We start from the raw sequence: 132297 nt of genomic DNA on the forward strand, positions 1-132297 counted from the left end.
TATATATATATATTTTTATTGTCTTGTTCCCCAAGTGGAATGTAAACTCCATGATGGCAAGGACTGTGTCTGGGTTGTTCCATACCTCAAACAATGCATAACACTCCATAAATATTTGTTGGAGGAAGGGAAGGAGAGAAAGGGAAGGGAAAGCAGGGAAGAAAGGAGGAAGGGAAAGAGGGAGGGAGGAGAAGGCTGGGCAGAGCCTGCAGAAGAAGGCATCAGAGAGAATAGGGAATAAATTGCTCTTGAGGACCAAACAAAATGAAATTCAGTTACAGGGTTTGGAGTCAGATACAGGAAGTATTTTTTGACAGTGAGAGACGTAAGTAAGGTTCTGGAGCTGGATGGGGCAGGGTGGGGGTGGGAGGGAGGAGGAGATTTGCAGTTAGGAAGTGGGTTCCCAGAGCGAGGGTCAGAGGGAGGGAGGCCATCTAGTTTTCCTGGGCAATGTGGGGAAGGCCAGGCAGGGCTGCATTCCCTCCTCCCTCTCCCTGCCTTCCCATGGGAGCAACTGGAACAGAAGGGACGTGGGACTCAGGGAAGGGAGGGGGGAAGAGGATGAGGCAGTTCTTTTCTCTTAACCTCCCGACTAAGTTACAGAAGAAATCTCGAGTAGTGAATCATCCCTCTTTACAATCAAGCAGTTATTTAAAATGGAAAAAGGAAAAAAGACACAGAGAAAGAGAGAAAGCGGGAGATTATCACCCGCCAGCTTTCTCCCAAATTCCCGGCAATCAGCCACTGAGATGTGTCTAATCTCACGATGAGCTGCTTTCCTGATTGAGGGAGCTAATTGCGGGGCTGACACAGCTTCCCGGGAAAGTACTTGTAGACAAAAATGCCAAGTGCTACCACCACCAACAAAAATACATCCAGCACACTCGTAATGGCTCAGGACCCAAGAGGCCCGCACTGACTGAGACCACACCCCACCCAGAGAAAGGGAGGGACACTCTGGAGGCCAGTCAAAAGTTCCAGGAAACCCTCCAGGGAGAAATGGGTGCAGGACAGAAACAGCAAACCCACAGAAGTGGAGAGCCAATAAACCTAAGAAGGAAGGTTCAAAATCACGAATAGTCAAAGAAATGCCAATTACAACAACCACAGTACCATTTTTGTGGGTGAAATTAGAAAACGTTTGGGGGGGGGGGAATACTCATGTTGCCTATGTCGGTAGTGATGAAAAGTCAAGACCCTGGGTAGATTTCTTTGGTGCTGGGGGTTTATCATCAAGACACCTGGGTGGAATGGGTCACAAAGGCACAATGTTTTTTGGCCGCTATGAGCACAGAGCCCCCACTGAAATAAGAAGAAATGGCTCCACCCGCTCTGGGTACAGCTGAGCTCCAACCACCTGCTTCTGGTTTTCTGTGGCTACCTGAATGGTACCCAGAGAAAGGGCTTGATGGTCACTCCACCCAACAAAAGCCCCACCATGGTCTCCTTGGGGCCGTGTTCTGGTCTGGTTTGGGCTCTTTCCCCCATCCCAGAACTAACCCATTGTGGCAGGAGTACCTAGTTTCTTTTCACCCAGCATAGAATCAGAGTCTCCAGAGCCTGGAGATGGCATCTAAGGCAAGCACCTCAACGCTTCATTGCCTGCCTGACAAAATAATAATACTCCTTCCTGCAAAAATGTGGTGAGAGGCACGTTCCTGTCACTATTGGTGATGGAGCAAATTGATACGAACTTTCTGGAGGACGATTTGACAAAACCTTCAAAATGTTCATTCCCTTTATCTTCTTGGAATCAGGAGGGGGAAAACATGCTTCAGCCACTCCCGCCTGCCAGACACCCCTTTATGCCCAATCCCATTATGACTCCCACTGCACCCCCCCACCAAGAAGAGGGAGTCACCATCTGATTGGTCAGAGGCATCAGTCAGCCCAAGTTCATTAGCAGCAGGACCCTGAAACCAGTGTCCCTATGGCATGCTCCTGGTGGTGCTTCCTACCCTGTGGGAAGGACTCAGTGAGCACACCTGAGGATATTGCCCCAAGGAGAAGGGGAGTACTTGGCATCACTGGAGCCTCGAGCCTAAGCCACGCACCTTGTGATGGTTAATTTTACGTGTCACCTTGATTGATCATGGGATGCTCAGAGATTTGACTAAACATTATTTGGGGGTGTTTGTGGATGAAATTCGTGTTTGAATCAATGGACTTGGCCAATGGTTTGTCCTTTCCAGTGTGGTTGGGCATCATCCAGTCCACTGAGGGCCTGAATAGAACAAAAGGTGGAGGAAGGAAGAATTCAGCCTCTCCTGCCTGATTGCTTGAGCTGGGACATTGATCTGCTCCTGCACTTGACATTCCTTGTTTTCAGGCCTTTGGACTGGGACTGAATCACACCAGCAGCTTTCCTGGGTCTCCAGCCTGCAGACAGCAGACCACAACTTCTCAATCTCCATAATTATGCGAGTCAATTCCTTACGCTAAATCTCTTCCTACATATATACAGACCCTATTGTTTCCATTTCTCTAGAGAACCCTTGCTAACAGGCACCCCAAGACACTCAGCCTTGCACTGGAGTTCAGAATGTGGGACTTTGGGTGCTCACACGGTTATGGGCAAAATGGCACTTGATCCCAGGCCTGCTGTGGTTCCTGACATACTGCTTCTCGACATCCTCAAAGGCAGGTGAGCCGTGACGGGGAAGGCTGGACTTCAACATGTCTGAATTCCTGGCAGTAGTAATATCATTGAAATTTCACCCTAATTTCTTTTTTTTTTTTTAGTGTAAGGATAACCCACACAGCAGCACAGCATATGAAGTGTATTTATTTTCATTGTGTAGCTTGATATCAGATTTTTCTTTCTCTACACTCCTACAATGTCCACCAGGATCAAGATAAGGAACATTTCTAACACCCCGTAAGCTTCTATCATGTGGCATGTGTTTGTGTCTCCCCCGGATGTAATCAACCATTCTGGGCTCAATAAACATGAACTCATTGTGCCTATTCTAGAAGTTCGTATAAATGAGGTCACACAAAAAATTTTTTTTCATTCAATAAAATACCTCTGAGATTCATCCATGTGCGTGCTGTGTGCTGGCAGTTTCCTCCGTTTTATGGCTGTATATCCACTGTATGAACGTAAGACAAACTATTTAATCCATTTAACTATCAGTGGTCATTTACATTATTTCTAGTTTGGGGCTATGATGACTAGAGCTGCTATGGATATTCTTAGGCATGTCTTTTTATGGACACACACTCATTTCGTTTGAGTATGTACCTAGAAGTGAAATTTCTGGGTCATAGTGTAGGTGTGTATTTAACTTGAGTAAAAACCATATTCTGAAATGGTTATACCATTTTCAACAACACTAGCCACGTATGAGAGCTCCAGTCGCTTCTCATCTCTGCCAACACTTGACACCGTCGGTCTTTGGACTTTTTTTTTTTTTTAAAGATTTTATTTATTTATTTGACAGAGCTAGAGACAGCCAGCAAGAGAGGGAACACAAGCAGGGGGAGTGGGAGAGGAAGAAGCAGGTTCTTAGCGGAGGAGCCTGATGTGGGGCTCGATCCCATAACGCCGAGATCACGCCCTGAGCTGAAGGCAGACGCTTAACCGCTGTGCCACCCAGGCACCCCGGTCTTTGGACTTTTAACCATTTGATGTAGAACGGAATCTCATTGTGGTTTTAATGTGCATTTCTATGATGAGTAACAATACTGAATGCTTTTTTGGTTATCTGTATATCTTGTTCCTGAGCACTTCTTTAAATTGTTTGCCCATTTTTTAATTGGGCACCTTAATTTATTTTTTCTTTTTTTAAGATTTTATTTATTGATTAGAGTGAGAGAGAGAGAGAGCACACAAGCAGGGGGAGCGGCAGGCAGAGGGAGAAGCAGACTCCCCGCTGCGCAGGGAGCCTGATGCAGGGCTCGATCCCAGGGTCCTGGAATCATGACCTGAGCTGAAGGCAGATGCTTAACCAACTGAACCACCCAGACGCCCTGTGCTCCTTAATTTCTAAAGGGATCAATATTGAAGAAATAATCAGAGAAGCAACTTCATGCATGAAAACGTACAGCACAGCATTGCTTATAAAATCAAAAAACAAGAAACAACCTAAATGCTTCACACAGAAAATTAGTTAAGTAAATCATGATAGAATCATCTATCCCAATGCTAAGTAGCCATTTTAGAGGATCCTTATGATAGATGTTAATAAAATGGGGAAAGGCTTATAATGTAACGTTTTGATAGTGACTTTTCTCTAATGTAAGCATTAAAAGACAAACTGGAAGGAAAAACACCAAAATGTCACTGCTGGTTATTTCTCAATGTTCTACAATGAGCACATATTACTTTTATAATCAGGAACACAATAAACATTATTTTTTTTAACTGCTGAGGCTATTAAGTCTGACTGAAATGGAGTATTATGAACAAACCATTGCTTGCACAGAAACTATTCCTGTGACTTTCACCATCTTTGGGCACAATTTTCTCAGCCTGAATACCTTACAAACACCTTCTCAAGAGAAAATCGTTCTGTTTACTCCACATGCTGTAAAGGCACCTTTGTGTCTGTGTTCCGATTAGGTCTCTATCAAAGGATGCCAGTGTACCACTCAGATTTGAAAAGACCTAAATGGGACTCAGTAATGGGGCATTTAGGAACAGGTAGGCTCATCTGCAAATGGACACAATTCTGATCCTAAGCAAAGGAGAGAACGGCCACAAGGTTCATGACGGTAGGGACCTCTATGCCTGTGCTCTTCACTCTTGCGTCCCCGGTGCCCACCATAGGAACTTGGGCTCCATAAATATTTGTCGGATGAACGAGTGAATGAATTTAATGATAAGAGTACTGATTTTCCCTTTCAAACAATCCAGACCTGCATACACAAAGGAGTGTTTTCCCCACAAAGACCTCCCCTTGGGAGGCTATAAATAGTTCTTACAATAGCACTCCCATGGCATAATACATTAGACACTTCTTTTATAGAATTACTTCCAGAGTCTATAATATATTCCTCTGAATAGTCTCAGGGTGGCAAATCAGCAAGAGTAGAAGGAAGGCCTTCTAGAAGGGAATGTTGGAGGTGAGGCAGGATGCAGCCACCATCTTTTCCTCCTAGGCACAGAGGAGACCCCAGACCAGGCAGGACTGTACAGAAAGCTTGATCCAAACACAATGGACCAGCAGCATCACCTCCTCCAGGCTTCGGCACACCCCCTTCCACCATATTAGCCCTCCTAAAGCTCATTCTCATCCTGTCCCTTGCCTACCTCCAAACCTTTGATGGCTTCACAATAGAGGCCAAGCCTCTTAGGTCTTTATTACGGTCCCCCAGGGTCTGTCTCCTTCTGTTCCAGACTCATCTCCCACAACTCCCTGGTGTGTACTTCCCCAGGGGAAGAGGGCTGCATCCTGAGACTCTCTGTGCTTCCCACCCATCCAGGCTGGGCTCTGAGAAACACCGTGATGTTGGAGGTCCATCCATAGCTCCATCACACTCGAGATTGGGCAGGGAAGAGTTGGAACAATATTCTCATCAAGCCAGGAAGCTCTAGACCAGTGGTTCTCAACCCCGCCACACATTAGAATCAGCCGGGAAGCTGTGACAGACTGGCCAGCTGGCCACCAAGGTTTATGATTCCCTCCGAGTGAGGCTAGGAAGTGGCCTCCCTGCCAAGGACTAGATTTCCAATTTCCCTTGCATAGAGATGGGACCATTGACGGAGCTCTTGCCAGTGGAATGTGGGTGGAAGTCACGTATACCACGTCTAGAGCTGGCCCGTACAAATCCTCCCAAGCAATCCTCCATCTGCTGACTCGATGTTGAAGGCCAGGTGACCCTGGAAGCCATGAGTCGATGATGGCAGAGCCTCCATCAGCTGGGACCTGAATGACTGTGTGGAGCATAACCACCAGGCAGAATGAACTTTACAGGAGCAAGAAATCCTTCTCCCACTTAAGGCCATTAAGATTTAAAGGTTTGCCTGTTAGAGCCACTAAGGCTACCTTAATATAAGACTCTTTTGAAAAACGGCGTGCTTGAGCCCTAGCCCCAGATTCTGATTTAGTTGCCGGCCGTGGAGCCAGGCTCTGGTATGTTTTAAAGGCTCCCCCAGGTGACTCTAATGTCAGGGCTGAGAACAAAGCTCTAGGTGCTCAGAAGTATTCATAGATCTTGAGAGCTCATTTACCATATCATGGAGCCCCACCCTGGGCCAGACACTGGGCTACTCCCTGGAAGCTTCGTCCCTGAAGCCGGTAGAGACTCAGCTTCTTTCCCACCCATGACCATGGCCCCAAATCCTGCTACCTTAGACTTCAAGGCACATAGAGTTCTCCCACAGCCAGTGCCTGCTTGGGGCCTGGCAGGCCTCTCTCCCAGCCATGCACCCAAGACCCTGCCTACCACCTGAACCAGAGTGTGGAGGGCAGAGTGTGGATTTTCCTGCAGCTGGAGAAAGGTTTAAAAATTCCCTCTGGGCAGCCCGTGCTGCTACCTCAAGCACACCAATGCCTTTTAGCATTGCACCAAACATTGGTGGTCCTTGAGCTGGCGTCAGAAACACAAGGATGGTTAAGATGTGGCCCCAGCCCTTGAAAAGCTCAGTCCAGTGGCAGACATAGACTGTGGTCCTGGGGATGGAGCAAAGGGGTCATCCAAAGCCATTCTGGGTCCCTTACCTACTGGTGTGGTGGGAAGAGCACTGAACCCCTAATGCTGCCGCTTGCACTGCCCTCAGATGACGTCAGCACAGTGTGGCCAGAGCCACCATAGGTGCTGAACAGGGCACTGCAGGGTTCCACAAGAGGGAGTGGCTAACTCCTGGAGGGCATCAGGGAAGACCTGAGGGAGGACTTGAGATTTGAGCTGGGTCTTAAAGGAAAGCAAGAATTAGTTGGACGGACAAGAGGGACAGGCAACGCAGGTAGAAGTCACAGGAGCAAGAGAGTGCAGGAAAGCGTTTAGAAGTCAGTTTGATCCGGCGGGAGACAGAGGAACAAGGGGCTGGGGCAGGAGGATAAAGCTGGAGAGGGAGCTGCAATGGTTTGAAGAGAGCCCAAAATCTGAGGCTCGGGGTTTGAACGGCAACCTGTAGGCTCTCAGGAGCCCTGGATTCATGATTTATGACGTGGATTCATGGTTTACAAAGGGGGCTTGGTAATGGGGGTGTACCAATGAGCAGGAGAGAGGCAGGAGGTGGGAGCCCAGTGGAGGGGCTATGAGTTACCCAGACAGAGGTGATCAGGGTCATGGCTGTGGTGATGGAGAAAAGGGGTCACCCTCAGGAGCCCCAGGGCTCCCGCCCCCAAGAGGCAGCAGCGTCGCTTGGAGAGAATCCTGAATGTGGAGCCTCCGCCTGCTGTATCCTTGGTCCAAGATGCTCTCCTTCCATCTCTTTATTCTCATCCTTTGGTTCTGAACAAGCACCACTTCCTCAAGAGAGGCTGGCCCAGGCCATCAGATCAGAGTGGGTGGTGCCTCTGTTTCTCCCCATCACACCCCCCTGTGATTTCACGATCTGTGACTTTATTCATTTGTTCACGGGTTTCTGTAAGCCTGTGAGGACAGTCACCTCAACTGTCCTCTTTACCACAAATCCCTGGCTCTGAGCGCAGTGCCTGGGGTGGAGTCGGTGCTCTGCAGGTTACATCACTGGCCCCAGGTCCTTGTTCTTCCTGCACCCGTGCTCTTTGCCATGAACTTCGCAGTGGTCTCTCACTGTGGGTGGGATGGACCTCCCACCTCTTCATTTGAGTCTGGCAACGTGACTTGCTTCTGACAGTAGAATAAGGTGCAAGGGGCCATCTGCTAGCTCCAAGTTTGGGCCCCAAGAGACCTTGTGACGTCTGCTCCCGCCCTGGCGAGGAGGTGCCAGGCTCGTCCACGTGTCTCAGGACGGGGAGGAGAGCCACCCCCAGCCAAGTTCAGCCCAGGGCAGCTGACCCAAAGATCTAGGGACAGAAATAACTAGAAATAACTGGGGCTCTAAGCCACTGCAATCTGGGGGCAGCTTGTTACGTAGCAATTTTCTCTGTCTGTAAAATAAAGGCACTTCCTGGGGCTGGTTTAAACATCTCTGTCCAAGGTCTCTGGTTTTTCTTTGCCCATGGCAGTTCCCAGCCTCCCAGTTCTGCCCTCTCCCTCCTCTCACACACACTACTGCCTTGTGTCAGCCCCAATGAATAAGCATGCGGCATCCACTTTGCTGGGGCCAAGTTCATGGCTCCTGAGAGCCCCTCTTTACTACTGCTGCCTCTTCTCCAGCTGCTGCCCCAAGGCCCTGAGTTCTGATGTGCAAATCAGAGAGCCGCAGGCAGCCCCAGGAAGAGCCTTGTCCTTGCCAGGATGGCCCAGGTGAGCTCGGGGGACAGTGGCTGGGCTGGATTTCGAATATGAGGGACCCATCTGAGCGGGTTGTAAGACAGGAGGGCCCAAAGTCATGGAGTCTTAGGACTGACTGCCTGGAAGCGACCTTCATCTAACATATGGGGAAACTGAGGCATAATTCATCTAACGTATGGGAACACTGAGGCACGAGAAAGTAAATAGACTAGCCCAAGTCAATGAGCCAGGAACCAGATTCCCTGACTGCCAGCCAAATGCTCCTTCCACTGCCCCCTGCTGGTCACAGGCGGGGCAGAGCACAGGCAAAGGTTGGAGGCTGGAATTTATTTACTCCTTTGCTGACTTATTCAACCCCCAGGAAGGGGACCCCTGCCATAGGCCAGATCTGTGCTGGGGGGTGGGCCATCTATCCGATGTCGGGTCCTGTGTTAGGGAGCTTATGGCAGAATCTGAGCTGGGTGAGCTCCTGGGGGCCAGGCGATGGGCTGGTTGAGCACCTACTTACTGTGGGCGGGTTCTGTGCCAGGTGCCACCTACTCAATGGCAGATAGCCCAGGGACTCAGCCCCTCTGCCTCCGGGCCAGTCACTCTGCCACCCCTCTCTCTCTCTGGTTGTTTGGTCTTCCTCCCCTTGCTCTCAATGGGCTCCTGCTGACTTATCTCCTTCTCTCGCTTTCTTCTTTTCTCTGCCTCTGAAGTTTTCTGTCTGGGTCTGTGTCTCTGTGCCTCCCCCCCTGCCTCCTGCGCGGGCTCTGTCCCTCTCTGCCACCGCCACTCCACTGCGGTCTCTGCCTCAATCTCTTTTCTCTCAGAGCGTGTACAGCCCTTCTCTCTCTTGCTCGGGATTTTCATGTTCTCCCCTCTCTGTCTCCGTGTCTCTGTGACTCTAATGCTCCCGGGGTCTCTGTCCCTCTCTCCCAGCCTGTTTCCCCTTTCCCAACCCCCTGCACCCTCACCCTGGGGCTCCGTTTCCCGTCAGTTACAATTGCAAACACGTTTGCTGAAGTAACCCCGCTCTTTCTCCGTGATGGGTAACAAGAGGCCGTATGTTTGCACTGACTGGAAATCCTGAATTCCTTCTCAGCAAAGAAAGACAAGCACCCTCTCGGTTTATAAATATTAATTATAGGCACCGGGTAATGAGAGAACAGGGTGGCTGTTGGCTGTGATCTCTGATTGTTTGACTAATCCTAGAGACAGTTTAAACAAGACAGTTATTACCTGACGGGAAGAGGGAATGCGGAAGGAGCGTTGTGTCCTTTCAGGAGGATGGGCTTGGCAAAATGGCAAGGGACACACACTCACTAAGGACACCTGAACAGTGACCTTGGGCAAAGCCCCTCTCCCTTTCTGGGCCTCAGTTTCCCCTCTCCCAAGAGGATGCCCTTCTAACTCTGACCTATATGATATGAAGGAGCCGCTTTGTCAGAGGGTTGGGCAGACCATTTCAGAGCATCCGGAGGGATCGTGGACTGACGGAGGGAGTCATGTGGGGCAAGATCAGGCTCTTCTAGATCCTTGGGGCGATTCCTGAGTCTGTGCTGGTGTGAGTCAACTCCCTGCAACCCAGGGAGAGGTCCTGGCTTGAGGCAAAATCTTGAACAGGAACTGAGGTATGTCCGTGTTGCCAGCCAGACTTTCCAGATCAATCACCAGCTGGACAGACCTTCCACGTACCTCAGTTTTACTTTCCGCAAAATGGGAGTGACGAGGCATAAATTGATGCAGCGCTCCTTAATGCCAGAGTTAAAAGTCAATCTAAATTGAATCGGATAAGTCCCAGCCTGGCCTTGTCTGCTAGAGGCCACTTCAACTATTGCCCTCTCGCCAAGCTCACGTCTCAATTCAATAGTTATTGACATTATGTGCAAAGCACAGAAGCGATTCCCAACACGCAGCCAGGAGGAAGCCTTGGTGGAGGAAAAGGAGCAACATCTGGAACAAGGAGTATGCCTCTGAGAGGTCCCCACGGTGAGGCAAAGTGGGCTAGTCCTTCTAGAATGTGTATTTTCTAAAAGCCCCTCTCCCCTGGGGAGATCTTTACACTGGCCGCGCACCACACCGGCATGTCTTGGGAGCACGGGTCAGCCTGCAGGAGAACCGCTGGGACACGTGTGGTCCCCACTTGGCAGAAGCAGAACCCGGGCTAAGAGGCATCCCGATCATCTTGCCCAAAACCAGGCAAGTAGAAAGTGGCCAAGCTGGGAGTCAAACCCAGTCTCTGATCCCAAAACTCAGCTGTAGGTCCTCACTGGATTCCCAGCCCCATGGGCCTGCAACATCTCCCAAGGGCACAGGAGCCCAGCAGGCCTCCCCTCCCTGAGACCCTACCCTCCCATCACGGCAGTGGGGCCCAGGCTGGCCCAGGGAAGGTCCTCACAAATATTTACTGACCGAATGGAGGAGGGAGGGAATGTTCTTCAAGTTTCTGGTCGTGTTTCCACCAGGGACTCCTTGCCTGATAGTTTATGAACATGTCCCTGAATTCAAATCTTAGCTCCAACCCGTGTGTGTGTGAGACCTTGGGCAAATTAGCCTCTCTGGGCCTCAGTTTTCTAAACCGTAAAATGTGAATAACATTAGAAAGGACTTCACTTTCATAGAGTAAGTGTTAGATCAGTGTTGGCTATTATTATTAATAACTGCCTCCTGACGTCCCTCATTCCAGAGCCTCTGAAGACACCTTACCAAATTTCACAGGAAGGTAAATGAGGAGGGAGCATCAGGCCGCCCTTGTGATCACGCTAGATGCCTTCCCTTAGCGTGGTTAAGGAGCCTGGGAGGGGGCGGGGTTCCGGCTCAACCCTGGCTCTCTTGAAGCCAGCGGCAGGGAGAGCCACCTCCACTGCCCTCGGCCTCCCCAGCCCTCAGTCTGTGGACAGGCACCGCGGGCCCCTCCTGGCTGACCCTGGACAGGGATTGAAAGCTCACAGCCCCATGGCTCATGCAAGTCCCAATCTGGCAGGACTGGGAGGGGCTGGGGAAGACAGTGACCTGCTTAAACTAACAAACCTTTGAGAGTCCCCATGGCACCCCGCAGGCTCAGGCCCAACTAAGTGCTTCCCGAGAACCCTTTCAACTCCAAGTACAGACACAGCAGAGCGGGTCCTCAGGGACCCATAGGCTGGGCTTGCCACACGAATCAGAGCGCAGCCGGCCCAGGCAGCGCAGGGCTGGCAGTGAAAGGAGCTGAGTGTCTTCCGCCTCTTCCTGAGCTTTCTCTTCTCGCCTTCTGAGTAGCTCGAGAGGCTCCCCAGCCTTCAATCTTTCATGAGGCCCCAGCACACAGCAGACCTTCGCTGGCGTCTCCAAAGCAGTCCCTGGCTGGCTCAAGGGCTGAGATGCAAACCCATTTTCCGGCTGGGCAGCTCGAGGCTCCGGCCCTCCTGCCTCGGGTACTGCTGACACTGCCCGGAGGCTTACAGTATCAGCGAAATGTGTGTGCGGCTCGCTCACATCTGTGTCCCTCCCCAGCCTCCCTCCTGCCTTCCTGCCCTCCCACCACCCGTCCTCCCCAGCCTGCCAGGCTCCTGCCAAAGCCCTCACAGCTCCCACTAAAGATTTCCAGGAAAATCTTCCTGCAGATTCAAAAGGAGCTCAGCACTAGTCATTCACATTTTCCACCTGGATCCATCCCTGTGCACGTTCATTGAGCAACTATCCGTTCCATTGACCAACCTTGTCATCTGGGGCCAGCATCTGGATCTGGGCCTCAGTCTCCTCAGCGGCAAAGCGAGGGGCGTGAGGGGACCTACGTCCGAGGGTGAGTGAGGAGCAGCGAGAAGTTGCCCACAGTGTTTATCCACGTGCCTGGCCCACAGATGAAGTGAACCAGGCGCCCTGGCTGTATTAGACGTGTTTCGTATTCGCCGAGTCCCTACTGTGCGCCCAGCCCCGGAGCCACACAAGTGAAGCCCACCAGCATCCCCGTTCTCCAAGAGCTTGCTAGGACATGGAAGAACCAGACCGGTAAATAAAAATGCCCATATGGTGGGAAATGTTTGCAGCGTAGAACAAGGTACCTGTTACAGGGAGGCCTGAAAGAGGAAGAGCTTGAGAGAGGAACACAGGCCTGTGTGGATAGACTCTCGAAGGCTGGCGGGGAGCTCCATGGGCAGCCAAAGTAGGATAGTCATTGCAGGCAGATGGAAGAGTAAATGCAAAGATTCAAAGGTAAGAAACAGGGCCTCTGAGAAGGAGAGGCCAGAATGCACACGGCCGAGCGAGCCGCTGGAGGCCAGGTCCGTGCCGGCCCCGCATCCCGGGCGAGCCTGGACTCAGTCTGCAGGCACCGAGGGCACACTGTGGGGAGAGTAAGGGGATCGCTCTCAAGTCTTAAGCAACGCGCACGTTCGAGCCTGCAGGGTTTACATAACTTTTCTTTTTCTTCTGGAGCATTTATCCAGCCTAGAAATTTTCGAGCAAGCATTTTCCCTTAGTTCTATTCAACCTGAGAGCGGCAGTCGTATGCAGCTTGCGTGGTATTGAAATGCAGGTGGCCTCTATGCAACAGTGTTGCTAAAATTACCAAAACTAACCACAGCCAGGGAAGGGCCATTATCGGAAACAGATTTTATTACCATGGAAACCAGCAGATAATGCCAAGTCCAGTCATTTTTATTCTCCGAAAAGAGAGAGAGACAAGGAGAGAGGAAAAGAGGAAGAGGGAAAGCAGCAGGCTAGAGAAAGGGATTGAAAGGAAGGAGAAGCCGAGCCGCCTGCAGAGGGGCGGGGAGAGCTGGGGCATCTGGCCAGGGTTTCAGACCACACAGGCCTCCAGCCAGGGGGTCCCCGTCCTCAGCTAATGTTTACGGAGCACGCACTGCATGCCGCAGGCTGGCAGGGAGTAGTCAGGAAGGTTTTTTTGCACTGTGACTTCCACTGCCGACCCAAAATGTGGGAAAAGGTATAAATGCCACCCGAAGGAGCTGCCCCAGAGGTAGTTCAAGGCCACCTGATGGTATCTGCCGATAGCGTAGGACTAGGGGTCAGAAGACCTGACTTGGAGTTAAGGCTCTGCCCAGAGTGCCTTGTGACCTTGGGCAAGGTCATGGAAATTCTCAGAGCCTCAGTTACTTCGGGTGTCCCAAGAGGGACTTCCTGGGATAGTCATGAGGGTCTGATGTGCATGGCTGCCAAGGCACTTCGTAACTAGAGAGGGCTATGGGCCCAGAAGGCCCTGCGAGCCTCCAGGATTCTGGCGTCTGTGGCTTTATTTTGTTCCTTGATTCGAAGGGCTGCTTCCTCCCATCACCCAGCTCCCCGGCCCGCTGCAGCTGGGGGATCCAGGCCACAGAGCCCCCAGATGCTGAGGGTTTGGGCACGAGGCCCTGCTGAGAGCTCCGGGGGTGCTGAGCGGAGGGGCAGTGGGAGAGTGGGGGACCAGAGAGGGTTTCTCAGCAGGGCTGAGACAAGGCGTCTGCTGGCTCCGTCCAGGAGAAAGGGACACCAAAGTCAGAGGGGGAATTGGCGGGTGAGACAAAATGAGGTATGTCAGGAGACCCCAGGAGGGGAGGGAGAGCCTGTAAATACTCTGGGACCCTGGGGAAGGAGTGAGGAGGAAGGTTCAGCTGCCAAAGTGTATAGCGGGGCGGGCGTGGTTCAAAGGAAGCCGCAGGAAAGACCCATAGGGCACATGCACTGCCCAAAGGTCACCAGATCCAGCGTCTGTCCCCTGCCAGCTGGTTCGAAAGGCAGACTCCACCCCGGGGCCTCCCGGGGCTTCTCTCCACATTCGACTCTGAGAGGCGCTGCCCAGTCTAAGTCACCTCCCTTCCCTGAGTCTCAGTTTCTTCACCTATAGAATGAGGCTAAGAACACCGTTTCGCACACACCACCATCGTTGGGAGGACTCAAGACAAAATAAAACACAAAAATGAAAAGCACCTTATGACGGTAAGACCCTGTTTCGGTATTACGTCGTTCTCACTGTTTATACAGAGGGAGACCAGCCTCCCAGGGTAACAAGTCTCCTCCATAACCAAACGACTTGATTAGACTGTTCTCGCAAAAACACTGCTCCCCAGCGAACGCTTTCCTGCCGGCGGGCCGCGCCTCGGTCTTGCAGCTGCATATTAAATCTTCATCCCATCAGCACTTGACTGAATTTGTAGAAACAAAATGGAAGAGGGAACTCAGGCATGAATTAGCAGTTTAAGACAGGAATGAGATTATGATAAAATCCCCACTCTCTCCATCCATCAAAATGTAATAAGAATAGAAAACTAATGTGAAAATATCAACATGACCTATTGCTTCCAACCTGTCATCACCATCCTTTATGATCGAGCCTCGCAAGATGCGAGTGTCTCATTTTGCTGTAAGCACCATGCTGTCGGCAGGAGACACAAACCGTGTCCGAGGCAGGCTGCACACTTGGGCAGAGTCTCGGGGGGAAACGGGAAGGGACCAAGTGTGACGCAGCTCCCTGGCTTCCCAAGGAATCAGGGCGGCTGGAGACCAGGGGTGTTTTGTTTTGTTTCTGACTCTGTCTCTGGCTGGGGAGGCCCCAGCCCTATCCAAGGATCATCGCTCCTATCCTAGAAGATGTCCGGGAAAGGACATTTCCTACGTTCTGAATGTCCCCGGTTGCAGCAGCAATGGCAGCCTCAAGGAGCAGCCCCCTGCCCTCCCTGCCGGCCACCTGTCTGTCCACGTGGGCACCGCGGGCTACAGAGCAGGTTCTCAGGGGGCAGTGGTATTGTCGTTTGTCCCTGTAGCAGCAGCTGAGGGGCGGATAGGCTCAGAGAAGCCATGGGACTTGCTCAAGGATGCACAGCAGGTGAGGGGTAGACCCCAGGTCTGCTGTGCTCCTTGTCCAGTGCTCTGGGCATGGCCAGCCACGCACCGGGTCTGAGCTTGCGGGGGAGGTACACGAAGCAGGAGCTCACAGCCTTGTTCCCATCCTGAGCTTCTTATCCCTCCAACTGCCTCCCCCTCCCCTCCGCTCTAACTACACTGGCTTCCTATTACTTCATAAAAGCACTGAATTTTTTCCCAATTGGAGACTTTGAACACTCTCTTCTTTCACACTGGAGTGCTTTTCCCATCCCTGTTCATGGAGACAGATCCCCCATCTTTCAGGTCTTCTCCAAAACTTCACCTCCTCAAGGAAGCCCTCCCTGATAGACCTTCTGCCTCCACTCTCCCAGCTTCAGGGCCCTTGGTTCGTTCCCTGTCCTATCAGCTTATGCTGTTCCCCCACAGTACATTTCTCAAGAGTTATTATATCATTTCTGTTATGATTTCATAAGTATCACCTTCATAGGAGAGCAAGCTTTAAAGGTCCGAGATCCTTCTACCTTGTTTTCTATTATATTCCCCAGCACCTAGCAATTACCTGGCATCAATTCATCAATTCATTCAAACATGTTTATTGAGTACCTACTGTGTGCCAGGTGCCGACAGCATGCCAGCTTTCAGGCAGGCTTCACTCTGGCGGAGGAACACATCAACTACCACATCTCAGGTGGTGATGAGCGAGAAAAGAACACGAGAGCAGGCTGAGCGAGGTTCACATCCGACCTTCAGGAATCCTCTTTCAGAGGTGATGTTTGAGCAGAGCCTGGATGAGCCACACCAATACTTAAAAGAACAGCATTCTATGCCGTAGGAGCAGTAAGTACGGATGCCCTGAGGCTGGTATGTGCTTGGCATGTTCCTGGACACGGGACGGAGTGATCAGTGGAGGAGGTAAGGGAAATGGAGAGCTCTCAGAGGGATCCGATTTGGGTCCTAAAAAGACAGCTCCAGGCTGCGTGGAGATCAAGCACAGGGGGCGAGGGCAGGAGCAGGGAGGGTAGTTAACAGGCTACTGCAACAGTCTGGGTGAGAGATGGGGGTGCCTGGGACTAGAGGAGCAGCAATGGAGGTGGGACCAAGAGAACGGATGGTGCCAACGGGGTTTGCAATGGATCCGATGTGGGGTAAGAGAGAAAGAGAGGAGTCAAGGATGGAGCCGGGAACTTTGGCCTTAACTGGAAGAATGCGGTTGCCAAGAACCAATAAATTGTGTTTTGTTTTTGTTTTGGTTTTTAGAGAGAGAGAGAGGCTGCATGTGCGCAAGCATGCACGTGCGCAGTGAGGGGAGGGGCAGAGGGAGAGAGAGAATCTTAAGCAGGCTCCACACTCAGTGAGCCTGAGGTGGGGCTTGATTTCATGCCCCCAAGATCATGACCTGAGCCAAAAATCAAGAGCCGGATGTTTAACCAACTGAGCCACCCAGGCATCCCCCCAATAAATTGTTTTTTATGCTTAAGCCCATTTGAGCTGGAATTTCATCACTTAAAATTAAAAAAAAAAAAATCTTGACTAATATAGAGACTAACAGGCCGAAGGTAGCTGGGTACGGAGTGGAGAGGAAGGGATGGATGGAAGAGACAAGGGAGATGACTGCTGGGATGTAGCAGGACGCTGGGGTCTCAAGACAAAACAAAGAGGACTCTGGGGTTCCACCCCAGGTGCTTAGGAGTATGGCAGCCTCGTTCGTGAGTCGTACAGGCTCAATCGAGTGTATGACTCTTCCTCCTTAACGTCTTGAATTTTAGGCACCAGCTGCTGGAGCTCTGCAGAGAGCTCAGGGCTGCAGAAAAATCAGTTACCATTGGTTGTGTGCCTTCAGCGAGCCAAGCCCCGAGCCCAGCTCACTGTGCACAGTACTCTATCAGGTTAGCACACCTGTCTCCATTCTACAGATGAGGAAACAGAGGCTCAGAGAAGTTCTGGGGCTTGACCAGAGCCATGCAGTTAGAACGAAAGATTTGGGAGCCACCAGTAGAAACAAAGCCCTTCACCCATAGGCATCCTTATGAACCCAGGACTAGAGGTGAAGCTCTGACTTTGCCACTCACTCCCCAGCTGACCTTGAGGGAGTGCCCCTCCTGCTCCGTGTTCACCTTCCCCCTCTGGGAAATGTCCGGGTTGGGCTTGAGGATCCCCCCCAATTCCTTATGACTCTCACTGCTCCTATTTGGACTTTGGGGGACCAGGGTAGGCAGAAAGAGTCTGCCACCTGGGTCGAGCACCTGGTCTACACAGCACATTCTCCAGGGAAGAGACCAGAGGAAGGAAGGGCTGAGGGCTTGCCGTGGTCTGCCGAGGGTCCTGGAGCCCACCCTCAGAGGGCTCCCAGCGTGGTGGGGGCTGAGCACGCGGGGCCACAGCACACAGCTCTGCTGGGAGACACTGGGAAGCTAAGCCAAGCTCCAGCCCACGGCCGCTCACAGCATATGCTCTGCATTTCATTCATCATTTGCAAGGAGCTGCTACCCACTTCAGAGTCTCTTCCTGCTCCAACAGCATTTTGGCTTCTGCCTCTTCTGATCCAGCTTCCACCCTTTACCTTGTCCCCTTCCACTGCCACAAACAACTGGGGACAAAGTTGTCCTGCAAGTTTGGGAGATTCGGGTAGAAGTGAACTGAGTCACTCCCACCTAATGGGCTCCACAATGTAAAGAACGCGTGTGATCCAGGTCCGGGGAGATGCGCCCAGCAAGGGTCCGGTGGGAGTGCGAGGGATGCATCTGGGAGGGTACCCTGAGTGATGAACGTAAGGGCCACGGGGGGATGCATGGAGTAACGTAAGCAATGGCCGCGGTGGGATTTGCTGCATAACACGGACACTGCCAGAGTCAGGTTTCCACGTGGAGCTGCCATGATTTGCTAATGTGGAAAAATGTCCACAGCCGGGTCCACTGTTTGGTTAGATTAGATGTCAGCAAGTACCTCGCTTGCTGGAAGGGTGGGGGATGTGAGTAGTACCATTGTTAGGGGGCCCTGGACATGTGGGCAATGTACAGAGGGAGCAGGTCTGAGCCTTGTTCATGGTTATCTCTAGGGCTTAGCCCATAGTAGGTGCTCAACGAATAGTTGCTAGGCAAACAAATGAATGATCCCAGTGAGCAGCACAGCGCCAGGATGGACTGAGTGAGAGCACCCTCCACTTCAGAGGGCTTCTCCCAGCACTGCTCCCAGGGCCTGCCCAGGACACGGGACCACAGATACAACGGAAGTAGGTCATCTGAAGAACAAACCCTATCTCTCCTTGCACTCTTGCTCCCTCTCTCATTCTCTCTCTTTCCCTCCCTCCCTCTCCCTCTCCCTCTTTCAGTCTCTGGCTTTGTGGCAAGAAAGAAAACAAAGAAGGGTCTCCCCTCCTCCCTGCAGAGACCCTCCCACCAAGCCAGACCTTCCCAGGGTGGAAGCTGTCTACCCTCCACTCTCCTTCCAAAGCTGGGCCAGCAGCTCAGCACCCAAGGCACGGAAAGTGGAGCTTTGGGGCTCCCACCTTCCCCCAACCCCTGCACCAGACCTAATCCCTGCATCACTACAATGGCCATGGAGCCCACAGAGCCAATGTCAGGCTCCAATGTGGCGGGGTGAACACACATCCCCTCCCTGTCCTGGGTTGCCTACCCCCAGCCTAAACCCAAGGAGGACCGAGATGGCCTAGGGAGCCCCAAGCGACAACAAGGCCAGGCTCAACCTCAAGCCTGATACCCATTCTCATTCTTTCCTGGTTCTTTCATTCAACAGAATCATCGAGCACCTGCCCTGGGGCCAGCCACCTTGCTCAGTGCTAACGATGCCTTTCGCAGGCTGAAAGGTCCCTGCCCTTGTGGGGCTGACATTCTTGTAGAAAAGAAAGCCAGTAAACAATGAGCCAACCAAAGAAATGAGACTATTTCAGACGGTGATATAAGCACAACAAAGGCAACACAAAGTTGTGCTGGGTTTTCTGTTTCTTCCCCTGACCTCGATTCCATTCCTCTCCCTCCCCCCCCCCCAGTCTCCTCTGGGCTCTGAGGAGCTGGGCCCTGTGACTGCATCCCTGGACTCCCAAGCCGCTGGCTTCTCGGCTTCTTGCTGGGCTCAGACAACAGGAAACCTGGCAGGAATGAGAGCCCCAGGGAAGAGAGGTCCAGGGATTTCTTCTTTGCTCCCCTGTGCCTTGTGGCCTGGCCCAGGGTGCTGAGAGCCTCCCATGGCTGCTGGCCGCTGTGTTCCCTTGTCTTTGGTATGCCTCTTCACGTTCCCAGCTAAGCATGCCCTGCCTTTCCTCCCGGGCCCCTGACTGACACACGGGCAGATGCCGTTGAAAGTGCTGGGAGACAGGGTAGCCCGGGGAAGCAGGTTCAAGCCTGGGTTGTTCAAGAAACAGAAAGACAGCCAGTATGGCTGGGATGTACTAAGGGAGGGAGGGAGGGAAGAGGAAGTCAGAGATGAATTTCGAGATAGTAACAGCTGGCTGAGCACAGCCACCCCCAGTCAGAAGGGACTCCCAGCTATAAAGGACTATTGCCCCTGGCGGACAAGTGCGCCAGGTGACCGGACCCATGGGTGGGGGTGCATCAGCCGGGCCCTGGCAGAACGACAGTGGTGCCCACCAGCTGGGTCATGTGAGAACACTTTAATAAAGGGACTCTCTATGCAGGTATGCGCAGGGAAGTCACAGGCTGGTGGAGATCTCTAGGAGCACAACAACCCCGGGCGAGAGGGCGAGAGGACACAGCAACCACCAGAAGCAGGGGAGTGGTGTAGACAGAGGATTGCCCTGAAGGAAGCTGAGACACAGCCACGGTGACCGCACAGGGAAGGCTCTGGTGAAACCCACACCCCACCTCTTCCCTGTCCACTCTCCTGCCGCTGACAGCCGCTGGCCACTGCCACCCGGCAGCCAGACAACAATCCCCCAGGGCCTCCTCCTGAGACCTGGAACAGCCTGTAGAAGAGGGAAGCCTGGATTTTGGAGGCAAATGGAAAATGTCCAGCCCTCACATCATGGAGGACCTGGAAAATCACAGTAAGAGGTTTGGATTTCAGGCTAAGCACAGTGGAAAAATACCAGGAATAAGAGCAATAAAATACCACTTGGATCCTTTGCCTCCATCCACAGGGAGGTGATGGAACGGGCTCTGCCCTTGACAGTCCGGACCAAATGCCTCCCAGAAACACTCTGCGATGCAGGTTGGGAGGAAGGAGAAAGTTAAGAGCATGTCCCGGGAACCAAGCCCCCCCGGGCAGGCCTGTGGCTGACAAACCAGCTTAAGAACCCCAGGGACCTCCAGCCTGCAGGGGACAAACCCACATGTTCCGCACAGGAGAACTTCCTGAACAGGATGGAGTTTGGCCTCCCTAGGAAATCAGAGAATGCCCCAGGCTTTCCTGCAGAGGCTCCTGCAGAATGACCAAGGAGGCCTGAACGGGAGGCAGAAGCCCTCCCCATACCCACTTTGCCAGGCTGTGAAATGGGTGAGCTGGCCCTGGGGAGCCTGCCCACACGCTTCTCTCTCCAATCGTCATGAAGGTTAAGGCAGAGATGCAGAAGAAGGGAGTGAGTACGCTGTGCTCCCTTTCTGCCAGAGTGCTGGGGATACAAGGCAGGGAAATAAAGAGCCTCCACCTGGACTCAGAAACCCAGGGTTTGTATCCTAGCCTGCATGTCACAGGTGCACAGAGACACTGCGGCAAGAGAGAGAAGACTCTAATGCTTGGGATAGTGCTTCATGGGCTCACGGACCTGCACGTGAGCCGGGCACTAGCTCTGCATGTGACCCTGACGCCCTCCTTCATATTATCGTACCAAGAGTCGGGGCCAGGTATTCTTACACTTATTTCATAGAAGAAGAAATTGCTCAAAGGGACTGAGTCCCTCACCCCGACTCCTGCAGCTGGGCTGCAGCGGAGCCAGGTGGCAGCCCCAGCCTCTGTCTTACCCGCACCCTCTCCACCACAAGCACCCCCATCCGTAGGGAGAAGGATGGGGCCCCGAAGCCTGGGCTCCCTCCGCAGATGCCGGAGTCCCTATAAAGAGCCCAGCCCGATGTTCCTGTTCCCAGCCTCACTAGGTAGGAGCTGGATCCTGCCTGATTCATTCCTTTAATCAGGGACAGAGTGGTGGCAGCAGCTTCCAGAAAAACTCTTCACACTCGTATTAAAGTTAAGTCATTGCTTTAATATCCACAGGGCGGAGGCAGCTGCAGCTGGAAGCCTGTGGTCTCTCAGCTGTCTCCGTGGGTCTGATGCGCGAGGCACTGCCTGCCACAGGGCCCTGGGATAGTCCTGTCCCATCACCCCACGTCTGAGGTCGTTCTCCATCCTCGCTCTCGGGGCCACACCAAGGGGTTAGCTGTCCCTGCAGATGCCTCTCGGACAATTAGCCTTGTAGGCAAAGCCCAAGTCCTGGGGGCACTTCTAAAACAGATGCCCATAGGGGTTCTGGCTCCAACCCCAAAGCTTTCAAGCTAAGCCTAAAAGAGATACAATCCAGAGAGGTTACGTGATTTGCCTGGGGTCACACAGCCAGCTAGAGGAAGCACAGGGGCTTGAACTCAAGTCCACGTACTCTTTCCACTCCATCACGCACCCTCAGTGGGTGCCATGCGGGCCCTGGGAGAGGTGCAGCAACACCCGGGCAGACATAGCTGGCAATGTCACTCTGGCTCTGTGACATGGGGCAAACTGCCCCGCTCACTATGCCTCAAGTGCTTCAGCAGTCCCGGGGCGCGCCAGGCCACTGCTGACCTCGGATGAGGTAACAAAGCAGAGTGCACTGGAGAGTGACGAGCACCCTGAGGACGTGGTGGCCTGGAGTGTGGGGGGAAGGCAGCCCTCAGGAGATGCTGGGGCAGGAGTTGGGGAGCGGCAGAGCAGGGCAGAGTGGGGGACATGGGCTGGGAGTGGATGAAGGAGACCCGGCAGATTCTGGGGGAGAGGAACCCAGCAGGACCTGTGAGCCGGAGGGGTCGGGGCCAGGCTCAGGGAGAGAGGGGCCGTCCTGCTTGGACCACACAGGGCTGGGGCTGGGGCATCCAGAGGAGTTGGCAGCAGGGAGCCAGGAGACCACATTCCTCGGGGGGAAAGCGAGAAACGGCCAGGGTGGGGCTGGCTGTGGCAAGGCTGTGTCTCTGGCCTCGGAGCCTCAGGCTCTTCTCTGTACAATCGAGAAAATAGACCTACTTTGCAGGGCTCCCGTGAAGACTGGCATGTATGGAACATGCCTGACATACAGTAGGTGCTCAATAAACGGGTCCCATTATGGTCGCGATGATGATGATTAGCAGATTATTGAAAATCTCTGAGTCTGTTTTCTAGGCTGTGGAGTAGAAATACTCAGATTTATGTCACAGTGTTCTTGGGGAGCTAAAGGTCATAGTCCATGTAAACGGCCAAGTGCAGGGTCTGGCACACGGTAGGTGTTCAACGGTCACCAGTCCAGTCTACCCTGTCCTCCTTTTTTCAACCCAATAAGCAGATGTGGAACCTACAGGTGGACATAGTAGGAAGACAGGCTCTGGTTCCTTCTAAGATCTCTCCTCTCCCCTTGACAGGTAGTGAGCTCCCCATTCCTAGAGGCATCCAAGGAAAAGTCAGATGACCTTGTGTCAGTAGGAAGGTGATACATTTCCAACGGGGGGCTGGATTCAAGGCCAAAAGCCCTTCCAGCCTGGAGCATGCACAATTCTACGACTCCGCGAGCTCCGGCGTCATGAGACGGCCCAGGCCTGGCCTACAGTGAACATGACCTCGGACTTGGAGTCAGAAGGCTGTCAGCTGAATCTTGGCTCAGCTTCTTCATTTCCTCGGGCGCTCTCTCTGACCGAGGAGCACCTAGGGTGCCCCTGAGTGGCACCTACGGCTCCCCCCGCCCCTGCCCCAGGCAGCCTCGGGCCCAGGCCCACCCCCAACAGGTGTGTTTGGAGAAGTGCATCCCAAGTCTCACCCCGTCCATGTTCCCCAGCTCAATTACAGGCTCAATATTCTTTTCTGTGTAATCCCCAAATCAATATGTGTTCATACATATTTAATCGGGAGGCTGCTTTTATTAGAGTGGGGATTAGTTTTACATCTTTCTCCTCACTGCTTAGAAGTCATCCACCACTCACGAGGAAGATGAGCAGATTAATGAGGGAAACGCCTAAGTGTGGGCTGGGCCTGGTGCCCCGGCCAAGCCAGAGAGACTGAGAGAACCCTCCGGAGCCTGCCGTCCCCTCTGCAAGGGGCTGAGGTCCTGCCACTTGCCCGCTTCTGGGGCCCACCTGGCAGCCCACCCCCTCCCACCCCCAGCTCCTGCCAGAGGCCCCTGCCCAGGGAAGCTCCCCGGGTCCTTCCAGACCTGTTCCCCACCTTCCCCCAGCTAAGGAGCCAGAAGAACATGGGCCAGCCGCCTGTTAGAGGTCAGAGAGCGGAAGTCACCCTCAGCCTTGCCTTCCAGAAGTAATAGATTTCTCCTTCCAACTCTGAGTCGAGGCTGAGCGGAATAAATTATCACCCTTCCGCAGCATAATCACTGTCACACTCAGCCCCAGCTGCCATCTGCTTCCTCATCAGCATCCCCACCTAGCCAAGCTGGAAGGAAGGTGAGCGCACGTGGATCTCTAGGTCACCGTGCTGGCCAGAGAAGGACAAGGGCAAGAGCACGCTGGGGGCTGGAGCAGGAGTGGGAAGGGCTGAACAGCTCCCTCAGGCGCCGGCTCAAACGGGGCTGGAGCAGCCATAAGTGGGTAGGTGATGCGTCAGGCCCCAGCTGTCGTCTGGTCTCGTCCTCATGGCGTCTCTAAGAGACAGAGCGTATTCCGATCACCCACATTTCATCCCCAATTCACAGAGGGGGAAACTAAGGCTCAGCGGTCTCGCCAATAGGAAGCAGCAGGCCTTGGATTTGGGCCAGAACATGTGGCTGCAGGGTCTGGGCCCTTAGTGGGTGGGCTGCACCCCTCCCTCCCTCCCTTACGCCGTGGTCTCCCCTCCACGGCACAAGTTGGGGGCCATTCAAGGTGACATCTAGAGATGAGAATATTTGAGAAGCACCAGTTATTGGCAGGAAATTGCCAGCTACGGGGGAACGTGAGGACTGTGGGCAGGGCCCACGCCTTCACTCATGGCCCCCGCCTATCTCCTCTATCCCTTCATGGACTCACACCTAACCTGAACACCTATTATCACCTCCACCTGCTCTGTGCTCACGGCTGGGTGGCGTGGATGAACGAAGCCGGGAACGGTCCCGGTCTCACGCAACTGGCGGCTTTATGGGACACGCTGCCGTCAATCAGTGACACGCATGGAGGTGTGCCTGCAAACAGAGCCAAGGGTCTTGGGAACGCGCGCCCCCACCTGGTGTTCTCTTCCCATCCTGAGTCCCACCCTGTCCATCACCTCGCTCCTGCTGCTTGCCCCCCAGCCGAGGCAGCCCGCTCCGCAGTCCGGGACTGCCCTGTGCTTCTCCGTCCAAAAACTCACCCCATGTGCAATTACTAAATTGCAGAGACCAGGGCTGTCTTATTCGCTGTCAGATTTTACTCATCACTGTGACAAAAATTGCAGGAGAAGAGAAGGAAGGCAGGAGGGTGAAAAGGAAGGGAGGGAGGAAAGAAGTGAAGTAAGGAGAAAAAAAGAATGAGGCAAGAACAAGAGAGAAAGGGAAGACACTCGGGCCGCTTTTGGAATGCACCCCAAAGGCCCTCTGCTTTCCTCTCATTCTACCTGGAGTAGACCCAGGCACTTGCGAGGTGAGTTAAGTATTTGAGGGTTTCCCAAGAGGACAACCATCGCTGAATTAACCCCTTCCCAGAGGTCAGTGATTGCACCTGTCTTCTCAAAGCTGCCGGAGGCAGACGGAGGGGCAGCATGACCTCCAATTACTGACTTGATGTCTAATGTCACCATGAACTTGACTAAGGATTGGGGCAGAGCCATCCCTAGAGGGTTCTTCTGTCCCAGGAGCCCATGGCCAGGGCTCAGGGACAGGCAGAGCGTCTCAGAAAGCCTGCGTGTCTCCTTGCAGGCCGCCTTTTCCAAGCAGGCTCCTGGGAGAGGCAGCTGAAAGGGCTGCGCTGATGCCAGGGCTGTCCAGGGTGGGGCCGCCTGGCTCGGCTCACGGGCAGCCTGTGTTTGACGACGGGATTAATTCCCGAACAAAACAGATAACGTAGGCATGCGATTCCTCATTTAGCTGTCAGATGGGGATAAAAAATGTGTGAGAGAAAACCCAAGGGAAAAAAAATTAGGTAGTGATAAATTGGGAGGGAGCACGCCGAAGAAACACAAGCCGTCTCTCTCATACTGTTGCGCCTGCTATCACTTAACATGAAAATATTCTAAGTGTGCAGGGCCTTCCCCTTGGCACTTTTCAGCCCTTCCTGAGGAGAGCCTGGTCCCCTTTTGTCCATGGTGCCCGTGTCCTCCCCGAATGGAGCAATGCATCAAAGACCCAGACAGAAGTGCCAGCCAGGACGCCCTCCTGCCTCCCTGGGCACACACAGCCACTACGGGGCCCCGGGGCCCCTAGCTGCCACTCCCCAGACGCAAGGCCTGTGCACTGCAGCCCTCACAGTGTTAGTCCCTGCAGCGGCCGAGGGAGAGGGAGGAAAGAGGAAAAAAAAAAGGTTTTTGTTGTGGTAAGTGTCAACTCTGCCTGTTGTTTTGCAAAATGGAACATTATCCAAATGCGAAGAAGCAATCCACTGAGGTGAGATTTCTTAGATCAGGAGTCGAGTGGCCACCCCAGGGGGGAATCAGTTGTCTCTGGATATTTCATCACACCGGCTAAAACTTCAGCAGCCCTCCGAGCCCCCTAGGGGCCCTGCTGGTGCCCTTCACACCCCCCCACCCCGCCCCCGGAGGGACTGGAAGCTCCCAGGCTCCCTGATAGGCTCTAAGAACAAGAAGTCACCCGCCAAGCAGATCCTTTGGGTCTGAAGGCAGAGGGTGGGACGTGGTGACGTCAGAGAGTCCTGTCCTCTGAGCGCCTGTGCGTCCATCTGTGGACAGAAGGCCGGCCTGGATGACCTCCGGGGCTAAAACCCACAGTGTAGGGGTTGCCTGGGGTGTAGGTTGAGGAACACCCACCTGGGGGTGGATCAGCCCAAAACCTCCCAGAAAAGAGCGGTGGGAGAGGAAGCACAGAGGGGACTCCAGCGGTGGTCAGAAATGGAGACTGAGTCAGATGGCCCTGCGCCCGCCCTACAAAGCAGAAATTGTCATCCACACTTCAGAGATGGGGAAATTGAGGCAGAGAGAGGTAGAATAACTCGCCCAGGAATGTGGGGTCATCATGCATGCCACTCTCTCACCCCAGTGTTCAGTCCTCCTCCAAAATACCTCTGGACTCAGCGCACATCTCTGCGTGCCCACCACCCCCTAACCCAAGCCACTGCCATCCCTTCCTGGAACCGCTGCAGCCCCCTTCGGTCTCCCCGCCATCAACCAGAGATCGCCTTATAAAATGCAGTATCGTATTATCCCCGCCTGAACCTTTCCATGGCTCCCCATTGCCCTGGAGGTGGAATCCAGCCTCCCTAACAGAGCTCTCAAGGCTCTCCCTGGTCTCCCAAACCTCTGAACCCTCATCGCTCCAGACCCAGCCAACCGAACCACTCTTAGTTCCCCCAGGAGGCAAGCTCTCTTTGCTTCTGTCCTCTTGCACATGCTATTCCCTCAGGCTGGTACACGCTCTTCTCTCCCTCTCATTTGGTTCTGTCACCTTTCAGGGCTCCCCTGCAGTGTCACCTCCTTCAGGAGACGCTGTGACCCCTGGTCCAAATTAATCCCCCCCCAATTCTTCCAGAGCCCCTCATACCTCCTGCGTCACATTCTACCGAAATTGCCAGCATGCCGTCTGGAACCCCTACTGGCCCGTAAGGTAAGGACCCTATCTACCTTCTTCATCATTGTGCCCTGAGCCTCCGGGCCCATTGCTGGCACACAGTAGGTATGCACGAACGATTCGCTGGACCGGTGATGGAATGAATGAATAAGTGAATGAGAGAATGAACGACGAGGCCAGAGTAAGCTCTCCTTCTCCGTATATCCAAATGTGTAAAACGCACAGGCAAGTCCATCAATAAGGCAAGCACTCGCTCCTCGCAGCCTGTCCTTGGCTGGGAGTCGGGTGATGGATTTCCGGAGGTGATGCATGGGAGCGTGAGAAGGGCGGAGTGGACGCATGGAAGAATAGAATATAGATTTCTATAGATTAATCATTTGTCATTCCTGCCGCTCAGCACGCTCCCGCACTCACCCTCCTTCCCTCCCGGGTCCCCCTCCTCCCCTGAGGAAGCACAACTCACACTGCCCTTGGACCATGCAACAGGGGCGCGTGCACGCACACACACATACTCACACACACACAGCAACACAAACACATGCAGAGACGTCTCATGCAAAAGTCCGTATTTGTTGTGTCAGGTCCCCCAGCTCATAGGTAAAGGGCAAGGGGAAGGCTGAGTGGGCTCGGGGCAAAGCCCCCAGTTCCCTCCACCTGCTATGCTGACTGGGCGCAGATGATCTCGTGCGCGCCCCACAAGCCACTTCCTGCCTTAGGCAGAGTTGCTGAGGAGGGAACTGAAAAGGAACAGAACCTCTTTCATCCCAGTTGAAGAGGAACAAGCCCCCTGCCCCCGCCACTCCCTGGCCAGCCACTCTGCTTAGTGCTGGGCAGACATGGGTCAAAGAAACACCCCTGCCCTCAACATCTCATAGACCCTGCCCCAGCCCTCCCAGAGGCCCTGTCTGGCCCCCCAGGAGCCCCAAGGCCTCCCCACTTCTCAGGGCCACACCCTTTGCTCCAGCACCTCGCAGAGACACCCCCAAATGCCTCCGAGGGTCCAAGACCCAGAGTCTTCATGAATCTCTCCAAACTCCAGAGCCATAGGACACACACACACACACACACACACACACACACTCACACTCCTCCAGTCTCCAGACCCACCAGCCATGTGAGTGCTCTGTGTTCCCTGAAGCCTGTGGGCTCATCCTGGGGCTCCCTCCGCCTCTATAGCGCTCGAAGACTTCCAGCGTGCCCTGGTCACTCGCCAAGACCCTCCTAACCCACTGGTTCCCACACTTTCTGTTCTGGTCACCTACATAAGCACCGAGCGCTTACCTCGTACCGTCTGGAACATGGCCCTTGGCCTTCCTCCCAGCCCCCGTCCTGACATCTGGTTATTGGAAACTAAGCCCTCCCCGAAGCTGAGGGACCCTGGCACCCAGGTCCCTGCCCACTCCCAGCGAAGGCTCCCTTCACGGTTCTGGTCACAGCCCACTAAGAATGTCGGGCCTTACTCATTCCCGTATTCCCTCATTTGCTTACTAAGCAAACACTACTGCTCGCTCTGAGCTCCATCCAAAAGGATGGGCAGTACTAAAGGCCTGCCCCCAGGGAGCATGCCATCTGTGGAGACCCAGACTCTCGCAGAAGCACTAAATCCAAGGGCAGAGCCTCAGACCAGGAGCAGAACACTGCTGGCTACAAGTCAACAGACAATGGCCCCTGCCCAGGTCCAGGGTGCCCATCGAGACACAAGAAGAAGAGCTCACAACAAGAGGACCAACTTTTCCACGCCCCTGCTCCCAAGCACAGCGGATCTCAAACCGGCCAGGCAAGGGGAGGGCAATCTCCAACTCTTAAGGAACCCCAGAGATGCATCAGAAAGGACCAGCCCTTCCTGAACACGTCCATCGGTTCCGCACTTACATGCCACACCCCACTGCCACGCAAACTTTTCAGCTTCCCAGAGGACTGGATGCGAACCTAGGGCACAAACACAGAGAGCGCCATGGATGCTCAAAGAACACGTTGTTTCCTCCTGGGAGTCCCTGATCACCTGCCAGACGGCTTGGGGGGCATCAGAACTCCGGGACCCTGAGCTCCGCCGACCCCCCAGAGGGGCTGGGCCGGGCTACCCTGCAAGAGGCTTCTCGTGCCCCTTCACTGGACTCAGTTTCCCCCTGGAGAGCCCTTCCATGCCAGAATGTCTGTGGGTGCTGAGGCCGGGAGGGGCAGGTGGTGGCACATGGCGTCGGCTTTGATCTCAGCCACACTCCAGTTGCTCCGACACCCAGTGGCCTCTCTCTTCTTGTCTCCCTTTGAAGTTGTCGGGTAAAGATGGGTATAGATTACAGCGGTTTCAGCCGCCTGGGGCAGGACCTTCTCCGTCTGCCTTCCCTTTGCTGTTAGCCTGTTTGCTCTCTCTGGGGGGGGTCCCCGAAGACCCTGCTCCAGACTGGCCAACACCAGGCTTCTCCTGAACACAAGGCCGGGGCGTTTGTGTGGGACTGACCCAGCGTCTGTTTGCCGTGCTCCCAGGAGACAGCTCTGCAGTGACCATGGATGTGCAAGCGCTGAGCCAGGCATCCCTGCGGATGCCACCGAGGCCCCCAGTGCTCCTAGGAGCGGCTTGGTGAACTCTTGGTGGTGTGGGAGCCAGGTAGCACACCACCATCATCTGCGAGTCTAAAATCAGCCGCCCACATGCTGGTCGGCTCTGCACTGTGCTGAGCGGGAAGGCAGCCTGCATCCCTGCTCCCAGCTAATGCAGCGTCGGTGTCCTTCGGGCAAACTGCCTCTCCCCCATCTTCCCCAAGGTTCTGTCTTCCATCCTGCTGTTCTCTCTCTGTTCTTTCTACCTACTCCACCACCCTTCCCGGCTGCTCAAACGTCCCAGGGCTGCCTGTATCCCTGGTCGCCAGAGTGAGCTTTGCAAAGCACAGGTCAGGTCCCCCTACTGTTGTAAGCCCCTCAATGGCTTTGCATGGCTCACACACTGAAGATTAAACCCCTTAACTTCTTGACACACAAGGCCGTGCCTGTGCCGGCCCCAAACCACCCACCTCGCCTCATCCCACCGGCCTCTTTGCTGTCCCATCACCGCCCCTTGCTCCCTCCCGGGGGCAGGCCTGAGCCCACCCTCCACTCCCCTGCTCTGTTGGACGCATTCCCCCTGCAGGGCTCCCCTCCCGTGGCACAGCCCCTGAAAGTCTCCAGACCCACCACCCAGGCTCGGTCCTCCAGGATTACATTCTTCCATACCTGCCTTGGGTGTAATGAATCACTCACCCGTGTGCCTCTGCGACTGAGATCTTCCCCGCCCCCCCACTAAGCTCCATGAGGATAAAGACTTCGTGTGCTTTTATTCAGAATCATCACCAAGGCCTAACACCGGGTCTTGAGCATCACGGGCATTCAGAGCATGTTTAGCGAGTGAAGGAAGGAAGGGATGGTCTTGAGTTTGGGGGCGCTAACAGCCCTCTACCAGGCCATGGTGAGCTCCCATCCTGCCATTTTAGCAGCTCACATGTGAGGTTGGCTCCTGGGGAAAAATCAGCAACAGGCCCTTCCTCTCAACGGCCCTCCAGATGGCTCAGAGCAATGCCACCGACAACTGAGTATGTGGACGTGGGTTCGAGTCCTGACCGCAGCCCTTCCTGGGAAATCCACGCCTCACGCAGTGAAACACGGTAACGCCAAAGGGCCTGAGAGAGTAAGTAACCCCGCAACTTCACACCCCAGCCCTCCTCCCGGGGGTGCTCAGCTTAAACAACCACGGCCAGAGAAATAGATAGACCAGGAAAGTTCTGGAAGCCACCTGAGATGCTGTGGTGCCAGAAGGGGCCAGAAGCTGGAAGTCCAGACCCTTGACTCAAACCCGATAGTCACTGTCCCAGAGCATGACCTGAGAGCTGTCTTCTTGCCCTCTCCTTCCTGTCCCTAAGCCAGGCCTCAGAGAGAGACTGCTTCCTCCTGGAGTGGGGCACGAGGCCTCCTGGAGGGGTGGCAGTGGCCTCGGCTCCTTCCTCTGTCCCTACCCACACCCCCCCACACCTCCTGGTCTGGGGTTTTGCTCTGGAACAGCCGCACTCTTCGAGGCTGCCAGAAATTAAGATGCACTCTTCTTGGTTACTCAGCCCTGCATCACTAAAACCAGGAAGGAACCTGCGCCTTGTCTTCCAACCTCTCCTTCCAAAGCCTTTTCAAAGGAAGGGGGAGGAAGCACACAGCGACACCCCCTCACTGCTCCAGGCGTTTTAATGAATTCCAGCCTTCAGGGAGAAGGACGGCTGTGTTAACGGTGCCCGTGAAAAACGAGGGGAGGAACAGTAAAGCAAATTTCTTTTTATTGACTTTTAGTGAGCTATTTAATCCAAACAGCTCATTATCTGCAATATAAATATACTATATAATGGATTTTGCAATAAGAACAATTAGTTTTGCAATTAGCATGAGAATAAGCTCTCCCCAACTGCAGAGAAGGCAAGGCCCAGACTTTGGGGGCTGGGGGAGGCTGCCTGAGGGGAGGGTGGGGTGAGAGAAGAAAGCGCCCTCCAGAGGGAGAGGGCCAGGCCACCTCACCACCCAGTCCACTTGGCAGTGTGGCCCCAGATGTGCGGGGATGTTGCCAGCGGACAGGATTGTTCTGTCTGGTTGTTCAGGGCACAGGCTTTCCATAGATCTGGGCTCATGGCTCAGCTCCATCACGTGTCAGCTGTGCGACCTCGGGCAGGTCACCTGAGCTCTCTGAGACTCACCTGCCTCCTTTGAGAAACTGAGCAGCGCTCTGCTACCTCTTCGTGGAGTTGTTAGGAGGACAGCAGGAGGGGACACACCTGTCCCTGGCCAAGTACATCCTCCATGAACACTTTGAGGGTGCTGAGCTGGGACTTCTTTGTATCTCCTTGGCTGGCTCACTTCCGGGAAGGAAGCAATCGTGTCTGTCTTGCTCGCCACTGAATCCCAGCACCTGGCCAGTACACAGTGGGCACTTAATACTTGTTGAATAAATATTACATAGCAAATGTAACCCAAATGGCTGCTTGGACCAGTGCCTGGAACATAGTAGGCGCTTGCTAGACGTTCCTCGAAGTGATGTTGCTCAGCAAACGAGCCTCCGTGGCTGGGTCCTTCCGGTCACGTGCCACAGGCTTGTCTCAGGCAGCTGCGCAGATAAGCATCGTGGTGGAGATGAGCATCCCCTGAAGGCCCCGTTGCTTGAATCTCCAGACCTGGCTCTCTCTGCGGTCTCCATGGCTAGCTGCTCAGAGTCAGGGCCTCCCGGCCGGGTTCCCTCCTATCTGTAACCCCAAAGCCTTCAGCCCTTGTCCCTCCCACTGCCACGGTCCCCACCCCTGCCCCGAACTGGAATGTGGAGCACACTGCTGCCCAAAGGCAATGGGGAGGTGCTCACGGGGTAGTCCAAAGGCAAAGAGAACAGGCTTGGGGGCTTCCCAAACGTCCCAAATGCAATAGAGTGGGTTAAGACACAGACTCTCAGCCACAGGGCCTGCGTTTGTAAGTTTGTATCCAGGAGCTCCATATTCTAACTAGGTGACACAGACAAAGCCCGAACCTCATTTGTCTCACCTGTAAAATGGGAACAAAAATGGATTACGTATGACCTAGAGTTTGGGGAGAATTACATGAGAAATACATGGATGGATGGCCATAGTGCCCGTCACATAGATCTCAATAATTGTTAACTCCCATCCTTATCACCATCCTATTATGGATTATAACCATGACCACACACGGACCACACTCTTGGGACCCAACTCCGTCACCACCTGGCCTCTGTCCAGGAAGTTTTGCAGAAGGTGTTTCTCATCTTAGCCAGTCCCAACCAGCTAGCAGGCTGGCCTTGGGATTCTCCACACGTATGATACCATCTAACCCCCACACCTCCATGAGGTCGGCTTAGGTAGTGCCCAGGTGGGGAAACTGAGGCCCACAGAGGTTTCCGCACACACAGACCCTGTCCTGACTTTATTTTACTCCCTGCCTTGTCAGAGCCTCACATTTACAGCAGACTATGAATGACAGTTAAGAGTTTCCATCTGATGGGTGCCAGAATCCACTTGGCACTTTCTATGCTTTATCTCGCCCCTGGGTCATCCTGTTGGTAGGTGGTAGAACCAGGACTCCACCCCAAATCCTCCTAAGCTCCAACCTCTTCCCCAGGCACTCACTGTGATCCTGAAGTTCCTTTTGTGCTCCTACTTGAGTCTCCAGATGTCCTATCCTGGGCCCTGCTGGGTAACTGCCCCACTGGCTTGAGCAAGACCACCATGGAGCACAGGGGATGGTGTCCCAGGGTCCCGAGCCCCGGGCATTCCCCGAGGCAGCCCCCGGGATACACAGTCTGGGCTTGCGGAAGACTCCTGACTTTGGGCTGTGGCTAAAGTGACCTTCGCCCCCCCCCCCCATGGCTGGCTGTGGGTCGAAGGTCAAATATCTGGCACACACAGTTGCCATGCAGAATAACCCGCAAGGAGCCCCAAAGGCTGATGGGAGTAGTCTCTCCGGACATAACAGCCAAGGACCCTGTCTTCAGAGGCACCCAGCCTGAGGTCAAGTACCAGTCTTTTCCAGCCATTCACTTACTCCCAGACCTTAGGCTAGCCACATCTTCTTCCCGAGCCTCAATTTCCTCCTCTGTAATGTGGAGACCACAGTAATAGCCCCCTCCCAGGGCTGGAACAGCGACCTCGGCAGGTCTCAGTTTCCCCACCAGGACCCAGAGTCGGGCCCGGGGGTTTCTGGTGCCTTCCTCCTCTCCCTGTCCTTGCCCTTGCTCTCCCGGGCTGCAGCCTCTTCCCGTCGCCACCTGACTCCGTGTCCCAGCTGGGCGCAGTGGCCCTTCCGCGGGAGAGCAGAACTGAGCGCTGTTAGTCACAGTGTGGAGAGGTGCAATCCATCCGGGAGGCCAGTGGGACATGAGAGAGGTCATCTCCATTACAAACTGGCTATGATGAAGCCATTACTTACCGTAATGGGATCCTTTCAGTCGGAGGTGATGCCTGCCACAGCCGATAACGCCTGCCACGGCCCCCGCAGCCGGCAGCCTGCAATAACACAGGCTCTCCCCTCTGCGACAGGTTCAAGCTCTCACGCTCATCGGAAAGTCCATTTTCCAGCACAACTGGGTACACTTCCCCGTGACAAATGCCTGTTCGCCTTTAATCTGTTACAAGCCGAAGAGGCCCAAAGGAAGCACTCCATCAGGGAAGAATGTTTTCATAAGCGTGCTCTTGGAGGGCCCCTGAATGAGGGGGGCAGTGCGGGGGGCTCACGGGGGTCCAGAGCCGCGTTTAGGAGGAGGGGATGGGCCATGATGTGAGGGTCTGGGGCGAGTGGGGGGTTCACACAGGTGTGTGGGGACATACCTTTGTGTCTGTGCTTGGGAAGGGCGTGGGGGCGTCCCCACGAGGACTCATGTCCTTTGTGCGTGCGTGTGGGAGTGCAAATGCATGTCCATGACTGAGGGCAGGAGCTGGCGTGATATTTAGTGTGAGGAAAGGGAAGTGTCTGGAGGTGTGTGTTCAGATGTATATATCGGGACACCGGGAGCCTGCACAAGTGTGCAACAGTGTCCAACAGTAGCTCCCTCTGTGTGTGTGTGTGTGTGTGCGCGCGCGCACGCCGGAGTGTGAGGGCCTGGGTGTGGGTGGGTGTATGTGGGTGGAGACCTCTGTGCGTGCACGTGATGGACAGTGTATGTGATGGCACGTGCGTGTGAGCACTCGTGTGTGTACCTGAAGTGGGAGAGAGTGGGGTTAACGGCACAGCCTGCTTTCCCAGACCTCCGGGGAGGGTGGGGGGCCTGAGCACGGGCCCCTAGCTCCTCATAGTTCAGCCAGGTGTTGTCTCAACACCTGGGAGCTGCCTGGGAGGCTGAGGATTCACACTGAGCAGGGGGTCGGGATGGGGGTGGAAGAGGGCTCAGAGGCCTGAGGTGCCCTCCCCCAGCCTCAGTTCTCGGTGTAGTAGAGTCAGGGCCTCGGGGGGGGGGGCGCCCAGGCTGGGGACTGAGAAGTCGCACTCAGATCCAGGTTGAAGCCAGAGACGGCAGGAGCCATGTCTGTCTGAGCATGGCCACGGGGTGGGACGAGCAGCCCAGGGAGGCCGCTGGTGATGCTGGAGCCACCCATCCCACCCGGACCCAGGAGGAGGAGGAGCGGACTGCAGGGAGCACGGACGGTGGGGAGGAGTGGCAGCTTCCCCCCATGCCCGCCCCTGTGCCCCGGCCCTCAGCAGGCCCTGGGACCCCAGTTTACCGTCAGAATCCCCCTGGACGTTCCAAACTACCTTTCCTGACGACCGACTCTGTACCCCCCAAGCATGTCGCGTGCGGTATTTATAACGATTGTGAGCGTGACTATTACGAATAGCTACTTTGCATCAGGTACGTGCATGGGTTTCACGCACATCCCGCATTTATAAACAGAAATTCATAGGGAGAACAACGGCATATGGAACCCCTGACGTGAACTTCCCACATGTCATCAACAATAACACCGAGCCCTCCCTGCGGAAGGCGAGGGTCAGGGTGGGCCGCCAAGTGTGGCCAGTCCCACCACCAACAAACAGCGGACCGGGCACCGAATTCTGGTCCACCTCCAAGAGGCCTCCTCCAGGGAGGCTTCTGGCAAAAACATCCCCTGCTCCCCCGCCTCTCACCCTGGAGCCTTACACTGACCAACCGAGCAGAGGGCAAAGCTTCACACGTGCTTCTTCACTAACGGAGACCGCGCTGAATTCATTCAACAATGGGACTGGTGGAAACAGCTCAAGTCCTCCCCTTCAACGGAAAGCAATAAGAAAGTGCCAAGGAAAACCTCCTGGTCATAAACCAGCCCATAAAATACAAAGTAGCGTCTGTAAAGTGTCTCCTGCCCAAGGTCACACCGCCGGGAATGTCAGAGCCAGGATGCGGGCCTGGGAAATGGGTAAGATAAACCCCGATTTATCCTTCAGAGCTCAGACCAGAAGTCACTTCTTCAGGGAAGCCTTCCCTGACCCATCCCCAGGTTCTCACTGCACGGTACCCCGTCCCTCTGATTACGCAACACAATTTGCAACCAAACCAAAACTGGTGGAATGCAACATGGGGTATTTGTCTCCCTACTGGGCTGCAGGCTCCACGAAGGGGGGACGGCACCTAGAAATGCCCAGCATTCAGCCCAGAACTCTGCACACGATAGGAAGGCAATAAATATTGGCTGACGGAATGAATGCACGCATGCCCCTGGCAGAGTTGGGTCTCCCCTCTTTGGGCTCCCACAGTTCCCTGGACATAGCTCTTCATGGCCCCCTCATGCCAAGCCACTGGCCTCCCTTTCATGGTCTCAAACTCACAACCCAAGAGCCAAATCTATCCCGGGAATAGATTGAAAATAAGTGACTTTCTATTTTAAAAAAGATCACTATATTAATTTCTCTTGAAGAAGAGGACAATCTGGCAATGCAAAGCCATCTTCTCACCTGGCAACAAAACCAGGTAGAGCTGAGTGGCCGCTGTCCCCCGGGAGCTGGGTCCCAAGGCTCCAGATGGCCAAGGCCCCCCTTCGTACCCCAGACCTGCGTCACTCATCTCTGTGCCCTGCCCAGACACTGTAGGCATCTGGGTTGGGGACCTCCTGCTCTATTTCTGCCAGCCTGCCCCCGCTGGACCGCGAGCCTGTTCAGGTTGGAACATACCCTACACGGGGCCTGGCACAGAGCGGAGGAACGATAAGTATTGGCTGAATAGGTGAATAGAAGCCAGGGCAGAAGGAAGCTACAGGGGGTGGTGAGACCAACTGAAGCAAACCTGGGTGTTAGAAGAAGAGAAAGCCTTCTCTAAAGGAATGGGAGCACCGGATTATATGCTTTTTAGGGATTAGTCGAGAAAAGATAATTGACTGTACCAAACACTTTGTATTTTGTCTCATTAGCTGTTGTGAGCTTGCCATGCTTAACGTTGGGGGTGGTGAGTAGGTTAATCTCATTGAACTTGTTTAATAAATAGAAATCCATTTTTAAATATCTCCCAAGGATGGAAATCCTGTTTGCAGCGTCCTGGCGCCAAGTGCCAGGGACTCTACTGCCACCTGGTGGTGATGAGTACATATTGCAGGAAGAGTACTGTAAAAGGAAAATCGGGCCAGAAGCCGCAAAGAGGGTTCAAGAACCGGGAACCCCTCACTCCCAGGCAGGAAAACACCTTGACAAAGGGAAGGAACAAAATAGGGCATACATGACTAGTTTAAAAGAGAAATTAAATTAAGTGTACTCCAAACTGCGATCACTGAGTATTTGAGGTACCCGAATCAGTTAAGTGTGCCCCAGCCCTCTGGGAACTCTTGACACAGACATAACTAATTCTAGGAAGATGGAGGCCCAAGTTCAGAACTGTCAAATCCTCCGAGTGTGGGTGTTGCAGCTTAGCTTGAACTAACTACAACAGCTGCAATATAGGTCAGACATTAAGCAAGGTGCTTTACCCATTATTTTTTTCCAGGAAATTTTTTTTATTGTTTTTTATTTTAATTCCAGTAGAGTTAACATACAGTGTTATGTTAGTTGCATGTGTGTAGTATAGTGATGCAACAATTCTATACACTACTCCTCCAGTAAATCTTTACAAAAATCTTTTGGAATAAGCCCTATTATTACCCCATTCTGCAGATCAGGGACTTGAGGCTCAAAGAGATGAAGTCGCATGCCCGTGGTCATAGAGCTGATGCACGGTAGAGAAAGGATTCAGACCTGAGTCAGGCCTGGCTGATTCCAGACTCTGCCATTTTCTGACCTGCTCTAGACCCAAAGTGGCCTCTTTGAGATTCCAGCCTCCCCCCGCCCCAAGCCGGGAAATAAGCATGTACCCTCCCAGTAATTGCAGCAGGTCTCCGGAAGAAGGACTAGATAAAAACACAGACAAGTGTTAGCCCTGCCCGCCTCACACCTCAGGGTCCCCCCACCCCGCCTGCCCTTAAGCTCCAGAGGTTCTCCAGGGCCCCGCCTGCCCCATCCTGAGCCTGGAGCCAAGCCCCCTGTCACTGCCATGTTAAGTCCACAGCCTGTCTGGGCAGCGTGGAGCCTTGTTTGCTGATTGGCAAGTTCACAGTATGGGCCTGTGCTCCTCAGAGAAAAATACAAAACCATAATTGTCCCCAGATTAGCTTGTGTTCTTTGTGGAAAGAAACAATACACAGCCTTTGTGTTTAAAAAAAAAAATTACTGAAACAAAAAATTTCCAGTTCACACTCTTTTGAATTGAGAGAAATAAGTAAACACTATTTCCCAAATCTGTGTTCACTGGGAAGCCTCCTTTTATTATATTTATGCAAAAACATGAGCCAAATCTCATCCTACGCCACTATAAAACACATTCGATAATAAAATGCAAACACTGTTTGCAAAGAATTACAGAGGATCAAGTTCTGGCCTATTGTGAGGAGTAGTTTAAAATTAAGAGTTTTAAGCTTCATGTATCCCAATTTTATTTTGCAATAATCCATGCCTTTAACTTACCCTGTTTATATTTGCTCCGAATAATGTAGCCAAAAATCCACTGAACATTGATTGTGAAAAGGGTTACTCATTATCTGCTTTCGCCAAGAAATAACTGAGGAAGAAAGGAAGGTGTTTGCTTGTGTTCCCACAATTCTTCGGAAATATTTGCTTTCAGACATTTTGCAATATTGCGACGTGTGCGTATTTCTGCATGGGAGCTTTGCAATTTTAAAAAGATAGCAAAAGGAGCAGAAAGGAGGCTAAGGAGATTTGCACCTATAGCCCTGGTCACAACAGAGCCTAATCTGCATGCCCATGTGGGGAATTCTGGGACACCCCCCCCAGCTCTCCTGGGAGAATTTACATAAAGGGCCAACAGGGAGGATTTGGGGTGGTTACCAGAAGGATTTCATACACTATACCCCACAGCCATGAAAAGAGTATGGAGAGCCAATCCCCGGTGCTGGGGTGAATGTGAGGACACTCTGGGGAGGATGGCAGGTGCAGGAAAGCCACCCTGTGTCAAAGGAGTCGATGAGTATGTCAGCAGCATCCCTGGGGCACTGGGAGCCTTGGTCAACCAGCAGGGGAGGGTGGACTATCCCAGTGGTGCAGGACAGGGTTCAGCTCCTGTGCCTGCTGACCAGTTCCCAGGGATGGTGCCCCAGCTCCCAGGATGGGGCCCCCTGGAAACCATGATCGGAGCCTGGCCTCTTTGGGATTTGCGTTCCCAGCCTGACTCCCCCTGCCCCATCCTTGCCCTATTCTCACTCGTCCACCTCCACCTGCCCTTCTCTTTCTTCTCCATCATCCATCTTGCTTGCCCTTCCTCTTCCCTTACTGCCAACAGTCACATTCAGACTCTCTGACCTTAATGTCACATTTTTTGCTCTTTCAGAGCACTTTTTTCTTACATGAATGCTTCTTAAACTGGGGTGCACACACCCTTGGGGCTGAGTTTACAGAGCCACGTGACAAACACAGCCCACCTTGCCTGCATTAAAATTACCCAAACACTCTGCGTTACTAGAAACAACATGGATGTATCATGCAGCCGAATGCAAAATGCACATAAATTTTTAAGCTCCAGTACCACTTCAAATAAATTGTGAGCTTGTGGCAGGCTGCTTTCAGCAACCCCCTGCAACCCCCAGGGTACCTGTTTACTCGCTTTTGCCCTGAGGTTTTGCTTTGGTGGAAAAGTTGGAGACGCTCTGACTCACCTTATCTTATAAAATCCTCACAAGAGCCCTTGAAAAAGTAAGGCGGCTTACAGAAGGAGGAATGGGGACTCAGAGATGCTGAGTCACTTGCTCCTAGTCACCCAGCGAGGAGGCGTCAAAGCCTAAACACGGCCCGGGGATTCTAACTCCAAGCCCAGTGCCCATTCCACACCCAGGTACCCCCCAGGCACCTCCAGCCACTGGGGACGGAAGGCCCTACAGGCAGGTTGTCTTGGGACCAGGGCTGGGGAGGGTGATTTCCAAGTCTACAGTGTCCTCCCCCAAACCCATGGTTCAAAACACATAGGCGAACAGGTTCTTCAAGCCTGTAGAGCTTAAAGCCCAGTGGCTGCAATTCTGATGAACCACTTTCAACTCTGGACCGCCGGCCTCAAAGGCTGAGGGCAGCAAAGCTAGGGTCGTACCCACCGTTCTTTCTAGTAAGACTCAAAGGGCAAGAGGCAGACACACAGGGACACAGGGGACCCTGGCCTCTTCCTCAGCACCCAGTGCCGACAGGGCAGGTGCTCCGGCCTCCAGGCCTCTGGGTCCGGGGCTCTGGAGGCAGCTGCCGGATGGCTGGCTAGAGGTAGCATTCGAATCCGGGTCGGCCTGACTCCCAGCCACACCCTCTTCCCATGCAGCCCTAGTACCTGAGGCTCTGAAAGGAGTCAGGAGGCCGGAGTTCCAGCCCAGCTTCTCCCACAGGAGCTGCGTGGCGGGGCAGGTGTCTTCCCTATTCTAGTCCTAGCACAGCAGGGCCGCTCGAGCACCCAGGGGTCCCAGAGCCAGAGCTCTGGGTTCCAATCCCAGGTTTCCATTCACCAGCTATGTGGCCCTGGCGTGTTCTTTCCCACGCCCGTGCCTCAGTTCCTCTTCTGTAAGCGACCATGCAACCCAGGCCGGGTTCATGGGATTGCTGTGAGGACTAAGTGAGTTGATTCAAGCAAGGCACTTAGAGGAGGTCCCAGTATAGAGCAGCACTCAGTAAAGGTGAGATGTTACTGGATACAGACAAGGGTGAAGAGGGTCAAGTGGAGACCCCAAGGACCCCTGCCCTGGCAGCAGTGTGCCTAATTGGTGAGGGGGTGGGCAGGGGGACCACACAGCCTACCCCTTTTTCTCCCTCCTGCTGGGTCAGACTGGAAAGCTGCCCCCATGGTTTGTTCAAAGTGGGTGGCAAAGTTGGAGTCATTCGCCACTTCCCTGTCTTTCTGGGGCCCAGGGCTTGGGTAGAAAAAGCTTTCATGAGACATCGCTAGCGCCCCCCTCCCCCCAGGTGACTTTGCTGACATCCACTCAACCACTACTTACTAAGCATCTTCTCCGGGCCGGGGGGCGGGGGGGGATGCCTCCACGTTGAGCAAAGCCAGACACAGTCCCTGTGGGTCTAGAAGAGAGACAATAAACCCACAATGCAATGACAGGGGGTCAGTTCTGAGAGAAACAAAACCAGAGGAAAGGGACAGCAGTGGGGAAGCGTATTGGATAAGGTGCTTCGGGAAGACCTCTTGGATAAACGAGGAAGTAGTCACCATTGACATTAATAATATTTGGCCACCTAAGCTTCTGAGCACGGCTGTTTCCCTGACTGGGAGAACCACTGGCCTGACGGCCACCCAAGTGACCCCAGCAGCCTGTGAGGAAGAGGAGAAGGGTTTGAGCATGGCTGAAGGGGACAGCCTGATATCAGTGGAGTAGGAAATTTTTGGAAAGGTGCTAGAGGTGATTTTCCACGAGGAAACTCAGGTTGAGAATAAGGAGCTGCAATTGGTAGGGTGGGTCCAGAGTCCCAACAGGGGCCTAGTACAAAGACAATTGCAAGGTACAATGTGACTCCAAGGTGTGTCATATGCGGGAATGGCATGGGACAAGAGAAGTGGACAGAGACAACTTCAGCAAATAATCTTAAAGCTGGATCACTCACTTTCCAAATTGTGAAATAAGGGCTTGAATTCAAATTTTTCAAGATAAGCTCAGTGGTTTGGGGTTTTTTTGTTTTTTTTTTTTTTTAAGATTTTTATTTATTTATTTAAGCAAGAGAGAGAGAGAAAGAATACACGAGCGGGGAGGAGGGGGAAAGGGTGAGGGAGAAGCAGACCCCCTCTGAGCAAGGAGCCTGACATGGGATTCGATCTCAAGACCCTGGGATCATGACCTGAGCTGAAGGCAGACGCTTAACCGACTGAGCCACCCAGGTGCCCAGTGGTTTTGTTTTTTACTGTTAAACGAGATAGAACTATTCTGTGTTCAGTATTAGAATTATCAGTAAGTTATTTTAGCATCAGATATTTGGCTGTTACTGCATAGTACGTGTATCAAGGGCTCATAACTGCAGACAATTCCAATTGATACACATTAGAACCTTTAAAATACTATTTGTAACACTGTAATATTAGAAACAATATTTATTAGAAAATAAAGAAGCAAGTTTATAGGATTATCTAAAAACCATTCCCGGTACAGCAAGTGCAAAGGCCCTGCGAATGGACAGCCTAAGGGTTTGGGTTTTGTTCTCAGTGTGTGAAGGTAGATTGCTCTTTAGAGTAATAGTGTGCATCATGTCTAGTAAATTCAAATGTGTTCATCCAGGAGTCCAGAGGGTTAACCGACCTTGTCAAAGATCACTCACCATCCTAGTTTCTTCCCATCCTATTGAGACAGAAAAAAAGACAAACACTACCTAAGAGCCCAGTGCATGCTAAACGCCCTGTCTTCATTAATAGAAAAAGAAAAGAAAAGAAAAAAAAACATGAATGAACACAGCCTCCCCCTCATGCTGAACAGTTAGCCGCATTTAACGTACAGATCACAGAGCCAGGTACTCGTACATGGTTAGTGGCAAATGGAAATATCAAAGCAAAATAAGTTAAAAAGAGACACGGCAAAGAAGAGAACACTCCTCCTAATTCAGCCTTTCGGAATTGCTTCAGGCGCCCCGCGGGGCCCGGTGAGATGCCGGGCTTGAGCTGGCCAGGATTTCTGATGAGGATGTGTCCCCATGAGGACAGCCATGGCTTCTCTGATGCCTCCTGGGAGTTCAGGAGATGACTGTCCAGAGATGGCTGAGGTGACACGAGCAGGTGCCACAGGCTGGCTGTTGTGGGAGGTGCCTTACCCGTGTTGTCTCCTTCAAATCCCCAAAAATCCTGGGAGGTGGGGATTATCCTTCCCATTTTACAGATAAGAACACTGAGTCCCAGAGAAGTTAAGAAACTTGCTAAAGGGAGGACATTTACATGCCTTTGAGTCCTGGCCAGTTCTGGAAATATGTAAGCTCTCAGTTGAGAATGGGAGGTTGGAGGCTGGAAATGATCAGGCGAAGATTCGGAAAGAGAAAGGGAGCAGAGGAGCCATTCTGGAGAGGGACAAGACAAGGCATCTTTCTCTCGCATCTCACTCAGACCTCGTGACTGCTCCGTGGGACAAGGACTGTTAGTCCTACGGTCAAGCTGAGGACACCAAAATTCGGGGCCCTGGTGGACCTGCCTAAGCTCACCGGGCAGGTGCGGAGCCCAGAGTCCAGCCAGGTATGGGAAGCCACACAGCCCACCGCTGCTCTGCACCTGGCCGCGGCGCCTGGTGGTGGGACCAGGCTGTCCTGAGATCGCAGCACCTGCGATGTGGCCTCCGCTTTTCCAGTGACTTCCTGCATGACCTTGGACCCGTAGCTCCCCGTTCTGGATCTGGGTTTCTTCATCCATAAAATGAGGAGGTGGGGGGGGGGGGCTGATCTCCCTCTTGACAGTAAGCTCTGGGTCTGTGAGAATCAGAAAGCAAAATCAGAGCGCTCAAAGGCTGACACCTCCTGCCCCAGGCAGCACGTGCGTCCCACTCTCACCCTGACCCTCCACACCCCCGCTTTCGGAGCTCCTGGAGGATCCCCCCCGGACAGTCAGAGATCTGCCCCTCATCCTTGCCTTCTCCCCCCTTCCCCTGCCCCCACATCTGTTCCACACCAAACCCAGTCCCCTCTGTCTCATTAGCTCCAGCTACGTTGGCCCCCAAGACGTGTGCCTGGGCTCTATCCCTCTCCGCCTCTCCCACCAGCCATGCAGAGCCTTACGCCTGGTCCCCTGGCCCCAGTTTCTTCCATTAAATGGCCGGAGGGATCTTCGTTTGAGCAGATTTTTTGCATGCTCCAAACCCTTCAAAGGCCCACAGGATAAGCCCCTTAGCGTGACATCTGATATTCAACCCTCTTCAGGGTCTGGTACTAGTCAGTGTTCATCAACTCATTTCCATCCTCCACCCTCTTCCGTCTCACTCCCAGCTCTGCATTAGCGATGCATTCTGCTTTTTCACCTAACTGCCCCCAGATGCTCTTCTTCCATTCTGGAATTTCCAGCTCCCTCCTCCTCTCTACTCCCCTCCCCTCCCTCACCTGGTTCCAATGCCTTCCTCCCAAACACCCCAGAGAGGTCGCAGTCCTTCCCTTCTCTCCACTCCCATGAATCTTTTTACAACACTTCGTACAGACCATGATTTATTCGTTTCTGGATCTCCAACGCCTGGCACGGAGCCTGACATACAGAATGGATGTAGACGCATATTTGACGGATGAATGGAAGTTTGACATCTCATTCCCTCGTGGGCCAGGGATCTGTTCTCTTCTAGAATGTCAAGTTACCCAAGAAAGCTCTGTCCATCACCCAGAGCACTGCTGCCCGCGCAGGCAATGCCTCCCAATGTCCCCTTCACCCACGTCCGGGCGTCCTGCCAGCTTGGTGCCCGGAATGCTCTCTCTCCCTCCCTGGTTTGCGAGAACACTGAGCTTCTCTCTCCTTTCCTCCGTCCACCTTGAACCCCAGGGCCCTCGGTCCAGGGGCAGGCCAGGGAGGAACAAGATGAAACACCCGTAGCAGGGGCACGTGAGAAGTTTCCAGAACTAGCTCCTGAGATGCACACATCCGTGTTTTAGGAAAGACATACAACCAGTAGGATCCACCTGCATGAAGATCCATCCGCAATAAAAGCCCCTACAGTCCACCAAATGACAAGGTCAGTCTATGGCTCTTTCTGGGAGATGACCACGGTCTACTGTAACGTGGGAGGTTCCGAGGGGATCCAGTGTGTATGATCTGAGTCCATTCTGGCCAACATCGAACTCTGAGCGGCTACACACCAAAATGTCCAGGGGTCTATTTCTGGATGGTGGAGATTATGGATTATTTTTATGTTTGTCTTCAAACTTTTATACTGTCTGACTTTCTTTTTTTTACAAAGAGCATGAATTTTTATGTTCAGAAAAACAATAATGTTGTCTTTATATTGGAAAAAGAGGGTGGGAGGGGCGGAGAAAGAAGACCCAATCAGAAACGGATGAAGACAAGGGTAAATGTCTCTAGAAGACCCTCCAAGCTTCTCCTCCCAATCCACATGGGGAGCCCGGGCCCAGGAAAGACTCCCAGTGCTTGACTCCAGCGCTCACCGCGGACCCTCATCTCCTGCCTCCAGCCCACTCCTCCAGGACCTCCTGTTCCTGCAGCGTTAAGGCTCAGCCCCACCTCCTGGCTGATGCTGCTGAGTCAGAGAGCTCATCAAGACTGTTGGCTCAAACCAGCCTCCTTGTTCATCCCACTATGAACGAAACACCAGGGCAGGGAACCAACCCCTTGCCCCGGTACCCACGAGGGGGGACTCGTGCAGAGACACTGTACCAGTGGCCAGCGTGGCACCATCTGAACACACATTCCTGCAGGGCACGTGATGGGAACCCACGATGGAGGGTTCAAATTGGTTAAAACCTAGACATGCATCTGTGGGGCTCTGGGCTTCCTTACAGAGGCAGCAGATCCTGGCCCCTCACCCCACCCTAATGTCCACATCGCACTGACCTGGTTAGTTAACTCCCCGACCTGTTTCCTCACCTAGAAAGTGGGCCTAGTAATAATACAGGCATCACAGGCTGAACCAGATGACATACGGAAAACACTTACCGGGGTGCCTGGCACGCGGTGGCATTCAATATATGATAGCTTTTATTACTGTTGGCAGAACTGTCCTCATCCTGCAGTGGGTAGGTCATAGACATGCCGAGGCCACTGGCAGTCCCGCTAACAATGGGAGCCCGATGTGTCCTCATCGGTTACCATTAGGACGCTGGCAACGCCTGAGGGACTCTGACGGAGGGAAAATCGATTGGGGTTCATGCACGGGAGAAATAACTACATTTGTCAGGGGAGGATTGTTGCACAGGAGAAATATGAAGGGTTCCTTTCAGCTCATCCTCTTTCCTCCTTGAGAACATCTGGCCTTATTAAAAATATAATGAGGAGCATGGTTGCCACCTTCATCACGGCTAGTTGGGAAGCAGAAGACGCCAAGGCAAAGGAGGGAAGAAAGGAAACCATCTGTCTGCGGGGCCAATGCCTCAGGACGTTCCTCGGGAGCTGCATGGAGAGAAGCTCATGTGTGTGCTAAGAAGCAAGAGCACTGCAGCCAGGAGTCAGGTGCAGGGATCCCAGGTGGGTCCCAGATCATCTTTTGGTACCAGAACCTCTCCTCTTGCCTCCTGAATCCCATATGTCCCAGCCTATGGTTCTCAACTCAGAGCCACACAGATGTTTCCAGCCTACCCTGGCCAGTCCCATCCCGGGGTCAGAACCTGTTTTTTTCATTCAGTCAATCCACAGATCTATGCGGATGCCTGCTGTGTGCTGGGAAAGACACTGAGATGAAACTGATGTAGACCGTTGAGGCCATATCCTCTAGTCAATGAGATGTGGCAGGTGCACAACTAAGCCCAAATCATGTCAACCCATTGTGTCACGCTTCAGCTGAAAAATCTTCCAGGGCTCCCAATTGCCTACATGACTGTATCCGAATGCTTGAGCATAGCTTCTGAAACTTCTCACAATTAGTTGTAACTGACCCGCTCCATCTCAATTCCGGCCCCATTTCTCCTCCTCTCCACCTCTCGGCCTTCCCTGCTCCAGCCTCGCTGAACACCAGCCTCTTGATGCCTTGGGGTCTTTGTCCATGCTGTATTCCTCTCCCTTTGACAAACTTCTCCTCCTCCTTTGATACCCTATTCGAGTGTCCTCTCCTCCACCTATCTGCTTCAGCAACCCTCAAAACTCTTGGTCTCTTTTACTTCTGTGTTTCCAGAACTGTGGATGCAAATGTTTACTCCAGCACTTGTCATACCATTTCATATATTTTTATATGTTCATCTTCCCCACAAAGCTGTGAGCTTTTTGAAGGCGAGGTCCATGTCCTATCACCACCTTGACAACATAAAGTACCTGGCACACAGTAGGGGTTCAATAAATGTCTAATAAAATACAGATGGACAATAAATATAAGAAAAAGTGCTCAACCTCCCTAGTAGTAAGAGTAATGCAAATTATAACAAAAATGAGGTGTAATTTTCACCCCCCGGAGATGCAAAGATTGTAAAAGATCGATAATATTCAGTTCTGATGGCGATGGAAGGGCTTGGGCAGGTGGCGGCAGGAATCGCTACAATCTTTTGGAAAGAACTGTAGCTCCATGTGCTAACAATGAGAATGTATATAGCTGTTGATTATTCAATATCACTACTGCGAATTTATGCTATAGAAATAAAAGCACCAGCATATAAGCTGTGCTGGATGTCTACTGCTGTGTAACAAATTGCCCCCAAAACTTAGCAGCTTGAAACAACACACATGTATTATCTCACAGTTTCTGTGAATCAGGAATCCAGGCACTGGGTCTTCTAGCTCTGGGTCCCTCTCAAGGTGTTCACTGGGGGTGTGATCATCTGAAGGCTTGACTGTGGATATATCTGTTTCCAAGTACACTGATATGGTTGTTGGCAGAATTCAGCTCATTCAGGGCTTTTGAACAGAAGTCCTCAGTTCCTCACCAGTGGTGGACCAGACACCATCCTCAGCTCTTTGCCAGGTGGCCTCGTCTATGAGCACAAACATGTGAGAAGAGCCAAAGAGAAAATACCAAGAAGGCAGATGTTGACATTTTTTGCAACCAATCACAGAAGTGAATCCTATTAATTTTGCTGTATCCTATTCAGAAGAAGCAAGTCACTAGGTCCAGCTTGCTTTCAAGATGGGGAGAATACACAAAGGCATGAATATAGGAGGTGAAATTAGTTGAGAGCTAAGTCAGAAGCTATCTACCACAGTGCATGCATGTGCATGCCTGGGATGTGTGTGCACATATGTGTGTGTGTGTGTGTGTGTGTGCATGAATCATGAAGAAAGCTATGAAAAGAACACCCCAAACCCTTAAGAGGGGTTACTGGGGAGAGAAGCAAGTTTGAATAGGTAGGGAAAGTGGGAGGAACAGATTCTTAATTTTTTAAAAATAAATCTCTATTTCGTTTGACTTTTAAAATAAGTAGACATTCCTTTTATAATTTAAAAATTAAATGAATACTAATATGAGGTAATCAATGCTAAAAGTGTCTTGGGAATTGAAAGAGGGAAAATTCATCCTAGCTTGGAGAGAGGTGGGGAGAATCAGGGGAGGCTTCACGGAGGAGCTAGTGTTCGAATGAGCCTTGAAATATGAGCTGAGTTGGGACATGCAGCAACAGCAGGAAGGACGTGGGGAAGAAAGAGCACAACAGAAGGCACATTAACTGTCCCAGGGCCAAAGAATGGTCAAGGTGACACAGGTAGACAGAGCCCAGGCACACAGCTGAGGCACCCAGGCCAACCTGACATGTGTCTGCTTGGCTTTCTCCATCCCTAAGTCCAAGAAGCTACAGAAAGTTCTGTAGAGACTTTGGCTGCAACTGAAGCCTTGGGTCTCTGCAAAAGGTTCTAGACTTTTGTACTTGCTCATACTGCTCCAAACTCAAGCCACAGCACTGCCCCCATTCTGAGAGGCCCAGGGGCAAAGCTCTTAGTAGCCTGAACCCCTCCAATTGGGTCTCCACAGAGGAACACAGCAAAGGAGGAGAAATGCCAACATTGTCTTTCTCTTTCCATGGCTCCACTTATGGGAGCCCTCCCAAAGACAGAGTCCACACTGTGGTGGTTCTGTAGAGCAAACCCCTTTACGTCTCCTTGGCCATTAACTTCATTAAATTCATCAACCCACCTCCAGAGAGAACTGACTCTATCAGTACCACAGGCCTGGGGCCAGCCCCCGTTCAGTTATCCCTTTGAGAAAAGGGAAATTAGAACCACAAGGCTGGACCCCAGAAAAAGGTCTTGGGTATTATGTAAATGTAAACCACAAGAAAATTCAGCCTTCAAAGACTCTCCCTGATCACCTCCTCTGGGGCAGGCCCCACGCTGGGCTCTGGGGAGGAGGAAAGGCTGAGACCCAGCTCCCTGCCCTATAGGGGCCTTAAAGGGGTCAAGAGACATGAATCAAACCATTTCAGAGAGGAGGGTGTGGACCATCAGGGAGGTGGGGAATCAAAGATGGTTTCACCAAGGGGAGGAGATGCATGGACTGGGTTTTGAAGAGTGAGTTGGAGTTTGGTGGAAAGAAAGGGAGGACAGGCACTTCAAGCAGAGCCAACGGCACAGGCAAAGACACGGCGTCTGGACCAGCAGTTCAGTGTGGCCAGATTGAAGGAGGAGGGGGCAGGGGAGGAGACAAGCTTGGCAAAATGTGAAAGAGGAAAGGTAGGTAGGGTCAACCGGGGAGGAGTTTATAAGGCCAAGTGTAACAAGGCTCCTTGACTGTAACCCTTGTGGCTCCTTAAAGATGCCTGCAAGAAGCAGAACCTCTGGACAGAGATATGGGGGGGGGGATGGGGAAGAGAAGACAAAACAGAGAAGCAACTTTCACTTACATCCTTCAGAGTTTTTTATAATAAGTCCTATTACTATTATAATATATTGTAAGTATTTTAAACTTTCGCTCTTGGCTAGGATCGCAACTAAATCACAATAGCTGCCATTTATCAAGGACTCATGCATGTGACCTTGCTCATCCCCACACCAGCCCTCCGAGAAAGACACTATTATCCCCATTTCCCAGATGAGAAACTGAAGGCCTCTGGGAAAACAAGCAATGCTGAAAGTCACACATGCAGAGACGCCAATGCACCAGAATTGGAACCTGGGTCTGCTGACCCCAAGCCCATACTCCTGACGCTCCACTCTGCAGCCTCCTGGGAGCACACGTGACAGGGAGGCGAGCTCCTCACTTTCACAGATGCCCTGAAGCCGGAAACAAAGCCCATACTTGGGACAGCAGAGCCACATTCAAACCATCTGGAGAGGCCGGTGCCCTGGGCACGGAGCCAGCATGCCAGGATGGAATGTATCAGGCGCAGATGTGAAATCCTGGACTTGGGAGCAAAGCCCTGCCCGAGGACAGGTGGGAAATGAGCATCCTGCCTGGAACTTGCAACGCCCTGCTGAGGTGTGCACACCCAGAGGCTAGACCTGCGCCCCACTGGAGGTGGGAGACAGTTGACTGACTGGGGATGAGCTCTAGGCTGACCTCAGTCCATGCTTGTGGGGACTCCCTGGCTCGCTCGTCTTCATGGTCATCCCTGCTCACATCTCCTCTGGGCCGGAGGAAGCTGGAGCCCAGCCCTGAAGCTCCCCAACCAACAGACAAGCTGAGACAGGGTTGAGGCTCTTGGGTGGTGGAGGAGCTCACTGTGAGACTTAGGGAAATTGCCCTAAGTAAGTAGTTTTTAAGTCTGTTAAGCCAAAGCCCCTTCCCCTGGATTGAATCTTATCTAGAACCCAGTAGGTGAACTAGTTAAGAAGCAGCTGGGGGTGGGGGGGAGCAGACTCCCTACTCCGCCCCCCCAACCCAGTCCCTGAACACAGGGTGAAACCCACTGAACTAGATCACTTTGCAAAGCCCCTGGCTCAGAAAATATTCTGACCCTTTAATTCCTAGTAAATAATCATAGACCACACTACCACCTACTGAGCACTAACTATGCACCAGGCACTAAGCTACAGGCTTCACACAAATCTTCTCATTTAATCCTCATCAGAAACCTATGAAATGGGTTCTATCACCTGGCAGAAACCGCCTGCTGCCCGCCACTCTCTTCGTCTAATGACAACTGAAGCCGGACACACGGCCAGACTACATTTCCCAGCGTCCTTTACAGCAAGGTAGCACCGCGTGACCAAGCTCTGTCCAATAGCACGTGCACGGAGGTCGCTGCGCCACTGCCAGCCAGGGTGGTGAAGGGAGTGAATGGAGCCCTCACCCTCTCTCCACCTCCTGCCTCTGGCCGGGACCAGGGCTACCAGAGCCACTGTGGAAGCCAGGCGTTGAAGTGGTGGGTTGGGGGTCCCTGAATTTACCCAGTGTGGCAGCGCCCTCTGCTGACCTGGAGCCCACCCACCTGTACCACTACCTGTGAGAAATTTCCCCCAGTTTTTAGCCTCCACGGTGTAGATGGGTCTGTGGGCCGCCGTCTGGCCTTCCAGAGCCTCAGTGCTTGGAGGAGGAAGGCAGAAGAGTTGAAATAACTTTCTAAGATCACCTAGAGAGCGGAGGAATCGGGAGCCATTGCGTCTGACCCTGAAGTGCCTGCCCTCAATCCATGACATTCATGCTCCCGGGGTTATAAAATTAGTAATGCCCAAACTTGGAGCCACCAGGATGTCCTTCAGGAGAGCAGGGGAATGGGGAAGTAAACCATGGCACGTCCAGACAATGGAGTTATTCGATGCTAAAGAGAAATGAGCTATCAAGCCATAGAAAAACATGGAGGGACCTTAAATGCAAATCACTAAGTGATAGATGTCAATCTGAAAAGGGGACATGCTGTATGGTCCAACTATATGACATTCTGGAAAGGGCAGAACTATGGAGACAGTGGTTGGCAGGCGTTCAGGGGCAGGGAGGGAGGGAGGGAGAGGGGGATAAGTGGAGCACAGAGATTTCTAGGGCAGTGAAACTACCCTGTATGACACTGTAATGGTGACATTTGTCAAAATCCACAGAATATACAACACAAAGAGTGAACCCTAATGTAAACTAAGGACTTTAATTAATAATTATGTATCAACTTTGGTTCATCAATTATAACAAATGGGCCACATCAATGCAAGATGTACACATAATAAGGAAAAGTGGGGAGGGGGTATATGGGAAAATCTCTGTGCTTTCTGATCAATTCTCCTGTAAACCTAAAACTTCCCTAAAAATAAAGTCTATCAAGTATATAAAAATGTAAATAAATATATACAGCTTCAAGGAAAACTCATGTATGAAAAAGTTAATATTTTGCTGCATGGAATACACTTTGATTAGCACCCATTTAATTTTCCCAGCAAGCTGTGATGTGGGTACTGTTATTATCCCATTTCTCAGATGAAGAAATTGAGGCTCAGAAAGGCCAAGTAATTTGCCTAAACCAAAACTCCCATTTCTTTGACTTCCCATCACCCACGTTCCCTAAGACCAAAACGGGGCTCCAGTTCCCCAGCCCAGAAGAGCCTGCATGCAGGCTGACTGTGTGCTGAGCCGTGTGGATAAAGGCTCACAGCAGCCCCCCGAGGGACACTCCAAGGTGACGGGTCACCTAGCCGACTAGCCGTCCAGCCTCCCTGTGCAGTGCTCCTTCATCTGCAGAGCACTCACTCAGAACAGATCGGTGTCCCTGAGCCACTCAACACACACACACACACACGCACCCTTCCACTTTGTCATTGACTCTCTAACATACAGGCTTTGGAGATCCGGGGGACGTGAGGCCCTTCAGCACTTACACAAGCCAGCATTTCTCACCAAGAACAGAGGGTCATTCGGGGACATTTTTTTTTTCCTGGAGATTGTCAAGACCTCCTTCAAAATGCATAACCACACCTGCACATTAGCTCAAGGCATCACTCTCTCTGCTCTCTGTAACCCCTGGAGGGGAACTGAAGAAATGTATCAAATTCTTAATTTAAGAAAAAAATCCCTGGCGCCTGCATGCGGCGAAAGGGCCATTTCATATGTTGGAGGCGTTTTGAAGAAAGTAGCTGCCTGGAAAATCCTGACTGACTGCGGTTCCTGGGACGCTGGGCCTCCCCGTGAAAGAAATAAGACCTGATCCAGCTTTGGTGTTTAAAGAATATAAATGCAGACCAGGGACAGCATGCTGTCTGACTGTCAGGGCTGGGGACCATCCATTACCTTATGACAGGGTGAGATGATTCGGAACCTACCGAGTTTTATTAAACGTGCTGGCTCCGTTCCACTGTAAGTGGCAGGGACAGCACTGGGGACTGGGACGAGCAGCCCCAAAGCTGTCAATGCCTTTAAAAATGAGAGGTCCCTGGGCTACCATCCCCGTCCTCTGGAAGGTCCCACCAAGACTCTGGGATCAGACAGGCCCCGTTTCCTGGCTGTGTGATCCTGGGTATGTTATCTAACCTCTCTGAGCCTTCATTTTTTCCTCTGAAAAAGATTGACAAATGATGACAGGATCTAAGGAAATAACACAGGTCCAATACGTGACACATTAAACATTTAGTAAACATTAGTGATTCCGAGATGATGATGGTGATGTGAGAGCTAGGCAGGTTCTTACAGATGATCTCATCCAGTCCTCTCATTATGCACATGGGAAAGTTGAGGCCCAGAGAAGGGAAGAGACTTGCCCAAGATCACACAGCAAGCTGGAAGACGTGGGACTAGAACCCATGTCCTTGTTTCTTAGACCAAAGCTTTCTCCACTGCGCACACTGGTCACAATCTGAGAATATCTCAGACATGTAAAGACTATGCCAACAGTCATGTGGGTTCCGTAGCAGAAGCCAGGCCTGGGACAAGGAAAGGCTGGAGTGTCCCCTTCCACCAGCCAACCTGGAGCTCCTGTTCAGCTGCCCTAAGGGTTAGGGTCTGCCTCGCCCCTCCGTGTGAGTAAATGGTTGATAGAAAGCGAGGAGAGTAGAAGGGAACCCTTCTTTATGCTAGATGTCTCCCTTCCTAGAGAAGCCAGCAGGAGGAGATCTGGGTGGGTAGGTGGATCATCGGTCCTTCAGCCCAGCCCCCACCTTCTTAAACTCCACTCCAGAAGTTAGCCCTTGCTGCTCAGTCCTCCTGGTAGGCGCCTCTAGCCTTCAGGACTAAACCAGGCATTGAGTCTTTGCAGGTACTCGGCAGACACTGGAAGCTCATGGTCACAAATCTACCAGAGGGGCCCTGTCTGCAGGGGTGGCATTGTTCAGGGTCCCCCAAAACCGTTCCTTCATGTCCCTTTCTGAGTCCTTCTGAGCGGACAGCTGGCTCTACTACCCTCCTATTTTGGGAGCACAGACATGTCAAGGCCCTGACCCTGTGAGTAGAAGGGGATGGGATCCAGGCAGGTGCCCCGGCTGGGTTTGCTGGGGTTTGGAGGGCATGATTAGCCTGTGTTCCTTTCCCAAAGGTATCCGTCATTATCAGCCCCCAGAGCCTCTACTGAGTGGAACCAGCCACGTTCTGTATCACAGGACCCCATCACCACCTGGCCATAGCTAATTGGTAGAGAAGAGAACACCTGACTCAAAGACAGCTCATTCATTGGCTGGCCAGCAGCCTGTGAGCAGGCCACAGTCATAGATGGAGGAATTTGAACTAGGAGATTTGGAGTCAAAGGCTATGTGGATGGTGGGGAAAGGTGGTGTGAAGGTAGAGCCTCTTAGAGAGTCAGGTGATCTCAGAGAGCTGAAAGAAGGTGAATAGTTTTACAGGGGTGATGGAGTGTTGGTGTGGATGAAGGTGGCAAGGAAGAATCCCAGAGGGACATCTGCAGAGTGCTGAGACAGCAATGCAAGCCAGATGCTCAGATTAATGGAAATCAATATTAATTAGGGTTCCTCTCCCCAGCAAGGTGAAGGGATTCCCAAAAGAGTCCAGAAAGAGAAGCACTAGGGTCATCACAGTGTCCACAAAGCAATGAAAGCTAGAGGCATTCATGAAAGAAGTCGGCATTAATCCCGAGGAAAGGAGATTCCCACAAGGCCCCCAGATAGAAAAAGCATAGGTCCCTGGGGTTGAGAATTGATGGAAACAAGAGAAATTCTCTCAAACCCTGAACCAGAGGCTAAAGGCTAACCATGGGCTAAAGGCCACTGCTTCCTTACCTCTGGCTGCTGTTTTCCAGCACCCGGATGCGTATTTCTTTCCTGTGGAAAGTAGCAGACACTTAGAAGTTCAATTTCCGAAAATACATCAAAAGGGCAGGAGAGACCCTTCTGCTTCCTTCTTGTGTTTAAAACCAAGACTGACTGAACGGTCTCAGCTGGAGCAAGAGAGAAGGGAGGCTTTTTGCACTGAGAAGGTGCTGTGGGTGATCAGGTAGAGAGCCAGAGGGACCCCCTGAATCATCACTGCTAATGAAGTCAATTGGGGAGGAAGGCAGGAAGGAGGTGGCATCATGGCTTGAAGAAAGACACCTGGATGCAGAGTCATTAGCGAAGACTGGGCTCAGGTCTTGGGGTAGGTCTCACGTAGCTGTGTCCAGCAAATTGGGGTCATACCCGTAACAGTCAAGGCTTCTGGGACTGGAAATAGCCCAATCCAGCCCCAAAAGCTAAGCCACAGGGTCTAAACAGAGTAGGATCAGACACTGCAAATACCCCCCTGTCCTGCAAATTCCGCAGTCAATATGGGTGAAGTGAGGAAATGTCCTGGGAGCTGCTGCTGAAGAATCCACTCAGGTAGCCTGGGTGGCCTGGCACCTCCTTCCCGGGGCTCGGTAGGGCCCTGAGAACACTGGGAGAGCAGCAGAGAAGGGGGACCATGCTCTGGAGGGCCACGGAGATGATACACATGACCTCAGTGATCTGACTCAGACACCTGCTCTTCCTCCCTCTATGTGGGGGCTCGGGGACGAGAGAAGAGGTGGACACGGGTAACAGGATCGACCGAGGATATGGAGGGGAAGGAGAGGCTTCCGCAGAGTTCACATGCTTGGGGGACAGGCTGGACTTGAATATGTTCCTTATTTCCAAACATGAAGTGCCACACTCTGGAAAGAAAAGAGGACAACCTTGGCTCTCTTCCTTCTTCCTGTGCCTCACGCAGACAATGTCTCAGCCTGAATCCAACCATCCCCAAAGTCAGTTCTCCCCCAGCAGAGCTGCTACAAGCTCCTTCCCATGAGTGGGCCTCGAGGTACGCCTGAGCGAAGCACCTGTTGCAAGGACATGGGAGATTGCATCAGTAGCCTTTAGCGACCAGCGGGAGCAGATTCAGAGGCATTGAGCTGTAGGGTTATCCGTGGATCCCGTATCCATTCACCACTCCAGCTGTGGTCCTGGGAAAGGCATCTGGAGAGGCCCGGAGAAGCCAGGATGGTGAGACTGCTGCACAAAGTCGACTGAGCCATGCCCACGGGTGATCACCCACACGGAACAGACAAGCCTGCGACTGCTCCCTGCGGGCACCACCTGTCTCTCTGGACACCAAGAGACCATTCCCCGTGAAGTGACCGGAATCCCATTCTCAACTACTACCTGCCGGCTCCCTTCAACTTCCCCCTTCGTGCTTCAGCCTTGGGTTCACGGGTGACTTGGTTCTAAACTTTCTGACAAGCACCTGCCCACACCCAGAAAGGCTGACCTTCCCCCTGTTCCAGGAGGCTTTTCCAAGGTCTGTGCCTTTTCCACTCACTCATTCCACCCATCTTGGCTAGAATTAGACCCCAAGTAGCAGTTCCCTCAAACCAAAGATAGCCACGCTCTCACGGAGGCCTCTCTGTCCAACCAAATGAGATGGCCCGCTAGTGTCCAGAGCTTCGCAAATTCTACTTCCACGTGGCCTGCCTCTGGGCCCACGTGATGATTTGCCCCATGACACTCCCTCATCTTCCCTGGGAGGCGGTGACCCACCCCCCAGCCATGGCACATGGGCTTCCCCCACCTGCTAATGACAGTGACGATAAAGCCATCACCTCTCAAAGGCCTAGGATAAGCCGGGCACTGTGCCAAGGGTTTCACATAAATAACGCAGAGAATTTTCACAATTACCCTGAGGGTAGGTACTTCTCCCATTTTACAGGTGATGAAACTGAAGCTCATAGATTTACCAAAGGTCACCCCGCTAACAAGTGGCAGAACAGGGATTCTAACTCACGCCTGTTTAACTCTGAAGATAGGGCTGATCACCCCAGTCTAGACATCCACCAATGCCCTGAAACTCCCACAAAAGGGGTCAGGCCTTTCCATGTTTGGTGCCTACATGACCACTTCCTGCCCCTGCAGACCTTTGACTCAAGTAGATCTCTCCCCTTCCCCATCACTAGATCTCAGGATCTATGTTCATTGCCAGTAGGTACCCTAGGAATATCTGACCACAAAAGGATGAAAGAGTTAGTGAGCCCTTATGTTTTCATTCCAGGTTCAAGTGTTTATCTCAACCACTCCAAGGCCCAGAGGACCAGACCCAGCTCCTTTTGTAGATGCTTTCTCTTGAGGGGGTCTCAGCACCTTCTCTCTGGGTTCCCTCCCTCTGTGTCGCACCAGAATGCCTCTATACATCTTCGGGTTTTCTTCCTTCAAATATTTGATGCAACAAACACCTATTAAGAGCTACTGCATGCCAGGATCTAGGGACTCAACGATGAATCACGAACCACCTGCCCTCCTGAAGCTCACAGTCCAATGACCAGGGAGGAAGACCCGAACATGGTAACAGGAACTCAGGTCGAACTAAGACACCACCTGCAAGGCTTGGAAATGCTGTGGGAGAGGCTGTCAGGCCAGGATCTGAGCCATCCTCTGGTCCTGAAACCAAACCTCTGCCTTTATCACAAGCCCCCCAGTCAGGCACTCACCTGCCCCTGCCTCCTTTCTCTCTTTAGTTCCAAGAAGGGGTGGAAAGATCACCAAAGCCCTTACACCCTCTCTTCAGCATCATGCCCAAGATGTCACAGGATGACTTTGCAGGAAAAACTCAGGGAGTTAGAAGATGCTGGGCTCAGCATGAGCCCTCAGGTTGTATTAACAGAAGAATAGGCCCATTCATAGGAGGTGATTGTCCATCTAGACCCCAGGTTAAAACTCAAATGCCCAGGTGTCAAGCAGCCTGCAGAGCAAATGGTGAAGGGGCTGGGTCTAAGTGTTGGGAAGGAAGTCCAGCTTGCCCTGGTTTGGACTGGAGCAGGCTGGAGAACACAGGTCTGCCCCAATTCGGGCACCTCTACTCAGCCCAGCAAAAGTTCTGTCCTGTGGGAATGCAGGCCCAGTGTGGCCTGGTCATACGCTTAAGTGTTCCTATTCTTGAATGTTTCGGTTACCTACTGCAGTATAAAAAAGCAGCCCCAAATTTAGTGGCTTAAAGCTACCTCAAGGCGAGGAGGAATGGGGAGGGGCTGTGTAACGGGGACAACATTTCAGGCTGGGCTGTCCAAAAGTCTCTGGGGACAGATAGTGATGATAGTCACAGAGCAATGCGAATGTACTTAATGTTGAACTGCAGGCTTCAGAGGGGCCAGAACGGTAAATTTTCTGTTTTATATATATATATAGCACACTTAAAAGTAGTGAATTTTATTAGGGTAAGTTAATAAAGTTGATAAATATTTTAAATTTTCAATTATTCTCATCAGATGACACTAAATATTTCTTGGTGTAATTTTAACTGAGTATGCAATGCAACATAATGGCAGTTCGATCCACTAATAGAAAGATAAAGAAAATATTTTCTCTGCCAAAAAAAATGCCCCTGCAATGATTTCTTGTATTTTTATATTTATTCTTTTTCATTTTGTGTGTTGACCAGGGCTCGTCAATTCTCCTTTGCATCGCCTCTCAGCCTTGGCTGGTCCAGCTGGGTTTCTTCCCGAGCAGGACGGTCTCAGGGTGCTGAGAGAGGGAAGAGAAGCTGCAAGACCTCTGGAGGCCTAGTTATGAAGTCATGTGATACCACTTCCACCCACATCCAACCGTAGGAGCAGAATCCATGTGAGTGCTTTGAGAGAAGGCATCTATTACAGGAATCACACCTTACACAATTATGGGAGGAGCTAAGGAAGCAAAAGTCGGGAAGAGAAGTTGGAGGACAAGAGAAGGAGCCACTAGCCAGAGAAGCCAGGTGCATCCAGCATCGAGGTGGGACCGTAAAGGGGGAGCCGAAGAAGAGTTCAACACAGAACTCCCAACTCCATGCATCTGCAGCCAAGTGTCTGCCGGTGGGCTGAGTTGAGGGTCATCAGGGGAGGCAGCCAGAGGGAAGAGCGGGCCACAGAGGGAGGAGACGGGGGCAAGCTGAAACCCACTGGACACCCCTGCATCTGTCACTCCTTCTACAAAGACCTTCAAGAGTAATGGCTGCCGCATCCCTTCCGCCTTTCCATCTTCTGCAACTTCCTCTTTGCCCAGCTCCAATGGGGGTCTGCACCGGGAAGGGGAACCCGGGTTCACCAAGTCCCCTTGGTGCAAACCATCACAACCAGGGCATGAAGGGGGACAACAGAGCAGAAGATTAGAGATCAGGGCTGTCCTGACAACTCCAGGAGGTATGCTCCCCAGACACGGTGGGGGCCTCCACCCCACACGGCAGACTTGTTTTAAGCAGCTCCAAAAAAGAAGACGTAAGGAAGACAATACAGAGTCTTAGAGACCCAGGCAGACCTGGGTTTGATCCCAGCACCTCAGCGTATACCAGCTGTGCGAGTTTGGACAAGTTGCTCAAGCTCTCTGAACCTCAATTTCTCTATCTTCAAAATATGAAACAAGAACCCCAGCTTCGTGGAGTTGCACCTGGCACTGTGCCTGACGCCAGAGCTGGTGCTCATTCCCCTCAATTTCCCTTTCCCCCAATTCCAGGCTGTGCCTACCATGGGCCAGGTGCATAATGGAAAGCACAAGAAATATCTGCTTAATTGTGCAATTTCTGGGAAGGCAGATTTGGCTGAGATAAAAGAGATCTAGCACATAACCACCTAATCTTGGCAGGGGCTCCATTTGGAGGAGGGAGCTTCTCATTGGAAGAAGTATGCAAGCCCATTGGGAAGTGAGCTGGACTGGGTGAGTTCTAAGAAGTCCTATGGCTCCAAGAAATTATGACTCTACAAAAATCTCAATGAGTTTATGAAGCATTTTCCCCATCAATTTTCGAAATGTTGTACGTTTATTATAAAGTGCCCACCACCAGTCACTGCTAATAGGATTATAAATTAACACAAACTTTCTGAAGGGCAATTTGACATAATGTATCAGGACCCTTAAAAATATCTACACCATTTGACCCTGTGGGAATTTGTCCTGAGGAAATAATCTGTAACGTGCTCAGAGATGTAAGTACAAGAATGTGGCTTGTTATTTATAATAGCAAAAAAGGGGGGGGGGATAATTGAACTGTCCAACAATAGAGGAATGATTAAATAAATTAGGGCACAGCGAAAAGATGGAAAACCATGCTTCCATTAATCTTGAGGATTTTCCCCACAATTATCCTTTAGAAACAAGAAAAATCTCTTTAAATTCTAGTTCTTAGAAAGAGTCTCCTATTAAGGGCACTCTCTCTTAATTACTTTATTTTAAACAACAAAGTCCTGTTTGGGGAAATCACATTAGCCCTCCCTGACCTCAATCAATGCTAGTTTGGGATGTTTAAAGAGGTCACCTGCCGGAGTCGGCAAAAAGGAGATAGAGAAATTTAACAGGGATTTAGTAATTATTCTGGGGGTTATGACCTCACAATTGCAAGTGTTGGCTGTCATTGTAAACAAGCTTTTAAAGATCACTTTTAAAAGCAATCCGGTACGTAGTTATGTTGTAGAGATCACTAATACACACTTACCGGACAAATAAAGACTATCCTAATGCTATGTAAATAGGTACTTGAGGCTCGGAATACAATTTCCAGAGACAACATTGTACACAGATTTTAAAAGTGTTGCATCTGAATCTCGAACAAGTTAGACCAAAAAATGGAAATGATGTGCTCTGGACAGCTCTGCTGGGTAATTCGCAACGCGCTCTGGGGGTGATAAAAACACAGACGTCAAGGATACCAGGGGAGTCGGTATAAGATGCGGAAGTGGAAAAAACTAATGTTTCTAAATTTGAGATACTTCATGTTACATGGTTTTAAATATCCATGTGTAACTACATTTATAAATTAAGCATTTTGAGTCAGCATTTGGTGATTTCTCTGAATACTTGTATATTCGAGTTGACCTCAAAACTTTCTATTGAAACTTGCATCTGGGCAAACAGGGTGTTCTGTCCTTGGCTATCATATATTTAGGGTCATATGATATATAGCCATGAAAGAAAAGATCTATAAAATAATATTAAATAGAAAACATAAATTGAAAACGTTATAGTGTGATTCTAATTTTGTTTAAATACACACACACACACACACACACACACACACACACACAACTACAGACATAGAAAGAAAAGACTAGAAAGAACTATACCAAAATGTGAACAATGACTATATCTGGGCTGTGCAATTAGGAAGTACATATGGCTTTTTTGAGTTGTTGTTTTTTCTTTAAATACGTTAATGTTTTAACTGAGGGAGATAATTTTTTAAATCTTTTGTAAAGTTGCCTCTTTCCTAGATTCTCACTCGGCGCTATGGGAGTATCTTTTGTTCCTACTCCTTCCCTAAATCTTTGGCAACTGCAAATATATATGATGGGGACAGGAGGGTTTTAACAGACACGTATGTGCTGGCCTGGGAAGATGTGCCTGCCACAGTGAGAGGGAGAAAAAAGCAGGCTACGAAGCAACGTCAATAACATGCATGTGATATGATTCCCCCTCTGAAGGAAGGGAGGGGGGAGAGCGCAAGGGAGGGAGGGAAGCATAAAGAAGGTGTGTGTCTATATGCAAACATGTTTGCATAGGCATAGCGACAGGTCCAGGAGGAAACCCACCAAATTGCCAAAAGCCTCCCAGGGTGGAGAAATCCTACACGCCTCTGTATTGTTCATTTTTTTATTTGTGAAGTACATGTTTATAATAGGATGTAATCGGCTTTTTGCTGATTCTACTGAAATAGGGGAATGCTGAAGGCGAGTCCCATCCATTTACATGGCTTTGCTACTCCACAAAAGAAAATAAAAATTAACCAGCGTTGCCTAGACCCCTCAAGCCTGTAGGGTACAAAGGAGTTTACAATTACAGCAACAAACTGCCTTTCTGTGGTCCCATCTGCTAGGGCAGGACTTCTAGTCTCTAAGAGGACACAGACACACAACTGAGCGTGAAGAGCTATTTGCTGAGTGTTTCCTACACAACAGGCACTGCGCCGAGAGCAACGCATGCATTAGCCTACTTAACCCTTACCCCAGCCTTCTGCCCATTTTACAGCTGAAGAAACTGAGGCATGAAGAGGGTGAGCTTACACAGCTGGTGAGTGGCAGGGCTGAGGTTTGACTCAGGCAGCCTGGGTACCCCTTGGGTGACTCATGTATACCCACAAATACACCTTCAAGGCACAGCCCTGCAGTGGCAGCCTGTACCCACCGTGGAAGGCACCAATATGGGGGCCGGGGCCCCCGAGACTTCCAGCACCCTTTACTTACCACTGGGTTGGGGCTGTGTGGCCAGAGAGCTAGGAGACCAAACTGCTAGGACAGCATCTGAACCAGTCCCCGACTTTCCGGATCCCGCCCTGGCCTGGCCACTACCCTCCTCCTAAGAGGTCCTTAGGGAAAAGAGCCCACCAAGGAACCACGCAGCGCCAGCAGCCTCTTCCTAGCTTGTCTCCAGTCCCAGCCCCAATGTGAGCGTGCTGGGCTGGCCCAGACTTCCTTTCCCTAAACTAGGCTGAGCCACCCCCTTCCCCAGCTTAATCTCACGACCCTGAGGCGGATGGGCTCCAGTCCCACCCTAACCCCGCCACCAAGGGCCAGAGAAAAACAGCAGAGGGACAGACAGTAAGAGAACAACAGCCCCAAAGTTGGCCCCAGGCTGAGCAGACTACACCCCCACAAGACCGTATTAGGGCTGCCCAGCTGGGGAAGGGGAGAGAGATCCAGAGAGAGAACTCGACCTCCTCCCATTTTGGAGAAGCCCTAACCAGTGCTCCATCCTGTCCCCTGCAGGGATGGAAGAGAGAAGAAAGAGCATGGCCACAAACCCTAGATGTGGCCTCCCGAGGTCCTTCACTTAGGCAATAAGCATCCTTCTTCCCTTGGGGGTGGGGAGGGCCACGGTTTCTGGCCCTCGATGCCGATCCATCCTCGGGGAGGACTATCATGGGCAGTCAGGGGAGAGGGGACCCCCAGCTCAGGGCCTCAGTGCTCTGCTGCTTCTGCAGGTGGCAGCCCTGTCACTGTCAAGCTATCAGGGAGACAGCCTGGACCTTCAACATAACCAAGGCCGCTCTGTGTTCTCTGAAGCCCCCGTGCTAAGCTGGCCACAATGCCCCCCCACCCTTTTGTGCCACACGGCCTGGCACAGATGGCACAAGCTAGCCCCTAAAAGCATCTCCTTGTATCTACTTCCAGACCTCCACCCCCACGTTCCCAGGCAGACAGAAGCCCAGATGAGGACAGATTCACCCTCTCCCCCCTCCCTAGGATGCCTTCCCACTTTGATCGTCCCTACAGACAGCCTCTAGCCAGTCCTCCTCTAGCCAGTCCTCCATGTTCTCTATACCCACAGTCCTGGCCTGACGGTGCCTAACCCCATATTAGCTCCGGGTACAGACAGCCCGGCCCCCATCTGCAGCTTCACCTCCCTGTGCTCACACATTCTTAAAAGGCAACAGTTCCCCCTGAAACCTCCATCAGACACAAGTCCCGTCCTTGGTCAGTCTGCCCCTGAGCCGGCACAGAGCCGTAACTGACTTGTCGGTGACATTACAAAAGGCCAGAGGAAATACGCAGTAACATGCCCGGCAAGGGCTGGGACTCCTGGTCCGCGACCCCCTTTGGAAATAGGAGAAGGACCTACAAGCCTCTGGAAACCACTATCCATTTCTCCTCTCCCATTTCATCTCCTCCTTGGTCTTCTTTTGATCTTGTTTTCAAGCCAGAGATAAGATTTCCACGTTGACTCAGGCTTGATTATAACTGACTCTGAACCTTTCTAGTGATTAAAGTAGCCGCGAGGCGATGTTCTCCAGAGATCTGTACTGCAGGTTGAATAATTCAAGGCATCCCTTCCTGAAGGCTGAGAAAACTGGGAGGAAAAAAAAAAAAAGCAGAAAGCAGAAAACTTTTTTTTAAAAGAAAAGGAAAGAGTAATTTCCCCCATGCTGGCCACACAATAAGTACTCGATAAACGCCGGTTAATTTTGATTGACATAAACACCGAAACAGAAATCCGACGGAGGACGGACAGTAAGCTGGTGAGCCTGGAGCAAGATGCTAGATGCTTCCAGCACGTGGGGCAGGGCAGGCCACTTCCTCCCTTCCCCCCATAGGATGATAGGCTTAGGAGCTTTGGTGTTTTCCTGACAAGGACAGAAGCTTGAAATAAGGACAGTAGGGGATGGGGTGAGGCGGCCACTGTCGCCTTGCTCGGCCTGATGGGCTAAGGTTGAAGCCGGCGGAGAACAGTTTGGCCCAGAAGATGACGGAGCTCTTTTCACGAAGGCTGACTGTGTGAGACTGTGGTCCAAGCTGGGCTGCAAGGTGTGACAGGGTAAGGAAGAGGGAGAGGGGGTCCTTTCTCTCCCTCAGTCTGGCTTCGTGTGGCAGGGTCAGGGAGACACGGCGCAATGGCAGAGCAGGATGAAGCCATGTGTACCGGGCAGAACTCCTGGGAAGTGGCCTTCTCAACGACGGTGTCAGCAGCAACAAAAGTGACCAGTCCCCACCTTCAGATGGCAAGCAGAGGGCTGCCCAAGCAGAAGAAGGAGAGGCATGGATATGAGAACCAGCTACCGTGGGTGACCTCACAGAACCAAGGAACACTCCAGGGGGAAGAGGAGACCTCCCAAGGGGCAGACGGAGTTTGCAGCTCTGATAACCAAGGACGAGTGGTACTCCCACCCACAGGCTGGGGCAGTCCGGACGGTTCAAGTTTTAGAATTTCCAACATTCGGCCTCAATACCTACTGGAAATCCCTAAGCTAAGAAGGCTCTGGAATCCTCCTATCTGACCCCTCGTGTTACAGAAACTGAAGCCCAGAGGGCCCGGGTTGCTCAAGGTCACACAGCTAGTTAGGACTGTGTGTGAGACAGACAGACAGACAGACCGAGATTCGGGCCCACTGACTGAGTTGGTGCCTCGCCCCGCGCCTCTGGCCGCTGCACCGTCAGCATGTGGCCGGGCTGGCCGCCCAGCTGCCGCCGCTCCCTGAGCTGCCGTGGTCAGCGTCCGCGGAGCCAATTTGTCTACCTGCACCTTAATGAGCGTCCGGTGCTGCAACCAGGGACCTGAAGGCCCAGAAAATTCCAATTTCAAGCCCACTCTTGATAGTCAATTAGCTTCGCAAGCCTGCACCCTGGAGACCCCAGGGCCACAGGAGCCATGGAGCCAGCAGCTGGGCCATCTCCCCAAACACTGAGCCCCGGGCCCTGGCTGGACAGCAGTCTTGGAAATGCCTCTACTCCTGGGAAATAGCCAGACGACTGGAAAATGGGGCCTAGTGTTGGCCTGGAAGGGGAGGCGGAGTCTCAACATCTCTGGGCAAAACAAATCATCCAGGAATAGGCACAAGCTCTGCTTTCAGACCCTCCCCCCAAAATCACTGCAGGTTGGCAAACCAGCCTCGATTAACTCAGAGTACAGAGAGGTTCAAATGGGTTAGCTGGGCCACACCTGTTCGGTTCTCTGTCCAGCCCCGCCACCGCCCACCCCCCCCAATTTCTATTCACCTCCTTCTCCCTGTACCTGCTCAGGGCCGGGACCACTGTGGCTCCGCCCCCTATGGCCACTGTTTATTGGACAAGGAGTGGTCATCTGGTCTGACCTGGACCAATCAGAGTCCCTTCCCTAAGGATTTTGGGAAACTCCTGATGGGGGTGGAGAGAGAGAGGAGGAAAGAGATTAAGTCTCCGGTACCAGGGGCTAGAAACTGTGCGAGGGCCCTCTTCCACCCACCCTGTGGGCCAGAGAAGCAAAGAAATCCTCACTTTAGAGAAAGAAGCAGGAAGCAGAAAGGAACAGAGAAGAACAACTGAGAGTACAGGGACATCCCGAATCGACCCCCTGTAACGCCCCCTCCCTCCTGGATCCTCTGGGGCGCACAGACATATTTGCCCTGTTTTCTGCTGAATTGATTCTCTTCTGGTTTAAACACCCTTAGGTCCTAAAACTGCCCCTCATTGAAGGTGATCTGGGATGCCGTCCCCATATTAAACAGACTAGGGTGTCTCTGTTCCCTCTGGAGTGGGGCATCAGGAACTCAGCCAGAGCCCTGAGCTCAAGTGGTCCAAGCAGCTGTGAGGAGAGGGTGGCTCCAGCACCTCCCCGCTCCTCTGTTCATGCCACCTGAGTCTGTCAGCCTTGTGACAGCCACACTGCTGCTCGGTTGGCTCACGGGAAGCCACATTTTCTCACCTTCCTTCATTTCACTAGAATAGGGCTTTCAAGATGCTACCCTCTCATCGTCTGTCCCTCTCCATCTGCTCTCATCCCCTCATCCCCTGGCTCCCTGCCTCTACTCTGCTTCCCATCACACCCCATACAGAAGCCAAGGGTTGCTGCCTAGGACACAGAGCTGACCACCTTACACCCTGGGTAAGCCTTTCCGCAGCTCCCCTACCCTAGAGGAGAGAGTCCCAACCCCTGGGAACAGCCACAGAGTGTTCCAGGCTCTGCCGTCCCCTCTCTCCAACCTGTCTCCCTCCTCTCCCTCCTCCACACCTCACAGCGGATGGGGACCACATCTAGTGCTTGTTCTCGCCGTGCCGAACCTGGGGACCTGTCGCTCCTTCAGCTGGCATTGCCCTTGTCGCTACACCACGGCAGGCAGCTCTGGACTCAGACACGCTGGGTGGAATCCGAATTCTGCCATCCACTAGTCTATAAGCTCGAGGAACTCCACTCCCTCTCTGAGCCTCTGCTGCCTCAACTATAAATCGATAATAAAAACAACCTTCTGGGGCGCCTGGGTGGCTCAGTCGGTTCAGCATCTGACTCTTGATTTCGGCTCAGTTCATGATCTCAGGGTCATGAGATCGAGCTCCCTTGGGCTCCACGCTGGGCGTGGAACTTGCTTAAGATTCTCTCCCTCCCCCACTTGTGTGCTCTCTCTCTCTCTCTCTAAAAAATAAAATAAAATATAAAATAATAAATTTGCTAGTAGCCAAATTAACGGAAGTAAAAAGAAATGGGTGAAATTGATTAAAACGAAAAACAAAACCAAACCTCCCTGCAGGACTGTGGAGAGAATTCGGAATAACTTGGGTCAAGCATCAAGCACACCACCTGTAAGGGCCCACAAAGCGCTCAGTAGGCCTACTAAGGTTTCTAGGCAGACCTAGGGAATTCCTATCCCTCTCTCAAAACCCAGTGCAGGTGTTAACACACCCATGAAGAGATCCCCACCCAGTCCCAGACTCTGACAGAGCTCCTGCCTCTGACCTTGTAGCAACTTAAACGTGCTCCTTGAAGCTGCCTGTCTCTCTACACGGTCACCGTCTCCATCCAGGTCTGTCTCCCCACCCTCTTATCTAAGTGACACCAGGGCAAAGGACCGGGGCTGATTTCTCTCTGCAGCCCCCAGTACAGGCCTGGCAAGCAGAAGCGATCTGTAGATGTTTACTTAATTGAATCACATCGGATCGCTCCAATCGTATTGAATTCTGTCACCCAGCGTCCTCTCCCAGCTTTTAGAAGTTGGACTTCCTTCTTCATCAATAACAGTAATCATAGCTAAACCCTATCGATCGCTTCTTGTGTGCCAGGCACCTTCTGGGTGCTCGCCTCATGATTATCTCTTTTAATCCTTGCAGCCGCCTGTGAGGTAGGCACTGTCACTGGCCTTGTTTTCCAAATGGGGAAACTGAGGCTTGGGGAGTTGTGTCAGATGTCCAAAGTCAAGCAGCCAGGAAGTAGAGGAGCCAGATCCGAGTCCATGTGTTCGGTTTCCTCTTTTTGCGTCTTTTGCCTCTTTTTTTAGCTTTTTATTTTTAAATAATTTTCAATTTATGGAAGAGCCGCAAACGCGACGCAGAGTCCCCAGACGCCCTCTGCCCAGCCCCCGCTAGCGTTGATGTCTCCCTTACCTGTCGTGTATGGATCAAACTTAAAAATTAATGTTGGTATGACAATATTAACAAAACCACAGACATTACTCCAATTCCCTCAGTTTTTCCACGAATGCCCTTCTTCTGTGCCATGACCCAGCCCAGCGTCCCAGGTCACAGTTAGTCGTGCTTATCTCTGCAGTCTCCTCCAGACTGTCACCATCTCTTGGTCTTTCCTTGCCTTTCATGACCCTGGCACTTTTGGAGAGTAACAGATATATTTTATAGATGTTCCCCAGTTTAGATCTGTCTGGTGTTTCCTCGTGAACAGTCAGAGGTTGTGGGTTTGGGGTAGGGAGCTGTAGAGGAGCAGTGCCCGGCTCCTTGCACTGTACTGGGGGCACATGATTTCAACATGACTGGTGACCGGTGACGTTAGCACGGATCACTTGGTTTCTCCGGGGCAGAGTCGCTATTTTTGCACGTTTGCTTTTAACCAGCATGCTCTAATGCCCCTCAATCAACATCATTGGTGCTGGGAAAGAATAGTGCCTAGTCGGGTGGGATGTTCACAGGGATAAGAGCCCAGAACAAAAGGATTCTGGATTGCCCAAGGCACAGCCCAAGTGTCAGCCGCCCCTCGCAGCACCCAGAGCGACAGGAAAGGGCATTCTCCCCACGCTGGAATCATCAAGCAAGGCTTCCCGGGATCGCAGCACTTACGAGGGGTCTGTAAGACAGCAGGGAAGGCTGACCATGCCAGGGAGGGAACGGGCTCCCGACTGGGCATCCTCACAAGGAAAAGCCAGCAGGGACAGGATATAAATAAGAAGGCAGTGGCTCAACTAAAATCACAGAAAGGCCATCATAGCCATCCCCCCATCTCCAGGCAGGATGACTCTGTAACCCTCCCAATCCCTTCAAAACATCTCCGCATTTACAGCCTAGAAACTCAGAGCGACAGTTTCCAGATGGGAAAAATCAAGCCAGTGAAGCATCCTGCATTCCTCCCCGGCCCCCTCCCGCCTCTGTGCTCCCACCGCACTTTGACACTCCCCCTGGCATTTATCACAGCCGCCTTTGCTTTCAGATGCAAGCAAGCGTGCTAGTGAGTGCCGCCAACCCCCCCCCACTGGACGCAAGGGTGGGGGCCTGCATGATCCTCCTTTGCCCCTCCTCCTCCGGGCATGGAGCCCAGGGCCTGGCACACAGTAGGGGCTTAGCAGGAAGGTGGGAAGGGAGCAGACTCGCTTCTGCAAAAAGCTTTGAGGAGAATATTCTGAAGACATTTTGTGACTCCTACCACCTTCCAAAGCTCAAAAAATCATTTTAAAAACTGATGACTGTGAAATTTCAATTATATTCACAAGGAGAGCTAGAGTGAACCTCAAGGAGCACAGAATAGTGGCTTTGCATTCAAGAGGCCGAAAAGGGCCTGAGAGAAGGGCAAGTGGGATGGGGGCCAGCCTTGAAGCCAGACCTATCTGCTTCTAAAGCCAGCGGCACATGAGCAGTCCTGAATTCACAGCTCTTGATGGGGGGGACAGCTCCAGGGAAATTAGAAGTCTGTAAGAACAGGTAAGTAGATGCCATGAAGCAGCTACCAAAAATAATTTCGTGCTTGAGGTTGCATTAATAGGTGTATAACATCCACACCAAAGGAGCTGATAGACCTGTTCTGCTCTATGCTGGTCAAACCACAATCCGAGAATTGGGTTTAGAAAGAGAAACTGGATTTTGTGCAGAGGTTGGTCTTAAGAATAGAGAAAGGCCTGGACTTAGCCAGTGAAAGGATGGGAAGAATGTTGGAATAACAGAAATACACGTGTGAACAATCTGAGACAAGTCCTGACTGCTTCTGAGGACCTTCAAGAAAGGCCAGCACGGCCTAAAGAGAGAAAGCAAGTGGTAGCCAGACTTGAGGCTACAAAGTGGGTGGTGGCCAAACCTCTAGGGTCACATGAGTCATAGACAATTTGGGTTTTATCCCAAGAACAATGAGAAGCCCTCATTTATCTTTGCATGTTGGCCAGGGACCCACGCTGGGCTCACAGACCCACCCCCCAAACACACACACACACACACACACACACACACACACACACACACACCACGGAGGGACTGCCCATCTATGGCCAGTAGGGTCACTATACTGGAAGAGCTTCAGTGAGCAGGAGGTGGGGAACCCCCTGAGCCTTGACCATGAGAACATGGCCCAGTGAAGAACGAGCCAAAGCCACCATTTGGCGGCCTGCATTCGCTTCTGGACCTGGCCTTCAGAGATCTCGGAGAACCAGCAGCTGGTAGAAAAGGCTTCCTGCAGCAGAATTACATGATGTCTACTTTTTTTTTTTTTTCCTCATCCTGTTGAAAACTGGGCACCAGAGCTCATCTCTCTCCCGCTGGACTTCCCTTAAAATCAAAAGCAGCACACACCTATCATTCTACTCTTCTTACAGTGAGTGCAGCCAAGCCTCGCAGGCCAGCACACGGTGGGCACCCATCTGGGTCCCTCAGGATGGCTTCATAAGCACTTCACTGCAGCAAACCACGGATGATTAGCCCTTCAGCCCCGGACGCCGAGGAGAGTCCCCCTGCCCTCCAGCCCACACCACCACTCTGGCCCCTCTCTTCCTGTTTCCCCGATGCTGCTCCTGGCACCTCCACCATGCACCTCCCGAAATCAGGTGCAGCTGTCGCTGTCGCTGCTGCCATTGGCGGGAATGTGCTCAGTGGGCCCCTGCTTTGTCACTCACTCCTAGTCGAGGTCCAGGATGGGTGTGTTCGATTGGTCCTCAGCCTGTATCCTGCCGGCAAGGGAACCTGGGAAAGTGAGTTTTCTGACTGTCTGCTGAGGCTGTCTGGGTCCAAGACTCACAAGCTAGAATTCTTAAATATGGGAACGTGGTTCCAGCGCAAAACGACCAACAAGAGTGGTATACGCCCACCCCGGGGGCTTCACACCACCCAGATTCTGGTACCACTTCTCCCCTGGTCGAGGCTCTTAGTTTGAAGCAGCAGCAAGCTCAAGACTGGGAGTGATGGGCTGGATTAGATGGCATCTGAGAGGCTCAGAGAACCCCCAGGGCAGGGGCCACCACATAGGCAAGTCCCTCAGACTCTGTGACCTCAAGACTCCATGAGACCCAGGATCCCCAAAACTCCAGCTAGCAGCATAGGGAAGGGACTTGTGGATCCTGTGTGGCCAGACCCTCCATGTTTAAACCCAGTGTTCACTCCCCGTGAAAGCAGAAGTTCAAAGCCAGAGGCAGAACCTATGGGATGAGCTGAGCTCCTTCCCTTCCCCCACGGCAGTCAGTCTCAGGGGAGCCGAAACCAAAAGCTGCACAGACTGTCTCAAGGCATAAACTAAGGCTAAGAGGGACTCCCCGGCCCCTGCCTACTCCCAACATATGCCCTAGAAGCTTCTGCTTCTTTAGCCACGATCCCACATCAAGACACAGGAAACAACCACGTCTGCCCCACCATGAAGCCAACTGCACCCTCTTCCTGGAATCCTGGGTGCCTGATCCCTTGCAGTCTACCCGCCGTCCCACACCCTTCAAAGATGGGAAAACCATTCCATGAGTCCAAGTCATCTCCTTTCTGGAAAACTCCTGCACCTTATAAAACCCTTTCCTGAGATTCCAAGCCCAGGGGATCCCACCTGACAGCAGCTGGGTGCAGAGGCTGCTGTTCTGTCTCCGTGTCGGCCTGGGAGGCAGCAGCGTCCACCAGCCAGCACCCCATCTTTCTTCCCAGGTCCTTACCTAAGACTAGGTGGAGGCTGGAAAGAGGGGCTGCCCCGGGGAAACACGCTACAATTAAACCGCCGTGAGAGCAAGATGACTAAAGCTCCCCCCGCCCCATCCCGCTACCCCTGTGACTAATTTAGGATTCGCCACACTGGCCATCTCTTCCAGAAATTAGATGAAACCTTTAGGGAAGAGGAGCGATCTGTGTTGTATAATCACACACTTGGGACACCAGCACACCCCCACTACCCCCTCCCCTCTAGCCTAGAGAAAAGAATAATAATAATAATAATTAAGCTGGTCTATTTATGGTTCTGAAAATCAGCAGTTCTGGGCCACACCTGCTAGGGTCGAGCTGAGCTGTGGAAAGACTCTGCGAGACGTCTCCAAGTCTGCCTAACTGGAGCGGGCAAGATGCAGGAGCCGCCAACATCCCTCCTTCTGGGAGAACACAAGGGCTATTTAGAACAGCTCGTTGATGGGGTCAAGGAGAGGAAGCTGGAGACTCTGAAGGGCATTTCACATCGTGAAATCCAGCCGACGGCCCAGGCTCATCACTCAGCATAAGCCATACAGATTTATTTATATTTTGCACGAAAGAGGGAAATTACTTAGCCGTAGGGATCAATTCTTCAATCCAATGTTTCTAACATGGCAATAAATTTATTTCATCATCTCCCTTTTTCTTTCTCCTCTTCTCACAGCTTAAAGAAATAAGCCACCCTCTGGGGAGGCCCGGGAACGGGGGACAGGAGCAGAAGGAAGGTGGGAGAGAAGCAAGGCACCACGCCAGGAAACCACTCACTGGGCAACCCGGCTCTGTGGGGGGAGCTCTGGAGTCGGAGTCCTGAAACTGGGGTTCCAGACCCTGGGGTTCCAGATCCTGCCACTTTTCTGCAGTGGAAGTGACCCTGAGCCGGTAGGTCCATGAATCCCTGAAGTGGGGATAGCTGTTCTGGGCCCCGCCAGGTGGGTCTGAGGAGTCAGTGAGACCAGATATATTCAGGCTTCCGGTTCAGCTCCCGATATATCAACACGATTGATTGAAGATGAGTTGTAACTGGATATGATGACGTGACCCATCGCTTCTCCCTACCCAGGCTGCACAGTCCGCGATGTTACAGAGACATCATGGCTGGAGCAAGGGTAACACTGGGACCATTTCCCAAGGCCAGAGACTACTTGGATGTCCCTCTCCAAGCCGGGACAGGCTGAGTCAGGGACATTTGTGACGGCTCTGGCTGAATGCACCCCGGGGTCCAGGGAAGCCTGCAGCAGCTGGACAACTGTGATAAGGGGCCCCCCCTGGCACGGCACCCCTTTCCCCCGGAGACAGGCCGGGGCTGATGTATGGGCCATGTCAATGCAGCTACTGGTTAACGAAGGCTGTGATGGAGACCCACGAACGTGGGAAAGGCCCAAGGAAAGAATGTCATGGGGATGAGGCCCAGGGACGCACAGGAAACCCTGCTGCTACAGCGGGAGGGGTGGGCTTGGTGCAGGTGGAGGGAACAGCTGGAGGACGCCAAGGCACATGGGAGCAAGNNAATGCCGAGGAGCCAGGGCGCGGACAGCAAGGAGCAGAAGAGATCAGCCTTCAAGGCTTGTGCCAGGTGTCTCCTCTTCCAGGAAAATCTTCCTGACCTCTGGTTGGACATCTGCTCAGTACCCTACTGATCCGACTGAAATGCCTCTTTTCCGGGACGTTACCCTAAAGCCTTCCTCCTGAACTGTTGTCAAATCCCACGCCAGCCCCAAAGCCTCAGAACATTTCATCCTTTGGGCAGGCTCCCTCTGTACCTTGCCCTGTTGCACCGACATCCATTCCAAACCAAAAATTGGTTGAGGGAAGATAAACACGGCATACGCATACAAGGGACTACGAGTCGGCAATAAAAAGCAACAAAATACTCATACCTACAACAGCACGGATCTCGAAAATTGTACGCTGAGTAAAAGAAACCAAACACGAGAGCCCATACTGTTAGGGAGTCCCATTATGTAAAGTCCTGAACAGGCAAAATTGACCTATGATGATAGACATCAGAACCATGGTTGCCTTTGGGGACAAGGGAACTGCTGAAAGGGGGGAGGTGGAACCCGCGGATTTTCTGGGGTGATGAAAATGTCCTGGTTCCATGCTGCCCCACACAGTCGGCGCTCGCCACAGGGGGTACCTGAGCACCTGAAAGACAGCTAGTCGGAACTGAAAGAGTTTTATACTGTAAATATAAAAGACACCCTGGTTTTCCAGAACTTAGGATGAGCAAAATAACATAAACTATCTCATTAATGAATTTCTACATTGATTACATGGCGAAGTAATAGTTTGGTTATACTACATTAAGTGAATATGCTATTAAAATTAATTTTACCTGTTTCTTTTTTTTTTTAACAAGGCTACTTGTTTTTAATTATCTATGCAGCTCGCATTATATTTCTATAGGACGGCATTGCCGTCATCTTGATTTAAGTGTTGGTTACCCGGGGGGACCATTTGTCAAAACCCATTAGAATATACCCGTAAGATCAGTACATTTCACTATCTATAAATTATATCTCCATTATAAAACAAATTTTAGTGAGGACCTACTAGGTGCTGGCAGACGCTGTGTTAGGTGTTGTGAATCCTGTGCTGTCAAAAAAAAAAAAAACCCAGACCCAGGACGCCTGGGTGGCTCAGTCGGTTAAGCATCCAACTCTTTTTTTTTTTCTAAGATTTTATTTATTTATTTGACAGAGATAGAGACAGCCAGCGAGAGAGGGAACACAAGCAGGGGGAGTGGGAGAGGAAGAAGCAGGCTCATAGCAGAAGAGCCTGATGTGGGGCTCGATCCCATAACGCCGGGATCACGCCCTGAGCTGAAGGCAGACGCTTAACCGCTGTGCCACCCAGGCGCCCCAAGCATCCAACTCTTGATCTGGGCTCGGGTCATGGTCTCAGGGTTGTGAGATCGAGCCCTGCGGCGTCGGGCTCCGCACTCAGCAGGCAGTCTGCTTGAGATTCTCTCCCTCGCCCTCCGCCCCTCCCCCACCACTCTCTAAATACATAAATCTTTAAAAAAAAAAAAAAAGCGAAAGACAAGAAAAAACCAGACCCACCCAGTCTAGTCAAAGACACGGACTTGAAATAATTGCTCTAAAGCGTGATCCTATCTCATTCCCAAGCTTAGTGCTGCTGCGGCAGGAACTGCCTTCGGGCGTCTTTGTCCCCATCCCTGCCTCGCACAGAGAGGGGTGCACGTCCGGTGCTCAATATTCTGATAGACTGAGGGGCGCCTGGGTGGCACAGCAGTTAAGCGTCTGCCTTCGGCTCAGGGCGTGATCCTGGCGTTACGGGATCGAGCCCCACATCAGGCTCCTCTGCTCTGAGCCTGCTTCTTCCTCTCCCACTCCCCCTGCTTGTGTTTTCTCTCTCTCTGGCTGTCTCTATCTCTGTCAAATAAATAAATAAAATCTTTAAAAAAAAATATTCTGATAGACTGAGTTGAACTACTGAATTGGTTAAAACTCATTTTCTGGAAGAGGCAAGGAAATAGCGTCTACCTGGGGGATGGTGTTGCCTTTCAACCAGACCAGCTAATACGTTACAGCTTTGGTCTTTTTGTAAAATTTCCAGGGACAGAAGGATCCAGAGTCTATCACCATTCTTGGCCCGCTCCTTTGGGATATAATCCTAGTCTAAGTCATGAAGCCTTTTGGTTAAATACTCTGAGCCTCTTGCATAAATACCGTAAGGAGCAGGGTCTTCAAAATTAAATTTTTTTTAAATAGATTTTTCTTATTTAAATTGGAGTATGTATATATGGACTGCTTTTTCCCTCCAGAGATTTTGAAGGCAAGTATGTTGGGAAACTTCCACACAGAACAGGTGCTCCCCACCAGGTGGGTGCACTCACGTAAGTGTTTTAGGAAAGGTTTGTAAATGGGCACGTGCCGGATTTCTTTCCAGATCCTCAGGCTTCGTTAGGAGAGTTACTCCTGGCCTATTGGCTCAGAGCGCTCTTTCCACGATGCCCCCTTCTACACATCTTGGGACTAAAGGGGGACCACTCACGTGATCCCCGTTTGCTGATGAGGTTTTAAAGAAAGCCACCCCATGACTTGGTGGAAGGAACTTGGCTGTGTAGATCATTAGAGACCACCGAAGTGAAAATCCCACTTGTAGCAGCTNAAGAGCGTCTATATTCATTCATTCTAGGGCTGTTATCGACTTCTGCTCTGAGCTGAGCCAACCAGGGTCCAAGGGTCTAGAAACACAGAGAAGGGTCAGACCAGATCCCTGACCTCAAGAATCCCGCAGTCTGGTGGTAGGAGTATAATGAGCACAGTTACTGCCAAGTCACAGGTAAGAAGGGCTCAAAGAGACCATCTGGGGGGCGTAGGGAAGGATGAGATTCACTCCCACCTGGGGAAGGCCGAGCCACAGTTCCTGGCTACCTCCTCTGTGCCAAGCACTGTGCTGGACTCAGGGTCTATACAGACGCCTTCGAACAGACGCCTCCTTTCTTCATACACTTTACTCTCCTCACAGCAGCCAGAGAGACAGCTTAAAATCATGAATCAGCTCATATCACCCTGCTAGTTAAAAACTTTCTCTTTTTTGGTTTTGTTTTGTTTTATTAAGCACGAGGATAGGACCCATGGGCAGAAAGAGCTGCAAGTTAAAAACTTTCAATGACGTCCAATTATACTTAAAATATAGCTCCATTTCTTGACATTATTGTATTGGTCGGCTATCACTGTATAACAAACCAGTAGCCCTTACAACAGTTACCGCATAGCAAACCACCCGAAACACAGTGGGCTCAAATGACAATAAGGTAATATCGCATGTCTGTAGGTCAGCTGGCTTCGATGATTTAGTCTGACTCTGTTCCATATGTCTTCGAACTGAAAGGTCCACCTAGATGTGTTTTTTTTATGCGGATGGTGGAGTGTAAGCAAGCAAAATATGCAAAGTCTCTCAAGACCGAGGCTTGGAACTTCTGGACAAATACCATTTTTTAAAAGATTTTTTTTAATTTATTCATTTGAGAGAGAGACAGAGAGAGAGAGAGAGCACAAGCAGGAGGGAGAGGCAGAGGGAGAAGCAGACTCCCCACCGAGGCGGGAGCCTGATGTGGGGCTTGAAGTGGGGCTCGATCCCAGGACCCAGAGATCACGACCTGAGCCAAAGGCAGATGCTTAACCATCTGAGCCACCCAGGTGCCCCTGGACAAAAACCATTCACCAGACTAAATCACATGGCCAAGCCCAAAGGCGAGAAGCAGAAAGGATACTCTGCCCACAGTGACTCCATGGCTAGGGTGTGGATACAGGGAATGGTTAAGAATTGGAGCCATAAGGGTGCCTGGGTGGCTCAGTTGGTTAAGAGTCTGCCTTCGGCTCAGGTCATGATCTCAGGGTCCTAGGATCAAGTCCTGCATCAGGCTCCCTGCTCAGTGGGGAGTCTGCTTCTCCCTCTACCCCTCCCCTCTGTGCACGCATGCTCTCTCTCTCTCTCTCTCAAACAAATAAATATTTTTTAAAAATTGGAACCAATAATGCAAGCTATGATCTAGCCTCTATCCTCATCTCCAGATTCACCTTGTACCATGCCATTCTCTTTCTTCCCTCCAACTGCACTGGCCTTTTTCATTCCCTCATATGCGGTAAGCTCTTTCCTGCCCCAGGGACTTTGCACAATTCTTCCCTCTGCCTGAGACAGTCTTTTCCTCATTCTTTGTGGGATGGTTTCTCTATCCTTCTAATCTCCCCTTTAATGTCACTTCCTTAATGAGACCTTTCACAGCTCCCAGCTCAAGTGGGGCCCCCTCTTACCGTTTGTCATGGTGCCCTTCCTCATACCCTTCACAGACTGGAGTGATCTGTGACTTTTTCATTGTTCATTGTCCGTGTCCCCATGGGACTGTAAGCTCCACAGGGAAAGACAGCGTGAGTTTTGTTCGCTGAACCACACGCCCTGTGCCCTGCACAGTGACTTGCACCTAACAGGTGCTCAGCTCACATATGAGTGAATAAATGAGCTGCATTTGAGCTGACCTTTGGAGGAGGGTTGGAATTTGAGATGCAGATGGGAGAAAAGGTGTTCCAGGCAGAAGAAACAGCCTAGGCCAGCGGTTCTCAAAGTGTGGTCCACAGGCCAGCAGCTTCAGCCCTCACCTGGGAACTTGTTAGAAATGCCCTTTCCTAGGCCCTGACACAGACCTCCTAAGCCAGGGTCTCGAGGGTTGGGGCCCAGCAATCTGCATTTTAACAAGCCCTTTCGATGATTCTGCTGCAGGCTGAAGTTGCAGAACTGCTGGCCGAAGCCAGAGGCAGGCACCTTTTTTTTTTTTTCCTGTAAAGGACAAGACAGTAAATACTCTAGGCTCTATAGGTCAGAGAGCCTCCGTTGCTACCACCCGTCACTGCCGTTGCAGCAGGAGAGCGGCCGCAGACAACGTGCAAACGCATGGGCGTGGCCGTGTGCCAACAAAACATTATTTACACAAACAGGCAGATTGGCTTATGGGGCCAGACTCTGCTGGCTCCGGGCCCAAGCAAAATATTGACTATGTCACAACGTGCACTACTAAAGCTCACGATTCACATCTCTAACCAAAGAAATGGAAAATTCAGAGCTAAACAAATCTCTTTTATATAACATTCCATTTATTCAACAAATCCATGTCCTCTTGCTCCAGACCTTCACCTACAACAGTGGAGAGGACTCGTCCGCGGTCTCCCGAAATGGGCACTCCCAGCACTCTGAGCCAGCAGCTTGCCCCATGTTGTCCTTTTCATTCCTCACAAAAGCCACACCAGGTGGTGGTATTCTCCCCATCTGACCACCAAAGACACTGAGGATCTGGGGGCAAAGTGACTTTTCTCAGGCCACACAGCCAGGACCCAGTAGCGCTGGGATTCAGACCCCAAGCCAGGGCTGTGTCTCCCAAGGGGAGGATCCCACAGTCAGACCGACTGGAGTGACTGGGCCTGTTTTATTAAGGCCGCCCTGGTGCCTGACCAGCAACGCTGCCCCCTCCCCACGCCCGGTCCCGCCACCAGCACCTGCTCCTTCTGCCCTCAGGAAAGTCAAACGCCGCTTGTCCCATCTGGCGACAGAGCCGCAAATGGATCCAAAGAAATTGCCGAGATCAATCTCAACTTTCCCGTGTGCCGTGTACCTCTTCTCAAATGCAACCTGGGGATCGTGGGGGCTGGGGAGCGTGGCTATTATTCAATAACATGCAAAGTAATTTTTTAGGAAGAATGCACTTTTTTGGATGAACATTGATTGAATCCCATCTTCCTGACCAGAGAGTTAAATCGAGCCCTTCAGACAGGTGATTGACACGATGCTAGAAGTCGATTTGGTTTCACTCAAACTCGCCCTTGTGAGAAGTGAGCTAAGAGCTTCCCCGCTATCTCAAGAACCATCAAATTAAGAAGCTGGAGCTGACAGGGAACCAGAGAGGCGGCTTCAGCCCCAGTCTCTGCGGGCAGCCGGTTCAGAAGAGGCTGAGTCCCCGCGCACCAGGAACCAGTGATTCCTACCTCTCAGGTCTCTCCTTCCCGCCAATCTCAAGCCTTTTGCTGAAGGTTAGCTTTGCAGAAAGAAATTCATGCATTTTCTGCAGTAACTGGGGCATAAACGTGGCCGTGGCTTTGGGGAAGAGACCGGGCTGCGCACATGCCTTGCCAGCAAAGCGCACAGCCCCTGGGGAGGCGGCTTTCACAGGGCAAACACCGGGAGCCGTGCAAATGTCCCCTCCGGGCATCTCTCCTGCACGGTGCACTCACGCCTCCTGTCCCTTCCTGGCCCATCTGAGACCTGGTCCCAGAGAATCATCTCCTAGGAAGTCTCTGGCGCCCCCAGAAAGGCAGAAACAAAGACCTAAAATGCTGGGAGTGTTCCAAATTATCCTTTTCAAGCGGTGGGCTCCGGGGGGCAGCCAATATTTCCCATCAGCCTCTTCTCAGGCCATCCTCTGTTTTATCTCCCTAAGTCTCCGCCTGACACTCCCTCTTTCTCTCCTCCTGCTTGGCCCCTCCTGGGGGCCACTTTTCCCTCTTCTCCAAAGACAGTGTCAAAAGACTTTACAGATTAAACGAAAACCGAACACGAATACGTATCTAGAATGTGATCAGCTTAGCTCTGCCGGAAGCCTCCTGCCCCTCCTTCCACCATCACAGCTCCCATGCCAAAGACACTTCCCCAGCCAGATGGGGGGACAGGTGGGCAAAGCCTGAGCAGTGACCCGCAGGCCCAGGGGTGGCCTCCTCAGAAACGAGAGCCCATGACCCTGGGAACCTCCAACACCATCACTTGAGAGCAGCTGGGGTTCGTGAGGAGCAAGCAGTGTGCGGGCGTGAAGGTGTCCCGCCTCCCTGGGGACTGGCCTCTCCACACCACCCCTACTGCTTTGCTGGGTCTGTGACATAGGTGTGGACAGGAGCCAGTGCCCTTGGCTGACCGTGACAGGAAAAGTGGGGCCACTGTTCCTCCCAAAATGAGATTAAGCAAAGGTGAGGCCAGTGTGGGGTCTGGCCCTCCCACGGGTTGCAGAGAACGGGACTAACTTGGATGTACCCACCCAGAAGGGGGTGAGCCTTATTCATCTCCAGAACCCCAGCAGAGGGAGGAGGACGGGTGGAAAAGGAACTTCTTGGAAAGGACCTTGAGCCAGAGCTCAGACTAGAAACTGAACTGAGGGACGATGCCGTCTGGGGGGACAAAGGGATGCTGGCCCCGGCCTGGACCCGGGGGCCCTGACAGCCTGTGCAGCTTAAGAAGGCAAGATGCCAGCTGACGGTGGGATGGGAGCAAGCCTCGGCTGCCAGTCAGGGAGCCAGCTCTCCAGCCCCACCAGTCGGCCACCTCACAGCCCCCCTGGGTCTCAGTCTCCTCATCAGTACACTGGGCACGAGGAGAGCATCTCCAAACTACCTTCTCGCATGTTATCTGTGTCTCCAAACTACCTTCTCGCATGTTCTCTGTGACTACCTCTCCTGTAGCAGCTGGTGTCTTGACAGAACTCCAGCCTGGGCAGAATGCTCTGGGGCGCTCGGAGGGCAAAGCAAAGAGTAAGAGTGTGCTGTTGACCTAGGGAGTCCCCAGGACGAAGATGGAGAGGAAGTGAGAGACAGCAGAACACGCATCAGGACTTGGTGGGAACAGTGAAGCTGGGCTGCTGGGGGAGGGGGGAAGGGAAGGGTCACGGCCAAGCAGCCACGTCCCGTTCCCACCCTCTGGTCTGAACACCAACTCTAAACCCAGTCCTCCCTTGTTGTTCTGCTTTGTTACGTCCTGTTCTTTGCCCTCATGACACCCATCCTGACTTACGTTCTTTTTATTGATTTATAGGCCGAACGCTCACAGAGCGCTGAGATGTGCCAGGCGCTGTTCTACGTGCTTCACGACCAGTAACTCACCTAACCCTCACAGCAACCCTGTGAGAGAAGTGTTATCATTAATCCCGTTTTACAGATGAGAAAACTGAGGCACAGAAGACCAAGGAACTTGCCCAAGATCAGCACAGCTCGGAAGCAGCACAGCTAAGACTTGAACCCACGTGCTTCCTGAAGGCAGGGCTTAGGTCCGCTTAATTCATTTGTGTTTATTATCTAGCACATAGTAGGTGCTCAATAAATTCATTAAACCTACAAGGGAATGATAGGACCCAGGATGGCTGCCGTGGGCTCAGACTGCCACTGGAGACCCACTAGGACTACGCAGGGGCCGACTCCCACTGTGAGGACTTGGCCGTCTGTCTGACCATTCCGTGCCCTGAGCTGGGGTCTCCCTGGGCCCTCAAGCAGGTCCTGGAGTCAGGCTTGAACCCTCGCTGGGGTCCGTGGGAACAGGAGCTGCCTTCCCTGGCTTCCCCTGCCCCCTCCGCCTCTGTGGTTGGAGACTGCAATTAATTACACCGTGTAATTAGATAAAGAATATTCATTTTTCATTAATGACAGTAAACTCTTGCTCTGTGGCTGAGTTCCTTATGTTTTAATTAAGCGGGGCTCCTGAAAGCCGCGTGGCTCCTTTGCGAGTGCTCCCTCTTATAATGAACAGTCACTTAGAATTTTAAGAAGTGAAGGAATCCTTCCCCAAGTTAATTACCTCAAAATTAGCTTAATCACAGCTCATTTAAACTTATCTAAACAACAGCGCAAGGAGTTCCAGGAAACAGAGGTTCTGACTTCGCTTGTTAGAGTCACAAAAAGTCATAATAACATGAAAGTCCCTCCGAAGGGTGGCAGTGACCCCTTGCTCCATTGGCTGAGGTCTGCTCAGAGGCAGAATGATCACAGCATCAGAGGACTGAACCACAAGTGGGGACATCTGGCCTCTCCCACCACCAAGGGCACATCTACGGCCACCACGGTTCCTGGGGGACGTGGGGTGCTGAGGACCCCTCTCTTGCCTGCTCTCGGAGGGAGGACAAAGCACCAGGCCCAGGGCCCAGACTGCCCCTCCCACCTCAAACACCCCACACCTCCCTCATCAGTCTCTAGCCTGCTTGTACCTGGCTTGGGGCTACTAGTGGCCTCTCTCTACTGGGCATGAGCAGACCAGAGTATCTGTGCAGAGGAGGTGACCAGGCCCTAGACAAGCGCAGGCTCCGGGGGCCAGAAATTCCATCTGCAGGCACATCTCCCCGCCCAGCACGATGCCTGGCACCCCACGGGCGCTCGGTATGCATTTACACAACGAAGGACCAGCTGCCTGGCCCCAGGATGCAGAGCTGGGATCAATGACGAAAGTGCCAGAGGTCAGCTCCTGCAGAAACAGGACCATCTTCCAGGAAAGCCAGGCTGGGCTATCCCCGAAGAACATTTGTGGACGCCTCACTGTGCACCCAGCACGGGGCTGAGTCCTACCTGTCAAGCATCTCATTTAATCCTCTCAACAGCCCTGAAGCATAAGGACGATTTTTTTTTTTAAGATTTTATTTATTTATCTGAGAGAGAGAGAGAGACAGAGCATGCGCAGGGGGGGAGGAGGCAGAGGGAGAGGGAGAAGCAGGCTCCCTGCCGAGCAGGGAGCCCGATGCAGAACTCGATCCCAGGACCCTGAGATCATGACCTGAGCCGAAGGCAGATGCTTAACTGACTGAGCCACCCAGGCGCCCCATAAGGACGATTATTATCCTCTTGTCACAGGTGGGAAACCTGGCACAAAAAGGTGACAGAACTTGCCCAAGGTCACGTCAGTAATAAAGGGAGGCAGTAAACCCAGACAGTTGGGCTCCAAAGCCTCTCTAAGAAGGCGTCAGCTCCCAGGCTGGGGGTGTGCAAGCAGAGGGTGGAGGACCCCAGGTATGAGGACACTCCAGAGGCAAGCCTCGGGTTGGACTGGAAAAGACAGGAGACTGGGTGACTCCTGGACCCCTGCGGTGGTGTAGGTTGGAAGGGTTTGGGGCCTTAGGCATTTCCACCTGCCCCTCGGACACCACACTGTTTAACCCAACACCGTGATTTGGAGGGGTAACTGGAGCTGGAACGAGCCCCCTGCCCCTCCCCCCAAGGCAGGGATGGGGCAGGCGGGGAGGAGGCTGCAGCTCCCCCCCCCCCCCACCCCGGCTGAGCAGCTTGGGACCTCTGAGTGAAGGAGGCTGGGGAATTATTTATTGGCATCCTCTGTTCCACACAATTGGCTTTCCTTTGCCAACTCCCTGTTGGAGTGGGAATGCTCTAAAAGCCTGGAAGGGGCGTCAAGCCATCATAAAAGACTTCCAAAAATAAGAAGCCCCTTCCCTGCTGTAGAGAGAAATGGCTCTGGCAGCCAGTGCTCCCTGCCCCTCCTGCCCAATCCCAGGTCACCCTGACTCCACCAAAGGGCCCTCTAGCTCCTGGCAAGGGTCCAGAACTTCCCAGCCACTACCTGTCCCCTCCTCCATCTCCCCCTTCCCCAGGAGAGGTGGCACCACTGTAATTCCGGCTGTCACTGCCCTAATTACACCCCATAGCCCTCCCGCCAGCACCATGCGCCCCAAACCGCCTGCATAATGGGCCTTTTTTTTTTTAAAGACACTCTCTCCTTTTCACAGCTGCCTTTTGAAGGCGAACAATCTCACACAATGTCGCTTAATGACAGCGCAGCTCCATGATTCCCAGCCCCCAGGCCCCCAGCCCTCTTCCTCCCTCTCTCTCTCTCCCTCTTTCTCACTCTTTTTTTTTACGTGATAATCATCATAATTGTCATAATCACCCTGGAGTTAAAAGAAGGTACCTGGGACATTTCAATCAATCACAAAGTGACCTAATAAAAGGTCAGGATGGTCTGTGTGGAAGGGAGGCTGCAGGGAGGGAGGCAGATACACAATCACACACGCGCGAGCGCACGCGGGCACGCCACACGCTGCACACACCACGCGCCAGGCCCAGAAGGCTGGCAACACGGGAGTCGGAGATGGGCACTTTCCCCTCCATGCCTGAGAACAAAGAGCAAGGTCAGATCCTCTGGGAGAGGCCCAGAGACTCCACCCACCCCAGCCTCATCAGGAGCCAAAAGCCTTCCCCCCACCCCCTGCCCCCCACCCCCAGGCCCAAAACACAGTGCCCGAGCCTCTGAGAAGAGCCCAAGAATGCAGGGGTGAGGCCGGTGAATTTGGGTCCCTGTTTAATCTCAGAGCCTCACCACACTCGTCTGGAAAATGAAATAGCAAACCTCCCCACCACAAGGTTCTGCGCGAACAAAACGCTCTGATTGCAGTATCTAAAATAATCTCTCTCCAGGTTAATCTCTACCCCAGGATGTTTATTCCCTTCACGGCATCTATAACAATCTGAGAGTACGGAAATATACATCATTGTCTCGTGCACACCTCCTCGCACACCGCTCTCGGATCCTCAAGGGCAGCTTTGCTCAAGGGAGAAGGTGCAAGGTTTAGCTGCACGAGCTCCAGAACTGAACCTGCTGAATTCAAGTCCAGCTCCAGCACCTACTAGCTGTGTGACCTAGCATAACGTAGTCAACCTCTCTGGGCCTCACATTTTGACATCTGTAAAGTGGGAATAATAGTACTTGCCTTCAGGGTTGTTGGGAGACTTAAATAATATATCGAACCTAAGGAGCTCCCTCCCGTTGCTCAGATGAGGCGCTGAGGCCAGGAAAGGCTTTCCAGGAAATTCCCCCGCCCCTGCTGGACTGGGGCAGTCAGGACCCACTCAGGTCCTCTTCTAGCCTCAGCACCTCCCCACTCGGGCGGACACAGCAGCTGGCCCTGGAGGTGTTTAATAAACAAACACAACAGGGCTCTGCTAGAGCTGCCCCTCGCCCGCCAAAGCCTGGAGTCAAATCTGCTTCTGATGTGCTGGGGCCGCCTAGGAGCGGGCTCTGTGATGGCGAGGCCGAGCCATCTGCCACCAGCCTGGGGCTGTCGGGAGGGAGCCAGAGCCAGCGAGGAGCGGCCAAGCAGGGTGTGAAAGGGCTTTGCCCCTCCGTGCCAGGGCCGGCTGTCTCTCCAGCAGAGGAGGGGTGGGAGGAAGGGCTCAGATTCCACGCATCGACCACCACCCGCCTATTGGACCCCGCTGGCCCCAGTGCCCGTCTCAGTGAAGCAGGAGCCGTCAGCCCCACACGGGAAATAGTAGAAGCCAACCCCAGGGTTCAGACAAAGGGGGGGAGCCTGAGCCAGAGCCTTGTACCAGAACAGAGAGGAAAGTTCTAGATGGTTGGAGCAAAATGTGGAACCCAAAGTCCCCTCTAACCAAAACCAACAGATCAGCTCAAATCACATAAGGTCAAGATAGGATTAAATCTTCAGAAGCCCTAAAAAAATGAGAAGAGTGTGCTAACCATTCCCCTCTCCCACTATAAAATTCAAAATAAGATTTGATTTTTGGAAATGACACCAAATCTACAGGAATTACAAAGGCAACATGCATAGTGGCTAGGGCTCTGGCACGGGCTGTCTGGGTTAAAGCCTGACCTCAGGCAAGTTATTTGAATTCTCTTTACCTCAGTTTCCTCTTTTTGAAGTAGAAGTGACAACCACTTCTTAAAGTCATCCTGAGGATTAAGGGAATAATATGAAATACTTAGAACAAATCTGTCACGGAGGGACACCCCTTTAAAGACCATCATTAAAACTAGGGATGTACTGTATGGTGACTAACATAATATAATTTAAAAATTATTAATAAATAAATAAATACCATTATTATTATGTTTTTTGAAATTAAAATATCTGCCTTCCTGGTTTTTAGATTATAAAATTCTAGACGGGGTTGGGGTGCCTGGGTGGCTCATTCGTTAAGCGTCTGCCTTTGGCTCAGGTCATGGTCCCAGGGTCCTGGGATCGAGCCCCACGTCAGGTTCCTTACTCAGCAGGGAGCCTGCTTCTCCCTCTGCCTGCTGCTCCCCTGGTCATGCTTTCTCTCTCTGTGTGTCAAATAAATAAATAAAACCTTTTCAAAAAAAAAAAATTCTGGATCCCATCCAGAATGGCTACCCACGGTGCTCAGGTTGGCCCACAGAGTAATCACCCCCGGCAGCACCATGATGCTAGGGGCCAGCAGCTGGCCTGGTGCCAGGACCAGGGCTACAGGGAGCTGGGGTGTAGGGGGCATCAGCAGGTCCCCTGGGGCCCAGGGTCAGTGTCCAGGCGCTGATTAGAAGCAAGGAGCAGCAAGAGCAAATCTGTTCCTAGACAAGCTCCAGGGCCAGGCAGGGGGTCCAATGGGGGTCCGTTTGCCAGAACAGAGCCCAGGAGCACCAAAAAAGGGGATAGGAATCCAAGTGGCCCAAGGGTGCTCGGCTGCAATCCCTCCTGGCTGGGAGCAGGGCTGGCCCAGGCCAGCGGGGTGGGGCGAGCCACAGCTGTAAGGGAGAGAAGCAGGACCGCAGCCAGAGAAAGAGCCTCTCTTCTCTGCCTTCCCCCTGGGTCCTCTTCAGAGCAGCCGATAAAACACAGGGGACTTAGCTCTGTCTTGAAGTGCAGAGAAAATCAGATTTTTATAGTCACTCTTGGATTGGTATAGTAATTAAGCACTCAAAAGGAGAGATATCTGCTGAGAACAGCTTCTGGGTTGCCTGCCCGGCCGGCTCTGTCTCTAAACACTGCTGTTTGCCGCCTGCCGCCAGGCTGCAGTTGGGGGCTTCCGGCGGCCACGTGGGTCTCCAGCAGCTGTGCCCTCCACACCTCCAGCCACAAGTTGGGGGGGCCCTGCCAGGGCCATTGAGAGTCATTCTCCAAGAACTGGGATTTGGAGCCAAGGGACATTCAGCTCCTTCCAAGGCATTTGGCATCATTTCATGTAACCCCCAGAGCTGCGGGAGCTGAGATTTCTGCCATGGGGACCCGAGAAACAGAGGAAGCTGGTCTGCAGAGAAGGAAAAAGGCAAGACAGAGATGGAAGGATATGCAGTGAGGAGCAGAGACCAAGAGAGATGCTGGTGGAACACTCTCTGGCAGTTCTGGTCCTTTCCCGAGGATCAGTTGCCTCCTTCCAGGAGACATTCAACATCCTTAGAGCAAAGCTCCCTTTATGACTGAGCTACTTTGAGTTGGTTTCTAGTCCTTCAACCAGGACACGATTACGTTTTCTACTGTCTCTGACACCAGGAATCCCAAATTCCATCATTAATTCACTAACAATGTGCATCAGGTATACACGCACCCCCTTTGCAGAACAAAATGTGAAGAAGGGGAGGGGAAAGTACGCCTTATGCAATCCAAATTAATTCCTCTGCCCCGTGTGGCCCCGGCTTGCCTTGGCTCTACATCCAAAGCCACAGTCTGGCGGCCAAAGGCAATTAAAAAGGAATTCCAATCTTTACTTGAATCTCTCAAAGCATTGTAAACGTGACCCAGTTCAAACCCTGCAGACTCTTAAAAACCCCTTTCCTCTTTTCTCTGCCTTTCTCCAGAGCCTCACATCCTCCAAACCTTTAAATTCTTACCCTTGTACCCCTCCCCTGTCAGCTCTCCTGCCTCGCCCCCTCCACCTCTTCCTCAGTAACTCATTACAGAAAGGTTTGAGGCTCCCCTTTGTCCCTTACCTCTATTTGCCATGACAAAAGGGAGCTTTGAAGCCACTGGAACATCTGGTTCTTCTGCTGCTCCTCTGTCCTGTCTCTCTGCTTGCCCCTCCCCGGGGGGCGGGGGGGGGGGTGCTCACAAAACCCTGAAAATGGCACTGACAAGGACGGAGGCTCTCAGAGGACAGAAGAGGGGGCAGTGGGAGGCAGGGGCTGGGGGAACAGAGTGGGCAGGCTGGGGGCACTAGCCAGTCTTGGCCTTGCCCCTTCGAGAACACTGGAGACACGATTCAGTGTCCTAGGGGCAGCCAACAAATCTTGACTTCACCGCTACCTGCGGCTTCCAGAGCCAGAGCCCCTACTCCCTCCACCCCATGTCCCCAACGCCCCATCTCCGCTGCAGGTGCGCACACAAGCGCTTACGAGCATGTGCACACAATGGCGAAGGGTCTTCCTTCTCCCAGCAGCGTCACATCTTCCAGGGGCTCCCCACTGCCTGGTAGAACTTGCCATTGCCTCTCCTTGGCATTCAAAGCCGTCTCTCAGCCCAACCCCCTCCCACTTCCTGACATGAGGCCTTCAGCTCGAGGAAGCCTTTTTTCAGCCGGCTTCCCCCACCCCCACCCTGTCCTAACACCACCGGCACCTGTATAAATCCAGCCCCCACCTGCAGGGTGCCCAAGCCCATGTTGCCTTCTTTGGACACATAAATGTCATGGAGGGACTTCCAGTGTTTCATGGCACATCACTCTGACCATAAGCTCCCCGCGTCTAGTGCTCGGTCCTTCCAGACTTTAAGGGTTACAAAATCATCGTCATCATCATCATCACCATCACAGAACAGTAAGTCTAGTACACTCCTATTTTTGCAAGAACAAACAATAACTCCTGTTTCAGGTGTGTATGTGTATACAGGTGAGTAGATGTGTGTGTGCACACACATGCAGAAAAAAGGAAGGACACAGCACAGTTTTTACATTGGTTGTCTCTGGAAGGTGGAATAGGAGACAGGGATGGAGAAACTTTCACTTTTTACTTTCTATTTCCTTAGTGGTTACATTTATTACTGCAAGCACATATCACCTGCAATTTTTTCCTTAAAAAAAAAAAAAAAAAGAATAGAAGGAGCTACTAACTCACTATCTGACCTTAGCCAAGTGCATTTCCCTCTCCTGGCTTCAGAATCCCGTTGTCTGGGCAGGTTTTTTCCTGAACATACAAGGGCAAAGCCAGACTTGGCTGGTCCCTGGGGTTAGACCCCAGCACCTGGAGTCTATTCAGGGAGCACCTGGCTGTTCACCCAAGACCAAAGTAGGAGCCCCAACCACAGCCATACCTTCCTTCCCCGAGGGCCCCCACCCCACCACCAGGATGGATGGAGCAAATCTACCCATGTGGCTCAGGGAAGAGACGGGGGTCCTCTGTCTTGGGTCCCCATGGCACATGGTTGGGCCTCATTAAGACCTATAACACGTCAAAGAGAACTTAGGCCTTCAGGGAACAAGAGATTTCTATGGAAAGAGAGTGGAAAGGATTCTGGAAGGACCCTCAGAGTTGACCTAGACCATCCAGTCTTTTGAAAATAAGGATGCCATGGGCCAGGGAGAGCAGAGACAGGCTAGAATTGTGTAGATTTACAGGGGAGGTGGGAGGTTCAAGGGGACCCTTCAGAGCCCCAGGGCGGGGACCCTTCAGAGCCCCAGGGCTGGGACCTCACATAGCTCCTAGTGCCGGGCTGTGCCTGAGGCCCTGGGACAGAAACCGCTGCTGTCGTGGAGGGCACAGCCCTAAGCTGGACTAAATGGAGGCCAAGACCACAAGGAAAGCAAAACTGAAGGTCAGGCCCACCTCTCCAAGGGAAGAGTTTGTATCTGCAAAGTGCCATCAGCAAACCTGCTCCCTTCACTCTGAGAGTACGCATGTGTGTTGCTGATTTTCCCTGATCAGCTCACATTATCCATGTCAACAGCTGTCTTAGCACCCTCTGACTTCTGTCCTACAGCCTCACCCTGTCCCGCGAGCACAGAGCAGGGACTCAGGGCAGATCTGGGGCACAGAAGAGTACAATGGTTTGGTGGCCAACGTTTGGAGTCAGACTCGCATGCAAATTTCACCCCTGCCACTGGCCCTTGGATGCGTGATCTGGACAAGCTATTTTTTTCTATTTTTTTAAAAGATTTTATTTATTTATTCGACAGAGATAGAGACAGCCAGCGAGAGAGGGAACACAAGCAGGGGGAGTGGGAGAGGAAGAAGCAGGCTCATAGCGGAAGAGCCTGATGTGGGGCTCGATCCCATAACACCGGGATCACGCCCTGAGCCGAAGGCAGACGCATAACCGCTGTGCCACCCAGGCGCCCCTGGACAAGCTATTTTTATTGGGAAGTTTCTATTGTGGTTTGGCAGCTCCTTCTAGCTCCTTCCTCCATGTCTCCACCCCACCCCAGGGTCACCCTACTCCCTCTCTTGAGAGACCAACAGAAGGTCCTTATCTGGATACACAGTCCCCACCCACGCCAGAGAAACCCCATCCAGTAGCACACCCCCAGGGCCAGGCCAAGCTGCCCTGATCCACAAGAGCCACCAGTGAGAGCTGTCAAAGCACACAGGGGTAGGTCCCCAGGATCCCCAGCTCCCCAGCATCAAGCAACACTTCACTCTGATTGTCCAGCCCACAGCTGCCTCCCCACTGAACTGTGGCCTCAAGGGCAGGGAACGTATATCCTTCATGTCCCGGCTCCCAGTACCCAGCATCAGTCCAACTCAGCACATTGTCCGTGTAGCCAGAAGTGTGGACCCTGGAGCCAACCTGCTTGGGTTCCAATACAGATTCTACCACTGTTTGCTGTGTGACCCTGGGCTTGTAACCTCACCTCTCTAAACTGGTTTCATCACCTGTAAGACACAACGAATAATTGTACTCATCTTTTAGGATTGTTGTGGAGATTAAAAGAGATATGTATATCAAGTGCTTAACACAGGCCAGAGCACACAGTAAGTGCTCAATATAATTAGCTATTATTGGTATTACTATAACTATTATTACGTCAGCTCACATTGACTTCTGAACTTCTGATTTCATGAAATCATAGGCTCTGGTATCTGGAGGGGCCTTATGTCAAATAAGGAAGCTGCAGGCACCTGGGTGGCTCAGTCAGGTTAAGCGTTCGACGCTTGGTTTTGGCTCAAGTCGTACATGATCTCAGGGTCATGAGGTCGAGCCCTGCATCAGGCTCTGTCTTCAGCAGAGAGTCTGCTTGAGATTCTCTCCCTCTGCCCGTCCCACAGCTCACACACACACACACTCTCTCTCTCTAAAGTTAAAAAAAAGAAAAAGAAATCAAATAAGGAACCTGAGGCTCAGAGAGATTAAGAGACTGAGCAAAGTCACACAGCTAGTAGGAGACTGAGCTGAGTATGGAAGGCAAACTTCCTACATCAGCGTTATTTTCTCTGCACCATCCCCTGAATCCTCTCTCATCTGCCCTCTCGTTCTGGCTTCAGCTCATACGTGGTTCTGTATTCTCTCTTAACTGCCTCATGTGTGGGTGTACAGGAGACTGCTTTTGTGTTTGTGCGTGTATGTTTGCAGTTGCCCGTGGGTTCGAGAGTTGGTGGGGTTTGGTTGTGTGTTTCTGGGCACACCCAGGTGTGTACACTTGCATCTGTGTAGGTGACTGTTTCCACATACATTTGTGCTGGGTTGTAGGTGAGTGTGAACATGTGCGCAAACACACACGGGTCAGAGTGGGTGTGGGAAGCCTTGCAAGCCTTCACCGTGTGCACGTACACGTGTGTAGCTGTTCGGGGAGTTCCCTCCCAACACGAGGGAAAGGTCATTGAAGTCAGGGCTATGTCCTCCACTTCGTGGTGCCCTCCTTGTGCCTGGCACAGTGTTGGGCATGCAGCGGGCCTCAATAAACACGGGTGGAATAGAAAGTGGCGTGGGGAGGACTTCCACCTCCTCAGCAGTCTCTGATTCTAAGCTCAGCAGTTATAGGAGGGGCACTCCCCCAGGGCCCCATCCAGCTGGGCCATCCTGTGCCTTCCCTGAATCAGGCAGTGAGTGCAAAACAGCTGGCTGAAGCCGTCCCTGGGGGGCAAGATGAAGTGGGTGCCCGGGGACATACCCCCAGCCTGAGGGTGCTTGCTTAAGCGGCAGTAAAGGAAACAAAAGATGAAATACATCAGCCATTGGCAGCCGTAAAAAGAGCAAAATCGCTCAGCGGAAAGCCGCGTGCTATCCATCATCCGGCCCTTCTCCACTTCAGCTGCCGAAGCAAGAGGGTTTTTTAATGCCCTCCAATTCATTTGCATTCGTACTGCCACTCTTTTATGGTATCAGGGGTTGCCAAGAAGATCTGAGCGGTTTTTTAAAGACGTTGATAAACCATTTCCGCCAGGGAATAAAAGTTTTGGGGGGAAAAGGGAAAAGAAAGTTTTCCAAAATAATGCATTCCATCTGCAGAGTGACAGGTAAGTGATTCTGTAGATGTATTGGCCCCATAAAACTGAGCAAGGATTTTGGCCCAAATGTGCTCTGTGCTGGTAAGATGAGCAGTTCATTCATTTTGTAGCTGAGTTGAGACCTAAAACTTTGCAGAGAGTCACTGAGAAGAGCTTCAAAGGCAGCCTGCACCTTCTGTGTGACCAGAGCTTTGTGACCCCTGAGACACATATACACTGTCAAAGTCTCTGGGACTTACAGCTTCCTCTAGGAATCCCCACTGGCTTTGAAAGTGTAGCAGTAAGTGATTCGGCAGAGAGGGAGTCTCCTTCCCTTCCATGGGCCTGAGGCCTAACCAAGTAAATCAGATCTGTCCCATACCAATACTATACCATCCCTTACCCTCTTGCAACACTTGACTAAGCACTACCACATGACTCAGTTTTGCTGCCAACTTCTGGCTTCATGACCTTAAGCAAGCCCTTTTGCAGTCTGGACTTCAATTTCTGCAGCAGCCAAGGGAACATACTGGTCTAAATGTTTGGTATTCTAAAGGAGTCAGGTATAACCGCCCCATGTCATAGGCAACTGAGGCTCAGAGAAGGGAAGTTACTTGTCTAAGACCACACACCTGGTAAAAGGTAGGGGCAGGACTTAAACACTGGCTTCCCAATCCTTGGGTAATGGCTTTCTCCTCGCTCCCTTCCACATTTTGGACATGTGTTATACATCAGGCAGTTGTCCACTACTTCCCTGCCTTCCTGGAAGCTGGGAGTAGAACAGAGGGAGAGATGGAATAATCCCAGAACATCCTGGTCCTACTGAGAGAACTGCAGAGTTTGCCAGAAGACCGCCTAATCAAAAGAGCATGAAGTGCCCCAACTCCACTTAATCCCAAGTGAGAACTTCCAGATTCCCTCTCAGTCTGAGCTTTATATTCATTACCAATGTTCATACATGAAGACACAGTAGACGACTTCTGAATGTGTTGGTCTGACTGGTACCAGAAAGATCTCTCTGGCCCCCGCAAACAACTGCCCTAACCCTATCATCCTGTCAAACATTCCATTAGTCAAATCTATGGGTCAAGGGACTGAAGATACGATTTAAACTCAAGTGACATTTCACTGGAGGGAACACAAGTGACAACTCTTTGCTTCTCCTTGGTCTGTTGCCCAAAGGGCTGATGGGGATGCTTAAGGAACAAGGATCTCTGAAGGATGACTTTAGAGGTCTAGAGTACCTATGATGAGTTTAGAGGTTTAGAGTACCTATGATGAATAGCTGAGTATGTAGTACTGGTGGGATGGACAAGGCTGAAACAGGGAGAAAGGTGCTAAGAAAGGGGAGTTGGGAGTAGTCAGCATTCTGGCAGCAAGAACAGCTGGTAACAATGGGCATCATTTATTGAGCTCTTACTATGTTCCATCATTGATTTATTTTATTTCATTTGACCTTTACAACAACACGCTAGGAGGTAATTTCCAATCATCCTCCTTTTACAGAAGATGAAACTGAGACCCAGAGAGGTTAAGTAACATGCCCAAAGTCACACACAGCTAGCAAGCTACCATAGAGCCAGGATTCAAGTCCTACAATCCAAGTCTAGAGCGATACTTTGCCAGCTCAGTGAACAACCATGTCATAGGATCATAGGTTGTGGCAGATATCAGCACCCTGCCTGCAGCTCCTTACAGGCAAATACCTGCTAGAGACCCTTAGAGACCTGTCTTATGAACTCCTCTCCTTGAGCATTTCCAGAATTGAATTCATGATCCTCCCCTCCTATCCACATATTCTCATATCCCTCCTGTATTCCAAGGTAACCTAGGAGTCAAGCTGAACTCCGCCGTTTTGTGCACCCACACATCTCACTGCTCACTGGACCCTGTCTTGTCCATCTTCTATAGGCACCCTCCTTGCTGAGCCTGTGAGCTCAGGCCCAGGACAGCTCATTGACTCACATCCCCATTTTCCCTGCTACACACCCCAGCAACCTGCAGCTTCCCATGTGGACAGTCACAGGCCCTGGATGGGGTCTTCCACCACCCACCTCCCTGACCATGGATCACTGATCATACAAGTCTGCACAGCACCTTGGGGAGAGACCTGGGCTCTTGCACTTATTAGCTTGTCCACTTGGGCAAACAGCTTCCTTTCAACCCCTCATATGGAACCTCCCATCTGTCAGCTAAAGAGCTCAGAAGTGGATAAGAGCTAGTTATTGCCTTTGAGGGGCTCAGAGTACAACAGCAAGACAGATATATGATAAGATCATTAAAAAGTTTGATAAGGCCCTGGAAGGGAAACATCTGAAACAGAGCACAAAGGAGGGAGCAATTAGGTAATTAATGATGACAGCTACTGTTTATTGATTATCTATCATACGCTAGGCATTTTACTTATATGAGTTCACCTGATCCTTGCGTTAAAGCTTCCAATAAGACATAATCATCCTACTGTTTAGATAAGAAAGAATAAGTTTGAAGAAGTAAAATAATTCTCTCAAGCCTACACCCAGAATGTCCTTGGGATTTCCAATGCTCCTCTTCTTCTTATACTCATAATACAGTCTCATCCATGACCTCCTTCCAGTGGTGTCTGGTCCAGCCTTAGTTTCCCCATCTACCCAGAGAACAGCATGAGGTAATAATCTCTCTGTGGCCTCCATTTTCTCATCTGTAAAATGGGAATAATAATAAAACCCACCACAAAAGTTGTGCTAAGAATCTAAAGAAGCTAATATATGAAAAGCATTTAGAGCAGTACCTGGCACAGTCAGGGCTACATGGTGATATATTCTTCTTACTAATGTTATTTTTATTGTTATTTCCAAGGCCACCATCTTGCCTTGAGCCTCTGGATCATCTTGGGCTCACTGAGGAGCCCATCATCCATGTTTATCAAATGATACAGATGAGAGGGGCATCTGTGTGGCTCAGTCAGTTGAGCATCCGACTCTTGATTTCAGCTCAGGTCATAATCTCAGGGTCATGAGATCGAGCTCCATGTTGGGATTCAATGTTCAGCAGCGGAGTCTGCTTGAGGTTCTCTCTCCCTCTCCTTCTGCCCCTCCCCCCTGCTCTCTCTCTCTCTAAAACAAATAAATAAATCTTTTTAAAAAAAGATACAGATGAGAGTCACATGCACTGACTGAGCTCTAAGTGAAAGCTTCCATCCCCCTCCACCCAACCAGCTCTTTCCCAAACCACAGTGAGCAAGCTTCTCCCACACCCCCATTTCCACCATCACTGGGGGGCTCCTAGCCCCCTCACTTCCCCAGCCTCATGAACAAAAAAAAAAAGGTCGGGGGGAGCCAGAAGGGACTGCAAGAAGCCAGTGGAGAAAGGGAAAAGGCTGTTTTTCCCCAGGGGTCTAAATTTAGTGGTAAAAGGTATGCTTGCAGTTCATGATCAAAAACCCTTCTGCCTCCAAGAGCACCGGTGTTGGCAGCTGTATCTATGACCAGCCAAGAGACTCATGTCAGAAACTGCCCATTCCTGGTGAATTTCAATGAGGTGCCCTTTCTGCGAGGAGGAGGAAAGCCATCATTTAAAAGACGAAGGCTGCTTTCACTTGGCAAGACAGGGTGATAGAGCAAATGTTGCCCTGGGGCACAGGAAGAGAAGGCTGGGGGTCTTCACCCACTGCAAGTCACACGCAGTGCATGTGGACAAGGTCCCTGCTCTGTGCCTTGTCTTGAGTTGGGTGCCAGCACACTGCGGTGCATCTGACACTATCTCACACGTAAACAAGCAATTACTAGACAGAGTAAAATGTATCAGGATAGAGATACGCACGGTGAGCTCGGTAGGGAGGGGGCAATGGAATCATAAACCCAGCGTGGGACAGAGGGTTTCACAGAGCAGACATGCAGCATGCATGAATACGTGCATGAACACATACAGCATTTGAGAAGGGTCTTGAAAGAAGAGTAGGAGTTCAGCAGGCAGAGAAAAGGGCTGGGGTAGGGCGTGGGGAAGCATTCCAAACAGAAAGAATAACATGAGCTAGGATGAGGATGTTCGCGAAAGCCCAGAGTATCAGGAAATGATACCTTGTAAGAATTTGTCAGGCACCAAGGAATGGTAAAGAGTAAGAATGGAAAAGAAGCTGGAGCCAGGCTGTAAATGGCTGTGTACACAGTGGTTAAAAATGCGGATCTCCAAAAAAGAAAAAGGGGGGGGGGGGGGAAGAGGCGCCTGGCTGGCTCAGTCAGTAGAGCATGCAACTCTTGATCTCAGGGTCATGAAGTCAAGCCCCACATTGGCCATGGAGTCTACTTTAAAAAAAAATGTGCATTTCCTCTTTTAAAGAACTGAAGGATTTCAAAAAGGAGACGATATGATGCATGTATGCTTGAAGAGGCATGGAGCATGGATTATAGGAGTTGTAAGAATGTGGACATTCTTGACACTTCTAGAGAAAGGCAATGAAGTGTTCAACCTGAGGTTTCTGGCTTGGGGCTGGGGTGGGCAGAGGGGAACAAAGGATGCTGAACAACTCAACAGCAAAAATAAATAAATAATCCCATTAAAAATGGGCGGAAGATCTAAATAGACATTTTTCCAAAGAAGATATACAGATGGCCAACAGACACATGAAAAGATCCCCAACATCATTCATCATCAGGGAAACAGAAGTCAAAACCTCCATGAGGTATCACCACACACTCGGCTATTACCAAAAAGACAAGAAATAACAAGTGTTGGTGAAGATGTGGAGAAAAGGGAACCCTAGTGCACTGTTGGTGGGAATGCAAACTGGTGCAACCATTATGGAAAACAGTATGGAGGCTCCTCAAAAAATTAAAAATAGAACTACCGTATGCTCCAGTAATTCCACTTTTGGGTATTTATACAAAGAAAATGAAAACACTTAACTCAGAAAGATACAGGCACTCCCATGTTCACTGCAGCATTATTTACAACAGCCAAGATATGGAAGCAGCCTAAGAGTCCACTGATGAATGAATGGACAAAGAAATTACGGTACACATGCACAATGGAATATTACTCAGCCATAAAAAGCAATGAAATCTTGTCATTTTCAACAACCTAGATTAGAGGGTATTATGCTCAGTGAAGTAAGTCAGAGAAAGACAAATATTGTATTATCTCGCCTATATGTGGAATCTAAAAATCAAAAACAAAACAAAAACCAAGCTCATAAATACAGAGAACAGACTGGTGGTTGTCAGAGGCAGGGGGTAGAGGGGGATCAAAAAGAAAAAAAAATGTATTTTATATAAAATACTGAAATGTTTATATATTTTCTAATATAAACGAACAAACAAAAGGCTAGCTTTTGACAATGGGACATGAAGTTGATAGTCAACCATTAATAAAACATAAATTTTCACCCTTGCTGATTTTTTTTTGAATGCCTTGAGACATTTTAGCTGGAGAACAGGTAAATTAATTCAGAGGAATACAGAAAGAGACTCTGGGTCAGCCCCAGGGTAGGCTGGCCAACCAGATGATGATATCTGAGGATTCTCCAAAACCAACAGAGGCCTGGAGCTATAAGCCAGCTGGGATGTGGGGTGTGAGACCCTAGACTGGCAAGAGATGGGCCAAGAGCCCAAGTGCCCAGCCCATATCCCCTCCCCCACCCCTTGCATCCGGGATGGTAAATACATTACATCCTACATGCCAACTCTGATGGATTGCTGATGTCTACCAAAATTGTTATTTGAAAAGATTATAAAACCGTATCTGGGCCCAATGGGAAAGAAAACTCTGATTGATAAGCAACATCTGTCATGGACGCTGGGTCGGGAGAAGTCGTACATGTATCTCACACTTGTTTTCCCTGCACTACACACTTAGATTTCCTGCTGAGAATTATTGAGATGAGCTTTGGGTGCCTCACTCGAGAGCAGTGGGTGTGCAACGGAGGGTGCAGTTATAATTGGGAGCCATGAACCTGACCTGTGTTCTTTGGACCTCCAGCTAGTGGAACCTGGAGGAGTACCAGATATCTCCATCTCTAGGGCTGCTCCCTGGCATCCTGAATGGCATCTTAGAAACCCCTCCTGGGAAACCCCTGGACTCCCCCAGATGCTGACCTGCTGTTGGAACATGAACAATACCTAAGCATTCAGAGGTCATGTCAAAAGGCAGTACAAGCCATAAAGATAAGAAAAGGCATCTTTCAGGTTAGAAGTTCTTCACCTAGGACCCATGGATGAGCTACAGGAGGGGTATAACCCCCTTGAGATCACACGCAAATTATTCTAAGTATGTGCATTTTTCTCAAGGAAGGTCTTTAGTGTTTGTCAATCTCTCAAAGCCATGGCCAAAAAAGGCCTCACTCCCTGCTCAAGACGAAAGAGAGTAATGAGATACAAGTGAATTCTGCTGGGGTGAGGAAGATGAAGCATCCACATCTCAGTAGGAAGTGAACTTCTGGGGTTATCTTCTGTCTACTCAGCCATTATAATCCACTTAGCTTTGAAAATTATCTTCCAAATCTGAGATGCAAATCTGGGGCTACTTTTTAGTATTGGGTAGCTCAGAAATCCAGGGAGGCATTTTTTCTCAAAAAATGTTCTTAATTTTTGTCAATCTCTCAAAGGGATACATGCTCCCCAAAAAGCTTCGACCATTGCCGAAGATGAAGGAAAATAATGTCTATAATCAAATAAGCAGGGAAGGTTTGGGGGACCAGCAAAGGCAAACAACAACAACAACAAAACCTTCATTGTCGTGGTTGCACAACTAGAATTGGCCACACCTGACACACGTCCACCTCAGGAAACTGCGGTAGGTTAGGAAGATGCTTTGACATTACATTGGGAATTTGGTAGAAGCCCCCAGCAACAATAGGCTTAGGAAATTGCATCATATGGGGGTCGAGGGTCTGGGTCAGGGCTGGGAAATGGGATGCAGGGACTTGGGTTCACAGCTCTGGCTCATGAGCTGTGACACACAGAGCTGTGTCCCTTTCATCCAGAGCACTGATGTCCACTGGTAAATACCCATGAGTTGGTGTGTTAATGTGTGATCTATCTGGCAAGTCTGCCAGCCCTGGGACAGCAAGGACTGCGTCTGGTTTTGCTCCCACTGTCACCTGGCAGAATGGTGGGCACATAACAGATATATTCAATAAATATTTGTTGAATGAAATGGTGGGTGGATGGATGGATGGATGGATGGGGTAAGGCGGTCCATCTGAGTGGCAGAATCTGGAGGAAAAACTAAATCCAGTGCTTCACTGGTTTGGCATGCAGTACAGTAGCTCAAAAAACAGCCTCTGGAGGTAGAATGCCAAGCCTGGGTCTCAGCTCTACTGTTCACTTTGTGTATGACCTTGGGCAAAATATTTAACCTCTCTGTGTCTCCGTTTCCTCACCTACAAAATGGGGATAATAACAGTTCCCACCTCGCAGAGTTACTATGAAGATTGAGTTAACACAACTAACATTAAGAATAGTAGCTGACACATAAGCACCAGGCAGTAAAATTTTAAGAAGCTACCATGATATGGGGAATTGAGGTATAAGGCAAAGGAATGCAGGGGATAACAAATGATTGAAAGCAAAAGTGGTCCATACTCCAGCACTCAGGCTACTGAACTCAGGCTCCTGCTGCCCCCTCCCTAACTCCCACAAGGACCATGTGCACTGAGTCTGCCACAATGACCCCCAGAGACAGCTCCCAAGGCTCTGGAGAGAAGTTTACACTATGGCCTATGAAAGTGATTATGTACAAAAAGGAAATGGATCCAAATAATTTCTAAACACTCTCTGTGGATTCTTCAGGTCTGGGACATTCAGGTATCTCCAGTCCTCCTGAGTTTGATGGTGAGAGAGAAGTGACTAGAGGAACGGGAAAGGAGGTTTGTGGCCTCAGGATACCAGGCTTTATATGGACCATCCCACACTCTGCTTCTCCTGGCCCATGTCCCCCCAAAACACTAAGCACCAGATGCCTCCCTCCCTACCATCATACACAGCAATAATAGTAATGACCGCTCAGAATACAGACTGTCTTAACCACCTCCTCTGCTTGTCTGGTCAACAGTAGAACAGACAATGCACCTACGGAAGGAATAATGACTCTGATCTACGGGTCACATTTAGTGTAGGCATATCCACAGTCACTTCTACCCCCAGCCAAATGATGTTGAAATCCATTACAAATTAAAGACAGCAGGTGTCCTTGAAAATGTTTGTGTCAACCGCCATTTTGTTTCAAGGGGGCAGAGTGAAGACACGATCATCACAGTGGCAATCCTGTTTCTTTTTGCTAGTCCCCAGATGTGCCAAAATAGATCCGTTTCTTCTAAATTTATCAAAGTGTTGACAGACAAAAAAAAATGCCAAGCTGTCAAATTGAAACAGAGACCTCGTTTCAGTTTTCAAATTAAATGCACCCAAAGAAGTTCTACCGTGGAAACCGTACTGGGCTGCAAAAAGACCGACATTCTAGTTCTTGGCGTGGTCCTCACTGGACAGGTGGGTTTGGGAAGCTACTTCACGCCTCTGGGCCTCAGCTCATCTGCAACAAGGGGAATTTGGACTAGAGAATATTATGCTGAGAAAAATGATAAAGTTTCATACTCCTCACTTTGCCCCCATGCAAATTCTCTGAGTCATCCTCTTCCGCCCTTCTTCCCTCCAAATGCTGATTGGTCCTTCTTCCTCCAGCGATTTGTCATAAATAAGTGAACAGGGCAGGGCAGGGCAAGGGGAGGGACTGCCTGCGGCCCTCGAGAGCTCATTAGTGGGAACAGCTTCTCCACTGTGACTTCTGATCTTCAGCCCTGATTCACTCAAGCGGTCACAGGCAAAAGGAGAGGAAAATGAGGAGGTGGGGAGAAGTGTTGCTACAGAGCATCAGGGACTGGAGGGGCTGGGCAGCATGACTGGCTAAGAGGCGGAGTCCCTCCAACTCAGAGCACACTGAGTCCCTGGCCAGGCCTTAGCGTTAGACCAAAAATGTGGGGACCCCAGAAGATGACAAGGATCACCCACCAATAAAGTGGGCCCTTGAAGAATCTGAACCCTTTCAGAAAACCTCCCAGGGAGGTCAAAGTCACAGTCATCCCTCTGAAAACAAGCTTGAGAGCTGTTGAAGGAGACCAAGCTCAGAAAGGGGTTTGCAAAGGCCCTTTAACAACCAGAGAGCTGGGGGCGGGGGCTGGAGAGCAGGGTTGGTGGGAGGGGTTAAGTGAGTCTGGAGATAAAAGTCTGCAGAGGGTCCAACATCTGAATGCCTATAGAGCTGTCCATGGTACTGGTGGCCTCTGCCTGAGGCGCTCAGCCCACACCGAGTTCTGTCTGACTTCAGCCAACTCCAGAGCCAGATGCCTGCCCAGCTCTGCTGCCTGCCTGACCATGACTCCCTGCAGCCTGCCCCAGTTCATGACTGGGCTGCCCTGGGCTGCTACCTCTGTTGGCTGCCTTCCCAGAGCCAAGCAGCTACTTCCGTTACCTGCTGCCTGTGCTTGTGGTCTGTTCGCCATGGCCCCTCCCAACCTGGCAGCCCCATTCCCACTCAGTTCCTGAGAACAGAGCTGTGAGTGATAAATACGTCATAGGGAGAGGCACTGGGACTTGGCCCAGCACCCAGAAAACCAGGCTGCAAGAAGACCCACCCCTCCCCACACCCCACCCGTACCAGAGTGCCCTAAACTGATGGCAGAGCAAGGCTTCCCTGACAACAGAAACCTATTCCCACACATCAGCTGGCTGAGCGGGAGCCCAGCCCAAGTGCAAATTCCCCGGCAGTCTCCCTGCGGCTCCACCCCACCCCAGTTTGCCCCACAAATGCACCCTCTTCAGCAAGTTCAGAAAAGCTCTGTCACCAGCAGCTCGCAGGTGGCCAACTGCAGCACTGTGGGTCACAGTTAGGACGGACGCATACCCCTCTCCTTTCCTATGACCCTGAACAAGTTGCCGAATTTCTCCACACCTCAGCATTCCCATCAGGGTTGCCACAAGGCCATCATGAGATCATGGGCATGAAAATGGGGTAAACTACAGAACAGGGCTCAAGGGGCAGTTACTGTTACTATCCAAATCCCATCTGGGCCTCTATATTACTCTGAGCCTGGTCAAGGAGGGTTCTGGAAGCTAGTTGGTAAAGGAGAGCATGTAAGTATTTCCATCTACCAGGAGTTTTCACACCTGCTGTCTTAATTAATCCTGTGAGGCAGACAGTACTGTTGCCATTCTACAGATGAGCTTAAACTCACTGCCCAAGGTCGTGTGGCTCAGGTGCCACCAAGTCAGGATTTGAACCCAGTTTTGTGTGGCTTCAAAGCCTGTGCATTTTAAAGATTTTATTTATTTATTTGAGGGGTGGGGGGAGAGGGAACATAAGCAGGAGGAGGGGTGGAGGGAGAAGCAGACTCTCTGCTGAGCAGGGAGCCCCTGGGATCATGACCTGAGCCAAAGACAGACGCTTACCCAACTGAGCCACCCAAAGCCTGTTAATTTTAACCACCACTGTTAACTACACCCCTCTTGCCTAGTTACTACCACCCCTTCCAACAGGACCAGATCTTGTTTCCAGAAACGCAGAGAAGCAACCCTACCTCAAAGGAAGGCCTCTCATGTCACCTGCTCCTCAGATCAGATCTCTGGTCTGAGCTTCTGTTCCAAGCCGGGCCTCACTCCCAGTTTGCCAAACTGTCTGGAACTTGGCTTTGGGCTAGGGTCCCCTGGAAGACGCAGCCCCTTCCCTCAACCCCCTTCCTCTACCCAGTACCCCAGCCACGTCCTCTTCACAAGAAGGGGCACTGGAGATACAGAATGTGCCCTTAGGCCAAAAGTTCTCAAACATTATGGTGCATAGGAATTACTACAGAAATTCAAAAAGGAAAAAAAATGCACAGTCATCATCTGCAGAGACCTGAAGCAGCAGATCGAGAAGGTTCCCAGAAATCTGAATGTGTAACAAGGTGACTCCAGTGTCCCCACTGCACTGGACCCACAGTCCTGTGATTTTTCCTTTGGGCTGGAAGGGGGAACTGATTGGAAATCTCAAATATTACATTTCTAAGGGGCTTTGAGCTTACATAATGTTCCTTTTCTTCCCCTCCAACTTTACAGATAGGAAAATTGAGGCCTAAAGACAAAAGGTGATTCCTTTCAGATCAGACCACTGGTTATTCGAGCCAGGACTGGGGCCTGGGGCTGCTGCACGGGGCCCATGAGGTCCAGAGAGCCGGGGCAGGGATGGTGGGAGGTGAGGCCATGGCAGCCCCACAGCCCTTGGGTCACTTAGTTGTGGGACCACGGGACCAGTCAGCAGGGACTAGAAGGCTTTCACTCTGATTTATGAGGGGGCCTCCCCTGGAGGACTCCTGGGTAGGGACGCCATTTGTTACTTCCCCAAGAAGGCTCCAAAATGATGATCACAGCACATGACCCCCAAGTGCACACACACACACACACACACACACACACAGCTTCTCCTTAATAACTCCCAGGCCATCTGGTGCAACCACCACTGGGACTCCCAGGCCTGGGTGTCAGGTGTGGGGGCCGTGACAAGCGGTGGCACAGAGCTGGATTCTTTTGGCCAGCAGGAGAGACGTTTGCACAGTGCACTGACTTAGAGCTGGAAGAACACCCAGGGGCACCCACACCAAGATCCAGGGACGTGCGCTGCTCAGCTCATTCAGTCACAGATCTGTAGTGGCACTAGCCAACGGAACTTCTCATGATGATGAAATGATACAGAAATGTCACAGGCCAACTGCTCTGCCCAATACTCCAGCCACGAGCAGCAAGTGGCTAGTGAACACTTGAACGTGGCTAATGAGACTGAGAAACTAATTTTCTTCTAATACATACTAAAATGAGTGAAGATATTAAGCCATTTTAATCGCACAAGAGGGGGCACCCAGGTGGCTCAGTTGTAAGCATTTGACTTCCGCTCAGGTCTTGATCTCAGGGTCCTGGGATGGAGCCCCGTGTCCAGCTCAGCAGAGAGTCTGCTTGTCCCTCTCCCTCGGCCCTTCCCTCTGCTCATGCTCTTTCTCTCTCTCTCTCAAACGAATAAATAATATCTTTTTTAAAAAAATAAATCTCACAAGAGACTTCTGGGTAGGGACCATCATTTTGTCCATTTCTAGAATGAAGAAGCTGAGGCACAGAGGTCAAGTAACTTGTCCAAGGTCACACAGCTAGAAGGTGGTGGCGGTGAGAACCGAAGCCAGCCAGTCTCTTCCAAAGCCCTCCGGTAAGCCCTGCCTCACTGCCTGTGCCCCACCGCACCACGCACGCTCACCCAGGGTCTGAGTAGGGACCCTGAGCAAGGACCAGGCTGGGAGCAGAATCAGAGCTCTGCTCTGGAGGGGGACGCCCACCTGGTAGAAGAGAGCCCCTCCCATACCTTGGCAGGGCCCCAGTCTAATGAGCAGAACAACAGACCAGCAGCAGCACTGGGAGCCTTGACTCAGAAAGAGAGGGTCCCTGAATGACGCAGTGACAGTCTGACGGGGGAAGGCCAGTCCCTGCCCTGGAGCACCTCCCCGTCAGACGGAAGAGGCAGGGAAACTGCAGAGGTCCCCGCTGGGGGTGTCATGAACAAGGACAGGTGTCTGTTGAACCGTCAGCGCCCCCCCCCCACCCTGCTGCCTCCATGTCAGCTGATGGCAAGGAAGTGTTTGCGGCTCCCAGGAGCCCCAAGATAAGCCCTTCCTGAGCCTCTCTGAAAGTGAAGGTCTGGAGGAAGTATGGCATCGCCACAATCGCTTCTCCCACGCTCCGGGGTAGGGGAGCCCTGCTACAGCTAATTAGGAAAATGCATTAAGAACACGACTTACAAATGGCCCCACGGTTCCCCACATCTCATTTGCATTGAGCTGTTGTTACCTTATTGATTATATTAAATTAGGAGATAGTCACACCGTCTGCAATGCAACAATTATCATCATCAAACCAATTAGTATCAAATGGGATGTGGTCCCGGTCGCTCCAGCTCTGCACTCGGCTATTTCCAACTCTGTCAGCCGGCCTTATGAAATAATTGTGTTTCCACTGAAACAGTGGCAATCAGCAGAAAGCTTCCCAAGAGACCCTCCTCTCTCTCCACAGCTCCGTGTCCCCGGATAGCTTGTCATGCAAACACAAGCAAAATGATACAACTGATATCTCTGGTAGCAGAAGTCTCAAGGGGGACAAGGGGGGTGCTTGACGGACAGACCGCAACAGGCCGCGGACAGCCTCGATCAGCTCGTCACAGAACTGTGTGAATAGATACCCTCATGTAATGACTGGTCCCCCATAAGCCTGGTGTGCACTCCCACAACTAGAATATACACACACAACACATTCGAACCCCCTCACTCACACACAGCCCCATGAACTTCAACACCACCACCCCTCAAGCAAAGGCACACAACAAACTCACACGCACTCACACTCACAGTCGCCCACTGCCGTCCCCGCCACACATGCCTCCAACCAGCACACTCCTGTACAGCGCACACACAGTAATTATCCACCCAACACAGCCAAGCAAGCCCGCACAGCACACACACACACACACACACACACACAGTGATTTATCAGTCACACACAAGGACACAATGCACCACACACTCGTGAGCACACACCACTTTTGGGAACATCCTAGATGGAATCCAGAGGTCTGACCCCAGGATTCCTAAGACAACCCCCGCCCGCCCCCACTCGCGGCTGCTCCTTCTCTGTCCTCGCTGACACGCTGCACCCCAGGTCTGCTGTACCACTCCCAGCGGTGTGGTTTGCAGCCTCACCCAAGAGCACTACCTGCTTTGTGGTCCTCCCCCTCAGTGACCGGGGAGGGGGCCCGCGAGGGAGTCAGGCAGAACACCAGTTGCTCAGAAGTTTTCTATGAAGAGGCAGCCCTTCGGAGAGAAGCTGCACCATAAAGTCCCTTGATTGCACCGGCGCCCGTTCATTTGCTCACACGGTTTTAACCTGGTGGCCATTTATGGGGCGCACACCCTCCGCCCATCACGGGGTTACTCCTTCATTTATGCAGTCAGTACTTCCTGAGTGCCTCCGATGAGCCATTCTAGACACTGGAGATTCGACGGTGAACAAAAACAGTCCCTGTTCTTGCGACGCTTAGAGTCTAGAGGAAGAGACAGATAATAACGTAATAAACCACTACATATATAAAATGTCAAGAGCTGTGAATAAAAATAAAGCTGACATAGAGTGTGGGGGTGCCGTTTTAGATAAGGGGATCAGAAAAGGCCTCCCCGGTGATGTGACATTTGAGCAGAGATCGGCTGGAAGGAGAGGCGAGCCGGCAGGCGCAAACATCTGGGAAGAGAGCATGCCAGCCGCGGGAACGGCCAGGGCGGAGGGCGTGCGTGGCGTGCCCTGGAGCAGCACAGCAGCCAGCATAGCTGGAGAAAAGAAGCAAGGTGGGACACGGGGTCGGCGCAGGTCATGGTCCCAGGGAGCTGGGATCGAGCCCCACATCGGGCTCCTTGCTCAGCGGGGAGCCTGCTTCTCCCTCTCGGTCATTTCCACTGCTGTGTGCTCTCTCTCTTTCTCTCTGACAAATAAATAAATAAATAAAATCTTTAAAAAAAAAAAAAGCGGCAAGGTGCCTGTGGACAGGTGCAGCCTACTTGTGCACTCTCTCACTTACTCCTCCCAGCCCTCTAGGACTGGGCTACCATCCTCGCCAGTTTGCAGATGACAGGCTGAGGCTCAGAGAGCTGACACGACAGTGGCCAAGCCACACCGCTCTGAAGATACTGAGTGGAGGCCCATGCCCAGGGCTGCCTCTTCACCCTGGGCCGTCTCCTGCCCTTGCACCCCTCTCCCCCATCTCAATGCCACGCTGAGTCCAGGTCTGTTAACACAGAATCGTGCTGTAGCTCACTTACCATGGTCACCAACATCACAACTGACCTATTAATTCATTGCCAGAGCTTTCATTACACACGCGATTGCAATGCCCATGATTATGGTCATTAGTGGAGCTTACAACTGCAAACACCATTAATAACTCAGAGCTCTTTCCATCACCACTGCCCGGCCCCTCCCGGGGTTCCCCACGTGCACACACAGAGCCGGGTCAGGGTGGGGGGACTCCGGTAGGAGCTGGGGAGCTTCAAATCCTCAGAGGTCTGCCCCCAGCCGCCACGGCTGCACCCACCCCACAGCCCCCCTCTCCCGGGCAGGCTCTGCTGCCTGGAGTTGCTTCCACTCACTTGTTGCTTTGGGTTTGGGAGGAAGAGAGCGCAAGCAGAGCCCTGAAACATGCGGAGAGCTGAACACTAGCTGCGGACAATCACAGTTCAAGTTCCAGGCGCAGGCAAGAGGAAAACCCCTCAAACGAAAGAGCAGAGATTCACAGCCTTTGCCAGAATCCCCTCCAAAATGAGGTCAAGGAAAATTCTGAAATAGTTTTGTGTCTAGATCTACAAAGTCGGTGCTAGATGTAAACACTTCCCCGTTTCCTCTCACAACAGCCGTGGGCGAGAAGGATCAGCAAGCACACCATACAGAGGAAGAAGCTGCAGCTCAGAGACGCTAAGCCACTTGCCTGAGGTCACACAGCTAGTAAGTGGAAGAGCAGGACTTTGAGTCCAAGTTGCTCTGGCATCACAGGCTGTGACCTTGCCTGAATGGCCCAGATCAGGGAGGTACCAGAGGGACTGAGGAGGGTCATGGCATGTCCAGCCAACTGTCCTGCCATGAGACACTCACTCAGCTGTGCCCCTCTCCCTGCAGGTGCCTGTGGGAGGCGGCCAAGAGAATGGGAAGAGGGAGGAGAAGGAAGAGGGGCTTGGGGAGAAAACAAAGAGACTTAAAGGCAAGGAGAAGGAATAAACAAAAAGCCCTCTTGCCCACAGACTCGGCCACCCTTATCCTCACCCCTGCTTCATCCTTTGTACCTAATATCCATTTGTAACACATGATCCTGAATCCATGTTCCAACATATGGCAAGAATTGGATGGTCTAGGGGCACCTGGGTGGCTCAGTTGGTTGGGCTTCCTACTCTTGATTTGGGCTCAGGTCATGATCCCAGGGTTGTGGGACTGAGTCGCAGGTCAGCCTCCACACTCAGCGGGAAGTCTGCTTCTCCTGCTCCCTCTGCCCCTCCCCCCCAACTCATGTGCCCCAGGGGCTGCCGGTCCACTGTTCAGAGCACTTCTCTTCCGAGCGGCTGGGGGTGCCCAGGAGGAGGGGCGCAGCCACACAAGACCGGGGCACTTCCCCCCCCCCTCCGCACTCACGCGCCTCCCCATGTGCGGCTCTGCTTAAAACACTATCCCCTCCCAACCTCACTGTCTGGCAAACCTCATTCACCCTTTAAGACTCACCTCCTCACCTCAAATGTCACCACCTCTGGGAAGCCACCTGTGACTCGCAGGCAACAAGAGTTGGGCAACACCGAAGTGTATAAAGAGTTCGTTTTCTCCCCCTCCCTGCCTTCCGTCTCACTTCCTTGAGGTCACGACAGATGGTGCACATTCTTTCATACAATTTTCTAGGCCCATACAAACAAAAAATTTGTGAGCTTTTTTCCCCCCTTTTTTTCTTTCTTTCTACTTATGTGTTTAATTTAAAAAAAAATAGAATTCACATTACTCCAAACTGGCTTTGTTCACTTCACATACCTCGGACAAGCCTCCAGGTCGGCGCATGTGGACGGAAGTCCCTCCCCCGTCGCTGGTGTGACCACAGCGGAGCTCAGCCAGGTTATTCGGTCACTTGCCTCTCAATAGGCAGCCGATCATTTCTTTTCATCACTGCAAACAGTGCTGTAATAAATGTCTTGTACATTTATCTCTATGTTCTGATGCTGTTACTCCCACAGGATGGATTCTCAAGGGAGGGATTTGTGAATCAGAGGGTGACCGTATTTTAAATTTTAATTGCTACTGCTGATTTTGTCCCTTAACATTTACAGCAATTCTCGCTCCCGGCGATGTATGCAAGAGCCCTCTTCCCACACCACGGCCAGAACCGGACAATCACTGCCCTTGTTACTCTTGCCAATAGATGGATGATAGTACCTATCTCATAAAATTGTTGTGAGGTTTAAATATAAAATATAGTATCCACTACCTGAGTTCTTGATCAATATTAGCCATTTGCAGAACTCTGACATCACATTATTATCATAGATCTAAGGAAAGCCTAGAGTACATCACGACCTCTAGGTTCAGGAGACTGTGGTTTGTTGGTTTTTTTAAGTAGATCTGAATTCCAATTGAGCCTTCCCTGCCCAGCTGGATAGCTCTCTGCTAGTCATTTAACCTCTCAGAGCCTCAGCTGCTCCATGTGTAAAAGGGGGACCTGAATGAACCCTGCACATTCTCCTTCATGAGGAAATGAACAGAGCTCAAATGAATTTGTGACTGTGAAGTCATCTTTAAGATTCCATTCAGGTATGGGGGTTATACTCTCAGTTCCACTAATGACCAGGCATGGTCTCTAAGGGATTACCAAGCAGCCACTTCTCAGGAGAGCAGGGACCTTCACAGTCAGAGAAGAAGGAGGAGGTCCCCTAACCCTTGGCCTCAACCCTTCGACGAGGCATTTATGCTCCAGGCATCCTTGAGGACAAGGCAGATACATGAATAGGAGCATAGGGTCACCTAAGGGGCCCCAAAAGAATCTCCCTCTATCCACAAATGTCCCCTGGCCCAGGGAATATCGTGAGATGTCTGAATTTTCACCACTAGAGACCTATGCCTCCCTACCACATTCCCTGGGGGACCAGGTCCATTCCTGCGACTTCCAGCATTGTTTACCAAACACTGCCGAGTCTGGGCTCTGTGCCAGGCACTGTGCTGGCACACGTGGCACCTCATGATCAACTCCATGCTTGACTCTATCAAGGGCATCTCTCCACCTCTGACTCCCATCCATGCTTCAGACCCACATTCCCAACTGTCTGCTAGAAATCTCACCATCCATGTCTAGCAGGCCACCGAAACTCACCATACCCCAAAGTGAGCTTCTCAGCCTCCCCCATAAACCTGCCCCTCCCTCCTCCTGCTTCCCCATCCCCAGGCCTGACCTCTCCCTTCTCTAGGCCATAACAGCAGAAGCCTCTGCATCCACCCAGTCCCTCACCACCTGCAACCCAGCAGTTAGAGTCTTAAAAATTCAGCTGCCTTCTCCATCCCCCCCACCCAGGGCCAGGATTCAATCAGATGAGGTGAGTGCGGCAAATTTAAGGAGGTGCTCTCAGGTCCTTCCAAGTGGTGACCCTGAGAGTGAGCGCCTCCTTAGGAACCTCGGCCGCTCGCCCTAGTCAAGGGGCTAAGGCAGCAGCTGAAAACCTCCCCTCCCTGCCTCCCCTCCATGCCTCCCCTCTCCACCTCCAATCATCCTCTCCCCTGTGGCCAGATTAACCCTCCCAAATCCCAGCTTTGATCCAATGGCATCCCCAAGAATCCCCCAGAACTCGCCCGCCCCCTACTGAATTAAGTATCAAGCCTTACACTGACTCTGGACAAGTGGGACACCACGCACCCAACTTCTGTTTGAATTTTCCCTGCCAAAACCCTTCAGAGCCGACATCTGATTGGATCACAAAAACACCTGACACAAAGCAGCCCATCCGTAGGCTACCTAATAGCTTATCACATGGCCTGACACAAGAAGTTCTACATGGAGAAAATCGGCATCATCTGAGCCAATCAGATTTCTTCTCTCAGGAGTTCGTACTAGAAGGTAAAGAAAACTGCCTAATTGCTGGACAGAAAAAGCAGAAGCCAGAAACTGAACCTCAGTCATGTCAACAGAGTTAATGCCCTTCCTCCAGTTGCGCAGGTCCTGGCGCCATCTTAAATCCAGTTGGCCTTGGTTTTCCAGCCCTGCGACAGCTCCTCTTACTGGCTCTCCATAAGAAGGCCCTTATGATGCGAGAAAGGTCTTGTGTGAGCTAGCTCGAGTGGACCGCTGACCCATGAAACCAGAACATTCACAGCTCTTTGCAGTACAGCCCTACGTAGAATCTTCACTACAAGTAACAGCTCCTCGAGCTGGTGTGTTTGGGGCTGGCTTTTATCCAAAGATGCAGGGAATTTCTTGAATATGGACTGGAAATAGGACACAGAAGGCCACCAGGAACCAGTCCTTTCTCTTTCCCTCTGCAGGCCACTTGGTCCCTGGATAGACCCTACCCACTCCCAGCTTCCCAGTGAGACATCCCAACCCCACCTTCTCCCAGTCCCAGTGCTAAATTTCCAGAAAAGAGAATCTGATTGACCCCATTTGGGTCAGTTATCCAATCACCCAAGAGCCAGGAAACTAGCTCATGGGAAAAGCACGGCTCCTGAGCCTTTGAATTCTTCCCCTAGGTTAGCCTTTGCCCTTTGCCAATTCACACCCACCCACGGCTGTGCTTTTGCCAGAAGGGGCCGGGGGGGGGGGGCTGCCTCTCCTGACCTTGTGGGCCTGGCACTGGGTGAGGAAGGCTGGATCCCACCAAGACCCCGGGGTGGAAGACAGCTGTCTGGAGAGGGCTGTAAACCCCAGCTCCTGCCACACAGCCCAGAGCTTGGCTCTGACACTCACACACCCACGGGGAAAGGGGCATTTGATGCTTCTGTGCAGTTCCAAAAAGCCGGAGACATCACACACCCACAAATAATAATCATGATTTTCTGTAATTATTATTTGTGTATTTTGCATAATTGTCATAATTATTATCATCAGCTCATCAGCCTCCCATCCCAGCGTGCTCTCCTCCCGTCCTCAGCCCTGAAATCTGATCACATGGGGCACCCTTTCCTGCCTCTGACTTCCTCCCTCGTGCTGGTTCTTAGGGATTCCTTCAGAAAATGGGATGGGACCCTCTTGAGGGTTCTTCTGCCTTGCTTAACCCTCCAGAATGTCTGGCCCTTGGTGCTAACTCTGTGCCGAGCTGTGCCAGAGGAGGGAAATGAGAGAAGCTGGCTTGCTCATTTGCTGTAGTAAGGAAATCAGACCTCCCTGCCCCCCTCCCAAAAGTGGGGTGCTGGAGCTGGGATGAGCCAGGAGTTCAGGGTCGTATCCCAGCTTTGCGTTCCAATGTGTGACATCACATCGGCAGCCTGGAATCAGTCACGGTGGGAGTGTTTACACCACAGAAATTGGCAGAAGGGCTCTTTTCCAGGGAGCTAATTGGTAAACATTGATCAGCACAACTTCAAACCCACCCTCCACACCATAGATGGGATGTTCTTTTAAGGCAAAATAGAACCATGTCACTCTCCTTCAGGGGCTCTGTGTTACCCACAGGTGAAGTCCAAACTCCGCGATGTAAGGCCTCCAAAGCCCTGTGTGGCCCAGCCCCAGCCCATCACTCTGGCTTCCATCCTTACCATCTCTCCATGCCCTTCCAGATGTCTCTGCGCCCCAGAGAAGTCACCTCCAGTCTCCTCCACACACACACCCGCTCTGACTTATCTTCTCCACCTGTCTTTGCCCCTTCCTTCCTCAGTTTTGGCTATGATGCCATGCTTTTCTAGAAAACCTTGACCGACGCCCCTGTCCATACCCCACTCTCACGGCACCATGCATTTTCCCCATGCGTCTACCTGCCCATGGCCCCCCTAAACCACTTGCAGGGTCAAGTCTAATGTCCTCATTCTTTTACCTTCAGCACCTGGCACAGAGTCCCACCATGTTGAACTGAATAGACTCAAACTGAATTGCATCAAAGAGAATCAACACCACAGCCCAAGGGAGGCTGTGTGCAGGGTCGGCACAGAGCGCAGAGAGAGAGCTCTGGGAGGCCAGAGAGAGCAGGGTGCTGCTGATGGGGACACGTCCCCAGGGAGAAATACCAGGCCACACGTTAGCAGGGCAGGAAGGCACCTTCCACTTTGCTGCTTCCTGCCTACCCTGGGGCACCCCCATGAACGCCCCTGTCGCTTCCCTATCTGCTCCGACAGCCTCACAACACGTTGGGTGCAGGAACCCCCATCTCCACCTGTCTCCTGTGTGCACATGTGCGAACACACACACATCTCCAGCTTCCCCCCAAAAGTGGCTGAGGCTGAATTTCCCAGATCCTCAGAGGAAAACAGTGGGGGCTCCATGATAGATAAGAAAATTGGCCGAAAGAGGGATAAAACGTGGTCTTTCTTGCACACTGGAGTACGAAGTCTGAGGTTCTCGTCTCATAGCTAACATTGAGAACTGTCCAGGAGGAAAGCAAAAAGCAGCAGAGCTAAATTAAATCATAAAGAAGAAAACAAAACAAAACCTAAGTGCTTTCGGGGGCTACACAAGGGTCCACACACCAGTGAAGATATTCACTGAGCAGTTTGCTGAAGAGGAAAAATTCGAGGTTTTCTATGCCAGGAAAGGGGGAGGCAGCTGATGGTTCTGTCACATAAGGATGAAAACTAGCTCTCCACCGAGGATTTGCTCAAGTCCAGAAAACCTTCAGCTGGGTCCAGGAAGGGTCCGGCATGGGTCATGTGGTGACAGCAGCCATCCGTTTTGACACTTTCCAAGCAAGTGCTACTGAAAATAGACGTGTTCTGTGTGGCTAACAGTCACTGCACACTTACTCTGTCCGAAGGACTGGGCTTCCTGCCACGGGGTGGGGGAGTGGGGGGTGGAGTGAGAGTCCGGAGGGCCATTAAGAGTCCAAGTTCAGGGACCAGACCACCTCTATCTGTTTACAACCTTGAGCAACTCACTACCTCAGTTTCCTCTTCTACACAAATGGGAATTATAATAGTATCTAACACAGGGTTTTTATGAGGGTTAAATGTGTTATTGTGTGTGGAGTCCTTGCAACAGTATTTGGTAGAATCTTTTAAGAGTTGACTAATACTCTGATTATCTCATTTAAGGCTGTCATCAAGAGGGAGATACTGGGGGCATTTGGGTGACTCAGTCGGTTAAGCATCTGACTCTTGGTTTCAGCTCAGGTCATGATCTCAGGGTCATGGGATCGAGCCCCAAGTTGGGCTCCATGCTCAGCAGGGAGTCTGCTTGAGGCTTCTCTCTCTCCCTCTTCCTCTGCCCCTCCCTCTACTCTTGCTCTCTCTCTCTAAAATAAATTAATAGGGTGCCTGGATGGTTCAGTTGGTTAAGCGTCTGCCTTCAGCTCAGGTCATGAGCCCAGGGTCCTAGGATCAAGTCCTGCGTCAGGCTCCCTGCTCGGTAGGGAGTCTGCTTCTCCCTCTCCCTTTGCCCCTCCCTCAGCTCATGCTCTCTCTCTCTATCTTAAATTAACAAATAAAATATTTTTTAAAAATTTAAGAATAAAATCTTAAAAGAAAAAAAAAAGAAGAGGGAGATTCTATTTTATCTCCGTTTTACAGGTGAGGCACAATGACTTGGCCACAATCCTGCCGCGGCAGCCCAGGGTCTCGGAATTGGCAGTGCAGCACCAAGGCCCCGGGGGCGGCCCCTCTCATCGTGGCCACCATTCAACAATGGTTGTTATGGAGACACCATTGGCCTGGCCCCCAGGACTCCTTCAGCCCCACCAGCGCACTTGGCAAAGCTGGGACCCGCACAGCCCCCTGGGCATCCTACCTCCTCCGAGGCCCTGCCAGGGAACAGACAAGAGTCCCCCCTGCCTGGGCAACGCCAGGCTTCCCTCACCTCCCAGTCTCTTGGGTCCATAAAGATTCTCCCTCTAGTCAGGAGGAATTCCTCTCTCTCTTTCTTCCATATCTTCTCCCTGCCTTACGAAGACACCCACCTTAATTCCCTGGAGAGGCTCCAAATTCAGGCAAACGAAACCCCAACAGAGAAGTGACTTGCAGATGTCTCTTCCTGCCCAACCACAAAGCTCCCTGGAGCATGGAAACTGAGGCCAGCTGCCAGCCAGGACAGAGGAAAGAGAAGACAGCACTGTCTCCGACAGTCAATGCACAGGGCTATGGGTGGGTGCTGGAATTCTGCTCAGGGTGAGTCTCCCAGAGGCTGGAGTCTGGCCCTGAGGTTCCAGGCTGACCCAGGAACACCACTGAGATAGCCCCCAAAGGAGGCCACTGTTTGGGGGGGACACACACCCCCACTGACCGTTACGATGCACAGCAGAAGATCCAATGGTGGTCTGGAGCTGACACTGAGGGAAGAGCCATCCATTCCTCGTGGGAAGGGCAGAGAAGGTTTTCAGAGAGGGGAGCTAGGAGCTTGTCCAGGCTGGGTGAGGAGGGGACATCAGCCCAGAGGGGTAGGAGGCCCAGCAGAGGGAGCAGCTGGAGGCTTGATAATGCATCGGTGTCCAAGGACATGGTGCCGGGTGGCCCCTCGCCTGGTGGGCTCGGGGCAGAGAGGTACATTAGACTCAGCTGTCGGGGGCTTGCCGTGCTGGGCTGGGAGCTTGGGCTTCGTCCTGTAGGAAGTGAGGGGTCACAGGAGGGTTTGCAGTAAGGAGGGATGTGCCAAGGTGGGATGGGAGGGGTGATGTGGGGGGGATTGAAGGAAGGTGGCATGTCCCAGGGAGGGGGCAGGGGACCCGCGGCTGGCCGCATCAGCATCGAGGAGGCTCTTGCCAGCAAGCCCAGCCGCCCACCTGGAGGCCGAAAGAACACCATGTGCCGGAAGAGGCTGCAGTGGATTTTTCTAAGCCCACACTTGACTCTGTCCACACAGAGCCCGCCTGTGTGTGGTCTTTGGGGAGGCTGCATGGGAGCAGCATATCCATCAGACCGGAAGGAGAGAAGGAGGGAAAAAATACCTTCAAACGGCAGAGCTTTAAATCGGTTACTGGCTTCTAAAGACCCAAGAACACAGCACACACAGGCCGGCTTTGAGACAGCCTCCCACGACAGACACGGGGACACGGAGACAAACGTGTGTGTGCAAAGACACGCATGTGCGCAGACACACGTGCAGACACAGAGTCGACTCTCGCGTGTACCCACACGTACGTGTAGCACCGAGGCTAAGGACACGGGTCCGTGCAGGCAGAAGGGGCTGGAAGTACCTACACAGGCCCAGAGAGACACGGTTCCGCGAGGCTTCACACAGGACGGTGCCTCCCGTACATGCACAGAGGCTGGCGTGCGTGTGTTCCTGGACACACACCCTACAGCCCGCTCTGCGCTCCTCACCCTGGGCAGGTGGGAGCCGGCATCTCCTTGTAGGGTCCCCTGTTCGCCACCTGCTCTCAGCTTCCAGATGTCCGGCCAGGGGTGGAGAGTCCTCAGACTCACTCCAGACTGTCAAGGTCACGAGATGCAAATGAGGCAGACCTACCCCATGGGGGCCAAAGAGGGCCCAGGCGTGTGTCAGTTGCCACCAGGGAATTCAGCGCGGGAGCCTCGGAATCACCAGAAGAGACTTTTGAATCACGGATGCCTGGGCCCCACCCCCAGAGACTCTGATGCAGTTGATGTGGGGAGAGCGCGGGACATGGGTATGTTTTTAACGCTCAGGTGATTCCACCGTGCTTCCAGGGTTGAAAATTACTGGAGCAACCGATGTGGCCTCTGGGGTCCTGCAAGCATCCTCGTTCCCCGGCAGGACCTCCTCAATACACGAGATCCTGAGGGTGGGAAGGTGTCCCTCCCCCTGCGCTTCAGCACACGCAGGAAGCCCCTGACACCTGGGGTCTGGCGCACCCCGCCCCTCACCACCAGACCCTTTCCTAAGTGTCCCGGGTGCAGAGCGGAGCCTCGGTGGCAGGCATGCCCCATCCGCGCACTGCGGCTGCCCCCTGCTGGACGGACACGGCCGAGCCCGGCAGCCTGCAGACCTGCTCTCCCCAGTGGGACTGACCGCAGGCTGACAGGTGGAGGGAGCCAGGAGGGCGCCATCCAGGAGAGAAACCCCTTACCCTCCCCAAACCCCCAGCTCTGCCCCCTCCTGCCAAGGCCCAGCCACCTCTCCAGTCCCAGCCATCTTGGGCCTGGAGGATCACAAAGTTCCTTTCTTTGGGTTCATTTACTCGATGGTAGCCAGTAATGCCATTGACCTGGGCCGCCCAGTCCTGGCAGCTGGGGCAGAGCCCCCTCCCCCCCACCCCCCTTTCATCCTCCCCACGCCCAGCCATCCTCCTGAGCCACGTCCCACAAGCCGATGGCATCTTTGTCTACTCCACACGGGGGATCCTCCCACCGCCCCCAGGGTGTAGCCCAGGCTCCCGAACACAGCCACCCAGTCTCCCTGGAAAGCCTTCCTCCCTGAGGCTGCCTGACGAACTCTTACTCACTCTTCCACATCCTGCTCACGCCAGCTCCTCTAGGAAGCCTTCCCTGACCTCCTGGCTCCACCACTCCCACACCGTCAGCTGCTTCCTCCTCTTCGCCTCTTATAAATCATCCTCTGTTCACACGTCAGCCTCCCTCGACCAGACAAGGAGGGTCCCCGAGGGCAGGGACCAGGGGCCTGGCGTCAGTAAAGTTTTGTAGAATGAGTGAAGCCTTCTCCGACCCACCCAGTCCACGGGGAGCTCTCCCCCACCTCACAGCCGGGCAGCGCCCTCCCCTCAGAGGAGCGGTCACCGGGACAAGGACACATGAGAGCCATCGTAGCCCTAACACGCTAACACAAATGAAGCACTTCTCGCCAAGTGCTGCGTGTGTATTCTGCTCCAAGTGCTTTACATTCATTTCACTGTTCCATTTCACAGATGGGAAAACAAAGGCACAGAGAGGCCAAGTAACTTGCCCAAACACAGAGCTGGTCAGCCCAGAACTGGGATTCAGCCCGGGAGGCGGCCCCGGAGGCCACACTGTTCACACGTCTGTCTTAAGGGAAGAGAACGGTGGCGGAAGACTGGTGTCCACTCTGGCCCGGGCCGCCTCAGGTGTCTCTTACGGGACACTGAGAGGATCTTCCCTGGAGAAGCCAGGCCCGCATCCTCTCTCCAGCCAGCAGTTCGAGGGCTGTAGCTGCTTTCACCTTCTTAATTTTTCTGACAAGAGCAGATGCCAGTGCAGCTGACAGCCAGCCTGTCGGGGTGAATGGGAAGCAGAGCCAGCCCCTCGTTTGTCCAGTAAGAAAATGGAATTGGACAAGGAGGCAGCTGAGCCTTCGGAGACCTGGAGTCTCCTGGGATAGTGGCAGGAGCCGCAGGGCTCCCAACAGGTGGGGAGTGGGTGCCGTGGCAGGACGGGGGGCGGGGGGGCCAGATGGCCGTAGACGCTCTGGACCAACCCCTGCCTCTCATCCTTCCCTCCTTCCTTCTTCCCTCCGTCCCTTCCTCTTCTTCCTCCCTTCCTTCTTTCCTCTTTCCCTCCTTCCCCTCCTTCCCCCCTCCCTCCCTTCTAGCCAGACCTGGAGAGCAACCACGCTTGCCCGCACTGTGCCCAAGGACGAAGCATCACTGTCCTCCTCCTCGAGGATGACAGGCCATCAAATCCTGGTGCGAGGAGGGCTTTGAGGGAGCAGGCCTGGGTGCCTTCCGACCGTGGGAACTGCACAAGGTCCTAAGTTCCACGTCTGTAAAACGGGGTGCTGGCGACACCAGCTACGCTGCGGGCTGGAAGGGGTAACTGAGCTCATACAGGACACGCAGCCTGGCACAGTGCCCGGCCCGCGGCAAGCTCCCTCTGCCTACACCCAGCTTCCTCGCCGACCCCGGGGGCTCTTCGCTCCTGTTCCTGTGGTTCCACACACTCCCTCGCAATCCAGAAGTGCCCCCTGAGGTCTAACCACTGTCCCTCCTGCTGCAAGCCTCTTGTCCTTCCCAGCAGCTGTTCGCACGCACGCACGCACGCATGCACGGGTGTGTTCCACACCGCGCTCACGCCTCCTCTGCCTAAGCCCGCCACGGGAGACGTGCGGTGACTCCAAGACCCTGGTCTCAGAGGAGGGGAGAGTTCAGCTTGGGTGAAACTCCCCTCGCCCAACCAGCTGTGTCCCCCTCACCGGTCGCTCAGGCCTGGGGGCTAAGTAGCACCTCTGCCTGCAGAAAGCTGGCCTCTCGGCTGGCCGGTTCCCCCCAATAGCTGGCCGCAGGCCGTCCAGCTGCAGCGCCAAGGCTCACCTTCTGGCCGAGCAGAGATGCTTCCCCGACGCAGCCCCAGCCCCAGCCCTGCAGCCACGGTCCCGGGGAGCGAAGTGACAGGATCGCAGACTCGGTCCACACCTCTGGCCTCCTCTGGCCTCTGCAAGCCCCCTGATGTTGAAGCACGTCTGTGGCTCCAGCGTGGCGGGGGATCCCCGAGGAGGTGCTGTTCGTAGTTTGAAGGTGCATGATGGGGTGTGTGTCTGTATGTGTCTGAGTGGGGGTGACTGTACTTTGTCTGATTGTGGCTCGCATGTCTGTGTGATGGCGCGGACGTGTCTGTGGGGCGCTGAGACACTGTCCCTGGCTGAGCACCTGACGGAGTCCCTGTCATCGTCCCCAGGATCAGCACTTCTGTCCCCGTGAGTACTCACTGTGCGCTTCACCTGTGGGTGCCTTTATTCCTCACAAAAGCAGCTCCCTGACTCCAGCCCTTAGCCAAGCCCCACACATACGGGATCTCAGAGGGTAGGCCAAGCTCAAATTCCATGGCGTGGTCTTGGAGGTCCCTCGAATTCTAGCTCAGAGCCATATCTCAGGCTGTATCTCCCACCCTCCCCCTCCTCAGCCAGGAATCCTCCAGCCCCTCACATCAGGAGACCACTCCTGACCTTGCAAGACCCAGAAAACACTGCTTTTTCCTGGAAGCACCCACACACAGCCTTGCCACCTCCTCCAGGAAGCCTTCCCTGACTTTCCAAGAGTTGGCACTTTCGGCCTACGTGCTGCAAGCTCTGATGCCCCCCTGGCTGGTCATTATTTCTTACACGTCCAACTCCCCATCTGCCTGGAACTCAAGAACGAGGCGGAGCCTGATTCTTCAACGGAACCTCCAGCATACACTAGATGCTCAGGAAATGGTGGCTGAGCCTGTGACACTTGGCTAGGGGTAAGGGAAGCAGGGAGGTAGCCCAAGTTCCATTCCTTGAGGCTTCATCCAGCTTCATTCACAGACGCAGCTCTGCTCTTGCTCCTGGCTCATCTGTAAGGATCAAGGGGCCTGGTCCCAAGCAGATGGTCCAAAGCTGCCCAGACCTGGAGGAGCACCACAGGGGTGCCCAGGGCAGAACAGACCTCTGTTGGCAGCTGAACTCACCCCTTTTCCCCAGACGGCTGCTCCCCGCGGCCTGAGCCCGGTCCTCAAGACCAGCCACAGCCACTGCCCCCTCCCTGCAGTCACTGTGTCACCGTCCAGGAGGAGGAGTCCCTCTGTCCCTCGGAAAGGGGCAGGGCAGAGGGAGAGGGAGGAAGCCAGGTGGGGGATGAGGAGCTCAAAGTCCTCGGAGGGGAGACGGAAGGGAGGGAAGGGGAGGTAAAAGAGAAAGGGGGAAGGCTCGTTCATTTCTGTGTCTGCAGGCTGATGCTTCCCCCTGGTTAACGACTGCCTGCGGTCCAGGCGAGGCCCCAGCCCCTGCTAATTACCATGATTAGCACTGAGCAAGCTGCCGCATTTTATGACTCTCCAAACCAAAAAAATAATTAAAGCAATTACTGTCATTAACACTCTGCCCTCTTCACCACCTTCTCTGAGAATGAGCAGCCAACAGGCCCCGGGGAGTCATGATTGGACTCTGGGTGGCTTCCCCTCCCCGTTTTGCAGCCCCCCACCTCCACCACCACCCCTGCCACCACCTGCCACCTCCAGGAGCACCAGCCTGGACAGCCCAAGCCTCAGCAAGGCACGAAGGCCACAGGGCAGGGCCTCACTGGGAACCCAGGCAACCCCCAACCCCACCCCCCACCCCTCGGCGAGCCTGGAAAAGCCAGAGCCGGGCCCCTGGGAAACTGCACCAAGAAGGTGCCACTCCCAGGCAGGAGCCCACCAGCACCAACCCCCCCACCTCCCTGACAAGCAGCACCCCGCCCCAGGCCTGTACCCTCTGGTCTTCAGTCTCCCATCACAGGCTGGCCCTCTCTGCCACACCCACCTGAGAGACTGGGTCACCAAACCGCAGAGTTTCAGTTTCCTTGTCTGTACAATGGGCTGTCTGGTCGGCTTGAGCTGCTATAAAATACCCCAGACAGGGGTCTTAAACAACAGTTTCTCCCAGTTCCAGAGGCTGGGAAGTCCAAGATCAAGATGTTGATGAATTCAGTCCCCCGTGAGAGCCCTCCCTCTGGCTTACAGATGGCTGCCTTCTCCCCGTGGGCTCCTTTCCCTTTCCTGGGTTAGTGCGCTTGCGGTGGGGGGAGGGGGAGAGGGGAAGAGGAAGGAAGCAAGCGCTGTGGTGTCTCTTCTTGTAAGGGCACCAATCCCATCATGGGGGCCCCACACCCAGGTCCTCCGCTAAACCTCATTACTTCCCAAGGACCCCATCTCCAAATACCACTACATTGGGGTTTAGAGCTCCAACATATGAATTTGCGGAGGGGGGACGTCATTCATCCATAGCATAGGCTTTGAAATGTCTGTGAGACAATCCCTTCCTCGTGAGCCTTTGAAGATTACATGAGATAATCAGCAGAAAGCACCGAAAGCAATTTGTAGCACATAGTAGCCCCTCACTCAGCCAGGGTTCCCTTCAAAGCCCCTCCAACACAGGCAATGGCTGGGGAGAGCAGAAGGAGCTGCTGAGGAGACTGGAGAGGGGGCCAGGCTCTGGGCTGGGACGATTTTGTAAATCAGGGTGCCTGTGACCCAGGCTTATGGCCATAGCCTCCGACCTGGTCTCCCCACTCTGTTCCTACCTCCTCCCCTTCAATTTAGTCTCAACACGTAAGCCAAAGTGCATCTTTTAAAGCATAAGCCAGAGAGCACAGAGGATTTTTAGGGCAGGCAAATACTGTGTATGATACTAAAATGATGGATACGTGTCATACGCATTTGTCCAAAGCCATAGAACATACACCATCAATGAGCCCTGGTTTTTATGGTCTTTGGGTGGTAATGAGGTGACAGTGGAGCTTCATCAATTGTAACCCATATACCATCCTGGTGGGGGAGTGACGTTGATGATGGCAGAGGCTGTGTATGTTGGGGGGGCAACAGGTATATGAGAAATTTCTGTATCTGCCTCTCAATTTTGCTGTGAACCTCAAACTGCCCTAAAAAGTAAAGTCTTTAAATTGCCCCCAAAAAAGTAATAAATACTTACATTTAAAAAAATAAAAACATAAATCAGATCATGTCACTTCTCTGCTCAGAATCCTGCATGGGTCCACATGGCCATGTTCCTCTCCTGGCTCCGACCTCAAACATAGCCAACATACTCCTGCCCTAGGGCTGGCCCACCTCTCAGGGACTCTTCGTCCAGATGCAACTCCCCTCTTTCAGGACTTAGCCCCGTGTCTTCCCAATGATGTCACTCTCACCCGCCTCCCACCACACACCCCTAATCCTCTCGCCCTGTTTCACTTTTCCATTCTCGCATTGTGCCTAACACCTTTTAACACCCTTTGCAATTTACTCGTTTATTGTGGTCATTGTTTATTGCCAAGCCCCCAGAAAGGCAGGGATCATTATCTGCTCTGTTCTGATGACTTCCTAGATCAATGCCTGGCACCCAGTAAGGCACCCAGTAAATATTTGTCTAATCTCATTGAGGAACTGTAATCTTAGCCAGGCATTCTGTTTCCTCTGGAAGATCTAGCGGTGCCCGTGGAGCGACGTGAGCCACCAGAGACGTCATCATGAGCAGTGGGTAAGCAACCTGCATCAGACTGTGCAGGACCAGTCTGCAACAGCGACACCGTGTGCTGAGAAAAAGCAACAGCAGTGGGCGTGGTCCCGGAGGTAGAATGACGTCATTTCCTCCACATCAGCCACAGGGATTCCTGGTCAATCCAGAGACAGGGAGAGGTTCTCAACTGGGCTTTCTTCTCATAAAGTGGTCCACAGCAATTATTTAAAACTAAAAATTCACATCCATTAGGATGGCTATGATTTAAAAACAACAACCAAATAACAAGCATGGGCCAAATCGTGCGGGAATTGGAACTTTCAGGCAGTGGTGGTAGGAATGCAAAATGGAGCCGCTGCTGTGGAAAACCCTAGGGGGGGTTCCTCGAAAACTCAAAGAGAATAATCATGTGATGCCGCAGTTCCACGTACCCCAAAGAATTGAAAGCAGGGATTTAAACAGACGTTTGTGCATCGGAATGCACAGCAGCATTATGCCCCACAGCCAAAAGGTGGAAGTAGCCCGAGTGTCCCTCAGTGAATGAAAGAATAAGCAAAATATGGTCTATACGTACAATGGAATATTAGTCGGCCTTCAAAAGGAATGGCACCCTGATATATGGTACAACACGGGTGAACCTTGAAGACACGGTGCTAATTGAAATAAGCTAGTCGTTGGGGCACCTGGGTGGCTCAGTTGGTTAAGCCTCTGACTTCAGTTCAGGTCATGATCTCGGGGTCCTGGAATCAAGACCCTCCACCTGCTCCCTGCTCAGTGGGGAGCCTGCTTCTCCCTCTCCCTTTGCCCCTCCCCCTCCTCATGCTCTCTCTCTCTCTCTCTCTCTCTCTCAAATAAATAAAATCTTAAAAAAAAATAAGCTAGTCACAAAAGGGCCAACACTTATATAAAGTACTTAACATAGTCAAATTCAGAGAAAGTAGGGCGCCTGGGTAGTGCAGTCGTTAAGCGTCTGCCTTCAGCTCAGGGCGTGATCCCGGCGATCTGGGATCGAGCCCCACATCAGGCTCCTCCGCTGGGAGCCTGCTTCTTCCTCTCCCACTCCCCCTGCTTGTGTTCCCTCTCTCGCTGGCTGTCTCTCTGTCAAATAAATAAATAAAATCTTTAAAAAAAAAAAAAATTCAGAGAAAGTAGATTGGTGGGTGCCAGGAAGTAGGAGGAGGGGGGAATGGGAAGTTAGCGTTTCATGGGGACAGAGTTTCAGTTCGGGAAGAGGAAGAATTTCTGGACATGGACAGTGATGATGGCTGCACGGCAGTGTGAATGTACTTAACAATGAACTGTAGTAAAATGGTAATGTTTATATTATGAATATGCATATTTTACCACCATAAAAAATTTAATTTTTTCAAAGCAGAAAAATAAAACAGAAAATAACAAGGTTGAGGAGACTCTGAGTCCAGGAAGAGATGCTCCGAAGCATGGCACAGGGGGGGTAGAGGACAGCTTTCCCCGCAACGTGAGCCCTCCAAGCCACTGGCATCAAGTGACCCTGCTTCTGTAATCCCCACTTCACCTTGTTGGGATCCAAGTTTGGCTCATATTTCTTTTCGGGGTCCATCTCTAAGGACTCTGAGCTCCCAAAAGTCACACTGCACAAAATATGTTCCTCTATGAAGTTCCTTTCCTCTAATCCTAGTCAAAACTTTGGAAATAGAGCAAAGGGATGGCTCTGGGTCCTCTCCACATCTGCTGAATCGGCCAATGAGACCTTCTGGAGTCAGCGGGCTCTGCAGCACGCACCTTTGTCTGATACTCTAATGACTATTGACTAGGGCCCACGCTCTGTGGAGTTAGACGTTCACTTGTGGAAAACTGATAAGGCACAGATGATTTCCATCCCATAAATAACACCAAAGGTTGGGGGGCGGGGGGGAGGGGTGCTGTATAGGATATTAACCAGTTTCGTACCTCATTTAGTAATCTTACTGCATCATTGTCTTTCAAACGCGTTTCCATATCCTCCTTTGAAACAGCTTTGTTGGAAGATTCCCTCGTTGAGTTAAACAATATTTTGATTGTGCTCGCTAGGTATTGCATGAGAATTATGTTTTTAACATTTTGAGTATTATACTTTGTCATCTGGGGAAACTGGACAGGTGCTCATGTGTCCCAGACACAGCCCCGGGGCTACTTGTAACCTCCCCTGTCTCCATGTTCCTTCTTCTGACTCCCCTCCCCTGCCTCCCTCCTCCCTTCTCTCTCTCCCTCACCCTGTCTCCCTCTCTTCCTCTCTCTCTCCCTCTCACTCATCTGAAAATCCTTGTTCTCTTTGGCTCCTACCCCAGGCAATAAAACTAGGTCACATCCATAGCCCTGTTTGAAATGTGGTCATTAGAAAACCGAATATTCACCAACTGAGTTTGCCTTCCTACACTTAGATTTCTTCTTCAAGGCCTCTTGCTAGAAAAACAGCTGGTATTTGCCTTACCATGTAAAGGACTCCCTCCTGTTGACTTTCTTAAGAAGTGTGGGAGGGAGCCATCTAATTCAAGGTCACGTGTGTCTACACCTCCAGAAACCAGCTATCCCCAAATGAGCTTCCTCGTCATCTTTAAAATAAATAAATAAATAAAGACCTTCTCCTACAGATAACCCATCACAATATTTTAGAACTGATTATTGTTATTACAGAAAGAAGTTTTTCTTATTTTTCTGATTTTGTGTCTGACGTCTTACTACACCCTTCATTCGCCATAATTAATTGTTTTGAGTTCATTTTATTAGGTTTTCCAGTGAAAAAATTGTACCTTTGGCAAATGATGATAATTTTCCCACAGGTAATTTTGTAATCATGTTTTCTGTCTTATCCCATCGGCTGTAACACGTGCGCTTTGCTACGATTAAATGCGTCGGGCTAGTTTTTGTATGGCTACTGAGCAAAATTTATCGGCCAGCAAAGAGGCTAGGGACTAAGTTAGCAGCTAAAAAAACCAGAAAAGATCGTAGCAAACTGTGTGAGGAGGTGGGACGAGCCCTGGACCAGTATCGTGTCTGCAAGGGGAAAGCTGCAGGGAAGAGAAAGTTTAGATGATCAATCAGCAACTAGGGCAGAAACCGAACAAAACCGTAGGTCTGCACACCTGAAGCCCAGCGGTCCACCTGAGCGACCAGGTACGGTGGGCACCCATTCCACCTTCCTCGGTCCCGCAGTGATTATTTTAGGAATGGAAACTTGATCCAGACCCACACCAGACAGGCCCTGGTGTTCCCCACCCACATGACCCGAGTTGGTCCAATCAGAAGCAAAGCTCAGGAATTCTGTAGGTCGGAGAGTTGGCCAAAGGGCAGCCCCTCTCTCCCCCAGAATTTGAAGGAAGAAACCTAGAAGCCATTGTCACCCAACATAGAGAAGCTGGCCCGAGCATCAGGTGTAATGCACTTCGGATCGAATCTATGGAGGCTCATGCTACCTTTGGACTTTCAAATCCCATGAACTCTGCCTTCCTTTCCTGGCTAAGCCTGTTTACGATGGGTGCTCTGCAATGGGCTCTATAAAGAATCCCAACGGGTACCGGAAAGCTGATGATACTTCCAATCGCTTCTACAGCTCTCTTACAGTGTATTCATCTGAGAAAAGGTGGGGGGGGAGTAATTAGAATTCTCAGTTTATAAACATTCCCTAAAATGTGAATTCAAGAGAGAAATTAGCAGCTAGTTTAATTGTCTACTCCATTTCTACATCCTCACACTTGATCTACCTACTGTCTAAATATATTAATTAACATTTTTATAAACACTTTCCCAGTTTACAATACATCTTCACACATCTTGACTCATTTGGTTCCCACAACAAACAGGAGACTTGGCTGAGCAAGGCTTCATTTCGTGTAGCTCTGTACGGGCTGCAAGGCTGTTCCTCTTACGTTGTTTTGTGTGATGCTAGTATGTCTGGCTCTCGCAAGCTCCAAAGGCCAGGAAAACTGACGTACTTACAGGTAGTTCTCTTAGCCCACAGAGAATAGTTGGACATTTCTCTCTATTCACTGGTGTCGGTCAACACTGTCCCTACCTTATTCATCAGGCGAACTCCTATTCATACTTAAAAGCCCATTTCAGATAAGGCACATCATGTTTTTTTCTCCAGAAAGAAGGGGCGGGTGGGTGTGGTCCTCAAAAACTGTTGTCTTTGCCAGATTTCTCAAGGCGAGCCGACTGGTTGTTGGGATGGAATGGGGGGCTCTGGCCAACTGTTTTGCGGTTTGGGGTAAACTTCATCCATCACCAAAGGAAAGACACGGCCGCTCCCCCAGCCCCCGGGGCCATAAGAGCCTGCTTCCAGCTTGGCCAGATTTTCTCTCTTTGTGGTATGGAGGGAGAAGGGTCAATGTCAGCCTTGGCCTCAGGCCATTTTTATTGGTTTTACGCTACCAGCCCTCAGGCCAACCCAGACTGTCTTTGGGCCTCTAAACAGGCCTCAAACAGACTTACAAATAAACCTCAGAGGGTTCTCAAATTGATCTCAAAGAGACCCTCACCTGGACCCTCAGATAGACCTTGGCTGGGTCCTTCAATAGGCCTGGCTCACAGCCCAGACCTGCATCAGGGAACCTGTTCCTTTGACCTCGGATCCCCCAAAGACACCCTCCCCAAAGAGCCAGAACCAGGCACCCACTGTCCACACCCCTGCTGGACATCTGTTCAGGGCCCACCCGATTCTGTGGTGTTCTAATGCGTCCAAAGGCCTGGTTGGGGAGGACTAAAGGTACTGGTGGCTTTCCGGTCCATTTCCTGACTCAGAGCAGGTGGGGCACTTGGTCTCCCCCATCTTATTGCTGCTTGGGGGATTCCAGTAACCCGAGTGGCCTTCTCCATAGAATCAGGGGTCAGAGGGCAGAAAAGGTGCAGGGAAAGCTGCCCCAGTGGGGTTCAGAAAGAGTCAGTAGGGGAAGGAGGGAGATGAAGGGGTCAGAAGGGGTGGTCCTGCCCCTCTCTCTGAAGCTGCGAGGCTGCATTCCTGGGGGCTGCCTGGGGCTGCAGCACCGAGTACCTACCAAGTATTTACGGGATCCGGTTGTGACTGTCAGTGTGAAATCCACTTCCTGTGTCCGCAGCACAATCAGGTCTACACCGGGGAGCTGGCTGCTGTCGCCATACAGAATTCCTCACCGTACCTCCTGTTCCTCCTCCAGGGCTCCCCAGCTCAGAGGAGGGGTCCCCCCAAAGCCCGAGCCTTCTCTCCCCTCCCCCAGCAGTCACAGGTCAGCTGGGCCTCCAGCCTGAGGTCCTGGGCTGCTCAGCCTGGATGAAAGCCACCATACCTAGCTGACTCCTCCTTTCCCTCCCACCAGCCTCCAGAATCAGTTCTCCAGAAACCACCTCTGGCCATATCAATCTGCTTTGGAATTTCCGAGAATCCTCACTGCCCGGGCGATACAGCGATACAGCGGAAAAAGGCCCCTCCTCCCATGCGTCACAATCTGGTCCCCAGGGACTTCTCCAGCTTCAGCCTCTTGCAAGCGCACACACACACACACACACACACACACACACACACACACACACACTTCTTCTAAGCCAGATTCAGCCACTCCTCTTCCCACCTCCACACCTTCCTCCTGCCCGCCCCCTGGCTCCAGCGGCCTTTTCCTGGGGCCCCACCAGCACTGCCCCTCCCTCCTACAATCTTACATGGCGTTTGCACCTTTTCTACCAAAAACCCCCCAAAAAATCCTGCACTGGCTGAGAAGCCCCACGAGTGATTCATTGCCATGTCCCTGTTACCATTGTCCGCTCACATGAGGCCAGAGCTCAGTCATCCGGTATTTGGGGAGCACCTACCACCATCCTGGCACTGGCTGGGACCTGGGGCACAGACATGATCAAGCACCAGGCCCCCACCTTCATGGATAGGACTCAGACCTTCCCTGAAGAGAACTATCCAGTGCATCTGGCCCTTGCAGAGGCCTTAGCTGTTCCCGGCTGCCTCTCCAAAGTCTGGCGGCAGGAATCTGACGCGGCCATCCCCTGTCTGCTCACCCCCACAACCACCTGCATTGTGACCGTGCCCAGCGGGTGCGGGGTGCTGGGCGCGGGGCGCAGGGCTGAGGCCTGCCCGACACCGACCGGGGGCACTGGGTGCTGGGTGCCGGGCGCCCTGCCCTCGGTGGCCCAACTGCACACCTCCCCCAGCCTCACACCGGCTCCCTGCACACCGCCCTGCTGCTGTTTAATTTTGCTGAACAGAGTCCCAACCCCGCGTTAATTAGGTTTACTCCAGCCTTTTGTGACTCCCATTAAATGAGGAAATGCCACCCATAAAATTTTAATTTTAAAAGCCAACTTGTTTGTTTTATATTGAAATTCCCCGGGCAGCTCCAGCAGAGGGAAACAGACACATTTTCGTTTCATTAAAGCAACTTGAGTGAAGATAAAAAAGAAGCTGAAAAATTAGATTTAAAAACAGAGCGAGAAGCATTTAAAGACAATGAAGGAAAATGGGCAGCCGCAGAGGGCGGCAGGGATCGGGGCCCCACCTCCGCCGACTGCAGGGCTGCAGGGAGACAGGAGCCCACGGGGGTGTCGGTGGACACCTTTGGCCAGCCCAGCGCTCCCGCAAGGCTGCAGCGTGGACTCTCTCCTCCCTGAAAATCTGCAGCCTGGTGTCCTAGAGGAAGCAGGCTAGAGGAACTCAGCAACGCCCCCCACCCCCCACCCCGGGGCCTGCGGCACCCTCTTCCTTAAGGACAATCGGCAGGATGGGTGCGCCAACTGTGTGACCTTGACACTACCACTTCCTAGCTGTGTAATAAAGAGCAATGACCTCGGTTTTCTCAACTGTAAAATGGGAATAATAATATTACTTAGTTTATAGGGTTCTTGTGAGGCTGAAGCAGGTGAATACCTTGAAAACACTTAAAACAGAACCTGGGATACAGCAAGTGATTAATAAATGCTACCTTTTATTATTCTCCTCCTGCTGCTATCCTTCTACTCCATGCTCTTAACACGTTTCTCTCTGCTGAGTGCACCTGCCTGCCTCCCTCGTCTACACATCCCCTCACCACTCAAAGTTGTCCTTTTAATGATGTCCCTGAGCTAAAGAGAGCTAAGAGAGATGGGGGGAAGGTCTGAGTAGAAGCTCGGGGAGCCCCCATTCCACAGTCCAATTCTTGTGGCCCAAACTAACTCATTAAAATTTTATTATAATCCTTCCAAGGAAAGCCAGTCTCCCTGGGTTCAAATCCCAGCTCCGATTACCAGCAGTGTGTTGTTGGGCAAAAGTCTTTTGGGCATCAGTCTCTCCATCAATAAAATGGGAACAAAAACTGGATCAGCTACACATTGTCATGAAGGGCCAATAAAACAAGCTCTGTAGCCTGTCCAGTGACTAGCTGCTCTTCCACATCCGGTCCAGGGGCTGAAGCTGTGGAGGTGGAGAAGGAGTCGGGCAGGTGGCTCTGTAACAGGGTGACCTTGCCTCCCGTTTCTCAGCTGTTGCGACAGGATAATTATTAATGGCGCTTCCTTTCATTCTCAAAAGTGTCCTAATCTGGATGACTCATTATATTTCATCCTATTTCAAGTCCCCCACCCCAGGGAGGGCCCTCAGAGCTTGCCCTGAGGTGCTGGGAAAGGGTCCTGACCCTTGACCTGTCTTCTGCCTGACTACTGAGTCCTCACCCTAAGCCCTAACTTGGGTCACATGGGCGGGGGGAAGCCCAGGGAAAGACCCCGGGTGCGGTTAAGGTGCTGGGATTGGAGTCTGTTGGGCCTCCTGGCCTCTCCTCTTCATGCCAGAGGGCCATTTACGCAACCTCTGACCCTAACTTCCTCTTCTCTCCTTGGCGGGTGGGGCGGTGGCTTAGTAAAGGGACTATCTCGCCAATGGCTGCAAAGATCAAACCAAATCAGCACACAGCTGTGAAAGGTTGGCAAACTGTAAAGCGCTGCTCCCAGGCGAGTGCCGCGTGCTCCAGCCAGCAGAGCAGAATTCCCAGGCTCTGTTCCCAGAGGGAAGCAGAGATGGGAACGCAGAGACTCACAGAGACTCAGGGACGGGGAAGGGGTGGGCCGCCCCACCCCTCAGCACAGGCAAGCCCCGCAACTCACAGCCTGTGTCCCGCAGACCCCGGACCCGCCTCCCACAGGCCCCCCACACCGGCCCAGCGCCCCCCAGAGACACCTCCTCCAGGCGGCAGCCACTGCGGGTCCCCAGCTCCATCCTGCGAGAGCTACCCCAGGGTGGCCGAGGAGCCAGCGGCCTCCGCGGCTGCTTCTCTGAAAAGCTTTGAGAGCTCACCTTAGGGGCTGCAGAGCGGCATCCATTTCTTCTGGGGGATTTCTTTTCCGGGGTTCCCTGAGTGTACACCAAGGAACCCCTAGGACTTAGTGACAGTTCTGAGAGAGTGAGACCAAGGGGGTGGGGTTCCAGGTGTACTTGCAAGCTCCCTCTCCCTCCCTCTCCCTCTCTCTACCTGCTTTCTTCTCTCCCCCCTCCCTCCCCTCTCTCTCTTCAACAGAGCCCCTCTATTTTATATAATCCAAGATACTGCTTGCACGGAAGTTTCCACTGTTCGAATATTCTTTTAAAAAACACTGCTCTGTTCCTCCTCTTCCCTCCCCCCTCCCTCCCATGCTCCCTTCCTTCCTTCCTTCCTTTCTGACCCATCTGTCCTCAAGCCCTTAAGTGCAGCAGAGCAAGGGAGACACCAGCTTGGGAAGGGGGTGCAGAAAGGACCAGAGCAGGGTGCCAGAGCCAGGTAAGGAGGAGTCCGTGTGGGAGGCAGGCCAGCACAGGTGTCAGAGTCCCGACAGGGTGAGGAGAGCCTCTGTCACAAAGGGGCAGCCTGACCTGGGGAGTTGGAGTACGAATGGGCTGAGGGGGCGCCCACACACCCGGCAGCCTGCAGCGGGTGTCAGAGCTGGGTCGGGTTAAGGAGGGCCGCAGTGCTGGGTGAGTGGGCCTGGGGTGGGAAATCGAGACTGAATTGGATGAGGAGGGGTCCGTACATGGGCCAACCCAGAGTGAGGGGCTGTCTGAATGGAGGGAAGGATAGTCCCACCTGGGAGGTCAGAGCCTGAGAGGTCGGGGACGCAGAGGGAGGAGGGACTGCCCAGGTCCCTCAACAGTCAAGCCTTGGGGCTTGCCTCCTTCTCTACCGGCCCAAACCCTTTCTAAAGCCAGGGAAGACCTGGGACACCTTCCCAAGTCAACTGAAACCCCCACGCATTCCCTGAGCACCACGGATGTGCCCAGGCAGTGTTCCCGGGGCTGGGGAGAGAGCCAGGCTAGGGCTTATATCCCAGCATGGCGGGTGGACATGGAGCCGCCATTCCAGAAGGGGAGTGGTGGGAGCATGGAGCAGGACAGTGTGCCCTCTCATGGGGGGTCAGGAGCCATCCAGAGAGGAGGTGAGCTGAGGGGCGGCCTAGGAAGATGAGTTTGCAGGGTGACGGGGGCGATGACTCTGGACCAGGCTTCTTACCCTGCCCATCCCCACCTGCCCAGTTCATCCCATCCCCAAAGGCCACAGCTGCCAAGCACCACACAAAAGGGCTTTCAATCCTGGGACCCCAAGGACTACACCGTAGTGATGGGCCCCTCGGTTGGGATAGACAGGGAGCTTTGGGGCCATCTCCCCATCTTTGTCCAGACCCCACTAGCCTTGGGGCTCTCCTGGATGGGAAAGTCCCAGCTTGGCCTTCCTCTCTGAGGTCCGACATCCCTCATATTGAGAAGTCCTGCCTGGTGTTCAGCTCGAACCCTTCCTGCGTCCTCTGTTCTGAAGACAAGTGGCTCACCGAAGGCCCTTTGCCAATACCACTGCAGAAATGCTGATAATCGGGGCGCCTGGGTAGCGCAGTCGTTGAGCGTCTGCCTTCGGCTCTGGGCGTGATCCCGGCGTTCTGGGGTCGAGTCCCACATTGGGCTCCTCCGCTGGGAGCCTGCTTCTTCCTCTCCCACTCCCCTGCTGTGTTCCCTCTCTCGCTGGCTGTCTCTCTGTCACATAAATAAATAAAAATCTTTAAAAAGAAAGAAAGAAAGAAAGAAAGAAAGAAAGAAAGAAAGAAAGAAAGAA

General features: G+C 52.1%; 1 long non-coding RNA gene across 2 annotated transcripts; it reads right to left on the reverse strand.

Moving 5' to 3' along the window:
- Positions 1-54611: 54611 nt before the first annotated feature.
- On the reverse strand, positions 54612-120796 carry LOC121099798. Of its 2 annotated transcripts, XR_005831549.1 has the most exons (3): positions 120566-120796; positions 108331-108462; positions 54612-54641 (listed from the first exon to the last, which is right to left on the reverse strand). It is a non-coding gene; the product is annotated as an uncharacterized LOC121099798 (long non-coding RNA). The 2 variants fall into 2 exon arrangements; XR_005831548.1 differs by lacking the exon at positions 54612-54641 and having other exon boundaries at positions 108244-108462.
- Positions 120797-132297: the final 11501 nt, after the last annotated feature.

Source organism: Ursus maritimus, unplaced genomic scaffold, assembly GCF_017311325.1.
Source record: "Ursus maritimus isolate PB19 unplaced genomic scaffold, ASM1731132v1 scaffold_32, whole genome shotgun sequence".
Classification (NCBI taxonomy): Eukaryota; Metazoa; Chordata; class Mammalia; order Carnivora; family Ursidae; genus Ursus; species Ursus maritimus.